Source organism: Dermochelys coriacea, chromosome 3 (assembly GCF_009764565.3).
Source record: "Dermochelys coriacea isolate rDerCor1 chromosome 3, rDerCor1.pri.v4, whole genome shotgun sequence".
NCBI lineage: Eukaryota > Metazoa > Chordata > Testudines > Dermochelyidae > Dermochelys > Dermochelys coriacea.
The window spans coordinates 115059434-115203612 of NC_050070.1; the positions used below are offsets into that span (position 1 = coordinate 115059434).

The following is a 144179-nucleotide window of genomic DNA, read 5'->3' on the forward strand; positions in this document are numbered from 1 at the left end:
CAACTGGAAAACAGTTCACTGTCACGTAACAGCAACTGTTATCAGGCCTGACAAACTCACTACACCTAACACACTGCTATCATAGTATTTATTTATAAAGAAAGTTGTGTGAGATGTCAAATGAAAGCTTATATCATACTGTTCATGATAAGTATTGTGAGCTGTACGTACGAGTATTATTCAAAAATTGTATGTATGTACTAAAAATATGTTTAAACTATGTAGCTAGCCAGGGTTGATAAACAAGTTTTTCCCAGATAAAGGAATGTTAATTGACCTGTCTGCCTATATCTTTGATGTAAATTAAATAGGATAAGCCAAATACAAGTTCAATGGAGTTCATGTGCATCTGAGGTAAACAGGAAGAACAAGTTAACAGGAGGCTGAGACAGCAACACACTGTCAGCACACCTGAGCACAAAGCAGCAGGAAGAAGGCTCTTACCTGGGAGTACATTTCAAAAGGATACATTTCTGAGGTTTGCTGGACTACAAGAAGAAGGGAAAAGAACCGTTTTGTTATCCCTCACTGTGGGAGTAAAAAGGACAGTGCTTTTTGCATCCATGAAAGTTGGTTCCTGACATTCGGGGCTGGTGACACTGATAGTTGTTTCAGTGGTGCTGGAACAGGTGGGATCAGGGGGCCATGACCCTCCCACTTTTTGAAAGTCCACTTTTCACCACAGTGACCCACCTCCTTCCCCTCCTCTTCCCCCCTTGTCCCTGCTCCCGGGCTCCTAGCCCAGGCAGAAGGAGGTGGAGGGTCCACGCCAGCTCCCCACAGCTACCCGCATGGTTCTTACCCTAACCCAGCTCCAGCTGGAGGACAGGACCTCGGAGCTGCAGCCCAGCCATAATGAGAACCGCGCGGGCAACTGTGGGGAGCCGCAGTAGACCCTCCCCACCTGCCCATGGTGTGGGGGGCCTGAGCAACTCCCGGTCCATGTCCCCACCCCCTGGACTTCCCCACCTAGGGCAAGTGGAGGGTCTGCGCTGCTGCTCCCCACAGCTACCAGCGGGGCTCTGACCATTGTTAGGTTGTGGCTCCAAGGCCCCGCCCCCCAGCTGGAGTCAGGTCGGAGTAAGAGCCGTGCTGTGCAAGCAGCTGTGAGGAGCTTGGGTCCCTCCACTGCCCTGGGTGGGAGTCTGGGGAGTGGGGACACAGGCGGGGGTTGCTTCAGCTTGGCTGGGGGTGGAGCCCCTGGGGGGAAAAGGAGGGTGGAGGCGGGGCCTTGGGGGAAGGGGAGGGGCCTCGGGGAAAGGGGTGACTAGGGGAGGGGCCTCAGGGAAGGGGCATGGCCTCAGAGGCTGGGTCCCTGTTCCCCCCACTTTTGGGAAGGCTCTGGCACACTTGAGTTGCTTTATGCAAGAAACTTATCTTAGATAAAGTTTGAAGCCTGTTAAAAGTTATGATTAGTCTCTTCAAAGCATGTTATACTTTTGTTTTATTTGTAACCATCACTGTTTCCATTCTTCTTAATACTTGAACCTGTGTATCTGTGTTCTTTGTTAATAAACTTATTCTCCTTTTATGATAAAGTCATCTCAGTGCTGTGTTATTAAGCAGAGTGTGCCTCCCCAGCTGAATCAAGCAAGCTGGTCTGTACACTGTCTCTTTGGAGGCAGCAGACTTGGTAATTACTGTGAATGCCCAGTGACAGGGCTGGACACTATAGGAGGATGCTTCTGGGAGGTTCAGGAACTGGGGTACACCAAGTATTAACCAGTAAGGCAAAGTCAGGGCTGGCAGAGTCCTGAGAAGTTGTCTGGCATGGCTAACAGACTGGAGCCAGGGAGTTGTCACTCAGTTAACAACAGCAAGTCTCTGTCACTGAGGCATCGAGGCAGGGAGAACAGAGTGACCCATGATTCTGGATGCCCAGAGAGAATGTCACACCTAGGAACTGCAGAAATGTTATGTTACATAAGCTTACAAATTTTGCCTACTTAACTTTTGTAGGTACATGTAAAAATGTCTTTATTTTTTTGCTGTGACTTCAGGCCTTTCTTGGAGCACCTAGAATCTAATTTAAAAGGGCCTCATTACACAACAGATGCCAAATTTCTAGACTTGTCTAATTTAAATGAGATATTTAAAAAATTCAATAGTTTCTCTTCTGCTTATGGGGTATTTGACTTTTTAAAAGTCTGTGTGGATTGATAGCAAGCCATTTGTCAGCAATCTGAGCTATGTTGGGTAGCTGTGATTGTGCAGGTAAGTCATGTGGTACTACTTCTCTTCCCTGATGAGGTGTCAATTCTTGAAACCATCCTTGTTCAAGACAGCACTTAAGCATGTGCATAGTTTAAGGAAGTCACTGGGATTTAAGCAAACGCTTAACGGCTTTCCTGAAACAGGGCCTAGGTAAATGCACAAGCACTTCTGGCAAATGCAAATCTTAAATTCAGTTACCACGAATACTTCCACATGCAGCTTTGCATCTTATTTTTTGTGAACAATATTGCCAGTAAAAAAAAAATTATTGCACAAAAGTTCATTGAAAGCTAATGCAAAATGGTGTGAATGTGCTGAAGTAAATACACTGCAAAATATCAGTACATAATTGTGAAACTTTTCCAGTATTTACCTAGCTCTGATATTTGATTTAAAAAATGGAGTTGTATCATTACTATAAATGCTTTTTCTATCATTGGCCCCTTAATAATAGAAACACTGATTGATGACTGAGCTTCCCACTGAGCTAGAAGAGTGCTATTTTAGTCTCCTGGGATAAAAATAAGTGACTGGTAGTACATAATGAGCTCTGATTCAGCAAGAGGTAGTATAGGAACTCCTTTTTTATGATCAAACTGAAAGAAGACATTGGAGAAGAGCTTTGCTTAAATGAATGGTCGGACACTCTGGAAGCCGTTTGGAGAAGCTCGCTATGTCAAGCAATTTTAGCCTCAATGGAAGAGCACCCAAAATAGTCCAGCACTAGTCAAGCTACAAACCATGGGCCAAATATTCAGCTGGAGAAAATTAGCATAATTTCACTGAAGTCAGTGGAGTTATAATGATTTATCAAAGCTGAGGATCTGGCCCCATAACTAAGTCATAGGAACTAATTATAATTATGATGAAACTATGTTTCAGATACTCTGTTCTTGCTAAATATTGGGAAATTGGGTTGGTGAATATGTAATATAATGTATACTATATACACATATACCATTTTCCAATATGGTGAATGATGTACGTGATGTTCAGATGCCTGTTGATGTTGCCAAAGTGGCCACAGATTTCCCCTCTTATATGCTTGCAGATAAGGAAGTATGTTAAACCGACTGGAACTCTATTGTCTGTGAGTAGATTGACTGTCTCTCAACAATCGAAAAACTTCCTTCCACCTATTCCATTTGATTGGCTCCAACAAATTTGTAAAGTAGCGGAGCTGAGCAAGATTGGCCTTGCAGGGGGCTGAGGATAAAATGATTAAGAAAACCTCTTTATCGTGGTGGGATAACTTCCTAGGAGATCACTGACAACTATAGCTCTGTATGAGTGTGGCAATGGAAACTCATCTGAGTTTCACCCTGTGTACAGCTTCCCAAATCATTCCCTTCAAGTGGAGGGGATGAGGGCATGGCACATGAAGCTTTAGGAACAGTGGTTAAGGTGGTCATTGCACTTTAAGGTCTGGAACATATTGGGCTGGCTGAATTCAAAATGATTTTTCAGTAGCAGCTGGACAGAGCTGGAGATTGTACCCTAGAATGAGGTGGGGCTGGATGTCACTCATCGGCAAGGACATACTCGCTATACTAACTCAATTATTTTTCCTATGATTTAATTTTCTTGTTATCCTGGTAACATTACATCAAATTTAGTTTATTAGAAAGGCAAAGTTGGCATACCGGATTTTGGGAGACACTGGGGCTTTGGGGAGATAGAAAGGGGTCTGATCTCCCAAATCCATGATCTGCCAGATTTTGTCCCCTCTGCCCAGGGAGATGGAGGGAATGATCTGAGACAACAGTTCTCTTGTTTACACATGATGAATCTAGTCACCATACCCACTATGAGGTCAGGGGAATAGGGTTTGCCCTGTTTTACACGTTAGAAGGAAAGTGCCCTTCACATAATGCTCACAATGTTCTGTTTGGCCTGTATTTATGAACACTAAATTGTGCTGTGAATTGTTAATTACAAGCTGAAGGACTCATCTTGCAACCCTCTCACATGAGCAGGCTTCACTGCAGTCAGTTGAAAAGAAAAGCGTGGTGCTTTCAGAGGCACAGTTCTGGTTTGATCTCCCTTGTAGCTCGGAAAGGAACCCTGGAACCCCTAGGAGAATTGTGCCTCATTCTGTGAAATTCCTTACAGAATGCCTCATATGCTGTGAAAATGCAGCTCCCCCCTTTCCTGTCTGTCTCGCTGCTCACTCCTATTCATCCCTTTTCCAGTTCGTCACTCCATTTCCCTAGGCTTCCCCTGGTTCCTGAGAAGTGCTAGAACACCCTTTCCTCCTCCTCTGCCTGCTGCCCAGCACAGATGGAGAGCCTCAGGCCCTACTTCAGCGGCCTCTCTGTGGCTCCGACACCAGTCGTGTTGCTGGCTGTGTGCTTGTTCCTTCCTGACTCCTGACTTTAGCAGCACTTGTGTGCGACCTATTCCTTGACGATTCATGACAGGGAGAGGAGTCTTGGAAGCAGGGAGGAGGAACTTTCTAGCATTCAGACCTCCTGGGGGAGAGGAGTAACTTGAGAAGGGATGTTGAAAACTGGCTAGACCGACCCATCTCCAATCCTGGCGCACATCTATGTAGGGCGTGTCAGGTGGCAGCTCCTCTTCCAGTTCCTTCAGGACCTTTTACTGAGGTTCTGGCTGCACTTCTTCTCCCACCTCCTCACTTAGGCACATGCCATCTGTGGCCCCATGAAGTTTGCAGGACCTCCTTGTCAACTTCCTCCTGGTGCTGGTCAAGATAGCCATCCATCACTCCTGTGGAGGAAGCTGGATGGGTTGTGCTCTGTGACTGTAAATGTAGGGCCTATTTCCAGTCCCTTGTTCAGTCATATCTCTGGGCAGAGTTCCACTGGGTAGTGTCCAATGACTTCCTGGACACCTTTGAGGAGCAGTGGGTACTACCGGGGTTTTCTGCTTGGTGTCCGCCTCTGGATCCCTAATTTTTTGTCTTTGACCTCACTCCCACTCCTGTTTTTTCATTTGTTGTCCCCAGAAATCAATTGTAGCCTGGGCTTTGAGGTTCCAGCCCCTTAAATGAGGGAGGTGGGCCTTTATTTAGAGGTGGGCCTAGACCTGCCTGGACCAGTATTTCAAATAGTAAGGCCCCAACTTCAATTCTCTTCTCAGACCCTCACTCGCTCTCCACTTCCAACACATAGCACCTTCAGACAGCCTAGCTGCAATTAAGGAAACCCTCCAATCCTTAAAGGAGAAAACACTTTGACTACCAAGTTTCTTAAGAGTTAAGAGCCAAATTATGCCTGTGAGGTTTTGCAGGGGAAAGGGCACAAACCACCTCTGTTGTGACCATGCAGGGCCAACCACAATCTAAATCCTTGCACTTAGGATATGGAAGCACTGCTTTAAGCTAGCCCCTTCAGGAGCAGTAGCCTTCACAAAGTAGACATGGAAGGTGTATGGGTGAGGCCTACCCCTCTGAAAAAGCTACAGTCATCCTAGTTATTCAGAGGGGAGCACATGCTGCTTTCTTTCAAATGGTGTAGTAGTGTCTTTCCATCTTCCCTGCTCTCTCCTGAAGGCATCGTAGCTACCTATTCCTCCAGGAGTTCTTGCTAGGACAGTACACATCCACACTATCTCCTTCTGAAGGCTGTAGCTCTAAGCCGCAGTTTACTCCTAAATATGTTAGATTTCATTGTACATGGTGCCCTTAAATAGGCCTGTAAATAAAGTAACTTTGTTTTCTTTGTGGTTTCTGTCTTTTGATCTCACTGAGTTTGTAATTCTGGATTACGTTTCCAGTAACTGCATGATGTGTTTTTAAATGCTGAACATTAGTCACATTTTGAAAGAAATTTAGAAATAAAGAGGCAAAAAGCATGATTGTTAAATGAGAAAGAGCAAAATCAGTAGGGAAAGCCATTTCTTTCTGAGCTTCTACAAATCTTGCAAAATAAACAAGCAAACACTTTTAAAAAACAAACTAACACTTAAACTGCCAAAGTATAAAAAAAGCCTTCTAAAATAATACAAAAAAGCCCTGTGTTCCTTTAATAAAACTATGTGTAATGACCAAACTATATACTTAACTGGTATATAATGTATTTATCTGAGAACAGTAACCCTTCCACTGACAGAAACATTGTGAGCCAAACAAGAATTGTACAAGCTAAAATATTATTCCTGAGTCTTGATGTCTATATGTCAGTCAACTCAGTGCATTTCAAACTGTTAGAGAATTGATTAATTAAAAATGAAGCAGCCACACAAAAAACACTGAAAGGACACCACTGTGCTTAACTCTAATATTTTAGATGGTTAAACCTAACTAAATAAGAATAGACAAGGATAGGCCTTGATACTGCACTGGATGCAAAGACCTGCCCTTGTGGAGCATAATACTAGATTGGGACCATAGATACTGTGGCGTGTGTACTATACAGATGACTACTATTAAATAAATATACAGAAAACAGTGTCGTACCCTTTAAAAAGAAATACCTGCCATTGTTTTAATATCTTGCTAATTGTTAGAGGTTCTGGTGTGCTTCATTCACAGCTGCCATTGTCCTATATTTCCCAGCAGGAAGTCTAGATTGCTGACAATGCTTCTCTTTTCTTTCTCTATCAAAAAGGTGAATAAAGGAGATCTTACCTGTAAAGAGCTATCACTTCTGCTCTCTTGATGTCCCACCAAATCCTGCCATACTGGAAGCAGGAGGCCTGGCAGGCAGTCCTTGAGATGGGCATACAGATCTTAGTCCATTTTTCTTTTTGCTCTTGGGCCATCCATACTCCTTCCAGGCACATACAGCAGCAGCGCATAGTTACTGTCCCTACTGTATTGCCATTGTCTGGCTGCCCACCAGCTTGGTGTTTGTGCCCCTGTGCAGCGTGTAAAAGCTGAATTTCAGCTTGAGCTGCCTGGAGCTTTAGTAACATACTCTGTTTGCAGCATAAGGTGCTGGAGATGAGAATAGTCTGTGCAAAGCCAGCTGCTTTGCTTGGTAGTCAGGCTATGACCCTTTTTTGCCACATACTCAATCACATTAGTGGATAAAGGCTGTGTGATAGCTACATGGTGGAAGCTAACAGAGTATTTGGGATAGTGGAGAAAAATGTAATGGCTATTCAAGGCTTCACTAGATAGTCAACTCAAAACTGAATTTCTGAATATTCACTGATTTCCTTCTGCTCCCTGCCCCCCCCCCCCCCGTTCCTTAAGTACGATTGGAATCATAGTCGGTGGAGTTGAAATATTGATGCACATTCAAGATTTCAGCTTCCTGAAATCCAGCTGATTTCAGCGCCCAGCAACTATAAGAGAAGATATTACACATAATTCATTATAAAAAGGAAAAAGTCCCATTTCAGCAAAACACTTAACCACTTGCTTAAGTGCTTTTCTGAATTGGGGCTTGAAGTCTGCTGCTCAATCCTTGTAATTATTGGGTACTCTCCGCATGGCTTGCTCATTGCTCCACCTGCTGGATGCTTGAGCACCTCTGTGCACATGACTACGTCCAAATATCCCACCACTAGAATGCGGGGAATCATTTGTAACAAGTTTTAGAGTTTGCTACTTTTATTCTGTTTGCAAACACATCACACAATTTTCAAATTTATTAGTTCTTTAAAATTATTTTGTAGTTTCTTCAAACTATTTTTTTGCTTAGATGAATAGTTTTGGAAGAATTTCTTGTGAATATTTGATAGTCAAGCTTTGAAATTCACATTGTGTTGGTTTGTTAGATAAGATGCATGGTTTTGTTTCATTTCCCTGATGGGTTGACTTATATAACAAACCAACACAGCATGCATCTAGAATAGATTATTGCAATCAAATATACAATGTGAAATTCACTGTCAGTGAATATTTGAGCATTTAAGCTTAAAGGGACGGTCTCTTTTGTGTGCTGGCCCTCTGCACCATTTCCTATGCAGGGTTGGTGGAGCAGGCAGGCAGGGGGAAGTGGGGCATGGTGGGCGAACAGTCAGAAGGAGCTGTGCTGTGTTTATCCTTGATGGCACATGGCCCCTTGGAGACCATTGACAGCTGGCATAGATCTGCTCCAACCTATGCAATGGTGTAGATACGAGTTGAGGAATGACTCCCTGATGTGTTCCCCATTCTACTGTGCTGAACAGAAACATGGCACAGCAGAGACTAGGGACTGAAATGTGTGTTTTGAGAGTGTTTGTGCTTGTAAAGCCTGACCACTCAAATATCTGCAGAAAGAAATCACGACAGGGGTGTGAACACAGCCACTTTTGAATTATTTTTCAAATTTGGTTAAGTATTCATGGATTTTTTCACCCTGGTTAGCTCAGCTTCCCCCATTCCTCCCCACCTCTGGTTATACTCACTATCAGCATAAATTCCTTCATGAGATTTTAACATTCTATAACACAAGATCAGAACTTGTTAGCAATCCCAAGGATAATGCTTGTGGCAGCATCTTGTTTTGTTGTGACACATTCCCTTACTCTAAGACCAGAAAATAACTTACCAGGACAGAAAATCCCAGGGCTTGAAGCAAAGGAGGGGTGACAAACTCGCACTTGAATCAACAATCTATTGTTCTAGTCACAGAGTCAACACAGAAATTGCCAGACCTATAGTCATAGAAAACATTAAGCATAAAAGCCATACAGCCCAGTAGAGTTACCTAATTAAAACCCTGCTGCTGAATAAAACAATGTCATGTATTCTTCTCCAGAGCAGCTCACCAGGGCCAGATTAACTCTCCTGTGGGCCCGAGGCTATTAGATTTTGTGGAGCCCCTGTATACAAGACTTTTTCCTGGAAGGGAGTTTGGTGCAGGAGGGGGATTCTGACCTTTGGTAGGGGGTTGGGGTGGAGAAGGGGGTGCGAGGTGCAGGCTGTGGCCGGGAGGTGCTTATCATAGGCGGCTCCCGACCGGTGGCCCAGTAGGGCTCAGGCAGGCTGCCTGCCTGCCATAGTCCCATGCTGCTCCCGGAAGTGGCTGGCTGCTGGCACATCTCTGTGGTTCCTGGGGGAAAGGGGAACAGCGTGTCTCTGTGTGCTGCCCGTGCCTGCAAGTGCTGCCCCCTTAGCTCCCATTGGCCAATTTGCAGCCAATGGGAGCTGTGAGAATGGTGCTGGGGGTGGAGGCAGCACACGGAGCTGCCTTCCCCCCTGCCAGGGGCCGCAGAGACGTGCCAGCAGCCAGCTGCTTCCGGGAGCGGTGTGGGGTCACAGCATGCAGGCAGCCTGCCTGAGTGCATCTTTTAGTGGCCTGGAGATCACTCACTGCCTGTGATTTATTTTTGCTGGGATCCCCTTGAGCTGGAGTCCTGGGCTGCAGGCCATAAAGCCCCTGCCTTAATCCGGCCCTGCAGCTCACCACTAGAAGAAAATCTCCTGGGAATAATGGGGAAAAACTATGGAATCATTGATAAAATGAAAGAAGAACAATGCTGTTTGTTTATTTATTTATTTATTGCAGTAGCACCAAAGTTTTCATGCAGAGCTCACACCCCAGTTTGCTAAACCCTGTACAAACACACAGAAAGATATGGCCCTTGAGCACTGAGTAGCTCAAGAGATTCAGAGAAGCTGTGGGAATCTACTGGCATGCTTAGAATGCCAAATTTAGAATGCTAAATCTACTGGCATGGGCAGAATCGGTGTGACATAGAGACAGCATATATCCATCTTTGCTTCCCCCGAGACTGTGTTTTCTAGGAAATGCAGCACAGAAACTAGCCCAGTACCTTTAACAATTTATTTCAAAATTTATATCTTTAATTTGTACCTTCTTTTGTTAGCAATCCTTCAGGATTCTTCTTAAATCATTCTAAATTTGGGGGGTAAGTTGCATAACATGCAACTAATTCCCTATTTAATACAATGTACATTTCTCTCTATATTTTAAGCAGCTCCTTAAGTACTAAGGGAAAAAAAGATTGGTCAGTTATAACATTAGATCTTTATAGCCTGTGTTTATCATTGTTCAGATTAAAACGTCAAAGTATTATAATAAGGAAGTAATGTAGCATTTGCAATTTAAGACCCAGATACTACAAGCTGTCCCTCATGGGCACAGGCCCATTGAAGTCTTCCATGAAAAGCAGTTTGTAGGATTGGGACCAAGGAAAGCAAGCATAAAAGAAAGCACAAGTCTCATGGGCCATATTGTATTGTACTGCTGCTCCTTAGTTATGGTAGGGTATTTTAAAATGTATTTTTAAAGTGATGTCAAGGGCAGCTAGAGCATAAGGGTAGGGGCCATTTTTTTAGCATTTGTGAAATAAAAGAAAGTAATAGTTAAATAGGAAGGTCAGAGAACTACAACAAAACAATCAGGAATAAGAAGGATACTTTCAGAAATCATCTCAAAACCACTGACCATGCAGCAGTCAAGAATGGCTTCAAACAACATCACATAACAGAGGTTCTAACCTTGATGCAGTATAACTATTATGAATAAGGTTAAAAGTAGGTATGGCAGAATTTAATTTTTAAATAATGTTGATAGATAAAAATAAAAAATGCTTTAAAATGAACATTGATATTATCCATTTAAATTTTCACAGTTGTGCAAAATTATGGGTCAAACATTTTTTCCCATTTGTAAATTTTCATATTGGCAAGAAATTATTGGAGGGAATGATGGGGTGGACTTGGTCTGGAGGCCTCCTGCTGGAGGCCTTGTGGCCCTGCCTCACCCCCACCCCAGAAAAGAGCAGAGAAGAAGATCTCCAGGTAGCCTAGAGTGGCTGCAGAGGAGCAGCCAGCCAGAAGTGCTGCAGGAGTGACCAATCAGGGGCCAGAAGGGCCATATAAAAGGAAGCAGCAGAGCCAGAGCAGTCAGTTGCTGCCTGGAGCTCAAAGAGGGAGGCCTGGGTGCTTGGAAGAGCAGTAGAACGGCAGACAACTCACTGCAGGCAGGACTGAGCCCAGAACCTAGCCTGATCAGGCAAGGATACCATTATGGGCCCTGCTGATCTGGTTGAAGACTGAGTCCTAGTGAGGGCTGCTGAAAGGACACCAACTGAGTGTACTGAGAAGGGCCCCTGTTGGGCTGTTAAAGAAGGCAGTGCCTCTGGGGAGAAAGCCTTGATGTTACAGACCCATAGGAGAGCCATGAGCAAGAACTAGAGACTGTATATGCCGAAGGGTGGGGGGGGGGGACAGTGTGTGTGACTCATCTGGAAGGCTGAGTCATGGAAGACCTGCCAAAAGAACTATCAGCTAGGGGGCGCTCATGAGAGGTGGGTGTCACCCCGTTGTGAAAACAAAAAGAAAAGCAGGCTCCCACTCAACCAGAAAGGGGGTGCTTATAAGAGGTTGATGCTGCCCTGTTCAAAACTGAGTGATTGCAGGCATGTATCAGCCAGAGATGGGGTACTTGTGAGAGGTGGGTGCTGATGGTGTTACAGGGGGTCAGACAATTATTTAATGACAATAGACATTGAGATTCAAAAAGTTAAAGCTTTATAAACATCAAAACACAAATTGCCAACAGCAGATGCCAAAATATACAGAGTAAATAGCCTTAAATCAAACTCAAGTTTTAAGCAGCATTTTTTAGTTTTCCTACCTGTACATTTCAGATATCAATGGAAATATTTTTTCATCACTTTGTGTATACAGTGAAAGATGTTTACCAATAAAATTCTAATCCTTCCAAGCTTCGTTACAAGTGTGAGCTGTAGCTCACGAAAGCTTATGCTTAAATAAATTTGTTAGTCTCTAAGGTGCCACAAGTACTCCTTTTCTTTAAGTGTGACTGAGCAATCGTTTAATAAACATTGTGTATTTTTTAAAAGCAAATTAATCCAATAATATAACACCTCCCCCCCACTTCAATGTGATGTATTTTTTTGTTTCTAAATTAAGTCAAGACAAGATGGATCACCTCAGAGCAGGTCATCATCACAGCAGTGCATCATAGACATAAACTGGGAGGTGTTAAAATGCCAGAGCAGATGCATCACTGTCAAAGGCAATGGAAATTCCCATAGAGAGGTGGAGGGAGAAAAAACACAGCAAAGACAGAGCCCCTACTTCTAGTCAATCATGATGTGGTGGCGAATTGCAAACATTCAGAGCATGCGACAGCAGGGAGAAAGAGATGTGTCATTGTTAATAGAGACACTAATGGAAAAACATTTTGACTGACATTGCAGATAATGCAGAGGACTCTGCTATCAGGAACAATGTTTAATAATGAAGGTACTGGTAAGAAAACTGGAAAAAACAGCTTAGAGGGAGTATTAGGAGACAGGCCTATTTAAGACCTCCTGCTATTTTTTATTTACTTCAACATAAAAAAAAGTGAAGTCATGTCATGTTAATCTATGAACCTAGAAAACTCAAAGTCCATGACAGATTTACAAGGGGTAGAAAAGGATCTGTTGAATAAATACACTGCTAAATAATCAACTGATTATTGCTGAATGACTACTTAGTGGTATAATTGATGGTGCCATTAATATCCTGTCCGATATAATAGATATTTTACAAACAGTCTGATGCACTGAAACAGATGGAGCAAAATGTGGCACAATACTAATTCAGAACTAATCTCTCCATTTCTGATGAGTCACTGCTGAGGATACTTTTATTTTATTTTAAAAAGAAGCTTCCAAATGTAACCCACCTAGAGATTTTTGCTGCTTTCCTCTGCAGTGATCCAAGAATGTGCTTCTCTTAGCAGACATGTCAGGCTAGAGGTGACGCCATCAGCCAGGCACGTCTTATTGATTTTAAAGCATTATTTTCACTTCTAAAACACTGTGGGCCCAATTCCAGCAAGCCTAATGGATAGCCCCCCCCTCCGCCCCTTAGAAAAAGTGCACCCAGCCATGAGAGTAGGGAAGAGGAGTTGAATGCACCTATTCTGGCTGCTCTTAAAATCTGGAGAGAGGCTGCATTGTAGTTTTTCCAAGAACAAAGCTACAAAGAATTTTTCCTAGAGTGTGACAAGATGGACTAGCTGTTGAGGGGACATGGTCTTTGTATTTATGTGTGTATGCTTCAGTGCATAGCTTTGCAAGGCAGATTATTCCAGGTATAATCTACATGAGTGAAACTATACATAGCCTACTGATAGTTAATTCCAAAGTAGTTTGCAAAGAGCTGCAAAGGGATCTCACAAAACTGGGTGACTGGGCAACAAAATGGCAGATAAAATTCAATGTTGATAAATACAAAGTAATGCACATTGGGAAAACATATTCCCAACTATACATATAAAATGATGGGGTCTAAATTAGCTGTTACCTCTCAAGAGAGAGATCTTGGAGTCATTGTGGATAGTTCTCTGAAAACATTCACTCAATGTGCAGCGGCAGCCAAAAAAGCTAGCAATGTTGGGAATCATTAAGAAAGGGATACATAATAAGACAGAAAATACAATATTGCCTCTATATAAATCCATGATACGCCCACATCTTGAGTACTGCGTGCAGATGTGGTCACCCTACACAAAATAGATATATTGGAATTGGTAAAGGTTCAGAAAAGGGCAACAAAAATGATTAAGGGTATGAAATAGCTTCCATATGAGAAAAGGTTAATAAAATTGGGACTTTTCAGCTTGGAAAAGAGATGACTAAGGGGGGATATGAATGAGGTCTTTAAAATCATGACTGGTGAGGAGAAAGTAAATAAGGAAGTGTTATTTACTCCTCCTAATAACACAAGAAAAATGAGTCACCTAATGAAATTAATAGGCAGCAGGTTTAAAAGAAACAAAAGGAAGTATTTCTTCACACAACACGCAATCAACCTGTGGAACTCAGAGGATGTTGTGAAAGCCAAGACTATAACAGGGTTCAAAAAAGAATTAGATCACTTCATGGAGGATAGGTCCATCAATGGCTATTTGCAGGAATGGTGTCCCTAGCCTCTGTTTGCCAGAAGCTGGGAATGGGCGACAGGGGATGAATCACTTGATGATTACCTGTTCTGTTCATTCCCTCTGGGGCACCTGGCATTGGCCACCGTCGGAAGACAGGATACTAGGCTAGATGGACCTTTGGTCTGAGATAGTATGGCGGTTTTTATATGCTGCTGGTGACAGTGTAAGAGTACACAATTCTGCTACTTTTGTAGCACAAATGTAACATGTGCCTGATAGGAAAAGCCATTTCACATAGTCCCAGAATCTGGTTCATTTTTTTCCACAGATTCTATCTCTGTATTTTATTTCATTGTCACCTTAAGTTTTTTAGAAAACTGCATTAGAACTAGCCTACTCATCAAAAAGCAAGTCATTTAACAGGTGTGCCTCCTCAAATCCAATTGCCTCTCATTTTTCTTAGATTCATTAATTTCTTCCTCCTGTTCTAAACATAACCTATGACAGATTGCAATCTTTTTCCATTTACAGCATACCAGGAATATTTTACATGCAATATTTTAAAGGTACATTGATAATCTACTATACCACAATTTATTAGACATCTAAATCTGGGTTTTTTTCTATTTAGAATGGACCTTTGGCTTTTTATGTCCAATCTAGTGAATTTTTGAGCATCATTCTGGAGGAGTCTGGGCTGGTGGAATAGCGGTCACTAGAAATGCCTAGATGGACAGACAGATGATTAGATTAATATTAGGCAGTTCCTGAATTTACAAACTAGTGTATTCACATTTAATTCTAAAATGTTGTAAACATGCCCTGAGGCCATGCCATTTCATAATGCATAGCACCTGCATATTGATGGAATTAATTTTTTCCCCCATAACTCACCTTATTATGTAGTGGTGCATGAATGAATATACAGGTGCAATCTGCAGGACAGAGGAAACTGAGCTACGTTACAAAATTCATGCATAGATTGCTGATGTTGCTCTATCTAAAACTAATATATTGATTAGGCCTCGTGAATAGGAAACTGCTCTAACTGATTCCTGTGATATGTCTCCAATAGTTGCTTGAAAGAGACAGATAATAACCATGATGTTGTTTTTACCACTACAGGCAACATATAAGGGCTTCTATTATTATGATTTTCTGAATCCTACTTGAGGACACAATTCTATGAAGTGCTGAGCATCCAAACTCCCAAAGGTGCTTAGAACCATCTAGGCCCCAAAAGAGAGAATACCTTTAAAGTCTCTAAGAGTTATAAAAAAACTGGACTAGTTTCTGTGCAGTTTTTGAACTGGATGACATTTCTTTCTCCTCTCCTTACATTTTAAAATGTAAATATAAGATAACATTTGTAGGTAAAGGGTCCCACATCGTGCTCAAACTATGTAATATAAAGCTTGATAAATGGAAGCAAATTCCCATGTACAGTGATCTCACAGAATAACTAATTCATGTATTTAAGAAAACTCAGTTTAAATGTGAACATATCATTCTGTACACGGCATTATTTTGGAAAACTGACTTAATATTTCAATGGCAAGGGATAAAACTCTAAGCCAGACTTTTCACTGAAGATTATTACAAGACAATTGAATTTTTATGCATTCCAGAATAATCTTTTATGTAACAACACGGTCTATACAGCTATGTATTCTACTTGTCATCTTAACGCATACTATACACTTTTTGAGACAGGAAGTGTCTCTTATTATAGATTTGTAGAGAGAGATAGTAAGCCCCATTCGTGGCATCTTTATGCTACTGCAGTACAAATAAACACATAATATCATTTTATACCTGAACGTACATCTATTTTTATGAGTTTTCATTTATATGGAGCAAGTATACTGTGAGGAGAAGTAGTTTGGCCACGTATGCAACTTTATGAGGTCACACCAGAGCTGGCTGATTGTTATGAATATAAATAGATTATTCAGTTAAGTCATATATACATAAATAGGGTTTATGTAATCTCCTTATTTAAGGATATGCTGCTAAATAGTACAATTGATAAAAATAGATTGTTTGCTTGTTTCGTTTTGTTGAATTCCTTTCTTTAATTCTTGAATACTGTATGTTCTCTATTGACTGGAACTGGTTTGGAGCAGCAACTTGAAATGTGGCAGAGGGATATGTCTAAGATTAGAACAGTGCCTTTCATAATCCCTGTAAAAATCCACCCAGATTTGCCTAAATTATGATCCTCTGAACAATCACCCTTTGCATATGAGCTGTAGAACTTGTTCTACTCTTGCTCCTTAATTTTCTGAATGCTCCATCTGCACTGAAAATGCTCCCAATCTTTGTTGAATTGTTTGTACCAGCCATTCATCTTGTTTGCTTGCTTGCTTGCAGTTCCCCCCCATCAAAATAACTTTCAGCAGGAAGGACCCGGCACTATGTTGGGAACCAGGCGATCATGAGCTCTAGTATAATAGTTTTCACTGCTTTGACATTAATCATTCTGTGCTCTTCACAACCCTGGTTATCTAGACAAGACCCCCATAGTAGGTAGACAAGTATCACTCCCACATTTTAAAGATAAGGTAAATGGGGATCTGTGAGATAGAATAAGATTACTTTTTATAGCTAGGAATAGAACCCAGGACCCATCTACTCAGCCATACTATCTTTCAAAATGATTTCACCAAGTTACATGCTTGACTATGCTCTGTAAACTGGGGATAATTCTGCATGCCTATCTTCACAAAGTACTTTGATGCATTCAGAGGAATGACCATTCTGTAAATGCAAAGGATAATTAACAAATAGAACACCCAAGAATCCTAATTCTCAGCTATCTGCCCCCACTTGACAACACTTCTTCCTTAGAGAAAAGAACAGACTCCAGGTCTCTTGAGTCTCAGAATGCCACTGCTCTTTAGCAACCACTTGTTTAACCCACTGACCAAGTGTAAGTGTGTTGCATCCCTCCCTGCAGTCTGGATAACAGCTTACTAGTGTTACCAATTATTGCTTTAACTCAAGTGGTACAAGTTAGAGCTGTAGGTTCTAGGGTCAAACCCTACTGATGACTCATTAGGACAACTTTGATTTTGGCATATTTTAACTTTTTTTGTTAGTTTGTTCTTTGATATGGAATAAAAAAACATTTTTCATATGTCAAAATTAATGCTTCACTTTGCACACTGCATTTCTATTTAAACATAACTGGGCTCAAGGTCACAACAGAAATCAATATTACTAGAGGCAATGTGATTTTATCAGTCTATCACTGCAGGTTTTCTTTTTTCAAACCTTTTACATTATTGATTCCCTATCTTTCCACCAAGCCCCTTCATAAAAAGGAAGCACATCCACATCTTTATTAGTGAAAAGCAACAGGCTGCATGGTAACATGTGTAGAAATAATCATATACATACATACCCAGAACCCTCAGCTATTAGGCTCACTTGTGCCCACTGCAGGGGCAATATGGCCCTGCCCCATACCAGAGGAGATCTGGGAGGAATTTTGGCCTCAGAATTCCTGCTGCTACAACTTTTCAGCTGGCAGCAAACTCTCTCCCCTCCATCATGTGGGGTCAGCTCTTTGGCTGGTGCACAGTGAGAAACAGAACCATGACCCCATCTGTTCCTTGCCATGTTTGGGGTGGCTTGCATCCCTTCGTGTCCAAATAAGGATCAGTTCCTGTACTTTGGGGAGCGCAGGAATTGCTAGCGTAAGCATACCCAGTTGCTCTGTAGAAGTCTCTGTGTGTGTATTTATTTGCACCCTCTTCCCCTTTGACACTGATAAAGCATCTGGGCACAGCCTGGCTTGTATTGTTTGTAAATGTCTAGCCATCTTTTGCTGAGGTGCAATACCCGCTCACATTTCAATAAGGAGTCTCTTAAAATAAATGTACTATATAAAACTGATAGGTTAATACTATTAAATATAGCACTGTTAGTTTATTAGTAGTAGTACTACTACCATAATACTCCATTAAGCTGACATTAGAGAAAAAAGATAATGAAAATTCAGGGTGCCACATCCTGCTAATCTCACATCGGCTCTCTCTTCTGACTTTGGTGTGGTCCAGACAGCGGTATGTAACATTGCTTGAAGGGAAGGTGGAGAAAGCCTTGTGTTAAATTTGTACAAAGGTTCCTGTCTTGCTGAATTGCTGTAGTACTCCATGAGGGTGCAGCAGTGATGCAGCATGGGATATTGTAGAGAGATCTGGGGAAGAGAGGAAAAGGGCAGAGGACTGAACAGAGGAGATAGGATAAAAAAGGAAAAATGATAGGAGTATTGAGGCATGAAAGGTAGGAGGTAAATAGAGGAACCAGACAACATGAACTAGGGGGAAGACTGTAGTAAAGGTAGAGACACTGGTCTGGATTCTCAGGTGCATTGTTAGGGACTTTGCTCAGCACGCTTGAGGAGAAGCATTGCAGAAGCACTGGTTTCCTCCTTTGATCCATTGGGCTGAATTGGCCTCTGGCCCAACTTAAAGCAACTAGAAGGCTGCATCTTTTTTTCAACATATTTCTGGGGCAAGCTCCAGCAAACTTTACTTCATCTCCACTCACTCTCACTTACTTTTGGGATTCACAACCTGCAGAAAATTCAGCCATTTCCATCAGTATGTCTCCATTCAATTTCTCATTTTTCAGCTTAATCTGAATCATCTGGTATGAAACAGGCAGATTTTATTGGCGGGGGGGGGGGGGGGAAATTGGCTCTAACTCTTCAGGCTGCCTTTTTTTTATTGAAGTTTCCTCCTAGAAGGTCAATTTACATGCATCATTGATTCTAGACAGGGTTCTGAGCCTGACCACCTGCTGCCAGAAAGAGCATAGTATTCTGAGGGTATCACATTCTGGCTACCCTTTGATGCTATTGGATCAATAACCATTTTTAGATTAAACATATTTTTGTGGGTGTAACATAACCACTGGAATGTATTGTCTATGAAGCCTTGCTTTATAGTGCCTGAATTTATTCTTCTAGCCAGGTTTGAAATCTGGACTGGTAGTGGGGAGATGTAGAAGATTTCTTCCTTCCCACATACAGGTTCCTGTCTTTATCAATTAAAGGTTCCATCATCAGTGGTTTTGGAAAGCTTCTTTTAGGAAATCTCTGTAGCTTCTTTCTCTAAAAAGTGGTTGTTATTCATATCTGACTTCAGGCGTAAACTCTATAAACTCTGTCTATGCAGTAGCATTGATCATTTCCAGGATATTAACAGTTGCTCTAGAAGTTTTTCCTCAAGTTCGACTTTCAAGCAACTTCATCTTTTTCTCAACTGAAGCAAAATTGTAATCAAAATTCTTGGCAGTAGTTTTTGTCTTGGCTTCCTGAGAATGCATTTTCTTTAAATACAGAATGAAAAACCAACTGTGCATGGAAACTGCCTTCTGAGAATGCTGCTCTCAGCTCCACCAGTTCCCCTTCCACCAATCACTATACATTAACTTAAAAATGAAATATTTTTTATTGTCTTTGAAGAATGGCCCTGAGGAAATTAGTTCTCATCTTCCACTTTTAGAGTGTTTTTGAAGTGTTTATTTTGAACAGCAGGTGTCTCCTCTTTGGTGCCGGTACTGATTATGATGTCTGTTAGTACAATATCTAAAAGGCATTTAACTTGCATTTTTTTGGCGTATCACACTTAGACTAGATAAGAACACAAGCCACTTGCACACCTGATATTTGCTACATTGGGAATAAAAATCCAAGGCTGATTGTCTTGAGCCTTAGGCCCCATGTGTGGGGACATTTGTGGAATGTCTTAGTGCTCTATTGGCTTTGGAAAGTTTCCTACTATGGAATTTGACATGGGTCTTTGTGCTCAACTCCCCTTAAGGGAACGGGGGACTAAAAGACAGAGGGTCAGATCCTCAGCGTAGCTCACAGTAGAAGCTCTGGCCCGGAATACTTTTCCCTCTCCCTGAATAGCCTAGATTTTTCTCAGAAAACTGCTGAACTATATCAAATTCTAGTAATTGAGGTCAGAATCTGTCTAGAAGGATTTGATAAAGACTTGAAAATCTCTCTGCTCTCAGGAGAGAAATTTGAAAGCATACGGTCAAGAAACTCTGGACCAGACTTTTCAGATGACATACAAAGCTTAAAACCCAAATTACAAGCATCTCAAAACACAAACATTCAAAAGGCAGCCACTCCCCTCCTTAAACCCTCATCATTTTCTTTTATGGTTTCCATAACTGTAAGAAGCAGTTGCTGACAGTGACCCTTTCTTACTCTCCAGGCCTATATTTCCAAAAGCTAAAAATCATTCTAGAGCTGGAGCCTGATAGACTGGTGTCTACATTTGTTGGGATAGAAGTAGTGAAGCGCACCAAATGGGAGGGAAGGGAATGGTGGCAGTCTTTCAGACTCCTCTCATAAACACAGTACCTGGATGTTTCTGCTAAAATGATCAGTAGCGAAATAGTTAATCAGGTTAATATTGAAAATGTGTCATTGTCATAAATATAAAGGGAATGGTAACCACCTTTAAATCCCTCCTGGCCAGAGGCAAAACCCTTTCACCTGTAAGAAGTTAAGAAGGGTTAAGAAGCTAAGACAACCTTGCTGGCACTTGACCAAAATGACCAATGAGGAGACAAGATACTTTCAAAGCTGGAGGGGGAAACAAAGGGTCTGTCTGTCTGTGTGATGCTTTTGCTAGGAACAGATCAGGAATGCAGCTCAGAACTCCTGTAAAAAGTTAGTAAGTAACCTAGCTAGAAATGCATTAGATTTCTTTTGTTTAATGGATGGTAAAATAGCTGTGCTGAATGAAATGTATATTCCTGTTTTTGTGTCTTTTTGTAACTTAAGGTTTTGCCTAGAGGGATTCTCTATGTTTTGAATCTGATTACCCTTTAAGGTATTTACCATCCTGATTTTACAGAGGTGATTCTTTTACCTTTTCTTTAATTAAAACTGTTCTTTTAAGAACCTGATTGCTTTTTCATTGTTCTTAAGATCCAAGGGTTGGGTCTGTGTTCACCTGTACAAATTGGTGAGGATTTTTATCAAGCCTTCCCCAGGAAAGGGGGTGTAGGGCTTGGGGGGATATTTTGGGGGGAAGATGTTTTCAAGTGGGCTCTTTCCCTGTTCTTTGTTTAACACACTTGGTGGTGGCAGCATAGAGTTCAAGGACAAGGCAAAGCTTGTACCTTGAGGAAGTTTTTAAACTAGGCTGGTAAGAATAAGCTTAGGGGGTCTTTCATGCAGGTCCCCACATCTGTACCCTAGAGTTCAGAGTGGGGAAGGAACCTTGACAGTCATATTGATGGTGATACTCCTTCCTATTCGGCCTACAAGCCAAGCTCCAACTGTGATTTCATTAATGTCAATATGAGTTGCAGATGCTCAGCACCTCTAAAAATCTTAAGGTGCCTAAAATATGGATTTAGTTGCTTTGCTTTTAGGCAACCAGATTTGGAAATTTTGATTTCTTTTTTAAAATGAAAGTTTAAGCCTTGTCTACACTGGGATTATGCATATGACAGATATAAATCATGCCTACACTAGAGCAGCAAGCCTGGTACAGTTACACTTGTGGCTGAAAATTTAGGGTTGATAAAAAACTGACGGAGCCACCAGACCATTGCTAGTACAGTGTACCACCATGTACATTACTGGCTTTAATAGGTGCTAGGCTATTGATAAACAAACTTTTTTTTTTTTTTTTTTTTTTACTAGCATCTTTGCTAACTGTGACTTGGAGGTCCCCACTGAAGTTTTTGAATTATGCTAGCTGGTTACTGGTGGTCATAACCAGGTTTCTGTGTATGGGAAATGAAATCTGTGGCTGTCAAACCTGGTTTTTATAATACAGCAAAAGAACCTCCTGCAGTGGATGTTTCAAGGGGACCTTCCTAGTTAAAAACTAATATAATAAATCAAAACACTAATCCCAAGAGGTTTGCAGTGTTGTCCTAAACAGCCTCTTTCAGATAAAATGTTTTAATTTGCTAATGATCAGAAACATTGGTGTTAGTTTGAAATATTTGCTATGTATTTGATTTCACTACAATGGAAATATTCAGCCTCCCTACAAAGAAGATGATTATGAATAACATTTTCATGCTCCAGTATCTGGACATGTAACGTTAATAAATGCAGTTCGTGTTTCACAGCATAAATACCTTTTAAAAAAAGTATAAAGGGAAAACTACTGTCTTGTATAAAGGTCATTGATTGCCGACTTCATACTTTACTAGATGAAAATGAAAAGCTAAATGAAAAATTCAGAGGAGCACAATCTGTCTGGAAAAGATTTGGATTTCAATGATATAATTATCTAGATTGCAAAAGTGCTGCATGCAGTCACTTGTAAATTTATGTTGCAGATTTGTGATATGATGCATGTATGCGTGACCCAGAGTAAGAAATATTTGTTTTTCTGATAACATTTGAGAGTGATCCAGGTATACTGACCCCCCCAAGATAATTGTCTTGAAAACATGTTTGTGTATGTGTATGTGGGAGGGAGGGGGAGAAATATCTACGCTTTTGCTATACAGCGTAATTACTTGAAAAGGACTGTGTGTTTGTGTGAGAGAGATAGCAGGCAACTGCTGGAAAAGTCCTGTATATGCGTGATATTTATGCTTTTGTCTCTGAAAAGGTGCCTGTGTGTGAGAGAGAACAAGGCAGAGAGCACTTGCCATGCCTGTTTTGTTATCGCGGGTAATTTTATTTTACAGAGGCTGCAGAAACCTTCAGAGCTGCACGGTGAGTGTCCCGTTTTAACAGCCAGCCCAGATGGACGCTGGTAACCCTACAGCCCAGCTGTACCCATACCGGCCACCTCCTCAGGCTGGAAGCCGCCCAACCTGCCTTCTCCTGAGCTAGGGCTGCCCGCTCTTCCGGGGGCATAGTTTGAAGAAGAAAATCAGCCCCATCGAAGCAGAAATAGCCACAAGCCCGAGCCCGGCAGGCCCCCCTGAGGCTACACTCTCCTTGGTCTAGCCAAGTAGGGGCCCAGCGAGTGCACGAGGGGCAAGAATTGGCAACATCCTGGAGGAGAAAACCGCCCGGGGGCCAGCTAGCGAGTCCCACGCACTCCCCGGGCGCCTGCCCCTTCTCTCCCGTGGGGCGGCGACGGGCCGAGCGGCGCAAGGGGCCCGCGGCGAGCCGCCGGCAGAGCAGCAGGGGCGCGGGGAGGTTTGGGAGCGGCCTGGCCCAGCGCCAGGCGAGCAGGGCGGGGGAGCTCCCGAGGCGGGCACGGCTCCGCGGCGGTACCTTTAAGGCGCTGTCCCCGCCTTCTCGCCCTCCCCCGCCGTCGGGGGCCCTAAGCACAGCCCCCCACCCCTCCCCGCGCCCGGGCAGCCGTCACGCCGCAGGTGCGGAGCGGAGCTGCAGGAGCGGAGGCGGCGGCGGCGGCGGCTGCTGCACCACCGGCCGGGTGGGAGCCGCGGGCGCCAGGCAGCCCCTTGCCGCGGCCAGAGCCCGAGCCGGGCCAGCGATCTCCCTAGGGGCGGCAGCGCGGAGCATGTCTGTGGCGACAGGGGGCAGCGAGCCGGGTGCCGCTGGGGGAGGCGGCGGGAGCCGGGTTTTCTTCCAGAGCCCCCGCGGCGGCGGCGGCGGCGGCTCCTCCCGGGAGGACGCGGTGTCCGCCACGGCGGCGGCGGTGCAGGTTCAGCAGCAGCAGCAGCAGCAGCAGCAGCGGCGCCAGCAGCAAGGCAAAGTGACGGTGAAGTACGATCGGAAGGAGCTTCGGAAACGGCTGGCGCTGGAGGAGTGGATCGTGGAGCAGCTGGGGCAGCTGTACGGCTGCGAGGTACCGCACCTGCCCGGGGGCCGCGGCGGGGAAAGGAGCGAGGCTGCCCGCGCGCGGTGCCCGGGGAGAGCCCCCGGCTTGTGGGCCATCGCCCGCTGCACCCCTCCCCCCTCGGCCGCGGGAGGCATGTGCGCGCCGTGCTGTGTGAACGGAGCGGGGCTCTCCCCTTTGCTCCCCCTCTCCGGCCTCTGTGTGTGTGGTGGGGGGGAGGGGTGATCTCCCTATGCTGCCGGTACCTCCGCCCCCCCCTCCCCGAACTCTACCTGGAGACACATGGGGGGGGTGTTTAAACTTTTGCGCCTGTCTATGGTTTGATTAATTGGAAACGTTGCTGTGGTGTGGTGTGTTTTTGTTTTGTTTAACCCCCCCCCCTCTAAAGGACATTCCCAGCTCCGGCGTCCCCCGCCCCCCCCCTTTCCTCCCTCCCGTTTCTTACGTTGGTGAAGCTGAAGCAAGATGCATGTCCCTCTGTTAAGCCGTGTGCTTCATGTCCCGGCAAGGCTGTCTTTCCGCGGGAACGGTCGCTGCAGAGGCGCGCGGGGCTTTTCTTGCAACTGCGGGGGTTGCAGGATGCCTGAGTGCGTGTTTAAAACACACGTTTAGTGGCCACGTGTGGAGCGAAGGGGCTGAAGGCTGCTTTGTATGGCTTTTGAGCAGCCCTGATTTCAGCCCTGTGAAGGTGACCGTTTCTTTCTTTTCTGTTCCCTTTCCCCCGGCCCATCCCCCAGAGAGGGATGGGGGAAAAACAAGCCTTCTGGGCAAACACTATTGATGCTCATATACGGGGCATGCGGTAAGCTGGCCTTGATCCTCCTGCCTCTAAACCTGTCTCTTGCTGCATAAAGGGGTTTTAAGTACAAATTGACTTAAGCGGTTTAAAAACGACGTGATCGTGGGCTGGCTTCGGTTACGTAGGCTACCTCCTGTCTTGCGTGCGTGCAGTGTTGCTTGAGACATGTTGGTTCCTAGGGTATTGGAGAGACAAGGTGGGTGAGGTAATACCTCTTATTGGACCAACTTCTGTTGGTGAGAGAGACAAGCTTTAGACCAGGAATGGGCCAACTATGGCCCAAAGGCCACATTATCTGGCCCCCGGGCTCCCACTTGGGAGCGGGGTCTGGGGCTTGCCTCACTCCAGGTGGGGAGCAGGCTTGAAGGCTGCTCCACACAAGCGTTCTGCGGCTCCCAGAAGCAGCAGCATGTCCCCCCCCCATCAGCTCCTATGTTTAGAGGCAGCCAGACAGCTCTGTGCACTGCTCTGTCTGCAGGCGCCACGCCTGCAGCTCCCATTGGCTGGGAACTGTGGCCAGTAGGAGCTGCAGGGGTGGCACCTGTGGACGGGGCAGCGCACAGAGCCAGCTGGCTGTGCCTCTGCGTAGGAGTCGGAGAGGGACCATGCCACTGCTTCCAGGAGCCGCGTAAGGTAAGCGCCGCCTGCAGACTGCACCCTTGCCTCCCTTCGGTTCTCCAACCCCTGCCCCAGCCTGGAGCCCCCTCCTACACCCTGAACTCCTCTTTTCTGGGCCCACCCCAGATCCTGCACTCCCAGCCAGAGCCCTCACCCCAATTTTGTGAGCATTCATGGCCTGCCATACAATTTTCAAACCCAGATGTGGCTGATGAGCCCAAAAGTTTGCCCACCCCTGCTTTAAAGTTTTTATAGAGCTCTTGAAGAAGAAAAGTTTTTTTTTGTCTTGGTGGATTCAATAAAAGTTGATTTCAATAAAAGAATCACACACCTTGTCTTGTCTTGCATGTGTATCTGAATGGAGTACTGTCATCCTATGAAGTAACATTATATAGAGCAGCAAGTTTGTTATGTTTACAGTTTACATAATATGCTGCTGAATGACTATAATATAACTGATGCTTAGCTGTATGTTAAAACATGTTTTTAAAATTTAGAATTGTCTCCAACCCATTCCTTCTTTTAACCAAGTAATTGCATGATGAAAAGCTAGCAGAAACATAAGAAAGCTTCTCTCTGACAAGCATAACTTGAGTGATTTTTTTTTTTTTTGTGGGCAGAGTTCTTTAAAGAGGATATTTTCTCTTTAGGCTACAGTGTAAATATGTTCGCAAAAAGAAAAGCAGTACTTGTGGCACCTTAGAGACTAACAAATTTATTGGAGCATAAGCTTTCGTGAGCTACAGCTCACTTCATCGGATGCAATATGTTGCGTCTCTTGTATGTATGGGCCTATTAAATGAGACTCTGGTCTATTCTGTTTTGTATTCGGCAGCCTTTTAGTAGAAAAAATAGCAATGGCTGGATATTGACTGCTGCCTTTAGCATTGTTCACTTTATTGGAGACTAATTGGTTGTAGCTTGGGAACAAAAGGGAAGCATTCCAGAGGCTCATCATGTTAGTGAATAACATATATTACACACATTCTTCAGAATAAATGGAGAAACAAGTGCTTGATTCCTACTGCATTAAATATAGATTAAGTGCTTATTTAATAACATTCTTTACCTTGCATGTTTCCCCACTTTTCTATATTCACAGAAATGAAGTGAATGTATTAAATTGGGGACATCAGCCTTCGAGCTCTATGGAGGCTGTGCTAATATGGTAAAATATATAGTGTACATACACTGTAGGATACAACAGTCTTGTCAGAACATTATAGCAGCAATTCTGAAGATTGCATTTATGTGCTGATGTTATACTCAGTTCTGGACAATATTTTAAAAATAAGCCCTGGCCCCAGAGAACTTGTCACTAAATAAAACTAGTAAATATTACAGCATTTCTCTTTCCATGTGTGATTATAAAGGCACTAGGATGAAAGAGTTCAGCATACTGATCTTGCATATTACCTTTAAGCAGCTGATAATAAAAGCTTGTGCCACAGAAAAACTGGTAATAGGTCCTGTGTTAGGAACAAAACACTTCCTTTTGCAAGGGGAGGGTTTCTATTGAAGACTATGCAGGACAACATATACTGTGAGTGATTCCTTATTTAAAATGTCTTTTGCTAAAGCATAAGTAAAATAAAATTAAAAATCCTCCAAAAAAACAAAACCAAACCCCGCCACAAAAAGCAACCCCTCACATCCCCAGGGTTATAGTTTAGCATTTACAAGGTCTCAAAGTTAGACATTTCTCAGCTGAAGTTCCATTGTTGCCCTTCTTTTCCTGTATGCCATGTCAACTTCTGCGTAGGGATCACCTCAGAACAAAAGCTGAAGAAGTCAATATTACTGTACTGAAGCCAATATTAATTTTGCCAGTGGCTTCAGTGGAGCCAGGATTTCACCCCAGGGTCAGGAGCGCCTGTCAACAAAGAAGGAAAAGCCTGAAGTGCTGATGTCTAAATTAGATGTGAGGTTTGAATAACCAGGATGTGGGCATCTAACACACATGCATCTTCAAAATCAGCGTGGCTATATTTTAAAACTAGTTACTTACTATAGCTGTCTAAGATTGCGCCCCTCATTAAGAAATGTGTGTAACAAGTTCAAAGGTGTTAACTAATCAGACATATGGATTTGCATCATCAACTGAGGGACGGGGATAGGTGGGAATTTAGTGAAAACCAAACACACCATTGTAACTTTAACTCCTCAGACAGATTTCAGAGTAGCAGCTGTGTTAGTGTATATCCGCGCAAAAAAATCAGGAGTACTTGTGGCACCTTGGGGATTAACAAATTTATTTGAGCATAAGCTTTTGTGAGCTACAGCTCACTTCATTGGATGCATGCAGTGGAAAATACAGTGGGGAGATTTTATATACACAGAGAACATGAAACAATGGGTGTTACCATACACACTGTAACAAAAGTGATCAGGTAAGGTGAGCTATTACCAGCAGGAGAGGAGAGGGAAAAAAAAAAGCCTCTTGTAGTGATGATCAAGGTGGGCCATTTCCAGCAGTTGACAAGAACGTGGTGGTGGTGGTGGTGGGGGGGGGGGGAATTAAACATGGGGAAATAGTTTTACTTTGTGTAATGACACATCCACTCCCAGTCTTTATTCAAGTCTAATGTAATGGTGTCCAGTTTGCAAATTAATTCCAATTCAGCAGTCTCTAGTTGGAGTCCCCACTGTATGTTCTACTGCATGCATCCAATGAAGTGAGCTGTAGCTCACAAAAGCTTATGCTCAAATAAATTTGTTCGTCTCTAAGGTGCCACAAGTACTCCTTTTTCTTTTTCCTCGGACTATCTTTCCAGCCCCAGATGGTGAAAAAAGCATTCACCTTTGGTCTGAGAGGAGCAGGGGATCTCTTATAGAAAACTTGAACAGTTAAATGGAAAGATAAATGTATAACTACTTTGGTCTTGAAGTTTCTTGTTCTTTAGCAAACTCTCATGACTGGCTCATTTCAGATCTGTTGAATTTACTTAGGTTTTCTAAGAAAATGGTGTTAAACTTGGATTAGAAATACTAATTTAGGTTAATGTCTTGTTCCCCCCAGCTCTTGCTAGACATGTTGTCTTATGGTTAGGGCCCTACCAAATTCAAGGTCCATTTTGTTCAATTTCACGGTCATAGGATTTTTAAAAATGTAAATTTCATGATTTCAGCTATTAAATATGAAATTTCATGGTGCTGTACTTGTAGGGATCCTGACCCAAAAAGGAATTTGGGAGGGGGAGTGTCACAAGGTTATTGTAGCGGAGGGTTATGGTACTGCTACCCTTACTTCAGTGTTACTGCTGGTGATGGTGCTGTCTTCAGAGCTGGGTAGCTGGAAAGTGGTGGCTGCTGGCCAGGAGCCCAGCTCTGAAGGCAGAGCTGCTGCCAGCAGCAGGAGAGAAGTAAGGATGGCATGATATGATATTGCCCCCTTTACTTCTGTCCTGCTGCCTGCAGAGCTGGGCCCTCAGTCAGCAGGTGCCGCTCTCCAGCCGCCCAGCTCTGAAGGCAGCAGCACAGAAATAAGGATGGCATGGTATGGTATTGCCATCCTTACTTCCGCGCTGCTACTGGCAGGGCATTGCCTTCAGAGCTGGGCACCTGGCCAACAGCTGCCACTCTCCAGCCACCCAGCTCTGAAGGCAGCACAGAAGTAAAGGTGGCAATATTGCAACCTCCCCCTAAAATAAACTTGTGACCCCCCCCCCCGCAACTCCCTTTTGGTCAGGACCCCCAATTTGAGAAATGTTTGTCTCCTTCCCCCCCTCCCATGAAATTTGTATATAGGGTAAAAGCACACAAAAGACCAGATTTCATGGTGGGGTGGGGGGAAAATCAGATTTCATGGTCCATGACTTGTTTTTCATAGCTGTGAATTTGATAGGGCTCTACTCGTGGTACTGTGTAGTGTCATGGTATGTCTACACAGCAAGTAGAGGCTAGTGGCTGGCCCATGCCAGCTGACTCTGGCTTGCAGGGATTGGGCTGCAGGGCTGTTTCATTGCTGTGTAGACTTCTGGGCTCTGGCTGGAGCCCATGCTCTAAGACCCTCCCACCTTGCAAGGTCCTAGAGCCTGGGCTCCAGCAATGAAACAACCCCGCAAGCCTGAGCTGGCTGGCACGGGCCAGCTGCACGTGTGTAGTTGCTGTGTAGACATACCTTCAGAGTTGATGGCAGTGGTCAAAGGGCTAAACAATTACTAGGCTGTCAAAATTCAAAATAGTATTCAATATCTATAGTCTGGTGGCAAGTGTGATGAATAATGTAAGATTCTTTGCTTAAATTATTTTTAGGTTTGGCTGTAGCTCCCATATTGAAACTTAATCACGCTATTGCTAACTGTGAGTGAAAGCTGGTTGGGAGGAATTGGTCAGTTTAGCTTCTATGAAAAATCTAGCACAATTTCATAATATGGTGATGCTCGGATTCTGAAATAATTTTAATCCTCCAGAATGTCACACTAGCTGAGGAATAGATAATTCTGGAATAGCAAGTCCATGGTTATGTTTCTTCTCTACTCTGTTGAGGGACTCGGCATTTCCATTTTTCACTGATGGTGGAAATGAGTAATTACTATCCATTCTTGGGAAAAGTAGAAGAAGGGAGGTGAGGGATACTTTGTAGCTTCGTGCAGAGAATGTGTGCAAAATAAATCTTGGACTCTAATATTGTGACTGGGTAAATTTTGCTGTCCACCCACTGATCTCCATTTAAATAGCTTCTTTATAATGAATTACAGTAAGACTCATTGGTAAATAAATACTTCCAAAACCAGAAGTGTCCCTTTATTTGAAGCCTGAAATGTGGTCCTGTATCTCGCTTTCAGTGCTTGAGAGAACACAGGGTATAGGAGGAGTTGAGAACAGGATTTTTAAAAGAAGTTTGTGACTTTGAAAACCTCTCAATTTTTTTATTAAAAAACTGAAACCTGAAGTTAAACTGGATAATGAAAAGCTTTCTTTAGAACATCAATTTTTCTTCAGAGACGTCTTTAGTTTTATAAAGACTCTTGCCATGATTACAACATACAAAATGTGAGTTGCCTTTAGGAAGATGAATCTTATGTAAACAATCATTTAGAGTTGTTTATGTTGGGGATGAGGGATGGCTTGTATTGTGAAGGGCTGGCTATTTTGAAAGCAAACTTTGCAGGGCCAAAGAATTTAGAGTAGGATTGAGGTTGAAGCATTTCAAGTAAAGGTGCTCTGAAACAAGGTCCAGTGGAATCCAAGGTGATCCAACCCACTCACCAATTTAGTTGTGCCGGGTTCTCAGGATGACTGGCCTTAAAAACTCAAATATGAACCCAACTCAAACTCCTGTTCACATGACCTCTGGCACTTGCGTGAATTACTCTCGATCAGGGGGTTCTTATTATTTGTCATAATGAGCCTCCCTAAGCTTAAAAAACGTCTCAAAACAATTGCACCTCACCATAGCTTACTAAGACAACACAAAGAATGAAAACATAAGAACAGCCATACTGGGTCAGACCAAAGGTTCATCTAGCCTAGTATTCTGTTTTCCGACAGTGGCCAATGCCAGGTGCCCCAGAGGAAATGAACAGAACAGGTAATCATCAAGTGATCCATCCCATCGCCCATTCCCAGCTTCTGGCAAACAGAGGCTAGGGACACCATCCCTGTGCATCCTGGCTAATAGCCATTGATGGACCTATCCTCCATGAATTTTTCTAGTTCTTTTTTGAACCCTGTTATAGTCCATGCTTTGCAAGAGTAAGAGTATTCCTCAAATATAATCCTATGCTTTGCAAAAGTAGAAGAGCTTTGATCAATGTAGTTTATAATAAGCGTATAAGTGTCAAAGGTACTAATTTTAGTTCATAAAGCATCTTTCATGTTCTCTCACAGATCTGTTCAAAAAGAGTACAAATCACAGCAGCTAAAATAAAACTGCACAAACATTTTAGGAAATCATAATGTCAAACAACCTCTTTGTGCCAAGTGGCTGAGGGCACACAGTTTTACAGGTATCTCCTGGATCGAGCATATGCAGCATAATGCACTAAAAAGAGGCATGTAAGGTCTCTACTGAGAGCCAATAGCCCACTGGTGGTCATAATCATTGCAAAATGTATCTATGGAACATATTTAAGAAGGTATATATCTGTACTGGCGATTAGGTTCCTTGAAGTTAAAGCAGGTCACCTGCAGGTGACATGCCTCGGACAGGTTCTGATCAGGCAGGAGGTAGTAGACGCTTATCTCTCTGACTGGTTTTTGTGTATTGTGTGTCTCACAATGTAAGTCTACCTGCATAGGGGGCCGCCAGCTCATCAAGATTGTGAAATTGACAAGTTATCACAAAATCTACAGGAAAGAATACACACAGCAGAAGAGTGTCCCGTTTATGAATAAAAATCAGAAGACTGTTTTGATACATCTGGGGGTTGCAAAGAGAGAGCGAGAGCATCCTACACTGCGGAGACAAGCTGACAGTATGGCTTGTCTCATGAAAAAGGGATCACAGCCTTCCAGGCTAGAAAATGCTGGTGAACAATATTTACATTAGATATGATATCTTATTAAATCTAGGCTCTGGAATGCATGTTATAAAATAAAACCATATGTAATAATTTGTTTCCAATATTTCTATTTGCTATTGCCTGAATCGTTTTACTGTTTTAAACAAACTTTTACTTGTTTTTACTGTAAACATACCCAAGTGCTGTATGTTAAATGGAATGGTGTTCTGAGGCGGAACTGGCAAGTTGGCTGTACTGCCTCTTTGGAAGCAGTGAATCTGTGAATGCTGCGAGTGTCCAGTGAATCGGGGGGGTTGGACACAGCAGGGGGATGCATGGAGGGCTCAGGTGTTGGAGTGTTCTTATTGCTAACCTGCAGCTGCGTGGGGGTGACAGAATCTGTGGGCAGGGAGTCAAGAGTTTAGCACTCAGGGTCGCCATCACTTTACGCTCCACATAAGTCTGGCATAGCAAGAAGTATGTGGTGCTGAGCTAGTAGCTGGAGTGGCCTCTGCCATGAGTGCCATTGTTGTCCCTGGGGCTGGGGGTGAAGTAGAGCTGTCACTGGCTGAGACCAGCTGGTTACTTGTTGGCTGTATGGGCACTATGCAGGAGGCAGCATGTCACCATGGGCAGGGACTGCATGGGGCCCTGACTCCCCCGGGACCCAACCCAACCAGCTACAGGGACCCCACATCTGCAGTGACTCTTCCCCAGCATGAGTGGCTAAGCTCCAGAAACAGGGAGGAAAGTGACCCCAAGAGCCTTTATAGAACTTATTTTGGGGTTGGGGTGATGCTCCAGCAGCACTAAATACTTGGCCAAAAGACAGGAAATTGGTGTCCCATTCTGGCGCACACTCCATCCTCCTCATGGAGAAGGGCACCCCATTGTTTGAATGCCTCTGCTCTAAATTATCCAAAACTACATACATATTTAGTAATGAATCAGTAAAGTGAAAATGTAGTGCTTAAGTCATATTAGCCTTTAGAACCACAAGATTTGGTGGCCCTCACTGGACTAATACTGAATACATTCATTCTGGTCAGTTTCTTCAACCTCTGCAGTGTCTTTCCTTTTTTAAAAAAGCTTTAAATCTTTTTGTAGGAGTATCTTTCTCCACAAGTCTGGCACCTTTAAAACCCCTGCCCAAATTCGTAGGTGATGAGTAAGATTTTGTAACTGATGCTGCCTTAGAATCACCTGCAAATGAATAAAAGAATCAAAATTGTACCATCTGGCTGGTGGCCATGTAAATTACACCATTGAGGATTTCCATATGCATAATTTGCCTTTGCCTTATGTTCACCACCAGATTTAAAATTTTACACGTCTCCTCTGGGACAATTTCAGAGATGATCAAGTCAGTTGTATAAGTAACTTTCTGTGCTGTGGTACTTTCTCCCAACAGGTATATCTGTAATAAGTAGGGCCCTACCAAATTCACAGCCATAAAATCACAGACTGTTAAATCAGGTCTTTTGTGTGTTTTTACCCTATGCTATACAGATTTCACAGGGGAGACCAGGGTTTCTCACACTGGGGATCCTGATCCAAAAGGGAGTTGCAGGGTAGTGAGAAGGTTATTTTAGGGGGCTGCACTATTGCCATCCTTCTTTCTGCACTGCCTTCAGAGCTGGCCGGCCAGACAATGGAGGCTGTTAGCCAGGTGCCCAGCTCTGAAGGCAGCACTCTGCCAGCAGCAGCATAGAAGTAAGGGTGCAATACTATACCATGCCACTCTTACTTTTGTGCTGCTGCCTTCAAGTGCTTGGTGGCTGGAGGGTGGCAGTTACTGACGGAGGGCCCAGCTCTGCAGGCAGCAGGGAAGAAGTAAGGGTGGCAACACTATATGATGCCATCCTTCTGTGTTGCTACTGGTGGCGGCTCTTCCTGCAGATCTGAGCCCCCAGTCAGCAGCTGCTGCTCTTCAGCTACCCAGCTCTGAAGGCAGTGCTGCTGCCAACAGCTGTGGAGAAGTAAGGGTAGCAGTACTGTAACCCCCCCTACAATAACCTTGTGACCATGTCACAACTCCTTTTTGGGTCAGGATCCCTTCAATTACAACACCGTGACATTTCAGATTTAAATGGCTGAAATCATGACAATTACAATTTTTGAAATCTTATGACCACGAAATGGACTGTGAATTTTGATAGAGTTTAGAACAACACAGAATTTATTTTATGCCTGTTCATGTTTTGTTCTAAACCTTGATTCAGGGGGGCAAGGTTAAACAGGTAGTAAGATATAGATAGGCTATTGAAACTTGTCTTGTCTTGCCTGGCATGCATTTGACCAAAAAATTGTATTATATAAAAAGAAGTATAAAAAGAAGTTGTATTATTCAGATTATCATATCTAAGTCACATTTTTTTAAACAACCTTATGATCTCAGAGGGGCAAAAGTAGGTATAATATGATGCAGGTGACTTGCTCGTATTGTGGGAACTGGAAGAAAGGGTGGTTTGGTTGTCTAGGAGACAGTCTGCTAGGATAGGAGACAATGACCAATCTCAGTAATAAGTGTCTGTTCCTGGCTGAACTACAGCAATGCAGTAAGTGTACCTGGGCATGAAGCAATCGGCCCTTGAGGAAACTCTCGCTAGCACAAAATGCAGTTGCATGTCTCTTTAGCACTATGCACAAACATAAATATGCAATGTCTGACCCCACAGAACACAGCCAAAGTGAAGATCTTAGTCTTCATCTTCAAAGTGCTTAATGGCTTGGGCCTAGGATACCTAAAATAATCTAAAACTCCAGGATGAAGGATTTTCCATGTGTCCAGCTCAGCTTCCTGGGGACAATGGAGCCGTGCTGTCCGCCACAAGGGTGAAGCTTGTTGGTGTAGATGTAGATTTCTTGGGAGGCCCACTCAGAGGTGGGGAACAGACTCCCAAATGGTCAAAGAACTGCTTTAAATCTTACCACTTTCCATTCCAAGTGTAATGTGCCCTTTTCCATATTGCCTTCATAGTAAGCACAAAACACAGCAGACATAAAACAGTTACGGGAACCTCCAACAAAACCTCTTGTAACATTCCCTCTAGAGATAACGAGGGAGGCCGGGGGAACCACATGTGACAGATGCTAATTGAGTTGCCTAATGGGTTTCGGAAGGTGCTCATACTATGGTGATAGGGCGGTAAGGAAAACTGAGCAGAATAAAGGATTTGTTCTTAACCATAAAAAGAAAAGGAGTACTTGTGGCACCTTAGAGACTAACAAATTTATTTGATCAAATAAATTTGTTAGTCTCTAAGGTGCCACAAGTACTCCTTTTCTTTTTGCGAATACAGACTAACACGGCTGCTACTCTGAAAACTGGTCTTAACCATACTAATCATCATCAACCCTTTCCAAGAACAGTACCGAAATGGAGCAAGTTAAAACTACTACAATACAACTACCAAAGATAATTTACAATCTCCTCTGAATTGGACAGGTCTTAGATGAGCCCTACTGATTTTATTGTATTTAATGTCATCATTCACAGCATTTCCAGTCCCTATCTCATTAACAAAATACCAGTCAAGGCTAATGTGTATTGACAGATACACCAGAGATAATACTGTATGTGCTGCACCACTGAACATGGCACATTGCATCAATTTCTATATGCTTTCACCTGCTAGTGAGCCGATGAAGTGAGCTGTAGCTCACGAAAGCTTATGCTCAAATAAATTTGTTAGTCTCTAAGGTGCCACAATTACTCCTTTTTGTTTTTGCAAAGCTTCTTGTACATCTCTGATTACCTCTGCTATTACAAGGTGCCTGCCTGGGATTTTGAGGCTGCATTCCTGTTCACCTCTGGTCTTCCACAATAGTACTGTCTGTCTGCTTCAGCCCCTACCATCACCTGCTGCTATGTCTGTCTGTGCTATGCAGACCTTAACTGTCTGAGGTGGTTGCTATGGTTACCAGCAATCTGCTTGTTCTGCGTCTGCAGGAACAGTAAATGGAAGGGTTTGCAACATCTAGGTAAAATATCTATTTATTTATTTATTTGGCACATCCCATCCTTGTTGAAGTCACTTGTGCTGTTTTTGTTGCCATTGCAAATTAGCTATATGGATTTGATGGGCTGATGTGGTATGGTGTACTCTTTATCCTGTTTTTGGAGCAATGGTTGAAATATTCTTTATTTTTCTTATTTCAAAGAGGATTGGACCCCGTTGGGTAAAATATTGTTGGGTACAAAAATTTAGTGCCAGTTGTGTGTCTCTTTGAAGAGATTCCCTTTAATTTGGGTGGCACCCCACTCTCCCCAGGCTAATTGATGTCTGTATTCATTCTTGAATAGAATGGATGTGGCCAGAAAATGAGACGCATTAGCAATAATTTGTGGAGTGAGGAAGAATAAGTAGCTAGGTGCTCTGAATTTTTTTTTTCTCAAGGAATTTAGTATAGTAACCCAGTGCTTGAACAACTATCCATTCAACTGTTTTTTTGAAATATCTCTCAGAAAAACTTAACTCAGCACTAGTAATGAAGTCATCTAAGATGACCTCCTTTAGATAACCGATCAGGAATGGCCTAGATTTCATACTATACTGCCCCCTCTTACTACTGAATAGAACTATGCTAGTGAATTGAGTGCTGTGATCAGGGCTCTTTACAAAGGTTAAATACTCGGGTTAACAACACTCTAAGATATGCAAAGCAATTACTAAGCTCCCATGAAGTTAAAGGCATGTACCATGCTTGGCCTAAAAGGGCCTAAGTATCTAAAAGGAACACACACTTTCCTTAGAGAGGTGCTGAGCTCACTCACCTACCTTTGGGGGTCTTAGAAACTTACAGGAATGGTTTCTCAGTCTCTTTTTTTTGTTTATGTGAATGTGCTAACTAAACTTCGGAAAATCTAGAAACAAGGTTTTTAATTCTGGCTTTGAACACAACATTCAGCTGTCTCCTCCTTTCTTTGTGTGTGTAACTTTAGAGATGTTGCCCCCTCAAGGAACACAGGAAAAGGTTGTATTTTAAATCATGTAAATATTGTATAATTTTGTTGCCCTTTCAGCATCCTGATCATTACCATGACTTTAAAATGTAAGAAGTGTCCTTGACTTCTGCTTCTGAGACTTTAAAGACAATGAAAGTCCACTTTATTTAATCATCTTCCCATGCAGATTAAATCCCTATTTACTGATGGTCCAGAGAAGAACTAGTTAAACTGGAGAGCTAATTTACTTCATCTTTTTTTCCCTTCTTTTCTCTCACTCTAGAGTATACAGGTCTTGTTCTTTGTGGTGGGGTGTGGCTGTCTTTTGACAAAGCAAGGAAAAGATGAGTCACTTATTTAAGTATATAATTGTACTTGTTATAAAACAACATCTGTAAGCAGTCATAGCTATAAGCTTTTTTTTTCTGCCTTTAGGTAGATAGCTTGAAATATAAAGCTGTTTCTGTTATAAGACAGTAAACCAAATTTTGTGCTGACTTGCATCGCATTTAACAGGGTGCAAGTCAGGGCAGAATCTGCTCCAGTCCTCTCACCTTGCCATATAAGCAGATCTAAATTCTGCAACTGAAACAAATACTTGCAATAAACATTTCTTCATTTAAAAAGGGTTATTTTTGTTTCATGTCAGACTCCAGTTATGAGGCACAGTGAAGTGTCTCTAAATAGGCTTGTTTCAGAGTAGCAGCCGTGTTAGTCTGTATTTACAAAAAGAAAAAGGAGTACTTGTGGCACCTTAGAGACTAACAAATTTATTAGAGCATAAGCTTTCGTGAGCTACAGCTCACGAAAGCTTATGCTCTAATAAATTTGTTAGTCTCTAAGGTGCCACAAGTACTCCTTTTTCTTTTTGTAAATAGGCTTGGTATCTGGGTAAGAAGACATTCTAATAGAAGTAAAATCTCACTTTCCAAATAGTGAATTGTTTCAGATTTGCCCTGTGAATAATCTGATTCTATACTCATTTGTTAAAAGAAAAGGAGTACTTGTGGCACCTTAGAGACTAACAATTTATTTGAGCATAAGCTTTCAGTGCCACAAGTACTCCTTTTCTTTTTGCGAATACAGACTAACATGGCTGCTACTCTGAAACCTGTACTCCTTTTGTTGTTTGCAGATACAGGCTGAATTTCCTGTTTGTAGTCTAGTAGTGCTCACTGTGTATTTGGTGCTTCTTGAAAAGATGCTGTCCCTGGACCCTGACCAGCAAACAAATCTCCAAACAATCTCACTGTGCACTAGGGATAATCTCTTCATTTCCTGTGCTCTCAAAGAATTGCTTTGCTTACAGGTTTAAAAATGTACTCGACCTGTAACCTGAATCGAACTGAATAGCAGACTCCTCTTGAGTCTCCAAAGATGACAAAGCAGCGAAGTATCAATCTGTTCTTCTGGCAGACTTCCATCTTGCTTACCTACCATGAGAGAGTACTTCTCTCTCATCTTCCCCTTCTTCTATCTCCCTTGCCACCCACCCACTGAGCTTGAGAAACTTCAGCTTGACAACACAAATTGAGTAGGTTAAACATTACTATCCATCTGTCAGTTCAACTGCTAGTTGCATGTCCTAAAATGTTGGCAGTCTCACAACCCCAGTGTGACTGCAGAGTGGAATTACACAAGTGATTTTCTAGAGGTTATCAGCACTAGAGAAAGGGAGTGAAATTTAAAATCATATATCTGCTGCATGTACTGGCTGTCACTTTATAAGCAATTATTTCAAAGGTTAAATAAACTTAACTATTAAGTTAATAGTGTCCTTGGAACAAAGGAGCATGAGTCTGAGTACATATTGGGGTACAAATCTTCATTAAGGTGATTGTAGATCATAAATTGACTTAAGTTCTGGTAACTGATAAAATCCTTTGTTTAAAAATCCATCATGCTATTCTAGGAACTACTAGAACTACTGTTAAATACAGTATCCAAACTATTTCCAGGGAATAGACAAAATGCCTTCTGTGTCTATGACCTGTGTCTGTTTTGTCCGTATGGTAGTTGGTGTACTTAAACCTTGATGGAAGGTTTTGTGTTTTGTGTGTGGACTTCAATTATTACATAATTGATAGCTTTGTTAATCCAGTGAAACATCCTTCTGGCTCCAGTACAAAACTAGCACACTAAACGTTTGCTATTATGTCTCTCTAATGTTTTTTATCTCTTACTCTTATTCAGAAGGCTCTAATTTATAGGTGATTTTATTAGTCTATTATAGTGCAGTTTTTGTTCTGAAAATAAAAGGCATCTTGCATTTCTGACTACCTTGCTAATGTGAGGATTGTAAATTTTAAGTTTTGTGTGCTGGACTTCATAAATACAGAATTATAGCACAGTCAGTGCTTCATAGTGAAAATCCTCTTATCTGACTGTCTCAACAGTATTACATTCTAGTAACTGTAAGCTTTTTGCATTTGATTTAAATGTTAATAGGGTAATCGTAATAGTATATAATATGCAAATAGGTTCAGCCTCATGTTCCTTTCATGTTGGACTATAAGTTTCTATGTAGACTCTAAATGTCTGACTAAACTGTTTTTTGGTATTGGGGTCTTCCCTAATGCACTTTCCTCACACACTTTATAATGGCACAAACATGAGACCTGAGCTCATCAAGGGATGTAGCTGTCTGCACCTTTATATGGGAATGAGTCCCACTGCAGTAAAAAAGAATTAGTTCCACCATAAAGGTCTACCTTGCACATGCACCTCTTTCTGTGGTTGGGGCCTTGATGGCCTCACTATGAACAACATAGGTTTGTTCTGTGGCTTGGATTACATGATGATCTTGAAAATGATGCACAAGTATCTTAAAAAAAGTATTTGAACTGTGAGTTTCTTGAGGAGATAGAACAGTTATAAGCCTCTGCTACCATTGCTCTTTTGCAGGAAAGACTCTGGCAGGACTAATATTTCAGTCACCATGCCCAAGTTAGTTTGCTTATTTTGAGAAGGTTGACTTGCTCTGTAATGTTGTAGTGCAAATACTCTTAATATTTGTTCAACAGATGTGATCTTTCTCCATTAGACAGTTAATTTAAAGATGGGAAATGGTGTATTCAGATATCCATGTAATATTGGAAATGCTGTTAACTCAGATTAGTCTACTGTTTGGGCTAGGCCATCATTTTGTCACTCTTTTTAGCTAATATTTCATGTTTTGAGGAAGACAAAAACTGACTGACCTTAACTATACAGGTTTCAGAGTAGCAGCTGTGTTAGTCTGTATTCGCAAAAAGAAAAGGAATACTTGTGGCACCTTAGAGACTAACAAATTTATTAGAGCATAAGCTTTCGTGAGCTACAGCTCACTTCATCGGATGCATTTGGTGGTTTTCCACCAAATGCATCCGATGAAGTGAGCTGTAGCTCACGAAAGCTTATGCTCTAATAAATTTGTTAGTCTCTCTAAGGTGCCACAAGTATTCCTTTTCTTAACTATACAGTATTGGATGAGAGTAGGAAGAATATGTTCCTGAAACACTGTCGGAAATAGGCTTGCATCCTGAAGCTTGAGACTTGGTCAGTTTATCACTTGTTTTGCAGAGTTATAATGTTGTTAGACATAAATGAATCCAACCACAGTATTTGAATCCACAACTGCCTTCAGGTTGACTATATACTGTGCAATTGAGAGCTTCATTTTATTGGTTCTAAACTTAATGTTGTCTTAGTTTCACCTGTGAAGGGACAGGGTGAAAAGGGAGGATGGATCAGTGGTTACTATGCCCTTCTTGTTTTCAATTACCTCAGTCAAATCCTTTGACTTTTTTCCCCCCTGTCAAGCTAAATCCTAGTTTTGGAATATTTTATAACAGGAAATATAATATACATAAGAGATAAAAGCAACCTGATACACCAATAGATGCTTGTTTGCCTGCTTGCTTCCCACTGGAAGAGCACTTTGCTTATAATTTGTTTTAATATCAGATCTCTAGATGTGCTGGAATTCAATTATTTTCCCTCTTGCCGGCTCATTAAAGAATCTGAGGGACTAAAGGATCAAGGGCCAGGTTACTGAAGGTCAGATTTGGAAATCAATGGGAGTTAAGCACCTAAATACCTCTTAAAAATCTGACCCAACCATCAACCAGTGGGATCAGGATTTGAAAAGGCATGCCCACTCTGACACTAGATATTAGTAATATTGCAGGTATAAGGGTGGAGGCATAGAGTGGAGAGGGGATTAATAGGGGGTTGTTGTGTCTTCCTCACATCTTCCTTCAAAAGAGAAATAATATTTAGGACCAGTTCCTGGAAGCACTCAATAGTGAGGAGTAATTCCTCTGAAGTTCAGTGTCTGGGGCTCAAGGCTCCTAGCTCTGCTGTGCTGACTGCATTATAGGAGTAGTACCTAATGGCTGCTGTGATTTCCCATGTTGGCTGATCATCTTAGGGCTACTAAGGAAAACGTATGTGATAATGATCTTCTGGTTAGTATTCCCCTATTAAATGTGGAATATGTTTGCGTCTTGAGGTTAGCTACAGAAGCATCCGCCAGTTACTTCCCAGGCAGAATACTTAATAAACAGCTGGCATCTAACTGTACATTCTGATTTTTCAGAACCTAATTTATTCTGAGGGTTTCTGGAGCCAAACCATGTTCTGGCTCATGTGAGCTCTGATCAGCATTCTGAATCTCATTTCTTCCTTTCCCTTGTTATACTTCAACAGTTATGCTAAAAAATCTTGAACCACAGAGGCTTTTAAGTGGAGCTCTGTGAAATCTTATTTCTTTATTGACTTCATATTTAATAAACCCACAAAAGACATACAAGGAAATCCTACCACAAGCTTCAAAAACAAAAATGAGGTTTTTAATTATGAACAAATCCAAAAAATACTTAATCTAATTTATGGTGCACCCAAGTTCTCCGCTTTCAGCATGTTGCAGATTCATTGTGTTGATGAATAACCGAATTATAGCTGTTTCTGGGAGAAGAGTTGGAGGCTTGCCTGCTGTGGGAGTGATGAGGCATGCTTGGTACCTGGGAAAGTCTGAGCGATGACTTGATCTTCTGGCATACAGGAAGTGGTTGAGGCAGCAGAGAGGAAATGCAGCATCTCTTCCTCGTGAGTAGGATCAGACGTTGCCTGGAGGGCAAATGAGGAGCGGAAAGTACTAGTTCTGTTTTTTGTTCATCTCTTCCCTCCCTCCCCTTGCAGTAAGCCACACCATTGCCCTCATGCCATTATTTATCACTGTTAGATACAGTGATAACTTATCAGAAGAAGGAGAATTGTGGGTACAAAAACGACTCCATTCTATAACTCTGCGGTGTCCTAAATTTTGGCTCCGTGCTAAATATTATAGAAATACTAAGGTTTCATTTGGCAGAAAAGATAAGCTTTTGCCTGATAGACAAGCTTTTGTCTTGGGTTTGCACTCTGTTGCAACCTGCTGCTATTGTGTTAACATTGCCTTGGAGAAAACTTTGTGCAATCAAATAGCAACACTAAAAGTAGAAATTTACCCTCTCCATCTCAGTCATCACAATGAGGTGAGAATTTCCAACTCTAGTGGTCCATTTAAATGCCAATATTAAACACACAACATCTTTTCTGTCTTTTAAAAACCAAAAGTCCCTGTGTGATTAAACAAAAATACATTTAAAAAATAGTCTGCTAGTGCAACATTAATCTTATACAGTTAAGAACAATCAAACCGTGTAAAGACAAGGTTCTAAAAACAGTGTTAACTCTGCTCTTTTGTACACAAAGTAGTTTCTGTTCCTGTTTCCTGGCTAAATGTGTGCGTTGTTTTGTTCTAAAGCACTGTCAATGCAAAGATTTCAAAATGGTTGCGAATGTTAATTAACTAAACCTGAACATTCTAGTGAGCTACCCATATATTACCTCAATTTTAGAGATGGAGAGTCTAAGGGCAGGTCTATACCTAAAAAGCTGCATTAGTGCAGCTGTGCTGCTGTTGCTCTTTAGGGCTTGTCTACACTGGCAATTTACAGCACTGCAACTTTCTCACTCAGGGGTGTGAAAAAACACCCCCCTGAGCACAACAAGTTTTGGAGCTGTAAAGCGCCAGTGTAGACAGTGCACCAGTGCTGGAGGCTGCACCCCTCGTGGAGGTGGTGGTGTGTTTTATTTTTATTTTATTTTTTAAGAGCACTGGGAGAACTCTCTCCCAGCACTCTGCCACGACCACACGTGCCATGTTAATGGCTTTAGCACTGCCAGTGTAGACTAGTCCTTAGTGAAGATGTGACCATGCCAACTGGTGAGCTTCTCCATTCAATCTACTTAATCAGGTAAAAGTTAAGTTGTCAGGGGAAGCTCTACTGTCAACATAGCACTGTCTGCACCAGGGGCTAGGTCAGTATAGCTGCGTCGTTTGGGGGGTGGATTTTTCATAACCCTGAGCAATGTAGCTATACCCATGTAAGTTTGTAGTGTACAGCTGGTCTTAGTCATGATGAGGTTAAGTGACTTGCCCAAAATCATTCAGGTATTTCATGGTAGGTCCTGGTTACCAGATTCCTACTCCCATTGTTCTGATTTAATCGCCACTCCACCCTTCCTCACTATTATTTATAAAGCATACTTCCTGAAATGAGGTGTCTACTCTTTTTTTATAGGGTGGATTACATATCAAGAGTGTCCTATGGCTATCCTTCCCCTCCCTTTAAAACTATATAATAATCTTATGGCAACTACAGCAAGTATGTATATGAAAAAGAAACCTTGGATATAGTGCCTTTTACCTTCTCTTAATGCAACTTTGTAGCGAGAAACAAGGAAGACTGTCAGCATTATGTAACCAGCTAGCTCTTCATAGGTCACTAGCAGTCCATAGCCCCACGGTATTTGAACTTCGGCAGTATACATCTTGCATTTTTGTAGAGAAGAGTTCCTGTTGTTGGTATCTTAAATCTAGCAAATCCTGATTTTAATATTCTAATAGGCGTTTGAAGTTAAATATATAGTAATTTAGTTATTGATCTCAGATATTAGAATATCGTTCCCAACATCGATATGTTAGGCTCGAAGAAGCTTCCCCAGACGAGTGTATTCTGGAAAATCATTTAAACTCTACAATTAGCCTACCTACATGCCTCTAGCTTTCATCCAGATCATACCACTCGATCCATTGTCTACAGCCAAGCTCTACGATATAACCGCATTTGCTCCAACCCCTCAGACAGAGACAAACACCTACAAGATCTCTATCATGCATTCCTACAACTACAATACCCACCTGCTGAAGTGAAGAAAGAGTGACAGAGCCAGAAGAGTACCCAGAAGTCACCTACTACAGGACAGGCCCAACAAAGAAAATAACAGAACGCCACTAGCCATCACCTTCAGCCCCCAACTAAAACCTCTCCAACGCATCATCAAGGATCTACAACCTATCCTGAAGGATGACCCATCACTCTCTCAGATCTTGGGAGACAGGCCAGTCCTTGCTTACAGACAGCCCCCCAATCTGAAGCAAATACTCACCAGCAACCACACACCACACAACAGAACCACTAACCCAGGAACCTATCCTTGCAACAAAGCCCGTTGCCAACTCTGTCCACATATCTATTCAGGGGATACCATCATAGGGCCTAATCACATCAGCCACACTATCAGAGGCTCGTTCACCTGCGCATCTACCAATATGATATATGCCATCATGTGCCAGCAATGCCCCTCTGCCATGTACATTGGCCAAACTGGACAGTCTCTACGTAAAAGAATGAATGGACACAAACCAGACGTCAAGAATTATAACATTCAAAAACCAGTTGGAGAACACTTCAATCTCTCTGGTCACTCGATCACAGACCTAAGAGTGGCTATCCTTCAACAAAAAAGCTTCAAAAACAGACTCCAATGAGAGACTGCTGAATTGGAATTAATTTTCAAACTGGATACAATTAACTTTTAGGCTTGAATAGAGACTGGGAATGGATAAGTCATTACACAAAGTAAAACTATTTCCCTATGTTGTTTCTCCCCTGCACCCCACCCCCCACTGTTCCTCTGATATTCTTGTTAACTGCTGGAATTAGCCTACCTTGCTTGTCACCATGAAAGGTTTTCCTCCTTTTCCCCCCCCTGCTGCTGGTGATGATTATCTTAAGTGATCACTCTCCTTACAGTATGTATGATAAACCCATTGTTTCATGTTCTTTGTGTGTGTGTGTGTGTGTGTGTGTGTGTGTGTATATAAATCTCTCCTCTGTTTTTTCCACCAAATGCATCCGATGAAGTGAGCTGTAGCTCACGAAAGCTTATGCTCTAATAAATTTGTTAGTCTCTAAGGTGCCACAAGTACTCCTTTTCTTGTTCACAGGAAGTGCTCCAGCAAGCCTCCTTTATCAGTCTTGCTTTGTAAGAATGTTTGGTGTTCGAGATGCATATTGTTCTCTGTACAAGCTAGGGATATGTCTTCACCACAGAGTTAACTCTAGTGATGTGCATTTCGATTTAAGCACCCCTTGTTTGACTTGATCATGTGTGAGCAGCCACACTGCAAAGCCGTCCCTGAATTATTGTGACCGCACACTGGTGTTGCTGTCACCTATGTGAAATTCTGGACTTCTGGGGGTATAGCTCATGGTGCTTCATGCTGCTGTAAGCTGAGCTGCTCTATTTCTTGTGGGAGAACTGTTCTTTCTGGGCACATGTGGCAAATTGTGGGAAGTCTCTGGAGAGCTATAACCACTTGAATAGTTTAACCTGCATCCTCACTGCAATGTAGGTGTGTTACCAGCTGGGCTGTAAAGAGCACTCCGGCTTTAGCCTGTACCCCAGGATGGGCCAGCTAGCCCAGGTATAAAGCATCACCACCCTCAGCTGAGAGCATTTTGTGAGTGGATGAGAGCTGGGTTGGGGCAACACCTGAGAGAGAGAGAGCCAGAGTTACTCCTTTAGTGAAAAGAAGCCTAAAGGTGTTGGCATTTCCTCTTCAAATTTTCCTTTGGTGCCCATTATTAAAGAACAGTCATGCGACAAAACTAATTATGGCTTGTAAAGCAGAGCGAAATTTCATGAGATTGATCTGATGTGAAACTTCCGCTCAATAAGTGAGACTGTACATACTTATCGTACCTGAGTCAGGTTCCCAGACTGACTACACGTCTAACACTTACCAGCTATCAAGCTGTAGATATGCAGCTCTTGTTCTGTGCAATATCTTGTAACTCTAGCTTTAATTTGTCTTCCGTAAGCATTTTCTTGTGTAATTCAACCCTCCGAAGTATTTTGTTGTATCACCATACCTCCATGATCTAGGCACTCTTCTGACAATAGCTAAAAAGCATTTCAGAATGCACACCTCCAAATCTGTATTTGCTATTAAATGCAGCCTGTGACCTTTCCAAAACTGAACAAGTGGCTGACATGATAAATGTATGAGGAACAGCATATAAGGACATGGTGAGGCAGTTTAATTGCCTCCATGGTGGTTCTTGAATATGAGGCTATCAGAATTGGTTTCTGTAACTTCCAGAACAAAATGAGTTATTTACCTATCTTTATTGAAATCTCAAGAGAATCTAATGCCTGGGTTTTTTCTAATGAAATCAATGATCGTTAATCTTAGTGTTTTGAAGCTAAACTTCACAAGTTTGGGCAGAATGCATATTTTTGTTTTGAATATTACTCATCTAGAAAGTCTTTCATGTCCTAACTTATCTTTTTATCAAACAATGGCACCAAAGGCATTAGACCAGGATCCTCAAACTCCTTTGAAGGGCAGAGCACTCTCTCTAACAGAGCGTGTCTTGTGGACCATCTCACTTCCCATTTGCAATTGCATCAGGTCCTTCTGGCAGCTACTTAATATTCCTTTAGAGATGGGCGTTATAATGCATTTTTAGCTCTCCTTTAATGTGACTTTAGCTGGTGGGAGTGAGGAGATGGTATCATCTTGCCACACAGTACTCCACAGAGCCTCTTTGCATTAGACCATTCACCAAGATATAGATTCAAATTGTTTATTTCCAGTTGAGATAAAGCTCCACAGGTGTACGTTGTGCTGCACAGAGATGATCAAAAATAGGTTTACTGTCAAAATCTGCTTACAGTCTAAGGGTTCAAGCCTGCAAAAAAAATTGAGTGCAGTGTTTCCTTGGGTGAGTGGTCTCACTGAATCTGGTAGGGCTAATTAAGGTAAGTAAACACCATCTGCACACACTTGTCAAGCAATCAGGATCTAAGTGCAGTTTTACATAGGTCACATGGAGATGCCGCCAGACAAGAGGTTTACACAGATAAAGCTAATGGGTGGCTTGTTACACAGGGTCATGTTCATCTTTTAATGTAACATGTTGGCACAGGTTACTGCTGGAGAGACTTGAAAAATCTGTTTGCCTATGGTGAGCAGGCTGCTTTTCCTGGTGCGTGCCACCAACCTCCCCAGAATAGCTTTCTCTTTCTAATAGAAGAGAAGTGAAGTGTCTGGCCTTCTGACAAAAATGGCAATTTAAACAATAAACATTCTAAACCAATACTGTGCTGTCTCCAAGTCTGCAAATGGCTCCAGGGTCTGGGTGGTGCTGCCCAGAACTCTTGCAAGCTTCAGAAGAATGAAGGTTGATCATCTGGTCACTTCTCATCCTGGTGCTGCATAGGGGAAACTGAGTTGCAGGATTTGGCACTGGAGAGAAGGACCCCAAAATGGAGGTCAGGGTTGGATGATGTAATGGAGATGCCTCTGCAGGTTAGACAGAAGGCTGAGGGAGGGGTAGAGCAGCTGAAATCCATGTGTCTGCTCCCTTGGTACAGCTAGGAAGTGCAAATTAATAGATTTTCCTCTACCTGTCTCTCTAGCACACTTGGGAAAGGCTCTGGGGGGAGGTTTCAAGTTTAGATACCTGCTAGCTAGAGGCTGATGTGAAATGTGGAGCTCCCAAGCAGTATCCAGAAGTAGCAGCTTGACAGTAACCTCAGCACCTTCCATTTTCCTAGCAGATGTGAGGAAAGGCTGAGAGGTTTGCCTACTCATTAGGGTATTGCCCCTGGATAGTAGCACCGCCTTCTGTAGTATTGTCCTAGGGCTAGTAGGTTTCATTCTCTAACTCTCATGAGTACTGTATCTGGTAAAATGTTCAAGCCCAAGGGCAGTATAGATGTGGATGGAGAAATGGGAGGGGAGGAAGCTTTTTTTTCTTATCTTATTGAAAGTGTAGTGCAGTATAAATATATAGTGATTATGGAGGGAACTGAGAGGAGAGACAAAATTTAGAGGAGGAAGCAGAGGATAAAAGAATAGATGTATGGAGAGAGAGAAAAGGAAGAAACTGATTTCAATGCAGAAAAGAAGCCCTGTGGCCTTATAGGAAAGAAGAATAAAAATTGGAGGTGTAAGAAGACTTAACAAGACCAAGAGAGATGAACTATGCTGCATTTTTTAAAAAGTACATAGAACATTTGTACTTTTAAACTGCAGAAGGTGAGGCTCTGAGATTGTGTCAGTACAGGTATTGGAAGCCTAGTCCCCAGGCTAGTGTATGTTGAATATATCTTTTAAATCCAGGTAGAAGATAGTGTGGGATTTGAACGTGGAGGGGGAGGTTGAGACTGTATGTTTTGTAAGTGCCTTGTCATCAAACTGCTAGAATAATTCCTCAGCGTTTCATGTCAATAGTTTATCCAATGGTATGGCCATGCAGCGCCTGTAATGAATGCAGTTTCATATAATCCTGGAGACTTCATGTCACTTGTCTGGTAAAGCTTAAACTTAATTTTCTCTAGTGAGTTCAGTGACTAAGATGGTTATCATCAAATGAAACTGATGACAAACAAATGAGTAATAAACGTGCGAAAGGAACAGATTATGCCACCTTGAGATGACATGCATGACACTTCAAGTGCTGTCTGCAAACAAAGCATAGAAGTTCTATTGAGCGAGCTAGAAAGAATGCTTTTGTAGCATGGAATCTGGTTCACTTTTGGAGGCTGCATATATGCAGAGCCCTCCCCTGTATGTTAAGGGCATGGAAGGAGTTTGTCTAGTTTGGTGGATACAGGATGAACAGTGAAAGAGAAACTTAGGATCATAGAAAAATAGGGCTGGAAGAGGACTTGAGAGGTCTACTCCATCCCCCTGTGCTGAAGCTGGGCTGGACCAAGCTTACCTAGACCATGTCCAGAGGTTGATTAAAGTCTCCTGGGGCCCTGGGCTGGAACGGGGGGGAGGGGGCAGCACCATAATCATGGCCCCACTTCAGTCCTTCCGCCAGCAGTCCTGACCCCGTCTGCCCACAGTCCCGCCCCACTCAGCCCCATTCCACCCGTGGCCCCACTTGCTCCTTTCCACCACCTCATTCCCGCTGTGGCCCCAAGACTGGAGAATCTCTGTGACCCTGCTGTGGGAGCTCCTTCAACACCAGGGCCGGGACAGGGTGACATTTTTCTGGGGGCTCCAGCCCCCACCACTGCCTATGTCTGACAGGTGTCTAGCCCATTCTTAAACTGCCACTTCTCACTTTTCTGTTATAGTTTGGCATCTCTCTCTGGTCTATTGTTGATTAAAATACTAATGTTTCTTTTAGAGTAGCAGCCATGTTGGTCTGTATTCGCAAAAAGAAAAGGAGTACTTGTGGCACCTTAAAGACTAACACATTTATTTGAGCATAAGCTTTCGTGAGCTACAGCTCACTTCATCGGATGCATTTGGTGGAAAATACAGTGGGGAGATTTACATTTACTTACACACACACACACACACACACACACACACACACACACACACACACACACACAACATGAACAGGTCAAAACTATTCACTGTAACTTTTTTAATTTGAAACTGGTATTCTATTAATATTACTCTGGGTCTGAAGGGATTTTAAACCCATCTGCCACTTTGATTATGCTGACTTTCTTTTTCCCATAGAAGTTTTCATTGATAAAAAGAAGGTATTCTAAAAATGTGATCCCTCACAGATATTAAGTAATTAGAAAATGAAGTATGGTAAGGGCATTAAAGAAATCTGGGAGGGACTAGTGGGAAAGGAGCAACTACACAATTTAGTGTAACATTTTCATGGCGTCACAACTGAATCACTTTTAGGGGGGAAAAGCAGTTGTTGGATCTTCTCTAGCACTGGGTCACAATGATGATAGAAAGAAGCTCCATAATTGTGAAGACCTCCTAGACTGGTATTGGCAGTGCTTAAAGACTGAGCAAGAAGGGATTTAGTGTTTGTAGGCAGGAAACCTTTTCCAGACTCAGGCCAGCAGATGAGTTTGCCAAACCATTTCAAATGGAAGGCCTGGAGGCTTTTGCTTGATCTGGTGCCAGTTTGGATTGCCATCAAAACAGGACAGACATGTTTTGGGGAACTAAATAACCTTGTTGCCTTAATCCAGGATAAAGAGCTAAAACACAGGAGGAAAGAATATCTTAGCATGAATGTCATGGAACTTTATCAGAATTAACGGCTACATTTTCCTAAGTAGGAAACTTTTAAAAAACATCTACTTTGCATCAGATTTCAGTTTCATAAGCCTCTCTTTACATCTCCCAAATGCAGAACTCATGTTGGATATCTTGAACTCAAACCTACAAAGAGAGGAACTAGTTTTCTTTCTATTGTAATATAAAGGCCTAAATTGCAACATTGTCCTGTAAATGGACACAAGGGATCCAAACCCAAGCACAGTATGTAACACTTTCCTGGGTGGATCATACCCCCATTTCTGTTGGAGATCTCAGATGGGGCTGCCTTTTTTACATTTTGGCTACTCTTGTATAGCTTGCCATGTCAATAAAATCTCATTGAACTGAACTGAAATCTTACTAGTATTTTCTTCTTGACTTAGCAGTACAATGTTCATTTTTAAAATACTTAACAACAACAAAAACCCCAACAAAACCCAAATGTTAGTAATAAATCAGAAACCTCAATGTGAAATTGCTTTTCAGACTAGGTTTGTAATTCTCTGGTTTTAAGGTCTCTTTGTTTATATACAATGAGTGTTTGATGCCCCCTGTTGGTCATGATTTCAGGTTGTTGGAGACATTAATGTGATTAAATGTATTAAATTGCTTTAATTATATTGCTGTTAAAATGTATTAAAATCTAAGCAACAGGAATAAGAGACAGAAAGACTCAGCTTTCTCCTCTCCTTTATCTCTCAGGGGTCCCAGCTTAGCTCTTGTTCCTCTCAAAGTGTGTGTGTGTGTGTGCGCGCGCGTGCACACTGACGCATGTTTTCTTTACTATTCCCTTTCCACTATGGATTATCAGCAGGGACTGAACCCACAAATTTGAGATCCCCCAGCACAGACCTCTTCCACTTTTATCAGAATTCCTGGATTCTCTTCCTGGCTCTGTGAACACATTTATATGATGTAGTGCCTAGAGGCAGCATAGCCAAATGTAAGGACACCCTGTTTTGGTCCCTTGTTGGCACTGAGTCTGGGACTTGTGGATATAAAATTATGAGCCTTTAATTCTGGGGAAGTTGCAGACTCGGAAACCTCAATATGTGGTCTCACCACTGAAAGTGACACAGATCCCCAGGGCAAACACTGCGTAATATAGCTGCTTTAGCACATCTTTAGGCTTGCTCCATCTGAAAGGCAGGGTGGCAAAATGGCTGAGACTTTGATATATTAGAGACCCGAGTCCTAACTCTTCCTCAATGACCTTCTGTAAGCTCTGTTGTTTTTCCTACAAAATGGTGAATATACTAACTTCCCCTGAGAGAGGTATGAAGCATTTTCCACTGATACAGAGGGGAATGGCCTAGCTATCCTTATAGAAATTGCCAAGTCTCTTGTCCTAGCATTGTAAAAATACCAGTCTCCTCTGTCTCTTGATGTGTGGTTTTAAAATGGCTCTATGGAGCCGTAGGATTGCACATATGTCATGTTTTTTACCATCACAATTGGTACTAGGGTTGTCATAACAGTGCTGTGTTCCAAAATGGCATAGGGAAGGGAAGTAGAGTGTAATGGCAGCATACTTTTTTCTCTATGAAAACATTAAAGTAGAAACTTGTATCACCTGTAGGCCTGTAAAGAGAAACCTGCTATCATTGAGATTGGCAAAGGAGAGGAAGGTGTTTGTCAAAATGCTAAAACAGATCAGGGGGTGAGGAGTACAGAAGATGTACCACAGCTCAGAAAGCATCTCAAAATGGAGCCCTAACCTTATATAGAATGCTTCTAAGTTAGTGGGTTGCTTAGAAGAGGATGCATTGGCTGGAGCAGATGGATCTTGGCACAACAAAACTAGGTGTAGCAGTGTTTTGAGTTGGAATTTTGCATTCACATGAAGAGACTTGTGCACTTTCAACCAGGCTCAAATTTCACGGTTTTAAAACAGTCGGTTCCTGCCTTAACTCACATTGTGATGTGAGGATCAAAGTACTATATGGAGTGAGGCACAATGTAGGGTTTCTGGGTTTAACCATTACCCTTTTTTGTGTCTGATGGAGAACAAAATATTTTCAAATTTGTTCTTAAACTTTTTTTGTAGCTAAGATTTTTGCCCTGTCCAGCCCTCCTCTTTGTAATAACAAAACTGTCTCACTTTAATCCTAGTTCCAAATGACTTTCATCCAAATACTATGGTTCATTGTGTTTCTCATACAAAATGGTTGACTTCAAAAGTCAGCTATTTCTTGGCTTGCTGCAGATTACTGTGCTCCGTTCTCACATGCTTGTGACTTACTTCAAATGAGTTTGAGCCCATGCTGGGATAGATACTGAAGTTGCTCAGTGAAATTCAGGATTAGAGCTTCAAAAAAGCAGCCCATTTAATATTTTTATGCTGTCATTTCTGGAATGGTAGTTGGTATTGAGCTTGGTAAGATTTCTAAGCTAACAAATATCAGAACTCGTGGAGTTATTTGACAGTTTAATAGAGCTTATTGTCCATCTGCTCTGTCTAGTTTGCCACATGGCAGAGTATAATTAAGCCAGAATACTGACTGAACAGTGCATTAGCAAAACAACTTGCTCTTGTACATTATAGTGTATTAAGTTTGTTGATGTTCATAAAACGTTTAGCTGGTCTGAGTTCTATCCAGTCCCCCAACTCAGGTGCTCAAACTAGGGTGGTGAGTGCAGTATAGGTGGATAGAAAAGGGTTGTCTGAATCCTAACTGGAGTCCCTGTTCTTTTTCTTCTATTAGTTTCCCCAACAGATGGGCAGCAGAGCCAATTACAATTGCCTCTCTTGACATCCCCTGCTGCTACTGCAAGAGTTTGAAATGCAGTGCTGTATGCAGATTAGACACTTCAGTCCCTCTTTATTTTGTACACTCGTACTGGGCCAAAGCACCAAATAGCTGGCTCTGCCCTTCTCAAACATTCTTTATTTCCATGTGTTCTAAATGAATTTAATTTCAGTCTCTGATTGTGGAACTGTAAGTCAGTGTCCGTCTGTCTCCCCCCCCCCCCTTTTTTTTTACTTAAGAAAAGAAAAAAGGCCCTATATCATCCATAACTGTTAATTCCCCCTGAACTGTCTAGAATTGTCACTGGAAATGTCAACATATACTTTCCTTTGGCCAATGATAAGTTTCCAGCAAAGTGAATAACTAGGGATTTTTAGTTGCAACCCTTGATTCTTCTATCAGTCCCTCGACAAGTCAAAACTAGGGGAAAAACATGTCGTGGTCTTTTATATATTTTTAATTCAGTGCCCTTTTAAAAATGTTAGCACTTCTTATAGACGGTTTTCAGGATGTTTAAAGATTTGGTAGCTTGTCATGGTCAGCCCGAAGGGGGTTGGGAGAAAAAAGGTGACAGCAATAAGATTCATGTGGCTGCTTCATTCTTAAGGGATATAAAATTTATGACTTGGGTTTGTAAGCCCCTGAAGTATTTCGAGAGGAGGGTTGGTTGAGTCATGGTGTGTGGACTCAGGAAGGAGTTCCAGATATATTTGGTCATGTGAAGGAACTTATGAAAACAGATGTAAGAGAAGGGACTGCACATCTGAGCAATATTTGATGTTTTGCCCCAGGTTCCCTTGATTAATACGCCTCTCTCCCCTGTGGGTTGGCTGGAAACAAAGATGGATTATCTTTGCTTTCTCTTCTAAGGTTCTATCTTGATCAAGTTGGGAGCTGAGTATTTAATCAATCCTCTCATCTTATTCTTTATGAGGGTAGTAGTTTCTCTTCCCCTGCCCCTTGTGAGGAAAGCTGGAGAGCCAGAGGCAACTGCAGGAGAAGGAAACTAATAATCAGGCACATGACTGCAGCAAAATGATAAATTCAGCCATAAAACAACTGAAGTCCATGACTATCTGGGTGGGGAAGGGAAAATGTCCAGTTTTGAAGCTGTGGAGTCCACAAGGACTTGATTGAGATGAACAGGGCTAATCGTATCTTAAAATTAACTGTTCCAGGCTCTCTGCAGACTCGGGCAGGTGACACTGCATCTGTTTGTTTGGCTTACATTTTCAAGGTTATCTTCAGAACCATTGGGCTAGAAACATCATTCTGATCCTTTTAAAGAAGGAAAGCTGAGAATCTGGAGCATAATTCTCTGGCAATGAGCAAGTTCCTCAGCCACAGAATTAGAGACTTTCAACCTGGCCTGGGCCTGATGACAAGAGTCAGGTTGGGTTGGATCTGAAAACCCTCTTGGGCTTGTGTTGAGACTCCTCTGATCACTTCTTCCCATGGGGTTGCTGCAGCAATGGCTGTAGGCCCCACTCTTACTGGCCACAGTAAGCACCACCTTACTGTGCTCTGTGTGTGCTGTGGAGTGAGGGTGGCCAAGTCACAGTGACTGGCAGGTGGTGGTGACTGGCAGGAGTGGGGCATTCAGCTGCTGCTGCACTGATCCCGTGGGCAGGAGGTGGCTAGAGATGAATTGCAGGCACAGGATGTGGGGAGTGAGAAGCCCCCACAAAAGATGAGATGGTGGTGCCGATACAGGTTCAGGGGAAAGTGTCTGAGGCTGGGTCTGAAAGAGATTCAGAATTTGGGGGTTGAGTTTGGATTGGCTGTGCTCATCTTGGGTTCAGATCAGGCTCTAAAATAAGGCCCTCTATACAGAACACCTGCGGCCCTGCTCATAACTCCTCAGACCAGGATTGTTTTATATCCAAAGAAACAAATGGCTTCATGGTGAGTGGGTCATAAAATTCGTAACCAAACATATACTTGTGTAACTGTGAGGGGGAAACCAGGTGTACAAGAACCAACACTTAACACTGCACCCCCTCCCCACTCTTAAACCATGATTTTCTAGCACATGCCTATGTTGGCTGTGCCTCTTTGTAGGTCCTCTTGCAAAGAGAGGAATGTGGTTCATGGAACAGACAAGGCCACTTAAAAAAAAATGGTTCTGGTTACACTAAATATAGAGGACCATTCCATGGGAGGTACTAAGGACTAGTTGTTAAAGCCAGCTTGTGTTTGTCCTGTCGCAGACTGAAGTAGTGCTTGTTACAAAGAGCTTTAACCTCTGTGGGGAAGAGAACTAACCTCATATGGTCTTGCTGGGTCTGAGGAAACCAAACAGCAGTGATACTACCTCATAACTAGAGGCTCCAGAAGCTCTGTGGTGAAGTGGTTTTTCCTGCCACTCATGGATTGTGGAGAATACCTTTTCCTACTATGTTACTGATTTGGAAAGGATGTGTATGATGAAGGGGGAATAGATGATTTGAGAGGCTCCTTGAATGGTTATGAACATCTGAGGTGCTCGAGCTAGCAGCTCAGTAGTCATTTAGTGAAGGATGGTTGCTGGATATCCTTGGTGGGAAAAGGTCGTTTTTTGTTTTGGAATAGAACTCCCTTCTTGAGCCGCTGGAGCCTTGTTTAGGTGACTTCAGGACATCTCAAAAACTGCCTGTTCTCACACGTCCTCGCTGGGCAGGGAGTCTGCATTGAGAGATGGGTAGGATGATGCAGTGGAACTTGTTTTGGGGACTTGGGTGAAGAGGGGTTTTAAGAGGCTTTTTTTTTTTTTTTTTTTTTTTTGGGAAGTGTGTTTGTGGCTTTCATTGCTGTACTGCACTCAACACTTTAGATACAGGGAAATGCATACATTTTTTTATTTGAATGTATGACTTGTACTAATACTTTTTAATCTTTAACAACCACAGCTTCATTAGTGCCTACCTATCTTAGAGAGTCTCATGAAAGAATAAATGTGATGCAGTGTGAAAGTACAAGGACAACTTTTTGTATGGCGGGTGTTCCCAAAACACACTTTAAGGTGAACACTTGGGGTTAAATGGGAAGCTATTTCTGTCAAACTTCCTAAGGTCTCCTAGGCTGAGGCTAATATAGCATAAAACCTGGAATTCAAACTGCTGTCAACCAGGCTGTAAAGATGCCAAGCAAGCTTAGATGTGTTGGCAAGGTTTTGGTAGGATGGAGATAAAACTGAATGACAAACAAGACCCTGGACGTGCAAGCAGGTAGAATAGATCTTAAAATGCTTTTGCATGTGCAGTTAAGCTAGAGGTAAGGCATACGTTGAACTTCAGGGTCTGAAGGATAAAAATCCCCCGTTGACAGCCCTGGAGGGACAGACATAACCCTTCCATAAAAGGAAAAGAACTGAACGCTTTTTTATAAATTATAGATATGTAGTTGTGTATCAAAGCAACATAAATTTAAAGAACAAAGCATAATCTCACCATTTTACTGTTGTAACCCTTATCTACCCCATACTCCCCTATCCATTCCGTTATCCCCACAGTAAACTCCTCAGGTCAGGGACTTATTGCTTTTCTCTTTTCCTGCGAAGCTCCATGCACCCCAATTGTACAGTGCTACAGTAATATCAAGATCTTAATATTTGGTTGTCCAGACTGAATTTAAAGCAATAATAGCTTGTTGCTTGCATACTGTATATGATGCTGTATTCTTTCTCCAGCAGAGCACTGACTAAGAAGGCAACTCTTCTAACTTAATGGCTGCGCCTGCATCTGGATCATAACTACTCTTCTCTATAAACTTATCTGAGAGTGTGCCAGTAGAGAGCAGAAAGCATGATGAGGTGCTCTAGCAATTTCTCTTGAACCTGCCAAACTCTTAATTGAACCAATCTTCTTAGTTAGTGCCGAACTTTATAGTTGAAGCCATCTTACCTCAAGAGCTATAGAAGTATTACCTAAGTTTTCAGTACTTGCATAATTAAATAGATTCAAACAAAAAATAGCATCTCTCCAAACATTTACCTTTAAGTATTTACATCAGTTCGTTTTGAGAAATAAAGATTTGGCCAAGACACTAGAACAGGGCAAATGCTGCAAAACTGTATTTCTGAACATCTTTAGAGTCCAAAAAACTGCTTATTCAACCAAACTTGTGTTCTCCTTTTGGTTTTGCTTCTGGCCAGCACTTGTCAGTGTTTTTGCACAAACATTAGGGAAGTGGTTTTTATTTTATTTTATTTTATTTTTTTTAATGCAAACACTAGTAACAGTGCATGAACAGACATTTATTATCTGCCCTGTAAGTGCACTTCTCCTGATTTAAAGCTTCAGTCAGCCAATAAGGGGGAAGAAACAAATCGTATGACTTTGCATGGTAAATAAAAATAGCAAATCTAAGATCTAGGGTAAAATTTTCAGTTGTCTCAATGACTTATGAGTCTGTCTCATTGACTTTCAATTAAACTTAAGCTCCTAATTCATGGCTTTTGAAAATTTTACTTGTAGTCAAAACATGGTGCAAAGAACTCCATGGGCTGAAAAATGAGTACACAGGTTCCTGAATAAATAAAAAAGGTAGACTTGTTGGTTCATTACAAATGGCTTGTTCAGCTCAAATATTGTGAAAAGGTGGAAGGAAACCCTGTTGGAAAGAGATGAGAAAGTTAAAGCATGTATCTTTTCCTTTTATTGAGTAAGCCCCTTGCACAAACCTCAGCTAGTTATGGAAATGCAAACTACATAAATACAAAAAGAAAAGGAGTACGTGTGGCACCTTAGAGACTAACAAACGGATTTCTTCCCCCACCACAGATACTCAGTCGTTTCTGCTGTAGAACATGACAGTCATTGTCATGGTGCCAGCAACGCTACACAATGATTTAAGTATTTGAAATGAGGCCTATGGTATCCAGTTAAAACAACAAGAATATTTACACATGCAGAAAGTGTTCTCCTACTGTAATTTGGCCACAATAGTTCAGCTGATGCCCTTGTCCCTTACTCATGCAAAAGGAGATTTAATGGCCGCTAGTGGGCAACACATGTTGGCAAGCTCATCTGAAACATAGGTCCTCTGACATATGTGACACTGCACCCCGTATTTCCATAGTGATATGATTATGATATGAGTGTGCCATAATTATGATGTATTTTATGCAAGATAGGTCATGTGAGATCATTGGAAAGGTTATGATTTTTTGAATATGATTATCCTGTTTGTATGCATGTATCATTTTTGTATCTGAATTTATGAATAGAGAGATTCATAGTCAATATTTCAAATGTAGTTACAACTGGGTGACTCCCAGTAGACAAGATGTTTTCATTCTAGACAGTGGCTGGGGAAGGGACATTAGGGAAAAACAAAAGGCCTTGGGAGAAGCTTATCTCCCACCTGGGGAGCCTTCCTGTGAATGCTCCAGACAACCTGTGAGTGATGGCTGCTATAACTCTACAAGGACATATGATGAGACCACATGTATCTAGACTCTATCTTGGGATGTTAGTGTTTTTTCCACAGACTGGTTTGGGAACCAAGCTTTGGGAACAAAGGGTTCCCGCCATATTGAAAAGCTATATAAAGGAGGGAGTGACATCTGGTGTTCTTCGCTCCCCACTCTAAAAGACTCCTGGCAACACCCGAGGAACAAAGACTGAACAGGGGGAAGTGCTGGACTAAGGCTAAGGGGTTTTTAGCCTGTGAATGGAACACCTGGGGTTTCCAAGCTGTAAGCATGGGCAGCTTGCCCCTTAAGAATCTGCAGCCTGATTTGTATCACCTCTTTGGTTACAAATAGATTCTCACCCTATCTATGTAATATATTAAGTTTTAGTTTGCATTTTTGTTTATTTGCTAGGTTGTCTGCTTTGATCTGTTTGCTATCACTTATAATCACTTAATCTATTTTCTGTAGTTAATAAATTTTGTTTTTGCTTTATCTAAACCAGTGTGGGGGAATCATAATTCAGGGGCAAGAGGCTGTTGTATATTCCTGTCCACTTTGAGGGAGAGGGTGAATTTTATGAGCTTACGCTGTACAGTTCCCTGTGAAGTGCAAGACCATATAATTTTGGGTTTGTACTCCAGAGGGGGCACATGCCTAAAGAGCTGGGAGTAGCTTTCCCATAGAGGGGCTGGTCAGGGAGCCTGCTTGTAACTGTAGCTGGGTGTGTCTCTACCTGTCTGTATGCTGGTGAAAGTGCAGGCTGGAAGGCTTTGTAGCTTGTCACAACAGAACAGTGTGAAAGGAAGTCCAGGCTGGTGCGTCGAGAGCTCAGTGGTACCCCAGTGCCTGGTGGCACCCCTTGGGGAACGCGTCAAACATAGTTTGCAGAGACACAGGGCTTGGTTACACTTGCAGCTGTAGAGTGTTTTGGGTTAAATCAGCCTTCGGAGAGCGCACCAGGAAAAGCGCTCCAGTCTGTCCACGCTGACAGCCTCAAGCGCACTGGCGTGGCTACGTTTGCGGCACTTGCAGTGGCATTGGGAGCGGTGCATTATGGACAGCTATCCCACAGAGCACCTCTTCCCATTCTGGCTCTGTGGCTTGTGGGGAAGGGGGCATAGGGTGTGGGGCATTCTGGATCCTGTCCCCGCTTCGCATCCCAGCAATCCCTGTGTTTCCGTCCACATTTGGCACCATTTTTCAATGGTTTCTGAGTGGCGCACTCTGTCTTCCCTTTCCCTTGCTCTGCGGGAATGGAGGTCTGCTGAGGAGGATGCTGATGGGTCTCGCCAGCACGTCACGTTTAGCATTCAAGCTACTCCTTAAGATCCAAAGTGACAGGGAGGAGTCCGAGGACATTGAGTCACGTAACACATATTACACAAAATTGCTTGTCTCATTCACGGACGTGCTCTCTACCATGGAATGCCGCTTTTGGGCTCGGGAAACGTGCACTGAGTGGTAGGATCACATCGTTCTGCAAGTCTGGGATGACTAGCAGTGGCTGCAGAACTTTCGGATGAGAAAAGCCACTTTCATGGGACTGTGTGCTGAACTTGCCCCCCACCCGTAGTGCAAGGACACAAGATTGAGAGCTGCCCTTCCGGTGGAGAAGTGGGTGGCTGTTGCAATCTGGAAGCTGGCAACTCCGGACAGCTACTGATCAGTCGCTAACCAGTTTTGAGTGGGAAAGTCAACTGTTGGAATTGTGTTGATGCAAGTCTGCAGGACCATTAATGGCATCCTGCTCAGAAGTACCGTGACTCGGGATAATGTGCATGCCATTGTGGCTGGCTTTGCATAAATGGGTTTCCCTAACTACAGAGGGGCAATAGAGGGGACGCATATTCCTATTCTGGCACCAGACCACCTAGCCTCAGAGTATGTTAACTGAAAGGGGTATTTCTCTATGGTTCTCCAGGTGCTTGTGGATCACCGTGGGCGTTTCATTGACATTAACGCAGAGTGGCCCGGAAAGGTGCATGACGTATGCATCTTTCGGAACACTGGCCTGTTCAGGAAGCTGCAAGCCAGGACTTTTTTCCCAGACCAGAGGATCTCTGTAGGGGAAGTCGAAATGTCCATTGTGATCCTTGGAGACCCTGCTTACCCTTTTAATGCCGTGGCTCATGAAACCCTACACAGGGAGCCTGGACAGCAGCCAGGAATGGTTCAACCACAGGCTGAGCCAGTGCTAAATGACTGTGGAGTGTGCTTTTGGCCATTTGAAGGGCCACTGGCACTCTCTCTTTATGGGAACCTGGATTTGGCTGAAGCCAGCATCCCTGTGGTTATATTTGCATGCTGTACCCTCCATAATATTTGTGAAGGGAAGGGTGAAAGCTTCACTGAGGCATGGGCGTTGGAAGTTCAACACCTGGAGGCTGAATTTGCGCAGCCAGAGAGCAGGGCTATTAGAGGGGCCCAGCGTGGGGCTACAAGGATTAGGGATGCCTTGAAGGAGCAATTTGAGGCTGAAAGCCACCAGTAATGTCTGTTGCTCTGTACAGGAGTTAAGTGCAGTGACAGTTTTTGGTGCACTGAATTGTAGTGCTTGTTGCTTTCCTGGGCTAAGGTGTATTTTGCTTTATGCACTAATAAAGTATGTTTTCAAAGTGGAAAAACTGTTTATTGAAAAGAAAATTCATTTATTGAAATAAAAACACAGTAACACAGGAATACCACAATGGCAAGGGGGTGGGGTGGGGACCGGTTCACTCACAGACTTGAGTATGTCCTGATTTCATACTCTGGAATCCTGTCTGGAGTGCTGTGCAATGAATGCTGCACTTCCGGATGGCTATAAGGCATGTTGAGGCGGGTTGAGTGCAGTAGATAAGGGTTGTAGTTTTTGTGGGTGGATGGTGAAGCTAGGGGTGTAGGAGGCAGCTGGGGGTGGTAAGAACCCGGCTGTAGGGGAAACTGGGTTGGAGGGGACATGGGGGCACAAGGGAAAGTTTTGGGACAAGGGCTGCAGGGATGGGCGGGGAGCGAGTGCGGTAGTGCTCTGCCTGCATGACAATGAGCTCCTGGATAGAGTCCGCTTGGCACTTCATTATGCTAATCAGCCAATCCGGGCTTTGCTGCCGGAGCACCACGTTTTGCTGCTGGCAATCCTCATTCTTCTGGCAGATCCTCCTTTCACACACTGTCCACTTCTGTGCCTTTCGATTTTCTTCCACAGACTGCCGCATCACTTCCTGCAGCATGTTGTCTTTGCTTTTATGGGGCCTCTTCCTGAGTGCTCTGTCTGTCTGTCTGTTGGCCGGTGATAACACTGGTGGCTGAGATCTCAAGGTTGCACCTATACAGGCAAAATGCAACACTTAACGGAGGAAGCATTGTACACACCAGACAGAGCAATGATTCCCCTAGACTTAAGGAAGGCAATCACAGTCCATACAAAACCATACTTTGCCTGTCTCAAAGCAAGCGCACATAACCCACGGGAGCCCCAGAAATGGTGAGTAAGCACAAGGTCCGGGTGGACTGATTGTTTCATAGATGTACTGTCCTCTGGGTTTCTGTGTCTTGGGGAGAGCCACAGCTGCAGGGGAAACCTACACTGAACACTGTCACGACATTCTCCACAGGAGTTCGTCCTGGAAGATATCTTGCTGCTGAGGTTGACCGGGGAAGCAAGGGAGGGTCTTCTGCTACGATGTGACTTCCGCCCTGGCCCATATGCAGCTTGCCTGTGTGCAGCAATGGTCCCCTCATGGCACAGTGGTGCGGACACATTAGCCTGACTGGGACAAGAACCACACTGGCTCTCCCAGTAAACCTGCGCAGGCACATTGCCCATGTTCTGTCTGAGACTTTTGAAGAGATCACCGATGCCGATTACTGTGATGTGATAGACCACATCAATGTGCTATTCCGCATCTAGGCATGCATGCATCCCAAACCCTCCTCGCCCAAAGAGCCCACACCGAATAACTTCCTTCCTGAAGAAAAAAAAAAAAGCCGCTTACCAGGGACCCTGGACGCTGGGACTGGCTGCTTTGTGACTGGCTGCCTTCCTCCTGGCTTGAGAAGAGCTCCTGGCTGCATGCATCTAGGGATTCCGGGGTGTCTTCTTCTGCCAGAGCACCCTCTCGTGCATTTTCCTCCTCCTCCAAGCCCAGCACAGCAAGGCGGGAGGGGAAGTGTCCATGGTGGTACTCGGCGTGGAGGTGGGGTCGCCCCCAAGTATTGCGTCCAGCTCTTTGTAGAAACTGCAGGTTGCACAGACAGCACTGGAGCGGCCATTTGCCTCGCAGGCTTTGCGGTAGGCATTCTGCAGCTCCTTCACTTTAACCCTGCACTGCACGGTGGCCCGGTTATAGCCCCTGTCCATCGTGTCCCTTGATATGTGCCCAAAGGTATCTTATTTCCTACGGCTGGAACGCAGCTGGGACTGCACAGCTTCCTCCCCCCCCCCCCCCCCCCACAAACACTGAGGCCCAGCACCTCACCATTGCTCCATACTGGGGCTCGCCTGGCCCGTGGAGGCATGGTCACCTGGAAAGATTCACTTATAGCACTCCACGCCTGGCTGAACAAACAGGAAGGGGATTTTAAAAATTCCCAGGGGAATTTAAAGGGTGGGTCTGATGGTTGGTCATCTGAGAACAGGGCAGCAGAGTCCAAAAGTGATGACTGGAGTGGCTAGAACAGACATCGTGGGACACTTCCGGAGGCCAATTAGAGTGCATTAGGTGTCCACACTGGCGCTGTTGCGCTCTAGCGAGAGCGCAACAAATGTTGTTCCTCTTGGGGAGGTGGAGTACCAGGAGCACTCCAGCCACGGAGTCAGAGCGCTCTACCTGCTTTGCCAGTGTGGTCGGCTAGTAAGGTAGAGCGCTCTCGGTGGCTTTATTGCACTGTAATCCAAGGCCACAGCTGCAGGGATGCTAAAATCAAAAACTATGTGGAAGGAGCTTCTTGGTCCTGCCGGTGAGAACAGCGATGGTTGAAAGCACACAGCCGTGATTTCTACTTTGCCAGGAGGATTTCAGAATACTGGAGTAAACATGGATCCCTTGCTAGGGTCTGAATTGGCTCTTCGGTATTCTTATGATGTGCCTCTGGTGGTCAGCTTATCATGCAGAACTGTGTAAAGTTAGTTTTTGTGGTTGATTAACTGAAGAGGGGCACAGTTTTCCACCAATTTTGAGAGAATGGGCAATAATTACTTATTCTAAATCTCCTATTTTAGTGTTTTAAAATCCCAGTTCCTGGGGTCATAGAATCATAGAAATGTAGGGCTTAAAGGGACCTCGACCTAGTCTGATGGTTCTCAACCAGGGGCACACATACCTCTGGGGGTACACAGAGGTTTTTCAGGGAGTACATCAACTCATCTAGATATTTGCTTAGTTTTACAACAGGCTCCAGAAAAAGCACTAGCAAAGTCCAAACTAAAATGTCATACAGACAATGACTTGTTTATACTGCTCTATATACTATACACCGAAATTAAGCACAATATTTATATTCAAGTTGATTTACTTTATAATTCTATGGTAACCATGAGAAAGTAAACAATTTTTCAGTAATAGTGTGCTGTGGCACTTTTTTTTTGTATTTTTTTTCCTGATTTTGTAAGGAAGTAGTTTTTAATCTGTGAGGTGAAACTTGGGGTACACAAGGCAAATCAGACTCCTGAAAAGGGTACAGGAGTCTGGAAAGGTTGAGAGCCACGGATCTAGTCCAGTCCCCTGCACTGAGGCAGGACTAAGTAGTAATCCAGGCTGTTGCTGACAGGTGTTTGCCTAACCTGTTCTTAAAACCTGCAGTCATGGAGATTCCACAGCCTCCCTAGGTAATTTGTTCCAGTGCTTAACTACCTGACAGTCAAAAAAAACTTTTCCTGATATCTAATCAAAATCTCCCTTTGGAGAATCTAAGTTTTTTTTAAATAGAAAACCAAATTTTATATTTAAATAGTCTTAGAATCTAGTTAATTTTCAGGGTTGATGTTTTCCAGCTTTCACGATGTTGAGTTAGGTTTTTTAAAAGAAAAAACAACCACCACCCCAGCTCTACCTTATATTAGTGGGTTCTGAATCAAGATTTTTGAGCACTTAAGGCTAGCAGTATTACAACATCCTTATGAAGAAGCTTGAGCTGTGTTATGAAAATGGACCAGATCAGGAACCTGATGTTTAGGCTCTTCTATGGACTGTGACCGCTTAGGGTGTGTTTTTGTTTTGTGGAACATGAAGTGGCGCAGTGCTTCGAATGAAAACGCAGCGATCTGTGTGGCTTATTAGTATAGTTCCATATTCCATACACATAGTATATTTTACTATGTATGAACTGAATATCAGACCAAGAAGAGGGAACAGTCCATATTTTGTATTGCCCAAATTCTGAGAAACTTTAGTTGCACTGAAGATTTGCTTCTGCATCTGTTATAAGGCATCCTCTGAACTCTGCCCCACCTTTCTTTCCATAAATAACTTCTTTTCATCTTGGGGAATCTTTCTATACTTACACAAGCATTTGTATAGTTTAACTTGCATTTCCCCTCTCCCTTCCAACTGGCTTTTGACAGTTTGACAACTGCACTCACTTCTGTTGTCCTCCCCCCACCACTCGGCTCCCATTGCAAAGCGTTGTGCTTGTCAGTTGTATTCTTAATGGTGTAAGAATACAAGTATCTGACTTATAGTTAGCATTTGGATAACCTGTAACCTAGATAATGAGTTTGTCCAGGGGAAATTGGGAGTGTACTTTCTATAAGGTTTCTGGTCTATAGTCTTGTAATTGAATAAAAAAGGCAAAGATGCAATGGCATCTAAAAAGACAGCAGCTGTTCCTCTGTGCCATGTCTATGCAGATTAACCTTATTTTCCCTGTGGGGATGTGTTCACTGAAGTGGGGGGGGGGGAAGGAGGGGGATGGAAATCTTTGTTCCGTAGCCCTTACATATTGAGGTCTGTTCCCATTCTCCTTCATAAAGAATTGCCGCAAAGGAGCTTTCAAAATAATTGCTTTAAGGCATATTATTCCATCATTATCTATACACCTCCCCCACTCAACGAAAATAAGAGCAAAGCCCTTCAAAAGAAAAGTATTGCTTTCTGACACATCAATGGAGCACCAGATCTTTGAGGAGGGCTATTAGAGGGTACTTACAGCATTTTTCTGTAAAGCAGTCATGTACACAGTGTTCATTGCCAAATGGAATCTAACTTTCAGAACAGAACTTGTAACAGCATTATTGCTACTCCTAACTTATCTCCTTTTTTTATCACAGAACCCCTATAAAGATACGACATGGTGTCAGTGCTAATTCATAACAAGGAAAAATGGTCAACAAATATCTGAATAAGAACGTGGGTTTGCTCATTAGGGTTGGCAATTTTGGTTGGATGTATTCCTGGAGGTTTCATCACATTACATATCTTTTAATTAAAGATTAAACCAACTGTGGATTTGATTTAGTCAGGAACTTGATTTAATCATGGATTTCTACATAAAAGTGCATTCTTGTTGGTGGCTATAACCTTAATACATATTCTTAACTCGGAGATGGATGTAGGTTTCAGTTTTAGACCGTATACACTACACATTTTGAAAGTGATTTATTTTGAAAACTTTTCAGATTGATTTTATAGCTATATCAGAAAATTAACGTTTGTTTGGTTATTTCATTAACCAAAGGTAATTGAAACAGATATTTATGAAGTCACTGGGAGGTAAGCTATCTCCAGTTCAATAGGTTAATCATTAATATTTGGAGGATTTTCTTGCCATGCTGTATTAGGAGGAGAACATCACTAGACAGACATTTAAATTGTTCTATTTAACTAAAACATTATGTATTCTGGATTTTTTTCTTCAACAGCAAACATAATATTTTAACAAAACAAGCATATAAATTTTTGAATTTAGTTAAACATCCAAGTTTTTTAAAACAGGTTTGTTTTTGTTAAAATTTGATTTTAACTAAAATAGTTAAATGAAATATTTAAAAAAACAAGCAAATAGTAAATTGACTGTCAGCCAGGTCAACATGAGAAACCTAAAATATTGGCTTCTGCAGCTAACTTAGTTGTCTTCACCTTCATTTTTCTATTTGTTCATAATCTGGAAAAGAAAAACAAGCTTTCCTGCTTTTTCTGGTCCCAAATTTCTCAGTTTTGGAATGAATTAGTCCAAAGGAAGAAAACATTCTTTCTGTACTGGCAGAAGAAGCTACTGCTGTTAAGTGAGATTATCACTTGAACAGTCTCTGAATCCAAGTGCTTAAGTGACTTCCACCAGTTCACTGGTGTGGCTTTCTTTAAAAGATCTTCAGCAAACATATGTTTCTTGATGGTTCTTATTCCCAAACTATGTCTCTTTTATGGCCTGCTGCCGTTACAGGGTTTCCCTTCTAGTGAGAGAATGGTATGGTCGATTTCAAATCAATGAAGGCTACACTCAAAGACCTCAAAACTTCTGGAATATGCTGCTCAGTTTTTTTTTGTTTCTACTGCCTGTCCCTCTCTTCTCACATTTATCTCCAGACTTCTTCTTCTTGTCCAGATCTATTCCGCCCCCAACAATCTTCTAATCATTGAACTTTTTGAAACTTTGCACTTTTAGAGAGAGCTAAGGGATTGACTCTGTGTACACAAATTTGCAGAGGGACAATAGGGTTGAGGTCTATTATCTCACTTCTGTATATTATTTATTAAAACATTTTTGCTGTTAACAAGCATGTTACCTCAGGAGACACGAATCCACAGTTTGAGAACTGCAAAACTAAGCATCTCTGATGGTATCTTCTAGACTGAGCACTCAGTCCCATGGATAGATGGAAAGATTAACCTAAATAATCTATACAGAAACCCCTGGAACCCCATAAAATTGGGTCCCTAATCATGAACTATTAGAACTCATTTACAAAATTTTTCTTAAACATTACATGAATATATTGTCTCAACTATAGAATTTATAATCCCCATTCCAAGATGAGATATCTTTGAACTAGAACGTATCTTAAATTAAAACTATCTTTAGATAGGTGTTTTTTCCTCAAAGAATTTTGTCAAAAAAAATCCAATTCAAATTCACTTTCCTCATTTTTTGTTTAATATTACTTTTTTTTTCTACTTCTGATTAGTATCTTCAATTTGCTGCTAAACTAGGATGGCTTTTAGCCAAAATTATCCTCTCTTTACTGTGGAGTTATGGCTTTTTGACCATCTAATCAAGTCTTCTGAAAGAACTCCCAGGTCTCATTCATTTTTTCTGTTTTTAAACTTTTCCTTCCAGTCTGTTTTGTTCATTATTTTCCTTATCTTTGGGAAATGAGCCCTCTTGAAACACTAACTATATATATTACTGGTAGGAACAGTTTTCTGTTTGCCCACATTGAATGTAATCAAGTCATGATCACTGGTCCCTAGGCAACCACCAACTTCCAAATCAGTGATTAAGTCATATTTATCTGCCTTAATGAGGTCTATAATAGTTCTCATATTGGGCAAAATATCTCTTGTTGGAAAAGTCTTATTTTTAGAAACTCTTAAGTCTTACTACTAGCTGCATGAGACCCTCCAACATGTCTCCCAAAGTGAAGTCCCCATAACACCACAATTTTTTTTTCTTGGCTGCATTACAGACAGGTGCTTTAAGGAGTGACTTAGTCTGTTCTCTAGATTGATTTGGGGATCTGTAACAGATCCTCACCATCACCCCCTCCTAGGCTTTGTTAGTTAACACATTGATCCATATGCATTCAAGATCCTGTAGGTTCTGAGTTGTCAATAACCCTAAAATAAGGAATGTTATTTTTAATATACACTGCCACCCTCATCTTTATCCTTCCTAAACAGGCTTTCCATTAGGGGGCTCTGAGCCATGAAGGAGTTGAGGCCCCGCTGGCACTTCTGCAATACAGATAATGTATCTTTGCAACAACTTGATTGAATCTTCCTTGCCAAGCTCTTTGCTCCCATACGCCCCCTATCCCCATTAAAATAAATAGAGTAAAGATACTTTTTCTTCAAGAAGACAACGGAAATGTCTCCTCCTCCCAACTCAGACTTCTCCTAACTTGACCATGGGATGGGCCATATATAATTATGGTAAATTTGGGGGAGTGAGAGAGTTTATGAATTGGGGTTATAATGGGAAATTGGCTTAAACCTTAACCATGGAATAACTACCACTGTTTGTAATCAAATTTCTGAAGTATGTTAAACTAAATTTCCTTGGCTATTTGTCTACAAAGAATTCATGTGACTTAACATGTAACACCTGACATGGGAATAGAATCTAGATGTGTAATATGGCAGCTCAAAGTCTCTTGCAAATCTTGAGGTTTGGGGGAGGGATGGTGAGGAAGGTCTTCAACTAGGGTCCTTGATTTCAAAAGGGAAATTTTTTTTAAAAAATAAGGGAATTAGTTAGGGAAGGGGACTGGACTGAAGAACTCTGATCTGAATGTGGATGGGGTTTGGAATTACTTTAAGTATAAATTGCAGAAACTATCTGAAACCTACATCCAAAGTAAGAAGAAAAAAATGTGTAGGAAGGTGTTGCAGACTGAACTGGGTGAACAAGCGTCTCAAACAGGTTATTAAGAGAAAGCACAAAACATACAGGGAATGGAAGGATGGGATGGATCAACAAGGAAAGCTACCTCTTGGAGGTCAGAATGTTTAGGGAAAAATGGAGAACAGCTAAAAGCCAAGCAGAGTTGGAGCTCACAAAGGAAATTAAAACCAATAACGAAAGGTTCTTTAGCCATATAAATAAAAAGAAAACAAGAGGATGGAGTAGAGATTGAAGGCTGTACTTAGATTATCTAATTCCTGAACAAATACTTTGCCTAAATTTTTAATAAGGGTAAGAAGGAGCTTGGGGGCAAAAGCATGGTGACTAATGGGAACAAGGATATGGAAGTAGAAATTACCACATCTGAGGTGGAAGCCAAACTCAAGCAGTTTAATGGGAGCAAATTAGGGGGCCTGTTTAATCTCAATCCAAAAACATTAAAGAAACTGGCACATGAAATTGGCAGCCCAATAGCAAGAATTTTTAATGATTCCGTAAACTTGGGGGTTGTACTGCATGACCAGAGAATTGCAAATATAGTACCTATATTTAAGAAAGGGGGGAAATAAGTGATGTGGGAAACTACAGCCTGTTAGTTTGACCTCAGTTGTGTGCAAGATTTTTAGAACAAATTCTGAGAGCGAGAATAGTTAAGGACAGAGAGGTAAACAGCAATTGGAATAATATACAACATGGTTTTATAAAAGGTAAATTGTGCCAGACCATCCTGATTTCTTTCTTGGAGAAGATAACTGATTTTCTAGACAAAGAAAATGCAGTAGATCTAATCTACCTGGATTTCAGTAAAGCATTTGATACAATTCCATATGGGAAATTATTAGCTAAATTGGAGAAGATGGGGATTAATATGAGAATTGAAAGCACAAGGAGCTGGTTAAAGGGGGAGGCTACAATGGGTCATACTCAAAGATGAACTGTCAGGCTTGAGGAAGGGTACGAGAGGTTTTCCTAAAGAATCAGTCTTGACCAATCTTTATTAACGTTTTCACTAATGACATGGCACAAAAAGTGGAAGTGTGTTAATAAAATGTGCAGATTATACAAAAGTGAGACAGAAGAGGACGAGAATATCCTTAAGAAGAGGTAGACAACCTTGAAAACTAGAGCGGTAGAAATGGGATGAAATTTAATAGAGCAAAGCACAAGCCAAGCATGTAGGGAGTAACAAGAAGACTTTTTACTAGCTGCTGAGGACATATCAGTTGGAAGCAACAGAGGAGAAAGACCTGGGTGTATTGGTTGATCAAAGGATGACTGAGCTACCAATGGGATGCGTCTCTGGAAAAAAAGCTAAATCTATCCTAAGATGCATCAGGCGAGGTATTTTTCGTACAGATAAGGAAGTGTTGTTACCATTATATAAGCTGCTAGTGAGACCTCATCTGGAATACTGTATGCATTTCTGATCTATGTTTTTAGAAAAGAAAAATTCAAACTAGATCAGGTGCAGAGAAGGGCTACTAAGATGATCAGAGGAATAGAGAACCTACCTTATGAGGGTTTCAGAGTAGCAGCCGTGTTAGTCTGTATTCGCAGAAAGAAAAGCAGTACTTGTGGCACCTTAGAGACTAACATTTATTTGAGCATAAGCTTTCATGAGCTAGTGAGCCGTAGCTCACAAAAGCTTATGCTCAAATAAATGTTAGTCTCTAAGGTGCCTCAAGTACTCCTTTTCTTTTTACCTTATGAGGCAAGATTTTAGCCTAACAAAATGAAGGCTGAGGGGAGATACAATTGCTCTCTCTAAATACATCAGTGGGATAAGCACCGGGGAGGAAGAGGAGTTATTTAAGTTAAGGGTTGATGTTGGCACAAGAACAAATGAATATAAATTGGCCCTCAATAAGTTTTTAGTCTTGAAATGAGATGAAAATTTCTAACCATCAAGGGAGTAAAGTTCTGGAACAGCCTTCCACAGGAAATAGTGGGAGCAAAAAACCAACTTTGTTTTAAAACTGAGCTTGATACATTAATGGAGGGGATGATATGATGAAATTGCCTACAAAGGTATATAACCAGTTCATGACTGCTGTTAGCAAATATCTCCAACAGCTGCAGATGGAACACTAGAAGGGGAGGGCTCTGAGTTACTACAGATGATTCTTCCCTGGGTGTGTGCCCACGTGCTCAGGGTCTAACTGATTTGTCATATTTGGGGTTGGCAAAGAATTATGCCCCAGGTCAGATTGGCAGAGGCCCTGGTTTTTTGTTGATGGCGAGTGTTTGTGTTTTGCCGCCTTCTGCAGTATGGGCCACTGCACTGCTTTCTAGCAAACAGTTGTGTAACCACTGGAAAAGTGTCACACACAACCCTCCCTGCTACCCCCAGTCACTGGCTTACTTGAAGGATGATAGCCTTCTTTTACTACCTGTTACTCCTTTAGCTTGATCAAGATAAGTCTGATAACGAGGTCCTGGGTTTAAACCCTGCTAACAAACCATGTAGGAAGAAAATAAGTTTTAGTAAAGATTGCATCATATGCATATGCCTATACAGACTGAATAAAGTTTGCTTGGCTATGTTATTTCTAACGTTTCTTAACTTACAAAGCCATACACTCAAAACCTTAACATAGTGAGTATGAGAGAGACCCTCTCAAGTTGTGTGGTGGTGTCATGCTTATTCTCTGCCACTGTGCTAGGCAGTGTACAAACAGAACAAAAAGTCAGTCCTTGCCCCAAAGAGATTACAATCTAAGTTAGCATTTATTGGAAGATAGGATTTCTCAGAACACTGCCAGTGGGCTACTAAACCTTTTACTTGTTGGTCATCAGTCTGACTCTAGCTCAGCCTAGTAAGGACTGATTTCTCCCCCCCCCCCCTCTGGTGGATATATGGCTTCTGTATGATAAGGTTGGATCCTAACCCATTACCTCAGTCCGTCCTACGCTCTGTCAGGAGCACACTATAGTTTAGTCTCCTGTGGGCTTTAAAACTTTGGTTTCTTTTCTGTTGTTGGGTTTAGTATGCAGGTGGTGGTGGTGACCTGTGACATACAGAAGGCCAGACTAAATGATCTGGTGGTCCCATTTAGACTTAAACTCCATGATTCTATGGTAACCTGGCCTACAAACTTGTACAAGCCGATGCTTAGCCCAGGCTTGGAACTTGCATTAAATCTGAGGCAGAAGCAGGAAACAGGTTGATTTAGAGGAAGCCTCCAAATCCGGTATGGGAGGAGAGAGCATTGAGGATAGGGCAGATTTCTTCAGGGAAATCTTGTGTTCAATTTTAAAATCCATTGTTGCTTTTACATCAAAGAAGCTAACCTAAAACTTGTCAGAATGCATATATGGCTTTTTGGTAGATCTCCCAGATCCTGGATTACTTGGAAAATTGTACCTGACAATGTGTGATGTGCTGATCACCGCTGCTAATCTATAATGGCAGGTACAAAACGTGTGTGGTTTAAAAACAAAACTAACTTTGACCCTGCTTTGCATGTGTACTCAAAGTAGTTTTGTGGCCTGTGTAGCTATATAAATCAGTGTTTATACACAGCTCTGTAGTGGCAATTTAGATGAATGTCTACATGTTAATGAAATAACAGTTTGCAGTCCATATTGTGGCAAAATACCTTGTTCGCCTCGGTAGGCTCAGTCCTTTTTAGCCCTGGAGACTCAGGTTTGGGGCAAGACGAATCCTTATAGGTGGCCCAGGCTCCTGCTGCTACTCTCCTCAGTCAGTCCCTTGTGCTTGTTTTCCTTCCCTTCTGGGGAGCAAGTGCAGCCTCCCTACTGGGAAGGTTTGGTGTATTGCTGCAAACAGCCTACTAGCAGCTTCCCTGCTCCTCTCATTCCCTCACCCTCCCTCTCCTACTACCCAGGGGAGGGTCTAAAAAGGTCCCAAGTAGTTGGAGTCAGCTGAACCTAATTGGTTCCCTAGCAACCCCTTTTCCAGCTGAACCTTATTGCCCTGTGGTTCTCTCTCCTCAGTGGATAGGGAGGTGCCTTTTAATCCCCTGGGACTAATTACTACCCCCCTTTTGTAGCTGTTTGTCCTGGGGTTTACCACAGTATACACGAGTATTAAGAATATTAAGCAAATTCTGAATTTCATCTTAATTCCAAAACAAGGATTCTTTGGGTATTGACAATAGTCAAAATACATTGCATATGTAAAATATTGTGAAGGTGCAGGATCTGTTGATCAGATTTCTGGATTTTAACATGGGTGATTTGGAAATTAATGTAGGCCAGGCTAGTTAGACACCTTAAGTAACTACTAATGAATGGTCTAGGGAGCTAGCGAACAGGAGCGGCTAACGGGAGTTTTGCGAGGGACTTCTCCAAGTGAAGGAGGAGTGATTACATGACTCTTGAGGTAGGGGTGTGTGTGTGTGCGCTTGCTGATTGACTGAAATGTACTGTGTGGTGTATTTGTTTGGGGGTCCGTATACTGACCGTGTGTGTGCTGAGCCTAACGGCCTGCTAGGCAAGGCTGAGAGCTTCTTAACGAGGTTTTGATCCCTAAGCCCTGTAGCATCTATCAACCCTTAACTAGGGGAGACTACAATGGGTCATACTCAGGAAGACCAGTGCTTTAAATAGCCCACTCCTAAGCGACCAGAGGAGTGGCTAATGGGAGTTTTGTGAGGGAGTTTAGAGGGGGCGTGTGTGTGTGTGTGTGTGTGTGTGGGGGGGGGGGGGGGGGGGGGGCGGCTAGATATACTTAACGTTCTTTAAACTTAAACCAAAAACACCTCCTGATAAAAACAAAACAGCAACAAAGGAACGAGCTTCAGGAGTAAAAATATAATGCAGGCAGAAGTCCAGCAACAGAGTGGGGGCTATCCAATTTATCGCATCCAATGCAACATGTATGATTACCTGCCCTATGAGTGGGTGGCATCTGTGTGCATTCGGTGAAAGGAGTTCCTGGCCCTCGGAAACCGTGTACGGGCTTTGGAGACCAGAGTGGCTGAGCTGGAGGAGCTAAGGGAGACAGAGAGGTACATAGATGAAACTTTCCAGGATACAGTAGGAAGGTCCCACTCTCGGTCTGACAGCTTTTGTCCTGTTGAGGAGGATGAAAGTCTCCGGGAAGGAGACCATTCAACTGGAGCAGAGGGAAATGATCCCATAGTTGGGACCCTCCTTCCAGATGATGATATGATATCCTCTCGCACTGAGGATGCCCCTCCGAGGGAGAGAACTCCAGTTATTAGTAAGAGACAGGTAATTGTTATGGCAGATTTGATCATTAGAAACCTAGATAGCTGGGTTTGCGATGACTGGAGAACCACATGGTGACTTGCTTGCGGTTCTCTCGAGATAGCTAGATAGACTTGTATGTAGTGCTGGGGAGGAGCCGGTGGTCGTGGTACATGTAGATACCAATGACATAGATAAGGATAGGAGAGAGGATAGATGAGAGGTCCTGGAGGCCAAATTTAGGCTGCTAGGTAAGAAATTGAAGTCCAGGACCTCCATGTTAGCATTCTCTGAAATGCTTCCAGAGCCAGTTAGACAGGCAGAATTGCAGGGTCTCAATGCATGGATGAGATGATGATGTAGGGAGGAAGGGTTTAGATTTATTAGGAACTGGGGAAACTTTTGAGAAAGGGGGAGCCTATACAGGAAGGATGGGCTCCGTCTTAACCAAAATGGAACCAAATTGCTGGCACTTAACATTAAAAAGGTTGTAGAGCAGTTTTTAAACTAAGGTCTGGGGAAAAGCTGACAGGTGCAGAGGAGCACATTATTTGGACAGAGACAACCCTTAGGGGAGGATCTATTAATGGTGATTCTCTGTCCTAGTAAGGAGAGAGGATGGAAGAATATAAAGTACAGGTAGGATCTGATGAGAAACAGTCAAATGAAAAAAATCCCATTCAATTACATCATGTAATGACAGACAGCTAAAAAGTGACATGTTTTTTGAAGTGCTTATATACTAATGCTAGAAGTCTAAATAATAAGATGGGTGAACTAGAGTGCCTTGTATTAAATGAGGATATTGATATAATAGGCATCACAGAAACATCGTGGAATGAGGATAACCAATGGGATACAGTAATACCAGGGTACAAAATATATCAGGAGGACAGAACAGGTCATGCTGGTAGGGGAGTGGCACTATATATAAAAGAGAGTGTAGAATCAAATGAAGTAAAAATCTTAAATGAACCAAACTGTACCATAGAGACTCTATGTATAGTAATTCCATGCTTTAATAATAAGAATATATTACCAACCACCTGACCAGGATGGTGATAGTGCCTGTGAAATGCTCAAGGAGATTAGAGAGGCTATTAAAATAAACTCAATAATAATGGGGAATTTCAACTATCCCCACGTTGACTCAGTACACGTCATCTCAGGACAGGATGCAGAGAGTGCGTCTTGGAGCAGCTAGTCCTGGAACCCACAAGAGGAGAAGCAGTTCTTGATTTAGTTCTAAGTGGAGCACAGGATCTGTTCCAAGAGGTGAATATAGCTGGACCTCTTGGTAGTAGTGACCATAATATAATTTAATGTAACATCCCCTGGCAGGGAAAACACCACAGCAACTCAACACTGTAGCATTTTATTTCAGAAAGGGGGACTACAGAAAAATGAGGAGGTGAGTTAAACAGAATTTAAAAGGTACAGCACCAAAAGTGAAATCCCTGCAAGCTGCATGAAAAGTTTTCAGACACTATAATAGAGACTCAACTTAAATGTATACTCCAAATTGAAAAACATAGTAAGAGAACCAAAAAAGAGCCACCGTTGCTAAACAGCAAAGTAAAATAAGCAGTGAGAGGCAAAAAGGCATCCTTTTAAAAAGTGGAAGTTAAATCCTAGTGAAGAAAATAGAAAGGAGCATAAACTCTGGCAAATGACGTGTAAAAATATAATTAGAAAGACCAAAAAAGAATTTGAAGAACAGCTCGCCAAAGACTCAGAGTAATAGCAAAATTATTTTTTTTAAAGTAAAACAGAAGCAGAAAGTCTGCTAAACAACCAGTGGGGCCACTGGATGGTTGAGATGCTAAAGGAGCACTCAAGGACGATAAGGTCATTGCAGAGAAACTAAATTAATTCTTTGCATCGGTGTTCACAATTGAAGATGAGGGAGATTCCTAAATCTGAGCCATTCTTTTTAAGTGACAAATCTGAGGAACTGTCCCAGATTGAGGTGTCTTCAGAGGAGGTTTCGGAACAAGTTGACAAACTAAACAGTAATAAGTCACCAGGACCAGATGGTATTCACCCAAGAGTTCTGAAGGAATTCAAATGTGAAATTGCAGAACTACTAACTGTAGTCTGTAACCTATCATTTAAATCAGCTTCTGTACCAAATGACTGGAGAATAGCTAATGTGATGCCAATTTTTAAAAAGGGCCCCCGAGGTGATCCCAGCAATTACAGGTTGGTAAGCCTGACTTCAATACCAGGCAAACTGGTTGAAACTATAGTAAAGAACAAAATTGGCAGATGCACAGATGAACGTAATTTGTTGGGGAGGAGTCAACATGGCTGTGTAAAGGGAAATCATACCTCACCAATCTACTAGAATTATTTGAGGAGTCAACAAGCACGTGGACAAGGGGATCCATTGGATAAACTGTCGTGGGATAAGAGGGAAAGTCCTCTCTTGGATTGGTAACTGGCTAAGAAATAGGAAACAAAAGGTAGGAATAAATGGTCAGTTTTCAGAATGGAGAGAGGTAAATAGTGGTGTCCCCGAGGGGTATGTACTGAGACCAGTCCTATTCAACATATTCATAAATTATCTGGAAAAAGGAGTAAACAGTGAGGTGGCAACATTGCAGATGATACAAAACTACTCAGGATAGTTAAGTCCCAGGCAGACTGTGAAGAGTTACAAAGGGATCTCACAAAACTGGGTGACTGGGCAACAAAATGGCAGATAAAATTCAATGTTTGATAAATGCAAAGTAATGCACATTGCAAAACATCATCTCAACATAAATTAGCTGTTACCACTCGAGAAAGAGATCTCGGTGTCATAGTGGATAGTTCTCTGAAAACATCCACTCAGTGTGCAGCAGCAGTCAAAAAAGCGAACAGAATGTTGGGAATCATCAAGAAAGGGATAGATAATAAGGCAGAAAATATCATATTGTCTCTGTATAAATCCATGGTACGCCCACATCTTGAATACTGTGTACAGATGTGGTTGCCCCATCTGAAAAAAGATGTATTGGAATTGGAAAAGGGCAACAAAAATGGTGAGGGGTATGGAACGACTTCCATATGAGGAGAGATTAATAAGACTGGGATTATCCAGTTTGGAAAAGAGATGACTAAGGAGGAATATGATTGAGATCTATAAAATCATGATTGGTGTGATGAAAGTAAATAAGGAAGTGTTATTTACTCCTTCTCATAACACAAAAACTAGAAGTCACCAAATGAAATGAATAGCCAGCAGGTTTAAAACAAAAAGAAATATTTCTTCACACAATGCACAGTAAACCTGTGGAACCTTTTGTCACAGGATGTTGTGAAGGCCAAGACTATAACAGGATTAAAAAAAAAGTAGATAAATTAATGGAAGATAGCTCCATCAATGGCTATTAGCCATGATAGACACGGATGGTGTCCTTAGCCTCTGTTTGCCAGAAGCTGGGAATGGGCGACGGGATGGATCACTTGATGATAACCTGTTCTGTTCATTCCCTCTGGGGCATCTGGTATTGGCCACTGTTGGAAGAAAGGATATTGGGCTAAATGGATCTTTGGTCTGACCCAGTATGGCCACTTTTATTTCTTATATCTAACTTTAGAATTCTGACTTCATATTGAATGGTGGTTTTTTTAGTCCACACAATTCTTTTAAAGTATTATTTTTTTCACCCTTCTTACACTTAATTTGTACCCAGTTTTGGGGAAGAGGTTGGTGGTTTTGTGTGTGCGCATGCACGCAGTATTTTAGGGGGGAAAAGTAACTTCCAGTTGAAAATATTTTTGATTTTACTCAATGAATGTCCACGCCTAACTACTGTCTACTGCTGCATTTGCTAACCATGCAGGTGACTTGCATTCCATATCCATATTGATGTTAACAGTGTAGAACTGCAAACGAGCATGTTTCTGTGCCATTTCTACTTTTTTCAAAAGAAAAAACAATTCATCCACATCCCTCAAGAAATAACAAAATGCAAACTTAGTTTAAAGGAGAAGCTTAAGTCTCTGTCCTAGTTGGTGTTTTATTTGCAGGTGGAATCTGTGATCTGGCCAGTTATTTTGATGGTGTGAATAAAATGAAACTTGACTGCTAACATTGAGATACTTGTAAGTAACAGGGGAACAACTCTGACATTGTATTTGTTCAGACAGTTAAAACGCTCAACAGATTTTTTTTTTTTTTTTTTACATAATTTAAATGCAGTAAGCGGGGATATCTAAATTTTAGCAAAAATGCTTTCTATTGGAGAGACTGAAGAAGCATGTAGTACTTCAAAATCTATATATTGCTGATCATGTTTCCTAAAACTAGTGGGCAGAAAGATCCAATTTCTGAATGGCTTTGTCTCACATGTAACATCTGTCTGATTTCAGTAGTGATGCAAAAACTCTGGGATATCAATTGAATATAAAAATTTTATGTGGAAAGATTTTGTGCATGAAATTTCTCATTTCTTCATTGTGGGTGCTTGAAATCTGAACTTTTCTGCTGGGAACTAGGGTGTCACTTTATGCTAACAGTGAATGAGCATGCCTTTCCATAACTGAAACAAGGTATCAGAGTAGCAGCCGTGTTAGTCTGTATTTGCAAAAAGAAAAGGAGTACTTGTGTCACCTTAGAGACTAACAAATTTATTTGAGCATAAGCTTTCGTGAGCCATCCGATGAAGTGAGCTGTAGCTCACGAAAGCTTATGCTCAAATAAATTTGTTAGTCTCTAAGGTGCCACAGGTACTCCTTTTCTTTTTGAAACAAGGTAGGAACAGCTGAAAGAAGAGTATAATCCAGAGTATAATTTTCAAAGCAAATTTTCAAATTTTGCTTCTCTATCCCTTCCCCCACACCGAACACTTCATCGCTCCAATCCAAGGAGGGCTGTATGCAGCTATTGTTGAATTAGTTAACACTGTTCCTGAAATTGTCGGAAGAGTTGATTAAGAGAAATCTCCCTTCCTGTACTACCAAGGCCTAAGCATGCTGTTTGTGACCTCTCTTGGCTTAGGAATGAAGAACCAACCTGTTGTCTCTAATTGATTTCTTTCTCCTCTGACCCCCAGCAGATGGTAATGTACATACTATTGCTAGACTGCCATCTCAGCTTTTAAGTCGGACAACTTAATGCACTCATCCTGATTTTTTTTTTTCCCCTTTTACAGGAAGAAGAGATGCCAGATGTAGAAATTGACATTGATGACCTTCTTGATGCAACTAATGAAGAGGAGAGAGCTATCAAATTACAGGTAAAATATTTTTCCTTAAGTAAACTTGAGCATAGCTGACTTAAGATATAGTCACACTGATATGTTAATTCTGAATGACTCTGCTTTTGGTGGTAGCCTGAGAGTGAGTATTTCCTAAATTTGAGAAAAGGAAATTTAATGTAACCTATCTAGGACTACTGTCTGAATGTAAACGGATTCCCTAGCATTATGAGGAAACATCTTGAATGAGGATGACAATAGTAAAAATACAATGTCCAATACTCTAGTGAGAGGGATGATAATTCTGAGAAGTAGTAGAGCACCTTAACTTTTCTCCAAGTGTCATTAGTATTGTAAAATGTGAAGAGGAAAAACCCACGTGTAACTTTAAGAACCTCAGAAACCAGTGGGTCTTCTGGTCATGACAGTTGGCATTATTCCCTATTAATGCATGTATACTGATCCCTGTGGTCTTTATTACATTACTAATCTTTTCCTAGCAATGGAAAAAATAACTACAACTTCTGTTGAAACGCATGTAATTTTTTGAGTGTAAAAGCATAACTCGCTGGTAGCCATTCAGGGCTCTATCTAAAAATGTGGGGGGAAAATCAAGATAGTCAACAACAAGAATTAACAAAACGGGGAAATCCAAAGTATGTTGTCTGAATTAGGCAATTACTGTAGACTTCTTGGTCTAATTCCATAATCTTGTTTGAGGTAAATGTTAATAAAATAGAGTGCGGGAGGGAAGAGAGAGGAGAAAGGAAGAATAATTGTGTGTCTGGAAAAGACACTTGAAGCCAGTGCAGGACTTGCCATAAAATGGGTAATAGTTAAGATATATGAGAGGAAATGAAACAAGATCTAGTATACAGTGTTAAGAACCCAATTAGTGATGCCTTAGTGAAAAGCTCCCAGTAGAAAGTTACTTGAATCTTGGGGTGTGTTGGGGGTAGTGTTTGTATGTATGAAATCTTAGCTTCTCCTCCTCTCTGTCTCCTTGGAGATTTACAAATTGGGATTTTTAAAGTAGAATTCCTTTTTAAGGAAGCTGCTACTACTTCCCCTCTGAGCCCTGTGGTGTAGTCCCTTTCTGCTATAGATACTTTGCTCCACCTATGCTGCTACGCTCTTGGAGGAGTTATTGAATGTAAAGATTGCACATCTCTCCTCTGTAAGGTACATGAAAGCTCATTGATCTAGCTTGATTATATATGGGAAAAATATTATGAAAGTACAATAGTCTTAGATTATAGATTTGTTTTTTACTTTTCAAAACTTAATACAGAAACTGTATTCAAAACTTAATACATGACTTAATACAGACTTCTTTCATGTTTTACTTCTAGGAAGTTCTTGTAGATTGCTACAAACCAACAGAGGTAAAATACCCCTTTTCTTGAATACCATTTTTCCCTGTTAAAAACAGTGTAGTTGTACTATATCTATATCTTTAGGTAAAAATATGGGAATGCTGATTGGGAGTTGAGGGGGTATGAACATTTCAGGCCTGACAGTCTCTCCTGGAATGCTGGAGTTCTGTTATTTGACTGGAGCAGGATTGGGCTCTTTGGAAGAAAGTTGATTATTCCTAGATAAGTGTTAGGGTTTTGATTTGTGATGCAGGTAAAATGTGCAAACTATTAACGTAGTGTTACTTGTCCTTCTCCTCTAATGTTTTGGTTGCCTTCAGTAACACCTAAATCAAGATGTGAAGCTCAGATGTGAAGAAGTGAACAAATGGAATTACTTCATCTGAAATGATAAAAATCTAACTGACCAAATGACTATATTTGCATAACATTGTTTCAACCTATTAAATGTATTATATGGTCTCCTAAACAAGACCATTATACTCTTGTCTTTTTTAGCTTTATCTTTGGGGAGAGACTTGCATCTTACTTTACAGACATCTGTTTGAGCAGAATGTGTCCAGCCACCTTATAAATGGATACAAATACAATACAGTGGAATGATTAAGCCAACAGACTTCTTTTAAGTGGATATTCGGATGGAAGTTTAGTATTTTTATAGAAAATACTTATAAGAACCTGTATCACTTTTAATATATTACAATTGCACATGTTTACTAGGAAGAGTGAGCCTGGTGATCTAACAGATATTTTGAGTAGTTGAACTACTAAAATGCATGATTGAAGCTTTTAAGTTCCTGAACAGTTTATTTTAAATAAAGTGGTCCCCATTATAAAATCAATACTTTCTGAACAAATGCCAAATAGTGGTATCTAAGATACTGCAGTTGTGGGTGGGGAATGCATGGTAGGTTGGATTCCATTATTTGGTAACTGCTGTAGTCAAGCTGTGCTTGACAGGGATGTGTGCCGTTATTAAACAAGGCTGTGGGTAACATAGTTCTGCTTCAAGGGAGAACAGGGCTGAAATGGCTGTAATCTGAGCTGCTTTCTTTAACGTAGAATACTGAAGCAATCTGTCAGGCAAAACCTCTGTCATGGCTGAAAGGACAATTCTTTGTCTATTTCTGCCTTAAATTCTTACTGAACCGTATACTGGAGAAGTCTGTTTATGACCAACTGCTGCAGCCAATGAAGTCTCTTGTTTGGGATGATGGAAATGTAGCTCAGAAAGACTTGGATACTAATGCTCGTATAGCTTATTCTTCAGTGTGATGGAAATGGTAGACGTGGTACACTGCTGGGATTCCTACAGAGATGCCAGGCTAAAAGGCCAAGTCTTTCTGATTTGTCTCACAGTAGTTGTGCTACGTTTGAGATGACCCAGTCAACATATTCCAGCAAAAGCCATTGAACTTCAATTGTTTTTCCTGCTATTGGTCAGGAACCTGACATTGCTGATGTCTCTTGGACTTTGAGGTGAAGAGATGCAGAACAGGATGCTAATAGCTCAAATGGTCTTATCGAGTGTGGCTCTGAATGTCTCTTGTTTTAATCTTGCAAGATTACCCCATTCTCCCAACTAGATAAATGTGTGAGGATGGCTTTTTTGGGAGGGAAGGGTAGGGTAAGAGGGCAAACTAATAATTACAAAATTAGTTTAAGCTAAAATTATTTTGCTTAAAAATCTGTTTATTATACCAAAATTCTGTCTAGTTTGTATTTGTCTCAAGAAAAATGTTATTTCTGTATTCTAAATATACACCCGACACTTGAGAATGAGGTGGTGTTCAGTGTTTAACATAATTTTAAAAAATATTTGTATGCATGAGGGAATGCACTTACAGTATAAAGACAGGGTTAATTGGTATGGCAGCTTAAATGGAATAGTACGTAGATCTGTGTGCACACTAATGTTAAACTGAAAGTAAAGAGCCAAAGTTTGAAAGCACCACCATAGGGGATTAGATTTTAGTATTCTAATTTCTTGATCCTTGACTCCTGTGCCAGTGAAGTGGAGGCAATGCTCTTACCTTGAAGAGTCTCCCCTCGCTCCCTTGATAACCCTTTGAGCTGGCATGGGAGTAGAATTGACAGACTGCAGCGAGCAGGGTCTCTTCTTCCTCTGCTAGTAGGGTAATCTGTCCAGTTTGGGGTTGAGAAGGGGAAAAGAGAAAATCCTGGGACATGGAAGAAAAAAAATACTATTTACATATGTATAAACAAATACACAACACACACACACACTTTATTTTATAATACATATATATATATATGTATGTATCTGGCTGTTTATCACACTAGCATGTGAACTATTTCTATAAGAGCAAGAGGTGTGTGTGGGGGGTATGTGTGGAGAGAAGTGTACTGTGTGGCATTTCTCCTTCTAAGGAGCTGTAATTCAAACATAAGTTCTGTTTCTGGCAAGGACTTAACATTTAAAGATCTACCACCTGAAAAATGCTTGTGATCCTGAATTCTAACCAAAAAGAATTAATGTAGTATGAAATCTGCAATTTTACAGCACATGAAAGGAAAGCTAATAAAGCCAAAGTTCACTAACTTGAAGTTCATACAATCATAGAATATCAGGGTTGGAAAGGATCTCAGGAGATCATCCAGTCCAACCCCCTGTTCAAAACAGAACCAATCCCCAATTTTTGCCCCAGATTCCTAAATGCCCCCCCCAAAGATTGAACTCAGAACCCTGGGTTTAGCAGGCCAATGCTCAAACCACTGAGCTATCCCGCCCCCCTACATTATATGTTTGATAAGGTGTCACTTCTGCAGATTGGTCATTTCAAGTCAGTTCTGCTTAGTTTCCGCAATTCTCTTAGGAGGTGAAAGGTTAAGAAAAGTTTCAGGAGTGTTACTTCTGTGCATTAATACTCAATGGCTTTTCTGATCTGAAGAAACAGAATTATTTAAGTAATTCAGCAGGTGGCAGGTTTTAAGGTTTTCTCTCTTAGATTATCTAAAGTAATAATAGGCACTAATTTATAAGTGTTTATCTTCCTTCAAAGTAAAATACAACTAGACTCTTGAGCATGATCAAAAAGAAAAGGAGTACTTGTGGCACCTTAGAGACTAACAAATTTATTTGAGCATAAGCTTTTGTGAGCTACAGCTCACTTCATCAGATGCATTGGATGCTGTAGCTCACGAAAGCTTATGCTCAAATAAATTTGTTAGTCGCTAAGGTGCCACAAGTACTCCTTTTCTTTTTGCAAATACAGACTAACACAGCTGCTACTCTGAAACCTGAGCATGATCAGTTATTCTAAAAGCTTAGGTTGTGTAAGACAGCAATTGCTGCTACTTTCACCTGAACTAAACATGTTTAAAGCTGGCATATTGCAGTAAATTATCATTTTCATAACTTTATAAACTTTCAAATAAAGAAATATCAGTCAGTCAATATCCTCAAATTATTTTGATGAAGGTATTATGGATTATAGTTTGGCTTGCATATAAAATAAGACCCACTGACTAAAAGGCATTTAAATATATTCAATGTAACATCTTAATCAAGAAAAACATGTAATGTGACTGATATGTTCCCTAATCTCAGAAGCACGTTTGATCATGTGTGCCAGGAACTAAAAATGTCTTCTGGGCACATGATGCCAACTTCACTGTATTTCTAAAATCAATGGCTAAGAGGCACACTTTGCAAGCTACTGTTAGATCTTAAAGTATAAATAATAAAGGCCTGCTTCCTTAATGTGATTAGGTCACACCTGCTGAAGAGAAACTGAGATACCTCTAGAAAACCCAGGCTAGGGGAGAGCATACAAGTTTAAAGAAAAGCCTCCAAGTCTGGCATGCCCAAGTTTGGAAAATTCAGTCTGCAAGACTTTGAATTGTATTGCTGAAATCTTTACATCACCGAAGAGTGGATATTCCTCTTCCATTTTTTCCTTTCCATTATACACTGTTCAAAAATGGGAGATCCTTCTGTGACAAAGACCCAGGCTTGGGTGAATGAATATTTTGGAAGACTACTGTAGCTTCTTTTTTAGATGGATAGAGAAACTTAAAGAGCATTTTAAATCTCATCTGCAAAATAACTGTCATGAAGACGTGAGGAATGTATGTTGGGTCCATATTTTTCTTTATCCATGAGGTCACTTAATAAATTTTCATGTTCCAGTTGATTTTAATATTTATGTATTCTGCAAGAACTTGAGCTTCTCTACTCAAAACAGCTAGCCATTCTCAGAATAGAATACCATCCCTATACTATAGCCTGTGGAAGAAGCATGGCCTTTCTGCACTGTCCTGGGAGTGAGAAGCTCAAGACAGACCTGGGGCAAGTCAGTATTTCTGTTCCTCAATTCCCTGTCTGTCAAATGCGGGGATGCTTACCCTGAATCACAGGCAGTGTTTGTGGTGATAAATTTATGTTTGTAGCACTCATGTTGCAGTGATGAGCACCATAGAAAAGCCTCTGGGTATTATCATCTGTCAGGGAGGACACTAGAACTTTTTTTTTTTTTTTTGCTGATCTATTGAAAATTTAATATTAAAGAACTGTTGTGGACCTGAAAAGAATGAGTTTTTTATCAAGGCATCCATTTTGAAGAAGTTGAGGACTCTATCTTTATTAACTTTTGAGACTCTCTCACTGGTGCAGCTCCACCATTGATAGCAATAGTGAGAATGCTAGTGTAAGATAGGCTCAGAGCAAGTCTAAGAAACCTCTGGCTAGTCTACATTAGTGCTTGCGCTGGTGAGGCTGCCACAGTGACTAGCACAATGGTAGGAGATTTCCTGTTGTAAACAAGGCCAATGAGGTTGGTAATTCTGATAATTCATGTCTAGGCTGTCTCTGACTGGGGTGGTTTGTGTGTGTGTGTGTACGTACATACACATACCAGAGATAGAAAACTTCAATTTCTCTTAAAAGTTGTTTTTGACAAAATGCTAGAAAACTTGTTGTTTTTTGTTTTTTTTTTTTACTCTTCCTTTTACCCTTTATTTTCCACTGAGAAAAGGGAGGAAAGGAAGAGAAGCAGGGGAAACCAAAAGCACTGAGTGGAAACATCAAAAAAAAGTTTTCACTGGAAATTTTGAGAATTATTGGCATTTTTCAACAAGTCAAACAGTGTCTAATGGCAAAGGTGCAATTGGCCCTTCATTGCAACTCTTGAGCAGGAAATTATGGGCTTAACAACATCATGTATCCATGAATGGAGTCAGCAAAAGAAAGTACAGGACCCTATTAGTTAAGTGACTTAATCAGTACCCCTTAACTTGAACAATTGGAGCATTTGAGAGGTTTTCAGTCCTGCATTGGGAAGAATGCGTTTGAGCTGGCATTTCCCTACAGATCTATTTTTCCAAGTTTAATTTCTAACTAGAGGAAACGATAGCTTTGTGACAAAGCTTTTGGATTATGGTTTGGGCCAAATGTTTGGGCATGCCTTACACAATGCACATATTTTGCAGTTTACTCTACAGATGTGGCCGGCAAGTTCTATTTCAAACTAGAAGTTTACAACCTCAAAGCCAAAAAATCATAAATTGCTGCGGCTTTGAAGTTTTGAACTTTACTGTTGTTTCATCTTTAATCACAAAGTTGTAATATTTACTGTTCAAAACCAAGTAAGAAACTAAACACCAAAGAAATGCATCTTTTACAAAAGAGGAAATGCAGTAATCCAAATAGACAGAGTATAGAGAACATGGGGCAATTCTTCGGATGGTACATAAATTCTTAGCTCCACTGAAGTAAATGGAGCTATGGCAGTTTGCACCAGCTGAGGATCTGCCTCGTATTGTACAGCAGAAGTGAGCAAACTATGGCCCGCAGCCACATCCGGCCTGCAGGACTCTCCTGCCTGGCCCCTGAGCTCCTGGCCCAGGAGGCTAGTCCCCGGCCCCTCCCCTGCTGTTCCCCCTGCCCCGCAGCCTCAGTGCGCCAAGCCGCCAGTGCAACGCTCTGGGCGGCCAGGCAGCGCAGTTGCAAAGCTGCAGTCTGACCCGGTGCTCTGTGCTGTGTGGCGCGTCTGTAGCGCCACCAGCCAATGGTGCTCCAAACAGCACGGTAAGGGAGCAGCGGGGGTTGGATAGAGGGCAGGGAAGTTCGGGGTGGTGGTCGAGGATGTGGATAGGGGTCGGGGTGGACAGAGGTCAGGGATCAGGGGGTTGGATGGGGCAGGGGTCCTGGGTGGGGGCAGTCAAGAATGAGGGGGTCTGGGGGTGGTCAGGGAACAGGGGGGTTGGATGGGGCAGGATTCCCGGGGGAGCCATCAGGGGTGAGATCGGGGGGGGAGGGGGTGTCTGATAGGAGGTGGGGGCTGGGCCACACCTTGCTGTTTGGGGACACAGCCTCCCATAACCGGCCCTCCATACAATTTTGGAAACCCGATGTGGCCCTCAGGCCAAAAAGTTTGCCCGCCCCTGTTGTACAGTGACACTAAAGAGCACTAGATTTGCTCTCTTTTAATACCACAAACATAAGCAAAGGACCAGAACTGTGTTTCCATTGTAGTGATGCTGGTGCACTGTGTGGGAGAGAAGAAACAGCAAAAACAGCAGTGCCTGTGAATAGTTCAGCAGGTGTGGGAATACTCAGGATACATGATCTCTTCACCGTATACCTTCCACAAGTCACTGGCTAAATGCCACAATAGAGATGGGAAGGGTCAGTCCCAGTGAAGTGGTACTATCCCCTGGACAACTTGGGGGAAGGGATTATGTTTCTGTGAGCATCTTAGTGTGCAAGAGGACTGCTATCTGCTCACACCAATATAGATTGGAGAGAGAAAGTAGACCCATGGCTCCACCTCCTTCCTTCCCCTTTTGAGGCACCTGGCACCACCCCGCTCCACCAAGGACCCATAGAGGGAACAAACCCTGCTTTCTCTTTAGCACACTGTTGGCAACTGAGGCTTTGTATATTTTCTCCCCCACACACACCTGTGTAAAGACCTGTCCATCTGTTCCTTTATTGAGACCAGGTGGGTGAGGTAATATCTTTTATTGGACTGACTTCTTGAATGTCCTGGGACCAACACAGTGATAGCTCACTGTGTTGCTCCAGCTGATCAGTGTCCCTCTGAAGAGATGTCCTCCGCCTATGGCCAGTGTTGCTCAATGACCCTATCAGGAGTTTTATTTGGCTGTGGAGAGCTAAGACTGTGGAGGGAAAGGTTATTTTGTGTGAATGAATACTGTCCCTACTTTGGCTTGTCTAGTAAACCAGACTGGAAATGCTTCTGTATAGGATTCCAAGTATTTCTAGGCTAAGAGGAGCTCTTATCACAAGTATCCTGTACATGTGGAGAAACATCTGTTGGGATGGTGTCCAATTAGACTCTGAAACTAATTGGAGTAACTTAAACAGGAAACCTGGAATTCATTGCTGGTCATTAAAATAGTGAATCACACCTCCAAAGAGGAGAGGTGAAATGATTTCCCCTCTTGCTGAATTACTATTTCATCTTCCCCCCTCACCCTGTTTTATCTGAACTGCATGCCTTTGATTCTAGGAAAAATGTTGGGGGGGGGAGACCAGGAAAATGCCTGAAGGTCTGAATTTAAATGGAAATATAGATTTAGTCTCTCTCTCTCATGCAAATTTGCTCTTTTGAATTAGAAGGGCATGTCTTCCAGAAACAATGGCCTCCCATGGTTCATTAACAGGGATCTCCACATTTGTAACAAATTGTGTTTAGAGGTGACCTGCAAAAAAAATTAAACTGGGTTTGTGCCTTTTTTCCCCCCTGCTTTGAAATTAAAGGCCTTACTTAGTGTGGTTCTTTGTTTTTTTTGTTTTGTTTTTGTTTTTTGTTTTTTTTTTTTAAATAAGAGCGGTGCCAAGTTTTGCTTCAGGGACTTCTTGGAGATAGCAAGGAGCAAACTGTCTTAGCCCTTTGAATCTTTAACAGAATTGTTGTTCCTAAGTGTTTCTCAGGCATATGAGTTAAATAGATGTTAACAAAACCTGGAAAGGGAAATGTTTTTTTTTTTTTTTTTAAAAATCAGGTTTTTTAACATAATCAGTTTTCATTTGCATGGTGACTGTCAATCCTATCAATTCTCAATCATCTTAAATCAAGCATTCCAAGAAAAACAAGGTAGAGAGAACCAGAATTTCTAATGTAAAAGTAAACTGTTTCTGAGGGGGAGGGTGTGTATGAGGGGAACAAGTAGCCTCCCCACCTATTAAGCTGCCTCCTAATACACCCGTAAAGAATAAAAGGTGCAAACAACCAATTTCAATCCTTTCTGTGTAGCATTTAAAGAAAGCAATGGGCCATTGCTGTGCCAGAAGTATTGAGTTAGCTAATTTGGTGATTATAAAATGAATGCACAATAAACCATTATGAAGCATCTTCCCATCTCCCAATCAGCCAAGGAAAACAAATCTGCAGCCTTGTGAGATCCTTCTTGCTTTCTCTTTGCATGCTTTCAAAGCAAAGAACAGCTGTGTATTAGCATCTGAATTTTATGCAGGCATCAGGTGCAGAATGATGCCCAGTGCAAAGCAAAAATGTTCTGGAAACACTCTGATTACGAGCTTGCTTCACTGCATACCTGTGGCATATATTAACTACCGCATGGTGTGAAGTATCTGCAACCTATAAATGCGTTGATAGTTTATAGTTTAGAATTCCTTATCACAAGTAAAATTGCTCCTGAGGGGGAAATCCTTTCTAATAACTTCATTTATTTCCTTAAATGAATGGTAATTTGTGTGGTTTGTCTCCTTTCCTGATCAACATCCTTAACTTAGCTTAGATCTGGCTGCGGATTTCTCTTCTCCACCTACCAGCCAGTCAAATCAGCTTATTTTGAGGTTCTCTTGGGAGTATTAAGCAGCAACCAGCTGAAATTTCCAATGTAAAATGAAAGCCTCTTGCTCTGTATAAGGTGTAGGAGGGTTATGGTTCTACTTCAAAGGAGGAGGGGAAAACCCTCTTTGAATTTCTAAAACAGTGTTTCTTCTACTGATTGCTCATAATTTCCCATGGGTCTGTTTGCTTTCATTTTACACAGAGATTTCGTCTGAAAGTAAGCTGGTCATAGTTAAATTTGATATCAAAGGGGGAAAACTATTGAACAGCTCCTCTAGAAGGAGGGGTGAGAGAGGAGCTCAGTGGAATTCCATGGCCACATTTCAAAAGGAAAACTTGAGCAATCCAATACCAGAAGTGCAGCTATACAGGTCCCTGTATTCACTTTTTAGGTACACAGATTGCTGATAAACTCTTTTGTGTCCCGTCGACATTAAAGAGTCAGCCAAGTTCTGAACTGGATGGTGTGCAGCTGCCTATTCAGGGGGAAAAGGAGGTGAAGTACTGCAATCTTTTATGGGAGCAGATAGGGAAGTTCCAGGCATTTAGAAAGGGAATGGGAGACTGATCAAATAGGGCAGAAAGGCAGGAAAAAAGTTTTAGGAGGAGAAGAAATATCTTAATTGAGTGTTTGAGACATTGATGCATTCTTTTTTTCATTTGGGACAGCTGAGGGAGAAACCTATTTCAGGTTTTAAAAAGTCTGTTTTCCCAATCAAATCTCTTCTAAATGGGCAGGGAAGAAGCTTGCTTTCCTTCTACTGTATTGCAATAGAGAGTGTTGAGACTCGCGCAGTCCATCCAGAGAAACACTGATCCCTCTCTTGAGTTAAATGTATATCTAACCATAAATGTATATCTAACCATAAATGTTATTCATAGTGACATCTCTCATAAATACTGTAGCCCTGGTAGCAAACAAACTTAAGCATTTGTTTTATCAGGGTTTCAACAAGTATATTTGAGCCTATCAGTGTGGCATGTAGGTGCTGACTTTGTTCACTGGCATTTCTAACCCTCCCCCCAGGGAATGAAACTTGGAAGTGCAACTTTTGTTACGGGCTAAGCAAAGGGCTTCATTTTTATTTAATATCACCATAGTGACATTAATGAAGATATCTTTTAAATCTAGGTCTATTGATTATTTTCATTTCCATTTTGGAATTATCTTGTCAGCTATTTCCTGGCTTGCTCCCATAACTATATTGTATTTCTGTATTTAAGAACTTAATGCCAAGCTAACACTCACATGTGCTAGTGCTTACGTCAACAAATCACCATATGTTTTTACAGTACTACGTATGGCACTACTGGTAAACTCAATTATCCAAAAGTCTCAAATGACATCAAATATCTTCAGATTAGTTGGAATTCCAACTAAACAAATTTTGGGATCTAATCAAAATTTTGATTCAGGGGATAAACTAATTTTGTATAAATTGTTTGGACAATCCTGATCCTATGTATTAAGAGGTAATATTGTACCAGAATTCATTAAATGTAAACTAAAAGCTATGATCATATACAAATAATAGTAAATAAATAATAACAAAGCAATTTTAAATTGTGGTCTATTTCTGCAAACCCTGACTCATAACTAGTCTTTAAACGTGAAAGAAAACCCCTTCCAAGTCCATCAGACGACTAGCTTGATTAAGGACCAACTATGTGCATAAGTTTATTATTATTTTAAACAGCACTGGCCCTTTTAAAGTTTAAAAACCATCCTTAACCACTCATATTGTATCTAGATGTTAGTTGCTGGTTTTGCCTGATGTAAACCTTGCCTACACTAGGTAAACTTACATATGTTCCCATGTGTGGTGACCCAGCTTCCTCAGAAATTGTGAAAGCACCATTGGGAGACCTCATGTGGGCAAGAATCCCTCAGCCAGATCCACTATTATTGGGTCAATTAAATTTCCTTTAATTTAAAAAGGTGGTAAAATGGGGTTTGGCTCTGGGACCAATGTAGCACTAGGGGGAACCCTAGTGTAACTATTTGTTTGGCAAAAGTGGAGCTAACAGTGATGGGGAAAGGGAACATTTTTGGCAAGCTTTTCCACTGTAGATGTGGCATAAATGTCAGTAATTTCTCAGTAGTAACCACTGTAGTCAGAGTTTTCATAATAACTTCATATTTTTCAAGATTGTAGCTTTCTGAAACTGTCTTTCTGGGGCTGAAATTTCCTGAGCTTGATCTTTGCCTGAAGGTGACATGTTTTGAGGGCAGGTTACCAAAATTGCCTGTTGTGTTTTGAGGAAAGTGCAGGTGAAAACACCTTGTTCCACTTAGATTTTAACTCTGATCTCAGAGAGAGCTACATTTAAAAAAAAGACTAAGGGCATGTCTACACTTACCAGTAGATTGGCAGCGAGTGTCCATTTTAGCGGGTCTGGTGAAGACATGCTAAATCAATGGGAGAGCACTCTCTCATCAATTTGTGTACTCCACCTCCCCAAGAAGCATAAAGTGTAGCCACTGCGATGAGTGGATCTAACTACGCCGACTTCAGTTAAGTTATTCATGTAACTGAAGTCGCGCAAGTTAAATCGATTTACCACCCTAAGTTTGAAACAGACCAGCAGTAAGTTTGAAACGTAACATTTGACGTGAGCTGCTGCTTCTAGCTTTTGAAGAAAGCTGCCCAGTGGACAACTAGACTTGTGTAATAAAAGGGTGGAAGATGGATAGCAACTGAGTTATATTGCACATGGAGGGAATAATGAGTTTCTTTCCTTTCCACTTCATGATGGAAGTGTGCGTGTAGCCTTTACTTTAAGGTTCCAAGAGCTCATATAAATTCCACCTTATCAGTAAAATCTTATCTCCAGGATAAGCTTGTATAGTTTGCTTTAGTGTTCCTCCTTTTAAAAAAACCAAAACTATGATTTCTTGATGATGCAAAATATTGTTTATTTCTAATCTTTTTTTTTTTCCCCCTAGGAATTTATCAGAGAACTGCTAACTCGGATAAGAGGGATGAGAAAGCTAAGCCCCCCTCAAAAGAAGAGTATATAACTACTCAAATAGTAGCACTCTTATAAGAAACCTAGCAAGGGAAACGGGACTTTGACTACAAGACCTTTATTAAAATAGAGTTGTCTTTCTGAGCAACTTTTTTTTTTATTTGGTTCAGTTTTGACATTTACTCAAGGGAGTCCTATTTCATGTGCTTTCAAGGGTTTTTTTTAAGTGTCATTTTTTTTTATCAAGGATATCAACATTTTTGGATGCTGCTCAACTATCCTAAAGGATTTTTGAACCAGTGAAGAATCCAGGCATTAGTGACCATGTCATAGCAATGAAGTGCAGCAATCCCACATGGTGAATCAGAAGAGTATGTAAACTTGCAGAGGTTGAAGAATTGCCTTTTTATTTTCCCCTAGCAACTATTTGGATAACGTTTTAAGTTGGCTGTACATTTAACTCATGGATGTCAAGTTTCTTGTGCTTGTATGTACATAAGTTGTAAAGTGGGGGTGTGAATACTGTTTCACGTGGCTGGAAGGGAAGTTGTGACAGTAAACTATTTAAATGGTTGCTGAAGCTAACATGTTACTAGAGGGCAACAATTTAGGTTACCAAAATGAGTGCTGCCATTTTCTAAATCCATTTTAAAACACCGAGGTGAAGAATTTCACCATATCTTCTCATACAGAAAGCAACATATGAGAACTGGGGGAGTTTAAGGGCTTAATTTGTAGACTTCTAATTGTTTTATTGACTTTGATGCTTTGCCAGATCATTTTCTCTTCACCTCATGGTGTGTTAGAGTTGTATTAACCTACTGTATAAGAGCCTGATGTGATACCTAGAGAAATGTCAATCGCCATCTAAAAAATGTTTCACAGTATGGGGGAAAGAAGTGCTACCAAAACAAACCAAAAGCACTGTTTTGCATTGCAGGTTTTAATGCAGATCCCCCTCTCAATAAAGAATAGTGTAGCATTTGTTCAGAGCTCTGTCCCCAGAACTAGGGGCGGCTTGTTAGTTATGGGTCCTCTTTTCTTGTGAAAGCAAGAATGGAATACTTTCAGTGGATCCCTGACACTTCTTAATTAAGGACATTTTCCAGATGTTCCATAAGCTACCATATGCCAATAGATGAATTTAGTCAGGCATTTTATATCAAAGGGTGCTCTGAACATATTTTATTTTTAAAAATAAGAAATACATGTTTGTGAATTTTATGTATGCTGGCAAGCTTTTTTAAATGTATTTAATTTTGTAATGTTTATCAATGATTTTATTTACCAGATATTTACTCAAATAAATGGAACAACTTGTGACTCTTGTTACATCTACACTTCCCAAAGCTACTAGTGTATATATTCAATGATGGTTATAGGGATGTATACACAGAAGGAGTGAGTTAGTCAATACATGTCAGTCCACCTTAGGCTGCCTAATACCCTGGGCTTGGGGGTAATACCACCTAGCCTCAAATGTTTGAGTATTAGATTTCAGTAGTCTCTGCAGACTGAAATCAAATTCTGGGTTTGGTACAAAGTTAAAGTTGTCCTTTCTAGTCATTAGAGAATGCATTATGTGAGATGATTATGGGGCTTCCCTCTAGAAAACGTACTGCTATGTACACACTTAGACCTTTTCATAATCTCCAAAGTAATAATTCAGTGAAGTATTGACAGTGAGAGACATTCCAGTTCGAGAGACTTATCACTGACATGGAGACTCGTGGTTATATTTATTTTGTTACTGGAATAATAGCTGCTTACATGAATATTATTCCCCTACTATCTCCCAACTTTGGATACCTGTTTCTCCTCATGAGTATAATGGAGATGGGCCTAGAAAAACTCCCTAGTTCTAAACACCAGAGAACTTTGCTTTCTCTGAATAATGCAGCTGGCTTATGGGTAGCAACATCCTACATCTGAACACCCTGAGAGTTGTGGTATTGGAATCTGTGTCTGAATTTTGTGACTTGGGCCCATAAAAAATAAAAAAATCTTTAAGTATGGCAAACTTTCTAGTCCTGGGGTAATGAAGTGTAGTACAACTAAAACAATACCAAATCACAAATATATTGATGATTACACTGCTTCTTCACAAACAATTTTCACTATATTTAATTTTGCCTAAAAATTATGCACAATGTTGCTAAATGTTAATTAGCCAGAAAGGTGTAATATGCTATCTTTGTCATTAATTGCATCCTTTGTGATCTTTTGATTTGCACACAGCAGATATTGCTGGAAATAATGGTACCATCCTTTGAAGAACTGTTTGGAACAGATAAAATCATGACCTTAGAGCTGATTTTTAAAATCAAGGATAACGTCTGCGATTTTGTGTTTGCCCAGTGTGTGACTAGTGAAGGGCCAGTGCTGGGAAGGGCTTCCACTTCCCCAGCTGTAATGCTGTAAATGCTTCACTCTTAAGTGTTTGGTAAGCAGAAATGAACTCTAAATAGCCTTTCTTTCCAGCTGGTATAATGTGCCAGGGGACCTACAAGGTCTGATTCTCCTCTTTGACTTTTAATGGAGCTACTCTTGGCTCACTGGTGTGAGAGGAGAAATCAACTTGTTGTTTAAGATCTCATGGTGCTTATTTCTTTATACTCTGTGGATGTTCCTAGCACTCTACAGTACTTGAGTGTGGTTTCAATAGCACACACTGTTAGTGAAACTAGAAATAAGATCTTGCAAGCCATCTTCAGTGCCTAACTGGGCAGCTTGAATAAAAAGGGCCAAGTTTGGCTGCAATACAAATTTCTTTTGGCTTTAAAAACTGCTAGTGAATTATACTGAATTGACTCCAGAATGAATGCACATTGAAGCAGAGTTTTTTGTTTTGCCTCTTTTAGTGTACAATCAGAGTTGCCAACAAGAACATAGGTTTTCAGGGTACACTTTTTGCATAATTCCACATTAGTGTTCGCATATTTTACAGAAGTAGCTGGCACCAAAGCAGTGTGGAATCTTCACTATCCACTCTTCCCAATGGCCTAAACTTAGCTGGCGCATACAAGGATTTTGTTTCCAGCCCACCTGACTTTTAATCACACCAGCTATGTGACTCTGGAGGCAACAAGAGCAGGTCAGTAAATTCCTGTGCTAGAGAAGAAAAGCAGATAACTTGGTTGTCCCAAATACTCACCTATTAAAAACTCTTCTAGTCATGGGATAAGCTTCCTTTTGCCTGCAGAAGTAAATTGTAAAGTTGGAAATCCTGAAAAAGAGGGCATTTGGGGGGTGGGAGTGGTAAGTCCCCTTCCAAGGGGATTAAAAATGACTGCCAGGGAGGGAGGAAGATCTAGCTAAGAATCTGCTTATGCACTTAATGTTGAGACCTTGAAGGTAGAGAGTGGCATGAAGTAATAAGCAGGTGGGAGAGGCACATGCTCCTCCCACAGGTAAGTAACAACACAAAACACTGGCAAGTACTGACAACTCTGTTGCCACCTATGGCTCTGATCTTGCAACTAGCTCAGTGGGTAGGTCCCTATGCCTGCATACAGCCAGTTGAAGAATGGGGGCCTACCTTACTTGGAAAGTTTTAGTGGTGGCAAACTTCGGATCACGAGTGTGTGATAGGTACCACAAGGGTACTGTCAGAATAAACACAATTATTAATTAATAACATCTGGTTGCCACTCCTGGATTTGACTTGAAAATGCTGCCTCCAGTGCAGCACAGGCTGGTGCAGCCTGTACGTTGTAATGGAGATTTAAGTCCTCTGCATTAGTCTGAAGGATTTAATTTCTTGGTTGACTACAATAGTTACACCAGAGATTAATTTGGCCCTTAACCCTTAATTAAAGTTGTCCCTCAAGGACTTTCACACCTTGTGCAAGTAATAAATGATCTTCAATGAGTTGCATCCTTCTGTTCTAGTTTTAATTTCAAGCCTATCAGAGCACTAGGTAACCAAATCAGTTTTAGAATTTATTGCCTCAAGCTTTGTCATGGTGCATTTTTCCATAGCTTGAATTAATGTTTTCCCCACTCCCAGAGGCCTATCTTGATTATTTTTTTTGAAGAACCTGCTTATAATGCTGTGAGTTTTCTTGCCAACTCAAACTTGAAAAATGTGTAATTCTCTCTCCCCTGTGCACATCCCTTAAACTTCAGTCTCTTTCTTAATACGTATAACTATTATGCAATATCATAAATTAACAACTTCCTGAATTATTCCTTTTCTGGGAGAAAACAATCGTTGGAAAGTTCCTTGACCTGGTCCTACTGAACTTGGCACCTCCTTTATCCAGATTTCCTTAATCCTGGTCTTCCTGGCCTTCTCAAACATCCCCCTGGGGGAAGAAGTCCAGTGCTGGTTAATATTTGCTGATTGTACATGATGCTAGACCGGGGGAAAGGGGGGCAGGAATGCAGTTTAAAATGTAGCTAGTTTATAAGATTCATGTCTTTACACTTACAAAAGTGCAGCCTTTCTGTTTCCATTCTAACAGGAGCCGTGAACTTTTTGCAATGATAGATAAAACCCTAGAGTGTCCATTCTATCTTGAGTCATCTTTTTTCCCTTTTGTTCTTAGATGTACCTTGCACATGAACTGCCAGTTATTGTACTGTATTATGTCTTCTCGTATTAATCTGGGCATTGGGCTTAGTACTTAATCACTCCAAGGCTGGGTGCTCTACTCTTGACACAAGGACAAACTGATTTTAAAAAAATATCTGGCTAGCCTCTTCTAAAACAATCCCTTGGGGATCCCAACCGTTTTGCTTCTGCAGGAAATACGCTGGGTTAAGTGAAAAGACTGACAAATAACTGCCTAACTTTCCACCTCCTTTGTTGCTCTTCCAACTCCAAGGAATTGCAAGTTTTAAGATGGGTTTTTAGCTGACCTTGTGAGCTGGTCTCTAGTTCGTTTGTTATGGCTGTAATTGGCACATGACCTAACCCAAAAGAGTGCTTCATTCTCCTGTTGGAATTCCATTTCTAAAGGTGTGGAAGGCAATAAACTTGTTTTTTAAATGCAGATTTGGAGATCCTTCTTGGCTTTTAAAAAAAATAGTTTATTGCTTTTACCACCTTTGTGTAACAGGAATTCAAACAGGAGAAAGAAATGTATTGCATGTTAAATCACAAGTCCTTTGCGGTGATAGCATATGAACTAGGGAAGGCCACAGGAGGTGCGATGAATAGGACCCAGTCCAAAACATGAACTGACTACAAGTGAGCTTGATTTCGTGAGATTACTAGCCCAATTTCTATAACGTATTCATTTCTAGATCAACTTGGATAAGAACCTGAGTTTTTGGATACTTTACCTATACCTATAATCTGAAGCGTCATTAACTAGCAGGAAATCTAGGAGCTGTTGTCAGTGATGTACAGTAGGACTAGAGATGGGCCCAAACCAAAAGCCAGGATTGGAACAACCGGACGCTCAGGGTGTTCCAAGCATTGCTATCCTGGCTGCTCATAAAACCATGAGGTAAGTGCTGCACCTCCCTCCCCACTATTCCCACTGACCCTCCAGAAATCATGAGACTTTAAAAAAATAAAAATACAGCTTGGGTTTTTTAATTTGGGTTGTGAGTGGGTCAAATTTCCCAGTTTTTCTCCGCAAAGATGAGGGCTTGAAATGTACTTTTAAATGAAAGCTGAGAGTCTCGTGTAATCATGTGCCTTCAGTTACTGGGGTTTTAAGAAAAACCCCAAATGACCTATGATAAAATCATGAGTCAGCCACACTGCAACTGGCTTTTTTTTTTTTCTTTTCTTTTTTTTTTTTTTTAAGTCCAAACTAAGGCCCTGCTCATGCAACTGGATCTGCACAAGCACTCTTGGGTGGCATGTAGCCCAGTGAGCCTAACGGTTCTCTGTGGAGGTGCCTGCCTGTATGTAGCTGCCAGGAAGGGATATCCCATTTTAACATTCTGAGTTTTGGCACGTCTAAAAACATAATTGAATTTTTCAATTTAAGTCCGTTTCTATGTTTATATTCATCCACTTTAAAAAATAAAATAAAAAAATAATCCAGAGACTGGCCATTTTGTTTAATGATAGATGTACTTTCACTAAATTGGGACTAGAGAATAAAATTCTATCTGGTAACTTTTGTGTTTTGCTGGATTATATGGGGATAATGGCTTCTGCTCACTGGAATAATGTTGTACTTGGTTGCATAGTGTGAGGCAGTTGCTCTCAATACATTTACTAATTTTCCTCTTCAAGAAGAAACAAGTTGGTTAGAAAATGACTTCTGGCTGAAAATGTTTCAGTGGAGTCTAGCTAACACCCAAAACCAATTAAACTTCACTTCGCAAATTGTGCCTTTGTGGGAAACACAACAAACGTTAGGCTTGGTCTGCCCTTAAAGCATAGGCTGACATAGCTATGGTGCTCAGGGTGTGAAAAATCCACATCCCTCAATGCTGTAGCTATGTCAACCTAACCCCCAGAGTAGATACAGGTAGATTGACAGAAGAATGCTTCCATTGACCTAGCTACTGATGCTTTTGGAGGTGGAGTTCCTATGGCAGTGGAACAGCTCCTTTTGTCATGGCAATCAGTGTCCTCAGCCTTGGGACCAATCTTATTTAACATTTTCATTAATAATCTTGGCACAAAATGTGGGAATGTGCTAATAAAATTTGACAGGTTTCAGAGCATAAGCACGAAAGCTTATGCTCTAATAAATTTTAGTCTCTAGGGTGCCACAAGTACTCCTTTTCTTTTTGCTAATAAAATTTGCAGAAGAGACAAAGTTGGGAGATACTGCCAATATGGAGGATGTTTGGAATAACATACAAGAAGATTTGGACGACCTTGGAAACTGGAGTAATAGAAATGGTATGAAATAGTTCAAAGTGCAAGGTCATGCACTTAGGATCTAACAGGAGCTTTTGCCACAAGCTGGGGATTTATGAGGTTGAAGTGACAGAAGAGGAGAAACAGCTGGGGGTATTGGTTGATCACAGGATGACTGACTCAATAATAAAAGGAGTACTTGTGGCACCTTAGAGACTAACAAATTTATTTGAGCATAAGCTTTAGTGAGCTACAGCTCACTTCATCGGATGCATGCAGTGGAAAATACAGTAGGGGGATTTTCTATACACAGAAAACATGAAACAATGGGTGTTTAAAGACATAAACACTTCACATGATTTTATATCCAACTGCAGCCAGGCATACTTAGCCTTCTGGAATGTTCTCCTTCCCATGCACCTTTCTCTGTCTTGGGAATGGAGTTATGTCAAATTACTTATGTTTTTAATTTAAGATCCTTATGTAGCACCAATTACTATAGCATCTGAGGTCTTCACAATCATTAACCTATTTATCCTCAGAACCCCTTTGAAGTAGGGAAAGTACTATTATCCCTATTATATAGATACTCTCCATGTCTCAGTTCTCCAAGTGACTTAACTATGTTCATGCAGGAAGTCTGTGCAGAACAGTGTCTTGACCCCACGTCTCCTGAGTCCCAGGTTAGCACTCTAACTATTGGACCATGCTCTAAATTCTTCCCAGGCAGTAGAAAGAAGGGAAGAGCTCCTGCCCAGTCTTGTGCGTGCCATTCACAGGAGTCCTTAAGCCGAGATGCAAACACCTCATTCTCTCAAACTGAGACTACTAAGAATTTGGCCCTCTCTTCTTTCCTGGGCTAGGCTTAAATTCAACGCAGCATAAGGATCTTCTCCTTGTACTCCAAGGGTGATGAGGTTACCCGTTATGCGGGCAGTAACGGGTGATTTAAGGTGATGAGCACCAGGTAATTTTTTCCCAAAATTGCTAAAAACTTCTTGTCTAGAAAAACAAGAAATGGTAGGGGCCAAATCTTAATGATTGTCGTTCAATGCCAATTTGGAGATGTGACCTCCACTATTTCAGTCACTTAAGGTTCTTCTCACCTTCCCTAAGAAGACACAATGATTAAAGACAAAATAAACACAACTATTAACCGAGATTTATTAAAGAAAGAGAGAGAGAGGGAGAGAAAACTAAATAAAACCAAACACAAACAATAAACAATGTTATTTCAGCTAGAATCTGTTTTGTACGTCTCTTTAGTGGAGAGCTTTCAGGAGACAGTACACCTTAAGAGTGGTTCTGCCTCTGTTGGAGAGATTCTTTCCCAGGTAAACTAAAACCAAAGTGTATCATCCCCAAATCCACAGTGAGTCTTGTCTTAATGTATCATATATTACCAGAATACTATATAGATGGACAAAGGAATTGTTTCGTTTATTGTAGATAACATACAGTTTATAAATGGACAGAAGCAAGTGATCTTAACTAAGTCCTGTGAAACCAGAGAGAATATTTTACTGAGTTACATAAAAGAAGCCAGTCACACTGAGACAGGCAAATTAATAAATCTGAGGAATCTAATATCCAAATTAAATGACACCATTTGTCTCTGAAGTATTGCTTTCTTCGCATTTATCAATACAATTTTATTTGCCATTGTGCTGTCCATTCACCTCACTTGTTTAAATCTCTCTGAAGTACCTCACTAGTCCTGACTAACCTAGATGCTTTTGTGTCACCTGCAAATTTTGCTACCCCAATACTCACTCCCTGTCCCACCCCTCTTTTTTTCCAGATCATTAAAGTATATATGAAAAAACACAGGACCTACTATGGAACCTTGTGGGACCCTGCTGTATAACTTTTGCCATGATGAAATTTGACCATTTAATACTACTCTTTGCTCTCTGTCTTTGCCAGTTTTTGATCCATTGACAATACTTTGCCTCTCATCCATAATTACTTAGCCTCAGTCACCTTTGTGAGAGACCTTCTCCAGGACCTTTTGAAAGTCTAAAGTCTATTTCAAAAGCAGGAAAGGGAAGCCAAAACGGAAAGCTACAAACTTTCCTTGCTAGAGTCAATCAGTAAGCTACAATAAGGTTGGAGTCTAACTTTTTGCCATGCCATGTATCGGAGGCTGTATTGAACGGTGCCTCTTCAATAGCAGCGTATAGAAGCATTTCGCCTTCTCTTAAAGCTTGCAGGTTGCTAGGAGGCAGATGTATATGACTATGCCCCTTAAAGGAGTGCTGTGCATATACTCAGGTTGGCAGCTGAGCAGCTCTGTTTGTAGACTTCTTCCCAGCTCCTTTGGGGGGCTACAGCTTCAGAGAAAAACTTGGAAGAACACAGGAATACCAGTTGTAGCCTGTACCTGCTTCTTGTCCCAATTCAGTCACAGCCAGATATCTCCCATTCAGATCCAAAGCTCATTTAGGCACTGAGAAATCACAGAAATATTTTTGGAGAACATGATAGAACCGTGTGTCATTGGCATACTGGTGATAGGGCAACCCATTGGTGCCAACAGTCTGCCATGCTATAATTTGCATGGTCAGCAGATATGTAGCCATGGAGTAATATTTTTCTAACCCTAAAAGATTCAGTGATTATTCCCATGCAGAAGGATCAGAGGACCTGCATATGGCCGTGTGTTAAAGGTCACAGTCCTTACACTCTTTGTCCCCCAGTGATCATTATAGGATTCATGGTGTACAAGCAATCAATGTGTGCTTTCCCCTTATCCTCCCTAGAAGGAAAACAGAGGCTACCCAGGAGAGAGCTGCTACCTTAGACTCTGCCGTTGCCATCGTTCTGGAAAAGGACAGTATTTCTGCTTCAACCATACCCAGGAGAGTCTCCTTCTAGTAAATGCCACCACTATTACTTCAGATAAAAAATGCATTTGAATGGCATTTCTCAAAGACCTTTCTTTATATCTACATGGCATTGCATCATGTAAAGTCAAGATCAGTTCTGTTATACTAATGTAAATCTAGAGTAACTTAACTGAAACCAGATTTACACTTGTGTAGTAGGAAGCAGACTTTTGGACCCTATTCGTTACTGTTAAATTGTCAAACCTGCTGAAATAAATTGTATTGCAACGTAATACATGTTGAATGCATAATTGATTATATATTGTATTAGAATTCAACTTTTGGCCCATATTGTGGTTTTTTTATGTCCATAGACTTTAGTAGGAAAAAAAGAAAATGAAACTGATCCAGACAATAATTAAATTGTTCCCGCCTAAAGTATTTTAGGGGGTTAAATTCCTGTAGGATTTAAATAGGAATAATCTTTTAAGCACATAATATGTTTGTTAAATACTAGAGCTTGGCAAACACTTTTGATTAATGCAAAAGTTGTAACCAAATCCAAAATTCTTCTACAGTTAAAACATGTAATGCTTTTTGTTCTTGTGCTTCTCCCACCAGCATGCCCAGGTGACAGTCAACATTGGAATTGCAAAACTAAGAAGAAACCCCATTTCCTATTATATATGTGACTTAGGCCACTTGTCTGTGCTGATTTTATGTGTAGTCTCCTGCCCTTAGGAAAACATATGAACAAACTATCCTGTGTCTAATACTAGGTATGGCAGCTACAGTAGAAGGTAATTCCTTGTGTGCAGTGTCTGTCTGTCTCTGTCTGTCTGTCAGTCAATCTCCATCTTGATTCCCAGTATTCTTCCTTTGGACCAAAAAAAAAGTCAGTCCCATCAATTTCCTAAATGCAGTACTTCTCGTATCTAAATAGTACATCAGCACCTTTCATTCCTTGTCCTCCCCTCCCATGTTTCTAGTTTAGCAAAAGGAATGGAATAGTTCATTTTAGCAGCTGACATATCAAAAGCAGCCAGGAAGAGACAGGCAAAAGTTGACAGAGACTTGGAAAAATGAAGCACAACCTCAGGGAGTCTCTTGGCTGATTAACTGCTTTCTAACATCTTCCCCTACCAAATTGTCTTCAGCTACTGAGCTATTGCTCCTGCGAACAAAGCACTTTTTCCAAGGTAAACTCAGTAGTAGCAGCAGCAGCATGATTATATACGTGCTTAAATGCTTGGGATTAATCCTTTTTTGCTGTTTTAAAGGCATGTCCCTAAACAGAAGTAAAGGAATCCCAGTAGCTACACCCTTCCCCCACACCTCAATTGGTCACTAGCAGAAGACCTCAGTAATTAACTATTGTAAACATACATTACAATATATTTATCTGTGTGTGCCAAAAAATAATTGATGCAAACTTTACAGGTCATCTGTGAAGAGCCACTATGCCAGATGTAACAACTGTAAATCCTGCTGGTGAGCAATTGATGTTGCTTTATTATGTTTCCAATATTAATTGCTTAAATAGGCTGTAAGGTATTTATCATTAATAAAAAAAAAAGACTCCTCTCCACAGTAAAAGGCACCATTTTCTAAGGTGATTTATCACAGAAATAAGGGGGTTACATTCTTTTAAAAAATATGTTAAGAATTTTTCTGTAGGCAAATATTTGTTTCTGTAGTTTAGCTGGTGTGGTTTAGAGATCTTGGAGCCAAAGTTATGATTCCCACTGACAGCGTATCTCTCTTTCCCCAGCCCACAAAGCATACTCCCAAATTGTGCTGTTAAGGCCCATGGCCAAGATTTTGGGTGCCTCAATTTCTAGCACACCTCTAAAGGGGCCTGATTTTCAAAGGGTGACTGCTCAGCCCTTTCTGAAAAACCTGAAAAGGTGTCTCAAGTTGGGTCCTAAGAAACTGATGTTCCCCCAAACTTGCTGGTCCCTTTTTCAGAAACTCTTATTTGTAGAACTGAAGGCTGGTCTCTCATTAGGCACTATATGGCAGCTTAATGCCATAGACATAGCAGAATACATAGGTAAATATGCAACTCACTTACATATGGCTAGATAAACTGCCATTTTCTGAAAGCACAATGGTGCCCTTTGCTGAATTGTATAGAGGACAATCCTTTCCTCCCTTATTTAAATAATAAATGGAATAAAAAGAAACCCCTAAACAAACACCTCCATGTTTAAATAGCTTCTGTATTGTATACAGACTTAAGTATGAAGTGGCTTATTTAACTAAGACTACTCCTTTCCTCTGTCTTTTTATGCAGAAACTACTAATTCTGCTATTTTAACATGAGAAGAGGCATTTCAGTGAATTCTCCCTCAATTCAAGGACTTATCCTCTGCTACAGAGTGTGGTGTTAGGAAATAGCCTGTGGAAAGAACAAGATAACATGGTGCAGACTGGGGAAGGGAATTCATCAATGAAATGAGCAAAGACATCTACTGGTAGCTATCTGAGAATAAAAGAAAAGGGTTTGGGTATAGAATGCTGTCTCTGCCAGTGAAGGTGGCTTTAAATTCCTCAAGCCAAATGCCACATACACTTTCAAAAAGATACTGACTTTCCCACAATCATGATCAGATCTTGCAGTTATATTAGCTGAAGGAAGGTCAGTTTGAAACAATATTCACTGACAAATGGAATGGATTAGGTATTGTGTATTATCTCTGCTGGGAGAAGTAGTTATTTGAAGAGATGGCTTGGATGCAATAAAAACCTCACACCCTGACCTTTCATCCAGAGTTTCAAAATGAACTTATTTTAGGGTTGGCAAAAGTTCATTTAATTTATTTGCCCATTAGTTTTCACTTTTCTACCCCATTTGCAGCTAGCCTGGATGTGAAGTGACAAAATAGTGTAAAAGAGGTTGTTACTGGTACAGCTATGGAGGGAGGTGATATCTCTTTGGGAGGTAGACAGCCTGGTTTGCAGCCCTAAAAGCTTCAGATGATTTGAATAAGCTTGGAATACCAACAGTGGAGTTTACTTGGAGGTGTGGGTGGCTTTGCCTAGTTTGTTTCGAGTCTTACATATATTTTCATCTACTGCACTGGCTTCTCAATTTCTTATTTTTATCACCTTTAGTTTTAGATGATATTTGGCAGCCTGAAACCAAGTACAATACTCGGTTTAAAAAAAAATGTGGTGGTGAGGGAACTGGGGGAAGTGGGGTGGTGATTATAAATCTAACATGCCATCCCATTGTAAAGCATAATCATTCTAGGTATTGTTGCTATTTGTTCCCATTTTATTCTTGGGTTTAATTCTAAAACAGGAGACAGCCTATCACATTAAAGGCCAAGTTAACTGAATGAATTAATAATACAGAGAAGAAGGACGTTCCAGTGGTTAGGGTGCTATCCAGTGACTTGAGAGACACAGGATCAATTCCCAGCTTTGCTAGAGACTTCCTATGTAACCTTGGGTCAGTCACTTAAGCTATGTTACCACTTATGTCACTCAGGGGTGTGAATAAGTGACACCAACCTAAATGCAGGTATGGACAGTGCTATGTTGGCGAGAGAGCTTCTTCCACTGACATAGCTGCTGCAGCTCATTGGAGGTGGATTAATTAAGTTGATGGGAGAACTCCCTCTCATCTGCTTAGAGCAGCTATGCCAGAGAGCTTACAGCAGTGCAGCTGCAGTGGTAAAATCTCTAGTATAGCCATAGTCTTAGACTCCCTGGCCCAGATCCTTCAAGGTACTTAGGTGTCCACTTAGCATTGTAATGCCTAACCCCAAAATGACTTGCTGCCCAGGGGAATTTTGAGCACTGAGCTAAGTGCCCAGGCTTCCAGTTCAATGTGGTAGGAGACCAACGGATTTGCAGAAGCAGACCAGTGGAGCTGGGAGGTGTCTAAACTAGCCAGAAGTGAAATGTTGAGGAGAGGGCAGAGGCAAAGGATTTAGGCACCTAAGTGTATGTCTACATTGCAACTATGCACCCGTGGCTGGCCTGTGCCAGCTGCCTCGCGCTCATAGGGCTCAGGCTGTGGGGTTGTCTAATTTCAGTGTAGACATTTGGGCTTGGGCTGCAGCCTGGACTCTGGGACCCTCCCACCTTTGCAAGTCCTAGAGCCCAGGCTCCAGCCTGAGCCCGAATGTCTACACTGCAGTTAGACAGCCTCTTAGCCTGGTTCTGAGCCAGCTGTGGGTTTTTAATTGCATTATAGACATCCCCTTGGTGGCTGACCTGGTGTGCTTGGCTGACGGGCCAGAGACAAGCGCCTCTTTCTGTTTGGGATTCTCAGCTGTGAACCTTCTCCTAGAGAGAGGCACCTAACCAGGTCAGCTGCTTAGGTAGCCCAGGTCCTACAGCTGAAACCCTTTGTCTTTGTCTGTTGCTTATGCTTGATATCTCTTATGCTCGCCCTCAGTTTGCCTGTGCCCCCCACTTCTGCTGTCTTTTGTGTGGGTGCTCTGTTGCCTCTCCATCTGTCGGTGGGGGCTGGCAGGTAACAGGAGTTAGGCATGCTCTGAGCAAGCCTCTGGGATTGGGCCTCTCAGGTGAGAGGATTTTCTCCCATGCCTAGTTTGAGACTCCTGCTTTGGGGCCTTAAGGGCTTCATCTTGAGCTAGGGCTTTGGAACAACTTGTTAGCTGTGGAGTGGTGTCCGCACTTAGCTGGCTTGGCAAACGCCAGCTGGCAGAGAACTTAGTCATGCAGGGGATTTAAATATTATGGGGACTTAGGTGACAACTGAGTGATGACTTTGTTAGTGGCACCTGACTGGTAGACTTGGATCCTGGAGGCAAATAGGCACCAAATACCTTTAAGATTCTTTCTGGGCCTCCGTTCCCCATCTATTAAATGGGGTTAATAGTAGTTCCCTACCTGGCTGGGTGTTAGGATAAGTTCATTAGAGATTGTGAGTGATTCAAATGTTGTGGGGAAGGGGACCATATAAGTACCTGAGCTAGAACTGAATACATAGCTGCAAGCTTTGTACCAGTTTTTTAAAAATCTGCAATATTCCATTTAATAGCTTCATTCAGTGGAAGTAGTACTTATAGAAAGACTGTCTCAATGATTTTAAGTGCAGAACAGAAACCAAATTTCCAGCATGTATAAACTACCAATGCAGGTTATTTTTAGCAGTGTAGGAAGTGTTGTACTTGTAAGGATAGTGCTAACTACAGTAAACGCTTTACATTTTACTCCCCAGCAATAGAACCCTATCAGGTTACTGAGCTGAACCAGAATGAGAAGTCACAGTGCTAATCCCCATGTTACTATTGCAAGGGATGGCATGGAGTTGGTGTGGTGGTGTTGTTCCAGTAGTGACTACCAATGGCAATGTATTTCAGGCAATGTTAATGTTTCCGTTCAGCAATCTTTTTTTTTTTTTTCTCTCTCTCCAGGTGAGTTATAATGTGGTCAATAAAAACATGAAATATCTCCGGCATTGGTGTTGACTCTCTGTTTTTTCATAGTTTGATGCGTTGGCTTACTCTGAGTGAAACGTTTCTGGCTTTCCTGTATTGCTTGCTTTTCTTTCAGTGGGAGTTTCATATTTCTACTCCTAGAATGTCTCGTGCTCTTTTTCTAAAAGTCTTATCCATTAGTAGGAAAACTCTATTTTCTTTTAGAACTTTTTAGTTGTTTCCTGGTCTCTCAAATATTTAGGGTTGTATTTTCACAGGATCCACAACCCTGCCACTGCATTCATAGACACAATATTGAGTAGGCCAAAAAGCTGAGTTTCAGCCTGATAGTTAGATATCTTCCTAGCCAATTTATACATGGAAATGATGGGTCAATTAATTGTAGACGCAAAGGCTGAGGTGGTTTTTTGCAAGTTTTGGCTCTAGTTTCCTTTCGATGCTTGCACTGAAAAGATACTTTGTTACTCTTTTGATATACAATAAAGCTGCTGCATCACTAATTAAAAGTAAAGCTGTTTGGGAAATGATTACTCCCCCCACCCTCCTTCTGTGAAAATTTTCAACAAGAATAAGAAATGTTTCATCTTCAAAGTTTCCTGAGCTGGAGAAAAAAACCTCTGACAATTTTCAGTGAAAACAAACTTTTTCATGGAAACTTCCATTTAATTCAGAAAGCGTTGTTCATTTTTGGCTGGTGTGGGGAAACAGGTCAATGAAAAAAGTTGACTAAAGGCTTGTCTACGTTACCCGTTGGATCGATGGTCAGCGATCGATCCAGTGAAGACACCGTGGTAAGTAGATCTAAGTACGTCGACTTCAGCTACGTAGACCAGATCTAACTCTAGTGAATAGTGACTTGACTCCTCACCACCTCCCACTAATCCAGTATACAGCGCATCTTCCAGGAGGCATGTAGTATTTCAGATATCATACAGGCAACAGGATTGTGAGAAATCATTTATTGTGGGGTAGCAACACTACCAGTTCATTGTCATGTCACTGGGGGTGTTAAGTAGACCTGCAAACTTCCAAGTTAAAAACAAAAATGATAAAAGGAAGGTGTGCATCTACTTGGCCTTCAGCTCCACATGTGCAGCTCCTAACTGACCTCAGTAGATCAGCATGCACATATCCAAGGGCAGAATGTGTCGGGAAGGTATGTGTGTTATGTAAAGTGAATGGACCTTAGTCATGTATTGTTTTTCATTAGTCTCGGCAGTAATAGTGTACTATGTTACTAAAGTACATATAGCTGTTTTTGTTACAAATATAAACTATAAAGTATATCCCAATATGCTACTGTAAATTTTTGCTTTTATTCCATGGTACTGTAAATTAAAGTGCTTCATAATGAAGGACTGATCATACTGTTAGACCATGTCTCATAAAGCAATTTTAAATATTGACCATTTAATATCGCAATGAAGTGAAAAACTAAATGTTATCTCCAATCTTTAATAGTTTAAAATAAATTAGATAATACTTCAAAAGACACTAAAGTACAAAAGCAAATTCACATTGGGATAGACCAGTGTGCATAGAATAATAGCAGATCATGTGGTTGATCTGGATTGTAGGACTGGATTGACTAATCAGTTTAATAAAAGGTGCTATTATAATGATGGTTCTGTGCATGCGGCTGTTCTATGGGTTTAGAATTGATGTTTTTAGTTAGCTGCCGCAGAAATCTGCCTTTTTATTCTCAAGTGTGGTTCTCATCTTGCCTTCTGTGTTGATACCTGCTTGTGCACCTGAATAGAACTCTCCCTTTCTGTCTGTTTGCCTCTGCCTTCCGTTGCGTAGGCTGGAAGTTGTCTGAGTGGGATGCTGCAAACTTGTGGCACCTACGTGACCCTCAAGGTACAAAACTAGAACATACCCCTTGCAGCCTTTCTGGACCCTTACCCCAAAATATATCTGTCTATCTTAGGTACTCACAAGCCTCTGCTACCATTGTATCTGAGCAACTCGGATCCCTTCATACATTTATCCTCACATGACTGTGAGGTAGGGAAGTATTATCCACCTTTTATAGATGAGCAACCAAGGCGCAGAGTGATTGTGATTTGCCTAAGGTCATTAAGGTCTTTTGTGGTAGATCAGGGAATTGAACCTGAGTCTTCCATAGCCATGGCTACTGCTCTAACAACCACACCATCCTTGCCTGCCAGACCTCTTTCCATAAACTCATCCTGAATGTCTAATCCCTTTCCTCTCACTACTCTCCCTATACCCACTATCTGCTCACAGCAGCCAGAATGAGAGAGGCAGAGTTCCCACTCTGCTTTTCAGGAGCCAGGAGAAAGTGAAATGAAATGACATGTTGACCCTAAATTTTGCAGCAAAGCCGCCTGAGTTTTGCAGTAGGCAACACACTAATATTTTGATCCCCAGACCCAGATGGAAATCAAGCGACATCTCAAGCCTGGCTGTAGGAGCAGCTCTGTTTAGAGTGTCTCCTGTCCTGCCACTGAAACAGAAGCAGCAGTGAATCCTTGTGGAGGACCCTCGGAGAAGGTGGGAATGGCTTGTTGCCTGTGCTCATGGGTGGATGCATGTGATTGATCATATGTATGGGAAGGGGCAGCTAAATGCCTGCTAAGACAGGCTGATGGCTTTGGCTGAGGGTAAGTGACCAGACCAATATATGCTGGCTAGCATATATATATATTTATAGGTTTCAGAGTAGCAGCCGTGTTAGTCTGTATTCGCAAAAAGAAAAGGAGTACTTGTGGCACCTTAGAGACTAACAAATTTATTAGAGCATAAGCTTTTGTGAGAAGTGAGCTGTAGCTCACGAAAGCTTATGCTCTAATAAATTTGTTAGTCTCTAAGGTGCCACAAGTACTCCTTTTCTTTTTATATATTTATAATTATCCATACCATATAAATATTAGTGTGTAGCTCAAAAGCTTCTCCCTCACAAACAGAAGTTGCTCCAGTGAAAAATATTACCTTGTCTCTGTAATATCCTGGGACCAACATGGCTACAACAACACTGCATTCACAACTATTATAGCAGCTATGTAGCTTAAATTGGTTTATACCTTTACTATAATCCTGTTCACTTATAAGTAATCCGATAATACCTTGCATTAGTTGAAGTAAGCTTTTGCTTAACTAAATGGGAAAGTGGTGAGGATCAAGACATATGAGTATTTGACCATAGTAACAGGAAAGGCATTATTGTCACAGACCTGCACAGGAATGTCCCATAGGAAGAGGATAAGACATATGATTGTCCTACCTGTAATACATACCCAGGAGGTGCCTTCATGCACTTTGGTACCTGGAACCCGTGTGTTCAGAACAAAGGAATAAGGGGTACACCATGGTACCATTACAAACAAGGTAGAAAGTTAAATGGTTTAAATCTAGTTTCAGATGCTGTATACGGTACCTTTTACTGGTAAAAAGATGGCTTTGGAGTTTAATGTGGGGAGCACACCTTCTGTGTAAGATGAATGTAACAATGTTGCACAAGATAGCTTCCTAGGGACTGGTACAATATTGAACCTTTTTCCTGTTCTATATTCTTATTGGCTTAATAATACTGACTGACATTGGTTATTTGGTCTCTTAAATATATTTATATAGTCAATTGCTTGACTACACTTCCATTCATTATAAAAATGTATCAACAGCATTAATGAGTGGAATGGGGAAAAAGAGAAATGCTGGATGTGATTTCTGCTCTTACACCAGTGGGAAATAAGGTGTAAATCCATAGAATTCAAACTGAGTTGAGCTAATGTAAAATGCATGTAAGTGAGCACAGAGTCAGGCCTTGAATGTTGTGTGAGGGAGAGAACAGAAGAGGATGGATGAATGAGTGAGACATAGGGAAGCAAAGTGGGCAGGAGTTGTGAATGAGGGACAGAATGGAGGGAGAAACAAGGAACAGTTAGAGATCAAAGGGAGAATGCACAAGTACACTTAAAAAAAAAATCCAGGGGAAGGTAGGAGCTAGAGAACAGATAATAAGGAATGGCTGCCAGCTGGGGAGATTAAACAATAAATGAAAATTAATTGAAAGCCTCTAGGCCTGCAGAAACAGGGGAGAGTAGCACAGAAGAGACAAGGATCAATACACACACACACACACACACACACGTGCAGGTCTATGTAGATTTATTTATAAGCATGTGAATGTATAATTTGTGCAGTTTATATGTAATGCAAATACAAAATACACCATTTTCTGTTGAAGGAGACTCAGAATTATTGCCCATTGTGGCCCAGAGCATTCTGGGCACTGGCCATCATGTATGACTATGAATAATTACAGGTGAGGCTGGTAGCACTACTTAAGATTCCCTGATGCTTCCTATTAGATCCTGTTTTCAGTTGCTTATACCTTTTTGTCAAACTTTAATTGGGCTGAAATTTTCCATGCTGCATGTCTACCTCAGCCTGAAGTGTTGTGGAAATTTTCAGCAAAAATTGTTCATCCATTTTCAAGAACAAGGTTCAGAACATTTTTTTTTTGTCCCCGTTACAAAATTTGGATGGCCTTTTCTTTGAGAAGCTCTTGCACCCCTATGCAGGGTCTTGAAATTTAGTAGGGCTGCGCTTGACCTTTTTGGAAGGGATGTGCCTTTTGCTACCCCCATGCAAATTCAGCCAAATATGGCCAAGTTATAAGCCTTTGAAAAAATCACAGGATAAGTTCAGTAGAGACTTACTAGAGCTTTTCAGCTAAATTTCCTGAAGATTCTATCCACACTGAGCCCTGGCCTACACTGGGGGGGCATCGATCTAAGTTATGCAACTTCAGCTATGTGAATAACGTAGCTGAAGTCAACGTACTTAGATCGACTTACCATGGTGAATCAACTGTGTCTAGACTAGACATGATAAATCGATCGCCGCTGGATTGATCACTGCCCTCTGATCCAGCGGGTAGTGAAGGCATGCCCTGAGCATGCTCCAGGCCAGGGATGATCAAGTCTTTTCTTGCAATTGCAGCTCTGGATCGTGGTGGGTAAGGCCAGGCACTGGAAATGAGAGCAGGGGGTCTGTGTCTCCTGTTCTCTCAGTGACTCCCTTGCTGGCCAAGGATGGGTGGAGGAGGAATATACCTGATTCAGATGCAGTAGGTACAAGAATCAGATCTTGGAGGTGGGGGCATTGGGAGTACACTAGGATTGGGAGTCTGGGAATGGAGTATGGCATTGGAGAATAGACAGAGACTGGGATTGGCTGGATGAGGAAGTATGGTGGTGGGCAAACTGGGAATGGCTGGGCAAGGAGATTGGGACTAGGAGCTGGGGGAGCCTGTGACTCTGATATGGAGCCTGAAAGAGTGAGACTAAGATTTTCTGGGCAAGGAGACTGGGATGAGAAGCCTAAACATGAGGACTATGCCGGTAAGGGGAATGGAACAGAGTTGAAAAGCCAGGGGTTGGAAAGAGACACAACTGGGACATAGAGAGGTTGGAGGGAATGGGGAAGGAAGAGGATAAGCTTGGAGGGGATGGATTCTTTCTTTCTTTCTTTATTTTTAAACCTAGGACATTATACATAGACAATTACATCAAAACCATTATTAAGGTTGCAAAGTCAAGCACTCAAAAGCTAGAAAATTCTGAAATTAAGGTTGATTGTGCAACCTAATTTTGGCCTCCTTCTGTGTTTGCGTTCTGATGCAGTCTTGAATTACATGACTGCATACTATTTTTCCCACAGGTCCCTTCCTTCATTCAATGTTAGAGTCTCTATGTGATGCTAGTCAATTCACTTAAACCTTCCTTTTCACTGGTGGTCACTACTTGTGTGTTTCTCATTTTCTGGCTGCCTGATTTGAGACCCGAGTCTGATTTGCAGAAGTGCAGCTGCAGGAGGAACTGTGCTTTGAACTTATAAAGCGCTATAAAATGGTAAGTATGCTAAATTTCTGTTCTGAAGTGTTTCAAATTGGGCACCCAAAATTAGTAGATACTTTTGACTTTATTAACCCCATTTTACAAATGGGGAACTGAGGTATGGAGAAATTTAATCACCCCTCGTCTCACAGGGATGCTTTGAAAATAATGTCATGAATGTATGTGAAGTACTCAAATGCTATTGATGAGCTCTATAAAAAAGAGGAAATTAATAATTCTGTATTCAGAGCATGGTTTGAATAGTGTACAGTGAAGAAGGCCTGTCCATATCATACGTTGAAGAGACTGGAGTAACGGAGTGCAGGACTAATCCAAAGTGCGAATAAAACGTTTTGCCTGTACCTCCCTTGGACAAAGAATGTAGTTGTTGGAAGAGAACCTATTTCTATAATAATAATAATTAATAAAAAAACCCCCTAACTACACACCCCAAGTTGTTATCTACTACCCCACATGGGATATCATCAAACAACTACAACTCATACTCAATGGGTACCCAATCCTGAAAGAAATCTTTCCTTAACTCCCCTTTTCTGGTCTGCGAACAAGTCCCCAACCTCTCCAAGATCATCGTCATAAGCAAGCTTCCTACAGTCAGCACATCAACACAAAGGAGCATCAGACACTGCCAGAACAGATGCAAAATCAGCAGCCACATCTCCATTTGCTACAATGATCTACCCCCCCAACACACTTTTCAAGATCCATGAGTTCTACACATGCCTATCACAACATGCGAGTTACCTCATCCAGTCTACTAAATGGGCCAAACCAGAAAATCACTGTGCTCTCAAACTTACAGAGGGTGTTTTCTTTATCATTTTCCTGTCACCTGTGGGTGAACACTTTTCACAAGGCGATCAGTCTACATCTGACCTCGTCCTCAAAGGAAACCTGCACAGCACTTTCAAACAATGAGCCTCGGAGCTTCAATTTATAATTTTGCCAGGCACTAAAACTCATGGACAGAGACCCTGGATTTATGGCTTATTACAACAATCTGTAACCCACTAACAACTCCCGCTCCCCATCTGCTTCATCCTCCTCTCCATTCCTTTCCTCTATATGACTGGAGGGGTGTTAATGGGCCACTTCACTTGGAATGGTCCCTTGAAATAGGTGTTAACTACTTATACTAAATAATCTGTTCTATATTATATTTAGCTATGATCCTCCCGAGCGCAAGTCTACACTATAAAATTAAGTCAACGTAAGTTATGGTGACATACAACCACACTAGTTTAATTACTTTTGCATGTCTGCACTATGCTCCTTGTGTTGATGCACTTGCACTGATTTAACTGTCAGTATGGGGCATTATGGGACTGTTTCTGAAAGGCATCAACAGTCAATATAAGTAATGCAGTGTCTACACTGGCACTGCGTTGACTTAGCTACATCAGCCTGAGCCCTATGCCTCTCATGGAGGTGGAGTTATTGAGTCGGTGTAGTGGGTGAGTTACAGTGGTGGGGGCTACGTTTTAGTGTAGACGCTTACAGAGTTAAGTCGATGTAAGCAGATATATGTTGACCTAACACTGTAGGTAGACCAGACCTGAATAAGTTTCCCTGAAGAAGAGCTCTGTGTAAGTTCTAAAGCTTGTCTCTCTCACCAACAGAAGTTGGTCCAATAAAAGATATTACCTCACCCACATGTCTCTCTGATATCCTGGGACTGACACAGCTATAACAATGCATACATCTATCAAGGAAACAGTTAAGTCTTACACTGTGCTCTTGGAGTCAATAGGCTTTGGATTAAGCCCTAAGAAAGGCAAGGCAAGATACACTGGCCATCCTGATACACTGCAATAGAAAGTTCAATAGTTCTTCAAGAATTCCTTGTCTGCAGCTCTAAATCTGTTTCATCCTAGAAACCATTAGCTTTACTGTTGCAGGAAGGTCATTATAAAGGAAGAGCTGATCTTCAGCTGGTCATGTTGTAGCCCATTGTGGGCTTTAAAGAGGACTGGGACCTTGAATTATATCCTGTACTGAATGAGGATATGTGTGTACAATGTGCAGTACAATGTGCAGAGTAATGGAAGGACGTGTTCGTGTCCTACTTAGGAGAATAGCTGCTGCTATTTGGACCACTTTAGCTTCTGCAGTCAGCTCCAGGTTCAGCGCATGGCAGTAATTCAGCTTCAAAGTAAAGAAGATATAGCTCACTAATGGCTAGGTTCTCATTTATGAAGAAGTGGACAGTTCTGAATTGTGCAAGGTCTTCAAAGTGCTTTCTCTTACCACAGCATCATCTTTTACCTGGGTTATGCTTTCACCAGCTGTTATTCATTCAGGTCCTCCAGATACTGGGGTAACAAGGTGATGGCATTATCTGCTTGGGATGAGAGAGGTAGGGGCAGCTCCATATTGTCAGCAGCATATTGTTGACACTTCACACTTAAGTATGATGTGGTACCCCCTACCATTTTAACCTTATAATTGGATGGGAGTGGGAAGGACTCTGCAGTGTAAGGGTCTTGGTGAGGCTGAGCAGTTGCCTCTCTTGGGCATGCAAGACCTGGCCCCTGAATAGCCATTAGGCAGAACTGACTTCCAGTTATTATTGAGTTAGACTGGATTCAAACTGATTATCTTAAGGTAAAGTCTCTCTATCCTATTACAATTCTGCTTGGCCATCTATGTTCTAAAAGTGAATGGACATGCCAAAGCAAATTTTTTTTTTTTGCTTCTCATCAGGTGTTAACATTTAGTAGTGCCAGGTTAATGATCAAAGTGTACAAGGACAGGACTGCCTTGAGGGATGCAGTAGGCATGGCAGGCAGGAAGCCAGTGTCAATAATATGTGTAGAAACTAAATCAGTAAAAATAATATTTGATTTAAAGATCTTTTTTTGGCTGATATTTAACCTGCACATTGAGTAGGGTGAGGAGACTCAATGCAAAGACACATGCATCCTGTACATAATGTTTCCCACCTCATGCTTCAGGACCCACTGTCTGGCCTCCTAGCTGTGCTCAGTTAGCCTTCACTGGTGACAGTTGACTTGTCACAATGCAGGTTTCACATTGAACTTGCTGTCTGGTCTACCCTCACTATGGCCAACACCCAGCATTCAAAAAAACATGAATTACACTCCAAAAAGTGCGTAGTTTTAAAAATACTATGTTTGGGGTTCTTGTTATGTCTTCTAGTATTAGAATACTTAGTGGCAGTGTTCTGAAGTGTTTCTCCACACCCAGGAGGGCAAGAACTTTTTTTAATATGAAAGCCAAGATGCTGAGGTTGAGAGAGCTAGCAATTTTGCATCCTTCTGTGGCATGATCACACTGTAACCCCCATGTCCGTCAGGCCCATGTAGAGAATTCCTCCAACAAAGCAGCATATGGGGAAACATATTCCGCTACTTGCTCAGTCAAGGGATGATGTCTAAAGCCTGTCTTCATTCTTTGATATGACTCAAACAAAAATTTACTTGCTGACATCAATATTTGCCAGCTCTCTGCCACTTGCTATCAGACTGAAAAATTAATATGCTTACACTTGGACTAAATTATACAGTACTCTAATTCCTGAAGAAAATGTTGATAAGAGTGCTTTTGAAAAAGGCTTTTAAATACCCATTGCAAATGACTAAAGGAATTCCAATTAGACCTCACATGTCATTTTCATTTCTCTTGCTATTGAAGTCTAATTCTGAAAATGCTTCCATATAAACTGCTTTCATACATCGTCTGCTCCTCTTATTTGTCCACACAACCATAATCTTGGTGGGAGACGCGACAGCTATTTCCATGGTGAGATCATTACAAATTCTAATAATATTTTCCATTTACACAGCACTTTCATCCTTATTACAGCTGTCTGAAGTTCTATTTCACAGATTTCTGAATACAAACTTTCACCATTCTGCAAGATTTTACACCACCTCATTCTTACTGTTTTCATAGGTTCCACAAGATAGATAAATTTGCATAATAAAACCCCTTGCAAAAAACATTTTTGCATTTTGTACAGAAAATCCCATTTGGCTTGAAAATATGGTTTTTACATTTTTAATTGGAAATGAGGCTATTTTCCCCCCTCCTGCTTAAAAAAAAAAAGGCCCCTTCCTGCGTAGAAAAATGTAATGTACCATCATGATATGGTGTGCTTAAAATGGGCCCATTTTCAAATGCGTAATGGAAAACTCTTGAATTTCAGCCGGTCTGCCTTGCATTTCTTTATACCTGCATCAGTCACCATTATGCTGAAAGGATCACAAAATGATTTTTTTTGTTCTTTCAACAAACTTTTACATGCAGTAATTGCTTCACCTGAAGTTGAAGTACAACCGCTTCTTGGAAGAAACGCGACAACTGTTTAATGGCTTGCAATAACACTACACAACAGTTTATGGCAGGAAGTAATGAACAATACAATGCCCAAGTGAAACGACAGGCTGGATTTATATGGGTGGAATGTTAATGACTCAAACTGGAATTTTCCCAAGACATTACAGTTAACTGCCTTCTGCACTTAGGAAAACTAGGAGAGGTAGGGTCTTCTCCCTCTCACCCAAATATTTCTTTGGGGCATCACTTCAGTACTGATGCAGAGAGAAGAGAGGCACATTCTGAATCACCAACCACTGTCATTTTCTGGAGTATCTAGGCTTTCCTTTGTCCCTGCTATTGTGTATATAGCACTTTTGCAAAGGAAAGGCTTCTATTGACTTCTGTATGCTTTGAATGACTTCCTGTGCTTTAAAGCAGACCTTAAGTTATATCCTCTGGGTCTTACTTAATACAGCTCTGTTCTGCTTTCTCAAGTGGCTTTGACTATACAATGTATAAATTAATTGACTGATTAATGCTATTGCCTCCAATCAAGACAATGGACTATTTGTTAATGCTCAACTCAACAAAATTGTTTCTGTGCAATCCAGGACCACGTTATGCCAGATTCTGATTTAATTGCACTGAAGTGAGTAGAATTACACTGGTGTAAAAATGGCTGAGATTAGATTCAGGCCCTCTGAATAGGAATATAGACTACCCAACTCATATTTAGAATATGACTTGTAGGCAATAAGAATATATGACCTCTTGTACTGGTAAAATGTCTGGCCAACCTTTGCTCCACAGACTGACTGGTGCCCAGATCACCTTGCTGGAGGCTGTTATGGAGTCATGAAATCTGAACCTTTGTAGCACTCAGTTACCTGCAGGTTAGGATTGCTGAATTGCAGATCTAAATGTACTACATGATGATCCATCATTTGAATGAAAGCTTTCATATTGGGTGCCCTCTGCTTTATAATGTGTCGAGCTATATATCCAGTAATGCTGCTGTTTCAAATAGAGTACGTCCTCCTTTGCAAAGACTCACACAGAGGAGATCAACAAATAAATAAAATAAATAAATAAATACAGTTAACTGCCTTTAATAGCCATATAAATAAGAAGAAAACTAAGAAAGAAGAAGTGGGGCCACTTAACACTGAAGATGGAGTGGAGGTTAAAGATAATCTAGGCATGGCCCAATATCTAAACAAATACTTTGCCTCAGTCTTTAATAAGGCTACAGAGAATCTTAGGGATAATGGTAGCATGACAAATGGGAATGAGGATATGGAGGTAGATATTACCATATCTGAGGTAGAAGCGAAACTGAAACAGCTTAATGGGACTAAATCGGGGGGCCCAGATAATCTTCATCCAAGAATATTAAAGGAATTGGCACCTGAAATTGCAAGCCCATTAGCAAGAATTTTTAATGAATCTGTAAACTCAGGAGTAGTACTGAATGATTGGAGAATTGCTAATATAGTTCCTATTTTTAAGAAAGGAAAAAAAAGTGATCCGGGTAACTACAGGCCAGTTAGTTTGACATCTGTAATATGCAAGGTCCTGGAAAAATTTTTGAAGGAGAAATTAGTTAAGGACATTGAAGTCAATGGTAAATGGGACAAAATACAACATGGTTTTACAAAAGGTAGATCGTGCCAAACCAACCTAATCTCCTTTTTTGAAAAGGTAACAGATTTTTTAGATAAAGGAAACGCAGTGGATCTAATTTACCTAGATTTCAGTAAGGCATTTGATACCGTGCCACATGGGGAATTATTAGTTAAATTGGAGAAGATGGGGATCAATATGAACATCAAAAGGTGGATAAGGAATTGGTTAAAGGGGAGACTGCAACGGGTCCTACTGAAAGGCGAACTGTCAGGTTGGAGGGAGGTTACCAGTGGAGTTCCTCAGGGATCGGTTTTGGGACCAATCTTGTTTAATCTTTTTATTACTGACCTTGGCACAAGAAGTGGGAGTGTGCTAATAAAGTTTGCAGATGATACAAAGCTGGGAGGTATTGCCAATTCGGAGAAGGATCGGGATATTATACAGGAGGATCTGGATGACCTTGTAAACTGGAGTAATAGTAATAGGATGAAATTTAATAGTGAGAAGTGTAAGGTTATGCATTTAGGGATTAATAACAAGAATTTTAGTTATAAGTTGGGGATGCATCAATTAGAAGTAACAGAAGAGGAGAAGGACCTTGGAGTATTGGTTGATCATAGGATGACTATGAGCTGCCAATGTGATATGGCTGTGAAAAAAGCTAATGCGGTTTTGGGATGCATCAGGAGAGGTATTTCCAGTAGGGATAAGGAGATTTTAGTACCATTATACAAGGCACTGGTGAGACCTCACCTAGAATACTGTGTGCAGTTCTGGTCTCCCATGTTTAAAAAGGATGAATTCAAACTGGAGCAGGTACAGAGAAGGGCTACTAGGATGATCCAAGGAATGGAAAACTTGTCTTATGAAAGGAGAATCAAGGAGCTTGGCTTGTTTAGCCTAACTAAAAGAAGGTTGAGGGGAGATATGATTGCTCTCTCTAAATATATCAGAGGGATAAATACAGGAGAGGGAGAGGAATTATTTCAGCTCAGCACCAATGTGGACACAAGAACAAATGGGAATAAACTGGCCACCAGGAAGTTTAGACTTGAAATCAGACAAAGGTTTTTAACCATCAGAGGAGTGAAGTTTTGGAATAGCCTTCCAAGGGAAGCAGTGGGGGCAAAAGATCTATCTGGTTTTAAGATTCTACTTGATAAGTTTATGGAGGAGATGGTATGATGGGATAATGGGATTTTGGTAAGCAATTGATCTTTAAATATTCAGGGTAAATAGGACTAATCCCCTGAGATGGGATATTAGAGGGATGGGATCTGAGTTACCCAGGAAAGAATTTTCTGTAGTATCTGGCTGGTGAATATTGCCCATATGCTCAGGGTTTAGCTGATTGCCATATTTGGGGTCGGGAAGGAATTTTTCTCCAGGGCAGACTGGAGAGGCCCTGGAGGTTTTTCGCCTTCCTCTGTAGCATGGGGCATGGTTGACTTGAGGGAGGCTTCTTTGCTCCTTGAAGTCTTTAAACCATGATTTAAGGACTTCAATAGCTCAGACATAGGTGAGGTTTTTCGTAGGAGTGGGTGGGTGAGATTCTGTGGCCTGCGCTGTGCAGGAGGTCTGACTAGATGATCAGAATGGTCCCTTCTGACCTTTGAATCTATGAACAAGTGGCCCATATCATAAAACATTGTCATGTAAAAGGAATATTCTATGAAATTCTAAAAAAATTATATTTATTCTCATGTTTAATAGCCACTGTGATGTATATCAATTTTTTTTTTACTTTTCCTGATTAAAAAAGGGAGGAATCATTTTATTTGCATTACAGTAGCACAACAGAACCCAGTCAGGATCAGAGACTCACTGTAATACGGATGAAACAAACACTGAGGAGAAGGAACTCCCTTGCTTTGAAGAGTTCAAAATGTGAACTATTTAAAATCTGACTATTCCAGTTCAGTTTGTTTTCTGGGCAGCCCTGGGCATTTTTAGAATTTTCCTGCTGACACTCCATTATCCAAAAAAACACCTCCACTTCCTGCACTCAAACTGTCTCTGTCTCTCCCTCTCCAAAAAGCAGAAAGAATACTGTTTTCATTGGTATTTTATAACTAAGCTGAAAAGAGCTAAGCAATTATCTGAAGAGATCTTATTGCAAGTTAAAGTATACACCAAACTACTGACAATTCACCATGTTTAGGATTGAGCTTTTGTCATAGGGAATCCCCTCTTGTATGAGGCAGAGTGGGGTGAGAGAAAGACCACTGTCTGATCTCTGGAGTGCCCCAGTTATTGTTCTCCTCCCTTTCTGATCACTCACTCTGTCCCTGGCCCTTCCATCAGCTGCAAACAGAACAGCCAATGCAATACTCCTCACCCTTCTTCAAATATTGTGGTGGTGCTTCCCAGGAGGATTTTCCCATCATCAGATAATGGGACAGAGCATCTGTAATGTGCGCTGTCAGTCTGAAGTGAAAAGGGGACCTCTTGGAGTGCAAGGGAAGTTTGGTCTCCAACCCCATTTGATCTACTGTGACTGCCAAAGAGGATACCAGTTGTGATACAGACATCCATGCACAAGGAACTGCTTTGAGACTACCACTAACTTTTACCTTGGCTTCTGACAAGCCATAACCTGGTAATTTTCCAGCCATCCCAACCTGGATTGGGTTTGAACTGTGATTTAGAGGTGAAAGGCTCCATATCTAAGGAGTAATCCCATGAATCATTTGGTCACCCAGTAAACCCTTATTGATATGAACATTGCAGACTAGGTTCATGATTTGGCTTCCTTAGTTTATATTTTATATGGAATGTTTAATCAAACTTTTGTCTTTTGTCCCACCATCTTCTGGCCAGGAGTGCTTTTAAAAAAGGTGCATTTGGGCGAATGTATGCTAGAAAAGGGTTTTACTCTCTATTTGATCAGTTCATGGCACCACAATGCAGCAGCAGTTAGAAGACCAAAAGGCTCAACAATATCAAGAAGGGGCTTTGCATCAAGAAAGGACTCTGATGAGGATGTATTGTTGCATCTGTTCAGTCTTTATGCTGCGGTGATATGTACTGTGTGCTGCTGGTACCGCCCGATGCTATACTCCAAGCATTGATGCCATCCTTCTGGCCAACTCTGAGGAATATTTTCAAGAACAAAGAAGGACTCCCTACTTAAACTATGGTTATTCTCTAGAAATATAAAAGACAAAGATGACTATGCTTGGTGGGAAGGTGGCGGGGAGGATGGTCTGTAGCCTTTCTTAGAAATACATTAGATTTGTATTATAAAGGAAAATGAATAAGCCAGTCATGAAGAAGCTGACCAAATGAAGTTCTCTCATCTCTAGTGTCTGATTCTACAGTGTGCAGTTCTAGAGATGCTGTCAACAGCCAGAGTTGTACGCAGTATTGTAGCTGTGGTGATTCCAGGATATTAGAGACAAGATGGGTGAGGTAGTATCTTTTACTGGACCAGCTTCTGTTGGTGAGAGAGACAAGCTTTTGAGTGTATGTCTACACTGGCAAGTTTCTCTGCCACCAGTTATACCACTTTTATTAAAACGCTGGAATTAAACTGCTGTTACGTGTCCACACTGTGCTCCTTGTGATGCTGGAGCGCATCCACATTAGCAGCTCTTGCAATGGCAAAGACAGCAGTGCATTGTGGTAGCTATACCACTGTGCAACTGGTCACAGGGTGCTTTGGGAAGGGTTTGCAATGCCTCATGGGGCAGGCACAGCGTCACATGATGCAGGTTTCCCAATCCCATTGTTCCATGGGCTTCCTACTACATTGCCAGCTGCTTTTCAACTGAAGTGTGTTTGTGGGGGGGAAAGTGTGTGACAGGGAGAGTGTGTGCATGTGTGTGTGTGGAGGGGGGAGAGTGTGTGTTTTGGGGGACAGTGTGCCAGCATGCTGTCTTGTAATTTCAGACAGCGGCAGGAAGCAATCAATCCTGGCGGAGGGGGAAACTCTGACATCAGCCCCTGCCTCCTTCCCTGGGCTCTCTGCACAGCAATCTCGCACTCTCACTCACAAAACCTGCCTATAGGGGAGGGATGCATGTCTCCAGGGCAGCCAAGTTCAAAACTTGAGGCATTATGGGACAGCTCCAGAAGCCAATTACAGGACAGAAAGCAATCAAGTGTCTGCACTGGAGGAGCCTTTGCTCAAATAGCCTTACGACTGTCGTTGAGGTGGGTTGTGGGTTTTTTTTGTTTTGCAGCGCTGTAACTGAGGAGTTTCTGTGCACAAAGTGGCTTGGCAGTGTGTACACATCTGCAGTTTGAGCACAAAAAGCTGCTTTACTGCACAGAAACTTGCCAGTGTAGACAAGCTCTTCGAGAGAGCTTACAGGGTAGCTATTCCTGATCATCCTGAGGCTGAAATTCATAGAATATCAGGGTTGGAAGAGACCTCAGGAGGTCATCTAATCCAACCCCCTGCTCAAAGCAGGACCTATCTCCCCTTTTTAAAAATTTCTTATTTTATTTACCCCAATCCCTAAATGGTCCCCTCAAGGATTGAATTCACAACCCTGGGTTTAGCAGGCCATTGCTCAAACCATTGAGCTATCCCTCTTCCTGAATAGATTGCTGCTGGGGTTGAAAAGCCAGTGCTCAGGAAAACAAACAATTTTCCTATGTTACTTAGCTTCTTTGTGATTGGTAGCTTACTTCAAAATAGAAATTGCTCTCTAACCAGCATCATTTTAAATGTATGGCAATTTCCTTCCACACAGCTCTATTTCTCAATGAACTTTTCTTTTAATTATGGCATTTTAAATTACCCATACAAGAAGCAAATCCAGGATTTTTCTTTCTAACATTCATTATTTAATGCAACTTAAATTGACTTCAGAAACCTTTCTGTGAACATCTTTGTCATTTGAAACCTCCTGTTCTAGTGTTTTTTAAGAAGGGAAGAAAAAAACCTGGGTCATTCATGCATAACAATGAGAGAGTGCTCATTCATTGATTTCTAGCAAGCAAATGTTCCTGTTCTTTGATCACCCATTACAATATTTCTGTGCATGAATTCATTATATCCTCCCCCAGCCCCCAAAATTATCATGATATTCAGGTGATGCTGTAGCAGAGAAATAGACCTTTTCTTTCAGTGTGTGCATTGAACTAGAAGCCAGTGATTTACAGCATACATTAGAGGAAGCAACAAGTCAAAGGACTGTGTGGATTGCATTCATAAAACCACTGAGCTGGCACTTTGTGACACTTCCTTGTGAACAACACATTGAAATTCCAGGCAGAATCTCTCACGCTGCAGATTGTCCTGATTACAGGAGCTTTGCTTTAACTAAATCTAGTCAGCTGCAGGGCTTGTTTTTGTTTATATTACAGCCCAAGTTGCAAAGTTCAAATCTGAATCTTATAGGGTCAGGTGCTGGGCAGATGCTGGCTTTTTGTTTTGTCCCTTTATAGAGATGGGAACCGGCTGTGAAGTTTGGATCCAAGGTGGAAAATTTTGGGTTAGGTTACTTTATAGTTTGGGGGTGGGGGTGTTAAAAGATAAAAGCAAATATTTATGGCACAGGAGGAGGAGTAGCGCATATTTCAGAGCTCTTCCAACTGTGGTGAGGAGAGAGTCCTGAGGTTTTTACTGGGGAGAAGGTGCCATGAAAGAATGGGGATGTTTTTCTTTGAGTTGTCAGGTGTTCATGTCCTCCTGTCCTCTTTGAAGCCGTCTTGGTTCCCTAGGACCAGCTCTAGACCTATTAATACTTTGAGAATGGCTGCAAAGGAGCGTCTCTCTATTTGTGGCCTTTATATGAGAGTACAATAGGAATTGTGAATTATCCTGTTTAAGTTCTTGTATCTCACTCATCACTGTATTAAGCTACATACGGTGCTGTACATTGCAATGGAGACATCTGCTGGTGAAGTGCCATTTTTTCTAGGCTCCTGTAAAGATTGATTTATACTGAGATATTTGGGATCAAAGAAACGTGAGCTACACATAGGGAGTAATTGACACTTTGGTGCCCTTCAAATAAAGGGGAGTTATTTCATTTTCCATCTATATCAGAAATGGAATGGATCCTGCTAAGAGCAAAATCATTCCGTTCATCAGGCTTCAGGCTAATGGCTGTACAGTAGTTGCCTGACAGCCTACTGTCATATTAAAGAGTTTAAATGGCAGCAATAGATAGGTCGTGGATTTATTAAGCTTGCTGGCTATTTTGGACTGAAATGTTTAAGTGTGATAACCCTTTCTGAGTCTTGCATTTCAAATGATTTTTAAATATGTGCTACAAGACCTGATTCAGTCTGTAACAGAGCCCTGCTCAGATGGCATATTTATATGATCAGTCTTGCATTTTTCACTCTGGAGCAACCATTGATTAAAGCCACAGATCGTCTCTGCGGTTACTATAGAGCATTACACAAAGCTGCCTGATTGATTGATCCGAGGTGCTCTAAATTAGTCACTTTCAGTTTTGTTAATGTTTTACCCTATACATTTTCACATCATATGATGTTTTAAGTCTGAATTTCAAACCAAGTATATAAGACTTGATGAGTGCCTGAAAAATGACATGTACCCGACTATGATTATTACAATGAATACAGCCATTCATAAACGAGCATGTGATAGACAGATTGTTTGTGTAGGCACATTGCCACACCTTTGCACTTAATAGTTGCGAATGTGCTGCTGTATCTCTGTCAGGTCCTTTGATTCCCTCTTGTACTTCCTCTTTCACTACTACTCTCATGGCCCTGTTACAGACATCTTTCTGGTAGAGAAGAGTTGGTCAGGAAGCCCAAGGAAGCTCATCAACACCACAATTTCTCATAAGGACCAGTGGAAATATATAACAGATAAGAGCATAAAGAAGTTATTTTACAAGGTTTATCTGATGCCCATGGACATGTTTGTGTACATCTCCAGGCTTATAGAGTTAGTGCAAGTGTTAATGACCATTAGAAGAAGAAAAATATATGGAATATATGGAAATGTATACATACAAAGCACATTTAGAGTAGTTGCTTCCCAGGAAGCTCCAACTAGCTCCAGCTTTGTCTAGCAAATATTATCCTAAGACAGATAACGATGGAGTCTGGAATATGTGCCTTCTGTCTAGAGAATATTTTTGACATTGTTTTCTAGTATGCTAGTCCTTTTCTATGCAGCAGCACAACACAGCCCTTTAAAGTTGTACAACAGAAAAATGTACGCTTAGAATATGTGGTGGGGTGGGGTGCCATGATGTGTTGTGAGATTAGATGTTACGTTTGGAGAATGTAGACTGTATTGTCTCTGCAGCTGTTTTTTTTTAAACTTACAATGTGGGATCAAATAAACCAGTAAGGCACTCAGAAAACAGGGTGATGGGTAGGGCATAAGACCCTGAATAGAATAAGATACCATACATTGTGGGGGAAAGGTATTAGAAAGTATTCTCAGCAAATCTCTAGAAAATACTGTATGAAGTAACCTTGATCTGACTGGGGGATGGATAAAGCAATGAAGCTTTTCCATCTCTAATTTTTCTGATTATAAATTACATTACTCATCATGAGTGGTGCTGGGTGAGTTATGCAGGGCTTCCCAAATAAGTGGTTATAAAAACTGTATAGCATCTCCTATCAGTCATCCCTTTTGTTTATGCCATTTATTTTATGTGACGGTTACTTTAATAGTCTCCATCTTACCCCCCCCCCCCCGAACTACATTAGTTACTATGCGAACAATGTCAAGAAAATGGGAAAGAGTTTGGTGACCTCCGCAAGTGCAATATAAAAAGTCACTTTAAAAAATGGTTTGAAACTAATACTTTGATGTGGGGACCATAGTTATCAACATGCTAAGTCAGAGAACACATTTGATATAAATTGTGTGCAGATATACCCAGAGTGACTTTCTGGCCTTCAGTGTATTGAATTGTTGATCAACAACATCAATATGACTTGGTGACTGAAGAATTTCCCCTTCAGAGGTATAAATATGAAACAAATAGGACGAATTCAGCCTGTACTCAAACCAGGGATGAATTTGGTCCTAAATCTATAAGCCTTCAGAACATGTACTACTTTTCTATCAGGATGTCATTAATCCCAGGCTGCAAAGGAAGGGTTTAAAGAGCTGCTCAGGACCCATGTGACCCTGCCTCACTGTACCTGCAAAGCCTGCACAGGCTGGAGGAGAAGCTTAAAAAAGGGAGCAGAGTAGCTCAGTGGCGAGTAGAAGGTGGAGGTGAGCTGAACTGCACTGTGGGAACTTGGGAAAGAGCACATGGGAGCTCTTGCTTCTTGAGACCTGGCAGTAGTGACCATACCTACAATGAAGGGACTTTTGACTCTCTGGAGGTGTAGACTGACTTTGTATTTTAGTTATTTACTTTACCCTGTGGAAGACAGAGGACTGGTAAGAAGTGATTCAGGGACACAGCTGCCTAGCACCTCAGGGATTTAGCTACCTACTAACCTTTAATCATTCTTGTGGCTTATTATGGTTTCAGCACAGATCTCTTATGAGAGCCCCCTTCTGGCTGATACGTGCCTGTAATCAGTCAGTTTTGAACAGGGCAGCACCCACCTCTCATGGGTGCCCCCTTTCTGGTCAGGTGTGAGCCTGCTTTTCTTTCTGTTCTTACAATGGGGTGGCACCTGCCTCTCACAAGTGCCCCCCTGGTCGCTGCTTGTTGGGGGGGGCGATCCTTCAGCGATTCAGCACTACAGACCAGCACTTGTCTTTGGCAAAACTTTTGTCTTTCGGAGCGGTGTTTAACACCTCTGAAAGACAAAATTTTTGTCATTCAGTTGCCAAAGTCTATGTCTGGCTAGGTTCTGGGCTCAGTCCCCGGGCATAGCCTGCCCATACTGACCCGTCCATGGTCCTGCTGCTCTTCCAGCCAGCTAGGCACTGGGTCCCCAGCAGCCTTCCCTGGGCTCAGTCCTGCTTGCAGTGAGCTGTCCATGGTCCTGCTGCTCTTTCAGCCAGCTACGCACCTGGTTCTCCCTCTTCAAGCTCCAGGCAGCAACTGACTGTTCTGCCTCAGCTGCCTAGAAGTGAGACTAAGTGGAGTTGTAGGCTCTAAAGTTTTACATAACTCAAACAAAACAAATCTACTTTTATAAGTTGCACTTCTACGATAGAGATTAATTGAAAAATACTATTTTACGATTTTACAGTGCAAATATTTGTAATATAAATTTAGAACTGAACACTTTGTAATCTGTGGTGTAACTGAAATCAATATATTTGAAAATGTAGAAAAACATCCAAAATATTTAATAAATTTTAATTAGTATTCTGTTTAACAGAGTGATTAAAACTGAGATTAATCATGATTATTTTTTTAATCCTTTGACAGCCCTAATTTCTGGGTTAAACAATACATTTCCCCCCCTTCCCTTCCCTCTCCCATGAGGTGCTATAATTGTCAAAGTTTGGACATACTGCTGCCATTCATAAGGGAACAATGAGGTGCAGTAAATGTGGAGGAAAATCACTCACATGGCAACTCTGTGGAAGGAACAGACCCTAAATGGAGCATTTGGGGGTAGGAGAAACCACAGTGCATCATATAAAGAGTGTGCAGTAGCAGAACAAGCTAGAGAAATAGAAAAATGTAAAATTATTCCAAAAGTATCGTATGCAGAGGCTACCAAAAGGTTCTTACTGCAGAAAAACAGAAAAGTACTTAAGAAAAAAGATGTATAGGGGCTGCAGAACACATCTCGTGTCAGAGAGGAGAAAGAGAGGAATAGGAGATGTACTGTATTGCTTGTAGGTAAAGAAGTTTATAGAAGTAATTAAATGTACCTTGCACATGAGGGGAAAATTGAAAGGATTAAAATCATAGCCAAAACAGCAGAAAAATATCTAAAGATAAACAGCCACTTGATAGATTGTATTCATGCAATTTTAAATAAAGGCAATAATACAGCTTAAATAACATGATCTTAATGATCCTTAGCTGGAATACATGTAGTTTAATAATGCATGAACAGGAATTTAAGAAAGCCATCTTTGAAATGGGGAAAAAGCATGCTGTAATGTGTGCAAGAAACATGAATAAGTAAATTTGTGATATATTCGGGGGGAATCAAGCAGCTACCAGAGGAAGGGAGGTCTGCATATGTATGAAAGAGAGACTTTGTTACGTCAAAATGGATGTGCAGAAACTAAGTTCTGAATATAATGCTATTGTGATTCCAGTGCAGAACAAACCTCTGTTTATAATCCATGTGTCATGAGGTTCACTGATCACTGCTCTGGTGTCTCCTTGTGGGTGTGTCTGGGCATTTTCTCTCAACCAATCAGATGCCTTCTCCTTCAGTTGCTTTCTGGACTTGAATGCTCCCTCTTCATGGCTTGGTCTTCTGGCCAAACCACAATAGTTTTCCCCTTCTATGATATCAGAGTCCCACTGGATGAACACTCACAGGCGGTGTTCCATTTCACTAGCCCTACTGTGCCACTTCCACAGTACAGGAACCAGAGCCCAACCCTTACACTGAGTTCCAGTCCAGGGACACGTGACTAACATACATTGTCTAAGCAATCGTAGACGCTGTTGCTGTTTCCCTAGGCTCTTTCTACCCTCCTTTCCCTGTCTTCTGGCCCACTCCCTGCGTTATCACTGGAAATTCCTCTGTTCCCTGTGGTTACTTTACCCTGACTCAGGCTCTTGCTATAGTCTGTATTCCCAGGTTTACTCCCCATCAGGCCACCTCCTTATCTTTTACCCGCTGCCCTCTTCTCTAGGAGGTGACTGCAGTATTCCTTCCTCCCGTACCTTCTTGCTCTTCACTTCCTGGTTCTATACCAGCTCAGCCTGCCCCTGCCCAGCTGGGCTTCATCATCAGAGCTTATCAGCTGTGCCTCTTTTCCAGGTGCCATCTGTCATGGGGATCATTAGCCCTTTCTATCTATTCAGATCTTGCATGGTGTAGACACCACATTACACCATGTAAAAACTACTTATTTTAGAATTAGAAAAACTAGTTAATGTCAAAAAACCCATTCAAAATCTGCAGAAACTTTTAATAGTCATAATGAGCTAAGAAAACTGACCTAAATGGTAAATGCTTAGTACTATTTATTGATATGCTTTACCTGGTAATATGGAATTCAGGAGCACCTACTAGATTTAATTTCAGTGGACGGCTCCTTTTCTGTTTTGGATATGGGAATTGCAACAAATATGGCTAGTAAATACAGCTGGGAAATTCATAAAGAAGACTGAATCAGAAGTGATTGCTTCCCTATGCTTACTGAGTATGAAGGCAGAGGAAATGGTAAAAAAACAAAATGAAGTTCCTAGCTGGAATTTTTGAAAAGTTGATTGGGTCCTTTTCAGGGTTAAATGTGATTAATATTTATGTAGTAAGTGTACATGTGACAATCTAGGAGACTTCTATAAAAATGTAATAGAAGGAATTACAGCAGCACCTGATCTGGCCATGTACAAAACATCAAATTAGAAATCTGGTTCCCTGGTGGAAGGAGGATTGCAAATTAGCAATCAAGGAAAGCAATAAGGCATACAAGCAAGCAAAACACACAATGAATAGTAAAGACTTAGCGAATTATAAAAGATGTAAGGCGGTGCACAAAGGATTATCAAAAAGACAAAAGAAGTTGGAGAAATTTCTGTGGGAAATGAACAAAGATTCAGAAATATATAAGCAAATTCCAAGAGTGAATGGAATTTGAAGTAAAAGTAAAGGTCTTATTGTAAACAATGAAATTGAGGTTGTCAGCTCCGGAAAGCCAGACATTTTAGCAAAAGAATGCCAGAAGGTCAGTAGTATGAATCTAAGCAGTGAGTTTCATGAGAAAAACAGTTTATTGTGGAAAACTGTCAACTATTAAATTGCTGGGAGAGCATATACTGATGCATTAAATAAAAAATTTAGTATACAAGATCTTATTGCTGCCATTAGAAAAAGGAAAAATACAGCTCCAGGTAAAGATAATAAGTAATGAAATGATTCAACTCCTGTCAAAAGAGAGTCTAAAGATTCTTTTGTGGTTATATAATGATATAGGGGAAAAAGGACTGCAGCCAATAGAATGGAAACAAAGCTTAGGTGATACTAATTAGAAAACCAGGCAAGGTACATACAAGACCTGATGCTTCTAGGCCTATTGCCCTCACAGCATATGTAGGGAAAATCATGTGAAAAAATGATGAATGTAATACTAGTGGAATACTTGAAGAAACATATTATAACTGAGGCACAAAGTGGTTTCAGAAAAGGAAGATTCACTGTATGGTCAACTGTGTGACTAGAAATGGAGGGTTTTTTTAAAAAAGCATAAATCACTAAGAACTTTATATCAGTCTGATGGAAACTGAAAAGGCATATGACATGCTATGGAGGGAAAGCCTCTTACTTAAACTAGCCAAAATTGGAATAAAAGGGAGAATTTTTTGGTGGCTTTCAAGTGACAGAACAATATAAGTCAAAGGGGGAACAGCTTTCTCAAAACCCTACCCTCTTACAAATGGAACTCCACAAGGGAGTATTATCAGCCCTACTTTGTTTTCCATTATGATAAATGACCTCCCAGAAATTGTGCAGATGGGAACAGGTATTTCCTTTTTCCTAGATGACTGTGCCATATGGACTAAGTATAAAGACGAAAAGTATCCCTGGAAAAGACAGATGAAGCACTCCAGAGAATTTCCAAGTGGGGAAGTGATTGGGGATTTAAATTTTCACTTTCAAAAAATAAGGGAATGCTTTTAACCAGGAAGATAATTAGGGAAGACTGGGGCTTATTTCTTTAAGGTGAAAGAATTCAGATTGTTCAAAAGTTTGTTCCTAGGAGTAGTGTTTTATATTAAATTAATTTGAAAAGGTCACATAGATAGAACACAGAAGTTTAGAAGTAGGAAGAACTTACTTAAAAGCATAGCTGGAAACAAATGGAGTGCAGATAAGGAGGTACTGATGATCATGAATAGTGCATTGATAAGTCCAGTGTTAGACTACAGCTACCAAGCTTTTGGTTCAGCCTCAAAAATAACTTAGATTTGGAACTTCTTCAGGCCCAGCCTCTGCAATTGGCATGTGGCATAATGATAACAGCACCAGTGTTTCAGAGTAGCAGCCATGTTAGTCTGTATTCGTAAAAAGAAAAGGAGGACTTGTGGCACCTTAGAGACTAACAAATTTATTTGAGCATAAGCTTTCGTGAGCTACAGCTCACTTCATTGGATGCATTAGTGTGTGTGCTGCAAATAACCACTGGAGAAGCACCTGTAAATCTAAGGATGAAACTATTAGATCTAACCATTTGGGCAAAGGAAAAAGGGAATCCTGAAAATAGACGTACAAATCAGATGTCTGAGGGTTGAGAGTTTAATAGACATATATTTTAGACATCTTCATACTATTAGGTCAAAAATGGGTAAAGGGGATATATAAAAAAGAAAAAAGAACTAAAATATTTTAGTCTTGGGCAATCAGACTGCAGCTAGACTGTTATTCCCACATGGGTGGATTTGGAACGGTAAGGGAAAACCCTTTAAGACATTGTTATTGTAGTGGGGTGGCTGCCCCACTCCATGAGAAACAGGGCTAGAACAGGCCAGAGAGGTTGCACAGACCAGCAGCCAATCAGCAGGGGCCTGTGAAGAGCCAATTAGGGCCAGGCTGGGTTCTATATTAAGGCTGCCTAGCAAAGGAGTGGGCAGTCTTCCCCTGACTATCAAGGGAGGACGACTGGCTCCTGAGGTAAGGAGGTAGCACCTTGGACAGAGCAGCGCTGGGCAGGCTCAGGCGAGCAGAGGAGAGCTTTAGCCCTGTTACCTGCCAAGCTGCAGCCCCTGCTGAAAAGGGTCGAGAAGGTGTATGGGGCCAAAGGGGAAGTGGCCCAGGGAAGATAAGTGGACAAGAGGGGAACAAAGGAGGGCAGAGAGAGAGAGAGAGAGAGAGGTTGCTGATAGATGGTCAGGACCCAGAGTAGCAGGTGGGCCTGAGTCATCCCCCTCCCCCACCTTACACTGCACCTGGTCACAGAGGAACATGGCAGAGACAGACTGCAACTTGCCCCTGAAATGAGGGGCTAGACTTTGGGATTGTTGTTGGCCACTGAGGCAGGTGCTAGCTGAAGAACTGTCATTATGCCCCACCTCACCCTGGAAGGGGGTGAGAATGGAGTTGTGGGTACTGTTGGAGGGCAGTGTCCTGAAGAGGATGCCACCAAGCGGAGAGCAATGTGGGCCCCAAACCAGCAGAGCAGACAATGGGCAAGACACCAAATGCAGAGAGTGGTCCATAGCTGACCCGAGCTAATTCCTGGAGCAACCAGAAGGAGGTGCCAGCGATGGTGAATTTTGACCCCGTTACAGTTATGTTTAAACACATTCTGACCAATGAAATTTCTGAATTTATGGAAAATGGAGCCAACTTTGCCAAGTCTATACAGATGGATCAAAAGTCAACACTGCGTAGAATGGGAACAACCTTCTGTGTTCCTAGTCTTGAATCCAGCAATCTAAAAAGCTATTGACTTTGATGGCTGAACTAATGGGGATAACATTGGCACTAACCTGGGTAAGAGATGTGTGACCAGCTGAAGCTGTAATTTTATCTGATAATTTGTCAGGTATTATGACACTTAGAACAGAGATTTCAAAAAGCAGAAGTGAAAGTGACAAGTGAAAATGTTAACTACAGAAATAATGCAATCAGATAGCTGTGTAACAATAGCATGGATTCTGTAAAGGGATTAGTGAGAATGTAAAGGAAACAGAATCGGGGGGGTCGCAGGGGGAGGAGCCCTGCTGTGTTTCCTTAGGGTTTTTCCTCTTTAAATCCTTAAAAATGAAAGTGGCAATCAGAGCCTCATTGGATGAGGTTACTGTGCCAAAAACCCAAACAAAGACAAAGCAGGAAGACTGAGGAGAGGTGAGTGAGGAAAAGGCCTGAGAAGGTCCACAGAGAGCAGGGGTGGCTACAGTGTGGAAGCTGCCAAAGTCTGCCACAGAGGGGAAGAAACGGGAAGCAGTGGGGGAATCCTGATAGGAAAGTAGCATAGGAGGAATTCTGCAGGGCCTAGGAGGAAGGGTCAAGAAGCTAAGAACTGCAGTATAGCCCAAGAGGGGCAGAAGAATTATTCGCAAAAAGAAAAGGAGTACCCGTGGCACCTTAGAGACTAACAAATTTATTAGAGCATAAGCTTTCGTGAGCTACAGTTTGACTTGGCCCTTCTTGTTATCCTGGAAGGGGTGCCAAACTTGTGACTTGGCCAAAGAGCCAGGCCATGGAAGACTCAGACAGAGGCAGACAACGTGCAGGAGATACAGGAACTAAAAAACTGCAACATTATGCCAGGATTGAAAGGGGGGGTGCTTTAATGGTGACTGCACCCTTATGGTAAGGGGTGAAAGGTACCCATGAGGAGGGAGAGGAATGAAAAACAGAAGGAAGAGATGGACAGAAAAGGGGAGGAGCAAAGGAAGGGGAGCCAAAGAGGAAGAATAATTAGCAGCTGCCTTAGAGGAAAAATGCAACTCAGTGAGCAGCCTTTGTCCAGCCCCCCAGCACTTTCCTGGTGAACCTGGTCCCTGCTGGCTTAAAGCTCAAGAAAGTGATTCATCTAATAAACATTCTGATCTTGGACTCATTAGTCTGGCAGCAAGGACCTTGGCAGAAGCAAGAGACAGCTGCACTTTGGGGCAGAGTAAGCGATACTATAGGCACCGACTCCCATGGAAAAAAAACTAGTTAGTTATTGGCAGCCCCAGCTCCATCAGCTCTTCCCCCCCTCCCTACCAGCACCTCCTGCCCGCTGCAATCAGCTGTTCAGCAGCATTCAGGAAGCACTGGGGGTGGAGGAAGAGTTGCGAGGGTGGGATGTGCTTGGGGGAGGGGGTGGAATGGGATGGAGTGGGAAGAGGTGGGGAAAGGGTTCAGTGGGGACAGAGCCTGGGGCAGAGCAGAGGTTGACCACCCTCCAGCAACTCAAAGACTGCCTATGCTATCGGCCTCCATAGAAGGAGCAGAGCTATGATAATACTGGGCCAACTGGCAAGGCAATGACTTCCTTTAATTGTTTTCAGCATGACATTTTTAAAAACCCAACTCTGATATCTTCACTGCAAGCATGTAGCGAAGGCAGAGTCTGTAGAGAGACAGAAAAAGGCAGTAGGAGCCAAAACAGCTCCGTACAGGGTGCTAGCAAGTCATCTGAGATTTGAGATGGCTGTTATAAAAGGAACATGACCTGTCACTGTTTGCAGGCAGCCTCCACCGGGTCACCACAAGTGACATTCACATCCTGAAAAAGAATAAAGACATTTTACAGGCCAGAGCCTGCCTGCTGCAGCATTGCATTTCACTGCAGTGAGGCAGGGCTCAATTCACATTCCAGCCTTAATCCCGCACTTTCCCAGGCCAGCAGGGTTTGGTGACTATTTTGACTCCTGGTAGAGAGAAATGGTTAATGATTGCGTCCTAATCAATGCAATCCCTCCCAGTAGATTAGGAGGGAGGGCAGCAATTGGAAAAGGGCCTGACTGTTATCCTCATCTGAAGGAACCTGCTGTGATTCAGGCTTATCCCAGGAAGGGCTGGAGATAGTCTTGCTAAAGGACAGCTCTGGTCTGGGAAGCAGGAACTATTTACAGTGAGGTGGTTTTCGAATTTGTGCATGGGAACTAAAGTGTGGGAAACGTGGGCATGTCTCGAAGCAGCTTGGTTCAGATTTTCGATCCCTCTTATGTAGGTCCTGGATGCTGATTCAAAGTTTAAGTGCAAAAGGCCCTACTTGGGAGTAGTAGGACAGAAGGGCAAACCCGCAGAGAAAACAGTTGTGTGGGGTTAAGGAGACCTAGTGGAAGAAAGAGGATTCCCCATAGTGCTCGCATTAAAAACAAATGTTTTGTTTGGAGCTTTGTTCATGGTCTCCTGGACGGGCAAAATGTACAGGCTTAATCACATCACAACATAGCTGACACAGAATTTAAACTTTCTCTTTGCTACCTTTGAACGGAGTATATAAGGTAAATGAGGATCTTCACAATATGGAAATGGGTGGGGGTTTTATCACTGCTTGTCTCTTGCACCCTAATTTTTGCTGGCTCTATTGTCTATACTATATTGTAACGAACATGCTGGCTCATTACTGGGCACCTTCCTCTCCCCAACCTAAGCTAGAGGGAAAAGATCTAGGCAATTGAATACTGTTACCCAGTTAAGCATCTAGCTAGAAGAGGGCTTCCCTAATCCTGAGAGTACTGAAAAGGGAACTAATTTCCAAAGGTTGGAGGGAGAAATCAAGCTCAACTGAGAGCTAGAGCCTGTTTGCCTCCACCTCTGTGGCTACCAGCGTTCTGGAATCCACCTTATCCAGAGAGGAAGGCTGGATAACAGGCAGCCTGAGATCGGGGACTAAAGCTAGGAAGCACCCTGTTTCTGGTAGGGGGTCTACAATAGTGGCAGTAGCCACATCTCTTGCTAGCAGGACATGTGTTACAGCTGCACAAGCATCAGCAGAAGCTCAGTGTAAATAGGCCTCCATGAGACCATAGACTAAGGAACTGAGCTCTGGCCAGTGGGGACTTGTGACAGGGTTGGGACTCATCACTGCAGTGTCTCCCATTGTTCGGTCTGGGAATTAGCTCAGTCCATGTGGAGCACCCTCCACTGATGGTGTCCCATCAGTCTCTCACTCTCTGTTGGTGTCTGGACCCATGTTGCTCCTTGCGCAGTGGCATCCTCTTCAGGACACTGCCCTCCAGCAGTGCCCCCTAGGCCATGCTCACCCCCTTCCGGGGGAGGGGGTGTTATCAGCAGTTCTTCTCTTCACCCCACCCACAATGGCCAACCACATCCCAAAGTCTAACCCCTTTTGGCAGGGGTCTGGTGCAGTCCGTGATGGCCACTCCTAATGGCCAGGTGTTAGTGCAAGGGGGGGGATCCAGGCCTGTCCTCTACTCTGGGTCCCAACCCAGGGACCCTTTGGCAGCAGCCTTCCTGCCTGCCCTCCTTCTCTCCCTTTGTCTGCCTCTCTCCCTGGCTAAAGGGGAAACGGCCCCCTTTGCACCAGCTAGGCCCTTTCCTCAGGGCCTGCAGCCTGGCAGGTACCAGGCTTCTGCTCCCCTGGTCTGGTCTGGTCTGGTCTGGTCTGGTCTGGTCTGGTCTGGTCTGGTCTGGTCTGGTCATACAGGACACAGACCTTCACCCTCTGAAGGCCTGGGAAAGACTGCCCACCTCTTGCCTAGGCAGCCTTTATATAGGGCCTGGCCCTGGCCCTGATTGGCTGCCTCCTTGCTTGCCTCTGATTGGCTGCCGCAGTGTGCAGTTGCTCTGGCCTGCTGTAACCCAGTCTTGCCTGGGGTGGGGTATTGCCCCACCACAGGGCTCAAGAACAGCACTTGATTACCTCTGGGAGAGGGGTGGATTGAAGGGCCGCTAGACCTGGGAGCCACACTGAGAGTTGTTGCCTTTAAGCCCTTCTACTGCACTGCCCTTGCATTAGGAACTGTTGGGTTGCTCGTTATTGTAACCATTAAGTCATCGTGCCTAGGGTGTTAGCACTCATTATTTCTGATAAAATAGCCCTGTGTTACTTCCTTGAAATCTGAGAGTGCTAATGGGGACCCAGAAAAGCTTAGTGCTTGGAGCACACCAAGCTCGCCCTTCAGCCCATGATGAACAGAGCACGCTACTAGACACTTGGAAGAATCTGGCGTAGCACATCCCCACCCTGCAGTACTGTCAGTCACAAAATATTAAGACTAGAGCTATTGCATCTTTTTCTGCTCCATAGTTATGTATTGAATTCAACACCTTCAACATAATTCTGTCACTGATTGGCTTCCAGAAGCCTGAATGAAATTAAACATTTCTATTAAGCTGCCCCCCCTTTCTTTTGATAATTTTGATTGCTTTCAGCTGATGATGATGTTGGATCATTTTTTATCAATGTTACTGAAAGTTGTCCCCCTCAATAACAAAGGCCAAACTCCAAAGTGAGACAGAACTAGAGTACAGCGAGGACCTATGGTAACAAAAGAGAACGAGAATGCTACTGTGTTTAGACATTGTTATGGGTGTTACAAGTGTTGTGGGCCTTGCAGGCTGCAATATGCATCCAGTGATCCTATGGATAACATGATCAGCTATTCAGTTCAAAGTGATACGGTAGGAACAGACTTTCTCAAAATAAGAGAACAAAATAAGATTCATCCCATTTAGCACATGGGGTGTGTGTGTGTGTGTGTGTGTAAACTGTATCCTCAGGGACCAGTGGCAGCCATTTTGTTTGAAGAGGATGTGGTATTTTCAGAACCTCTTGTCCCAGAACTTGTACCCAGGTGAGTAACTTTAAACTGCAGCTGGGGCTTCAAATTTATTTACTTATTTAATATTATTTATAGGCTCCACACAGTAGTACATGGATGCCCCTCAGACCTCATTAAAGTATTTGACCTCACCACATCTTTGTGAGGTAGTACAGTTATATTATCTCTAGTTTCAGATGGAGAATTTACACATTGAGAAGCTAAGTGACTTGCCCAAGGTTACACAGGATGTCATAGAAGATGTGGGTTCTATTCCCAGCTCTATCGTGTCCCTGGCCCAGCGTAGTTAAACAAAAGACTGTCTTTCTTCCATAAGTTCCCTGATGGCAGAGGCTGCTAAGGGGGATGCATAACTCAATTGTCTCCTTTTCCCCAGAGCAGAGTCAAGCACCCTCCCCAGCCAGCCTCACTCACTTTAGGCTTGGTTCAAACCCAACTAAAGTCTTTCTATTGACCCCAGTGGGCTTTAGATGGTCCCTTTGGGCATGGAAGCCTTTTCAACATGGGGTGAATCTAGACCAAAATCTGTATTAAGGCTTCTACCAATACAAAAATTCCTGGGTTTTGTTACAGATCAGGTGACCAACATAAATTCTTCTTATGTTAGGCATGAAACTTGCATTGTATTCTACATTGGAATATTTTCAGTCCTAGTTTAACACAGCAATTTCTCCCTTCTCTTCCAGAGGCAGTCATTTAAAAGCACTAAAATTTTGATGAAACATTTTACCTATTGCTTACATGTGGGAAGAAGGGATTTTACATATTGGAACTTTCCCAATGCAATGACAACCATAATGTGGTTTTGGGCCACTGTTTATTCTGTGATGTCTGCATTGCCAAAATACAACCATTTGAAGGAATGGCTTCAAAGGAAGAACTTTCTCTTGTGTTTTTTAGTTATGCCTACTGTAGTGAAACATTTTGGCTGCTTGCTTTGGTAATTGATATAAAGATCTTCCTAAAAACACCATCCTAGCCACTATGGATGTAGAAGCCCTCTACACCAACATTCCACACAAAGATGGACTACAAGCCGTCAGGAACAGTATCCCCGATACTGTCACGGCTAACCTGGTGGCTGAACTTTGTGACTTTGTCCTGACACATAACTATTTCACATTTGGTGACAATGTATACCTTCAAATCAGCGGCACTGCGATGGGTACCCGCATGGCCCCACAGTATGCCAACATTTTTATGGCTGACTTAGAACAACGCTTCCTCAGCTCTCGTCCCCTAATGCCCCTACTCTATTTGCGCTACATTGATGACATCTTCATCATCTGGACCCATGGAAAAGAAGCTCTTGAGGAATTCCACCATGATTTCAACAATTTCCATCCCACTATCAACCTCAGCCTGGACCAGTCCACACAAGAGATCCACTTCCTGGACACTACGGTGCTAATAAGCGATGGTCACATAAACACCACCCTATATCGGAAACCTACTGACCGCTATTCCTACCTACATGCCTCTAGCTTTCATCCAGATCATACCACTCGATCCATTGTCTACAGCCAAGCGCTACGATATAACCGCATTTGCTCCAACCCCTCAGACAGAGACAAACACCTACAAGATCTCTATCATGCATTCCTACAACTACAATACCCACCTGCTGAAGTGAAGAAACAGATTGACAGAGCCAGAAGAGTACCCAGAAGTCACCTACTACAGGACAGGCCCAACAAAGAAAACAACAGAACGCCACTAGCCATCACCTTCAGCCCCCAACTAAAACCTCTCCAACGCATCATCAGGGATCTACAACCTATCCTGAAGGACGACCCATCACTCTCACAGATCTTGGGAGACAGACCAGTCCTTGCTTACAGACAGCCCCCCAATCTGAAGCAAATACTCACCAGCAACCACACACCACACAACAGAACCACTAAGCCAGGAACCTATCCTTGCAACAAAGCCCGTTGCCAACTCTGTCCACATATCTATTCAGGGGATACCATCATAGGGCCGAATCACATCAGCCACACTATCAGAGGCTCGTTCACCTGCGCATCTACCAATGTGATATATGCCATCATGTGCCAGCAATGCCCCTCTGCCATGTACATTGGCCAAACTGGACAGTCTCTACGTAAAAGAATGAATGGACACAAATCAGACGTCAAGAATTATAACATTCAAAAACCAGTTGGAGAACACTTCAATCTCTCTGGTCACTCGATCACAGACCTAAGAGTGGCTATACTTCAACAAAAAAGCTTCAAAAACAGACTCCAACGAGAGACTGCTGAATTGGAATTAATTTGCAAACTGGATACAATTAACTTAGGCTTGAATAGAGACTGGGAATGGATGAGTCATTACACAAAGTAAAACTATTTCCCCATGGTATTTCTCCCCCCCACCCCACCCCCCACTGTTCCTCTGATATTCTTAAAAAGAAAAGGAGTACTTGTGGCACCTTAGAGACTAACAAATTTATTAGAGCATAAGCTTTCGTGAGCTACAGCTCACTTCATCGGATGCATTTCCATGCATCCGATGAAGTGAGCTGTAGCTCACGAAAGCTTATGCTCTAATAAATTTGTTAGTCTCTAAGGTGCCACAAGTACTCCTTTTCTTTTTGCGAATACAGACTAACACGGCTGCTACTCTGAAATCTGATATTCTTGTTAACTGCTGGAATTAGCCTACCTTGCTTGTCACCATGAAAGGTTTTCCTCCTTTCCCCCCCCTGCTGCTGGTGATGGCTTATCTTAAGTGATCACTCTCCTTACAGTGTGTATGATAAACCCATTGTTTCATGTTCTCTGTGTGTGTGTGTATATAAATCTCTCCTCTGCTTTTTCCACCAAATGCATCCGATGAAGTGAGCTGTAGCTCACGAAAGCTTATGCTCTAATAAATTTGTTAGTCTCTAAGGTGCCACGGGTACTCCTTTTCTTTTTGCGAAAGCTCTACTAAGATTTTCTAACTTGCCATCTCTCATTCTTATAAAGTGAGAATTAATTCTGATTGAATACTTTGCTTCAGTGAGCTGCAAATAAGATGAATGGGGAATTATTGGCTAAGGAATGGCTCACACAATGTGTTTTAAACCTCTGTGTCCCTGAGCACTTGATCTATTAATGGGTTTTGTAATTCTGTTAGCCCCTACAGTTCTAGTAATCTCACATTGCAGAGCACCTGCATCAGGAGGAGGAGGAGAAGATGACTAGTGGTGACCCAGTTTTTCTCTTGTGCACATACATGGTATGCCCCAGATATCCTCCAAGTCAGTTTTTGAAAGCAGCATTCTTTAAGCATAGAGTGATTTCAGGGCTTGCCAGACATATGGTGTCTCATGAGGACAAAGTAAGTGCTTACCCCCTGAGGTTCAGGTGGGAGACTTAAGAATGCTCATGCCTCAGAAAAGCATTTGGATTTTATTTTGTTACAGATGTATTTATCTGTGCTGCTGATACTGCATTGCAGTCAGTGGCAATGGAGATGAAGATGTTAGTGACAGGAAGAGGCAAGTGCACGATACCTGTTTACCCCCATGTGCACAGACTCCAATTCTGGGTAGCCTGTGCAGGGATGTAAAAGGGGCTTGCTTACATCCCTGTATAGTTGCACAGGACAAGAGACAATCTAGCTCTGAGTCATACTAACCTAATCCAGGCATATTTACATATTCAGACCTTTAAACATCATGGCACATCGGCAACTATGTTTTCGTTTAAAAGCTGGTTATTTCTGACTGAGCTTATTTTCACATTTGTTTTGACTTTTGAAACAGTGCCCAGATGCCCCAGAAATGAGCACAGCGCATAAATGCATAAGTAAATGAAGTAAGCTAAATTACATCATTGACACAATATCCAGTCTGAACTCTCTTAACACTTCTTCCTAAATAGCAATCCTCTCACCATTCCATTACATAGTCCCAGTCTCCTCCTGCCTCTAGGAGACATTGTAATATGTTTAGATTAGGTCTAGAGAAGCACCCCACAAAGGTGTGTCTGTGATTTGAAGTGTGTGGTGAATTGAAAACTGTAAAAATTACAAGCTGTCCCTTTAAATCCTAAGCATTTCCCTGGTTGTGCTTGCTGGCTAGGGGGCTCCGTAGGGAAGCATGCAATCTGTGTCCCTTATCTTCAGAAAGCCAGCCTAGAATAAGGTTTGGTGAGTTGTGCCTCTCTGTTTCAGGGAGAAGCCTGCCTTGTCTCTGTATTTTGGGGTCTTGTATGTTATCGTTCTGAATTCTAAGAAACAGTGTTACGTTGCAAACTTCTGGCAAGAGTACTTTGTTTCTATCCAACTTGTGTGTGTATGTGCCACAGACATTACAAAAAGGAATGGTCCATTATGCTGAGCACTGCTATAGAAGGGATCCAGAGCAGGACAATATAATTACAGTAAGCATAGAAAACTGCCCACTTAATATTCCATGAAGAAAGGTTTCACCATCTTTGAACAGTGTTGTGACCTTTCTGAAGAGAAGCTGACTCCCCAGGCAATGCAGGGACAAAAGCCTTGGACACAGTGCAGTAGCTTAATTGTCTGCTAATTTCACATAGCAGATGCTTGACTATGTAGGTCAGGCCTGGCCTGCTGCATATAAACTATGGGGACGACCAAAGCAGGAAAAGCCCAGTTCCAAAAGCAGGTGGCTCTCTTGCCACAATTATTTGAAAATGTTGAAATCTAGGTGAGAATGTTGTCCTTCCACATCCAGAGCTCCCACAGAGTATCGGGGAGAAACAAAATAACACAGCTGAGAGTACTAGAACAGGAGAGCAGAACACTGAGAGCAGCAACTCTCCTTGCAAAGCAGGCCCTATGGGCATTTCAGCCTGTATTGGTTCCAGATTAGAGACAATGGGCCAAATTCAGCCTTGGCATAAGATGACACAACTCCACTGACTGCTCCTGCTGGCTCCTGGAGCTGTCTTAGTCTAATCTCCTTGAAATATGAGACAGGCAGGGTCAGATTCTCATCTATTACATCATTTCATCCTACCAACTCCTGACACACATGCATCACCTCTACTCTGGGGGACTAGATTGTATTTTGAACTTAAATTTTTCATGGATCTAGGAAAAAGGAATAGTAAAACGTTAGTTTCTAAAGGAATGAGAGGCTTGCCTTGCCAGCTGTGCAAATTGTATGGGAATAACATATTTAGCTCCTAGCAAAAGACTGGCTTCATGCTGCAGAATTGAGTCACAAAGACTCAGGGTTCAGGCACATTGTTTCATGGATTCCAAGGCCAGAAGGGACCATTATGGTCATCTAGTAACATCTGACTTCCTGTATAACACAGGCCACAGAACTTCCCCAAAGTAATTCCTACAGCAGATCTTTTAGAAAAACATCCAATGTTGGTTTAAAAATGGCCAGTGATGGAGAATCCACCCACCCCTGAGCAACTTGTCCCAATGATTGATTAGCTTCACTGTTAAAAATGCATGCCTTATTTCCAGTCTGAATTCAACTTCAACTTCTGGCCATTGGATTGTGTTATCTTTCTCTGCTAGATTGAAGAGCCCATTATAAAATATTCGTTCCCCATGTAGGTACTTATAAACTGTGACTGTCGCCACTTAACCTTCTCGTTGTTAAGCTAAACCTTGAGTTTCACTATAAAAAACGTTTTCTAATCCTTTAATCATTCTCATGGCTCGTCTCTGAACCCTCACCAAATTAGCAACTTCCTTCTTGAATTGTGGACACCAGAAGTGGACACAGCATGCCAGCAGCAGTTGCACCAGTGCTGAAACACAGGTAACATACCTCTCTGCTCCTACTTGAGATTCCCCTGTTCATGCATCCAAGGATCGCATTAGCCCTTTTGGCCACAGCATTATATTGGGAGCTCATGTTTAGCTGATTATCCACAGTGATCCCCAAATCTGTTTGAGTCACTGCTTCCCAGGATAGAGACCCCCATTATGTAAATATAGCCTTTGTTCCTAAAAGTATACATTTTACACTTAGCCAT

The 144179-nt window shown here is 41.8% G+C and overlaps 1 protein-coding gene across 3 annotated transcripts; it reads left to right on the plus strand.

Annotated features, from left to right (window-relative positions):
* Positions 1-23255: 23255 nt before the first annotated feature.
* Positions 23256-93471, plus strand: PPP1R14C (protein phosphatase 1 regulatory inhibitor subunit 14C). 3 transcript variants are annotated; one of them, XM_038396111.2, is made up of 4 exons: positions 23256-23749; positions 78963-79046; positions 80360-80392; positions 92135-92407. In XM_038396111.2, exons 1-4 carry the CDS (start codon positions 23462-23464, stop codon positions 92207-92209), a joined length of 480 nt encoding a protein of 159 aa, XP_038252039.1. In that variant the 5' UTR covers positions 23256-23461; the 3' UTR covers positions 92210-92407. The 3 variants fall into 3 exon arrangements, with proteins under 3 accessions (XP_038252039.1, XP_038252040.1, XP_038252041.1); XM_038396113.2 differs by lacking the exon at positions 92135-92407 and adding an exon at positions 80704-80846 and having other exon boundaries at positions 23269-23749; XM_038396112.2 differs by lacking the exon at positions 80360-80392 and having other exon boundaries at positions 23268-23749; positions 92135-93471.
* The last annotated feature ends 50708 nt before the right edge of the window (positions 93472-144179 follow it).

Coding starts and splice junctions, on each gene's coding strand:
- PPP1R14C (XM_038396111.2), top strand. CDS start 23,462: ATGTCTGTGGCGACAGGGGGCAGCGAGCCGGGTGCCGCTGGGGGAGGC. Junction 79,047..80,359: donor AGAGAGCTATCAAATTACAG/GTAAAATATTTT, acceptor TTTTACTTCTAG/GAAGTTCTTGTAGATTGCTA. Junction 80,393..92,134: donor ATTGCTACAAACCAACAGAG/GTAAAATACCCC, acceptor TTTTCCCCCTAG/GAATTTATCAGAGAACTGCT.